The following is a 105,820-nucleotide window of genomic DNA, read 5'->3' as shown; positions in this document are numbered from 1 at the left end:
GCTAAAAAGAAAACAATGCGTACACAAGAGGTGTAATGTTTTAAAGCATGGAAAGAGGAATGAAGTGGAATAAACAAAAGGTTAAATTAAAATAGAGCTTATTTAATGTATTCAAATTGATAATAGAAGGATAACAACCTGTAAACTGGTATTAACAATGAAATATAGTTGGCAGGACGACCGTGCCTAGAATGAATGGAATGCGTGAAACCAGATAATTCACACAAAATATATCAAATAAAAAAAGAGAGATGCATAAGGCATATTAAGGCTGTGTCATTGTTCAGCCAAGGAAAATGTCTCCAGCTTGGGAAAGGGTGAGACTGCAGCTCACCCTCAGCCCTTGGTGGACACAAATAAAATATTGTAATATACTATTGCTGTTATATAAAAAGATAATAACATTAATAATGAAATAATATTAAATATGAAGAGGCACCTCAGTCAGTTGTGATGTGAGGTGGATAATTGTTAAAAGTAATCTGTATCAAGCTTAAGGTTTGCTCAAATTCAGTATAATGACATATGAGAGGAAGAAAATAAAGAAAATATGTAAACTAATTAAGTGCATAGAGACACTTGACCCGCTTGTAAACCTGTCATCCTAGATGAGATTTTGTTAAGATGAAGAGCAAACCTATACTACCAAGCTAATGAGCAAGATACACCTTTTTATTTTGTATTAATTTCTTTTGTTTTTCAGAGCAGAAGCTGCATGATATTAAAAGCTCACACATGCAGCAGTCTGTGATCTCAGTTTTTTCTCTCACACTTCTGCTTTGTTTCTGACAGCAGTTCTTTTTCTTTTTGTGTCCCAACTCGTGTGTAAGGCCTTCATGCCATCAGCAACTTGTTTTTGTTTGTTTGTTTTGTTGGTTTGAAAAACAAATCTGTGATCATACTTGAGGATCACAGTGACACGAAATTATTAGGCACATGATTTACTGATGCCTAGTTTTAGAGCTGTGAGCTACGAACTGTGAGCAATGCAAAGTTTTTCCCAACTTAGAAGTTTGACATATGTAACATGTATGAGATATATGAATTATTTTAAAACGAAATAGAAATTGTCCAAAATGCCTTAAGAAAATATGTAGTGCTGTATCTACAGAGAAAAAAGGAAGAAGAAGCATTCAGTAACTTGGAAATAGCCTTTCTACTTGCATGTAGATGGAAGTGCAGGTTGCATGAAAGCTGTTTTAACACAGGCATTTGGAGAAAACAACGTCTGCTTGCATTTTACTTCTGCAAATTAGACTCTGTTGTGTGCAGGCCGGTGTAGCTGCAGCAGAGGCAGTAAAAGGTCAGCTGACATTGTTTTAGGACACACTTTAATCATCAAAGTGCCCCATGCTGTGACTTCTGAAACAGCTCTCTTCATGCAACTTCATGCTTGATGATGATAATTTCGGAGCCAGCTGAGAGCTGGGTTGAGAGCGATGCTTTGTTTTAAGTGACAAAGCAGAAAAGTTAAACTTAGTTTGTTTTGTTTGTTTGTTTGTTTTTTTTACGAGAGAAATGGTAATGGATAAGAAGTGATATTTTGTTTAAGTGTTGAAGAAAGCTAAATACTGCAACATACGTCTAGTGCATGATCTGCGAGCAATGAATGGATCATCTTATTTATCTTTAAATAAACTCCGATTATGGAGACCTGAGTCACATACTTAGGGTACACCCTTAGGTGAAGGCAGAAAGCTACTAAACAAAGACAAGAAGCTATATACAATGCGCGATAGCCACAAGACTAAGCATTCACATTCTTTCTGACTCTTAATGAGCCTGAGTTATGACCTTGGCTCCCTATTTTTCTGCCTCCACCAGAGATGGGAGTGAAGCTCCCGTGGAATGTGCTCTGTTCTCCTTACTGCATCTATAAAAATAGCATTCAGTAACTTGGATATAACCTTTCTACTTACATTTAGATGGAAGTGCAGACTAGATGAAAACAGTTAAATTCAACAAAGAGTTCGATTACTCTGGAGAAACGGGAAATGTGTCTGTAACAGGAAAACGTGTAACAGGAACTACATGCCCATACAAAGGAGCTGACTGTGTCAAGACGCAGACAGACAGAGAGACACAGAGACAGCCAATATGTTTTAATAGTTTTGCAATTTTCATTAGTTTTATTTTTCTTTAGTTTTGACTTAAGATTTTAAAACTAAACACATTTTTGCTACAAAATCAGTTAATTTTGTGACCACTCATTGCAGTTTTAGATAGTTTTACTTTTGTTTTTATTTTTATTTCTGTTAACGAAAGAATATTTTTTATTTTTTGACTTCTAGTTTTGTTTTTTCGTTGGTTTGACTTATCAATGATGAATTTGATCTGCAGTACGCCATTTTGAAAATATGGCATGACAGAGGGCGACAATTTTGCAGACCAAGCAGCAAAATCAGTAGCAGTACAAACAGTAGACGCACTTATGGTGACAACACCTCTATGCAAATTCCACTGGATATCTTGAGAAATGAACCACACATTTGTGCCATTACTAGAGCGAAAGAAATGGTTGAGGTGCGGAGCAATTCTACAGGATGATCTGATCATATGTGATGGGAAACCGTTACAACCAAGTCTTTATACAAAAACAGTAGCTCTTGTGACACATGAAGTTGTTCATGTGTCAACAGGAGGGAGTCTAATTAGTTAAAAACACTAGTTAAAGACACTTCTATACATTAAATTTCAAACAAGTCAATAAGAGAAACAACTCTAGCAGAGTGGATGACAGAGTTGCTGGAAAACAGAGAAATAGTTTTGAACAATCAACTGCCGAGTGATTCTCTTCCAGTTTCTTGCAGGTTGAAAAAGGGTTGAACCAATCCAAGAACCACAATCTCCCGAATAGAAAAGTGAGCAGTAAAGTCTAGACTGCAGACCGCTCTAACCTCTGGTGTTCACTCGGTGGGGAGAAGGGCTATCAGTGGCAACACTGAGACACTCGCTCCTCTTGCTGGGTGTCTACTCATTGGAGGCCAAGGGTGTGTCCACGGTCGAGAAGAGGAGAAACGCTCACAGAGGGAGACCTGATGGAGATGGAAATACTAAATGCAAACCAGGATGCCCCTGAGGGTGAGAAACCGCACAGACGACGTCGATGCTGGACAAGAGGATGCCAACTGACCACTGTCACAACGATGTGTTCCATGCTCGTGTTCACAGTATTCTTATCACTGGCCCTGGTAGGCATGAACACGGCCTGCACCAGCAGCCCATGTGACCCACACTGCCCGGTTTACCGGCAGGCTCCAAATGTGACGTGTCCTGAAAGGGGAACCATTTTTAAGCTGCAGCCTATGCCCAGAAGAACGCGCAGCGCAACGAGAAACAAAGAAGTGGAGAACAATGCTGCACCTTCATACCTAACAACACTGCAGCTGACGGCAGTCTGACTCTGGCCCTGGAAAGACTGAAGACCCTGAATGAGAGAATGAAAGAACATTCTGGAGTGGACACTTCCATGTGGGACAGCTGGATGGACATGTTTGGAAAGTACCGCAGCCTAGTGTCATCAATCCTAGTGTCAATAGCGGTTTTTGCAGCCATATTGACCCTATGTGGTTGTTGTTGTATTCCCTGCATAAGATCCATGATCAACAGACTGATAGCCACAGCTATTACACCGGACCCTGTCGGCCAAAAAGAAATTATGACACTGCTGGAACACGCCGACACTGACTCAAACACCGACGATGAAGATGAAGAAACAACCTGTAACTAAAAGAAAAAGACACTCCTGTTAATAATGAAGCAACAGTTAAAAATGCACTGTCCAGAGACTGTATGCTGATAAAGGTTAAAATGTGTAAAAACAAATTAACAACAGGAGGGATATGTTAAGAGATTTTCAAATGTTTCAAGTATTATTCCCACTGCCATTTGTACGTTATTGAAAGTTTATCTTTAATTTTAGTGTTAATAGTTGTTTACCCATTTATTCTTTCCATTTAATCGTATTTTATGGTTTTACTGTTTCGCTGAAGTGAAGCTTAAATGAAAGACAAAAGCATAGTGTTCTCAGATATGATTCACCCAGTATATTTCCTCTGCACCTGGTTCTCTACGAGCCGTTTCACTCCCAGGAAGGGGAGAGCAGGACGTTCTTATCTATACACTCCCAAATACAAAGAGGGGCCCATTCTTCAGAATCACACACACACACTCTGAGATCATAAACTTCACACACACACACACATACTCTGAAACGCTATAAATAAAGAACTGCCACATACGCTGGTGGTGAGCCTGAGACAGCAGCGCTCACCCAGCGTGCGCACGTTGTTACCATCTAAACTGTCTTGAGTGTCTTTATTTCGCCTGAAGAATGTCTTGTTTAAATATTTACTCCTTACAAAACTGATCAAAAGAATGTGATTATTTCAAATGGGCAAAAAGACCCAAATGCAGTCTCAGAAGTGAAAGACAGTTTAATAAAAAAAGGTTTATAGTTTTGTACCAATTTAACTGCAAGGCTGGAGGAGTGGGTAGGCAGGTTACAAAGTTAAAAGTCCCATTTGGTCCAAAAGAAGGGGTTCCAGACAGGTTGCAGGCATCAAAATAGCAAAACAAGAAATTTCTCTGTTCAACTAAATAAACTTCTTAAACCTAAAACAAGGCTGTAAGGAGGCTGAATGGTGGGCTTTTCATTTGTTTCCACGGTTACTGGTACCCCAGAGCCTCCTTTTCTTTTAGATGAATAAGGAAAATCCTTGAGAGTGAAGATGAGTATGAGATACACACAAAGGAACTGAACCTTAATTTAAGGAGTAGAATGTCTTTAAGTACTGTGCTAGACAAGAAGGTAAAGACAAGCCCATGCAGCCCATGACCCATGATGGGAGGAACATTGGGCTGTAGGGAGTGATGACAGAAGAGCATGACGGGCCCTTCACACATACCTCTATGTTCCTGTGTCACAGCAGGCTTTGATCAGGCCATTGCCCCTCAGTCTCCAGAGTTTGCATCCTCCATATGCCTCTGGTTTGACCACATCTTCAGCATCCCTCTGTATGCAACCTTCACGCCCCTTTTAAAATGGACTTGTATTTTATGAAGCATCACTTGAAGTAGGAACTTTTCCACTTAACCTGCAACCTATTTGTTAAAGCCCATATGTGACAATTGGTTTGTGTGTGTGTGTTTTTATTTTATTTACAGTGTGTCTGGAATCTTTGTCATGCTGAAAAATGAAGCCTTTGCTAATCAGATGCTTTTCAGATGGCACTGCATGCTGGTGCAAAATCTGACAACACTTTTCCTTGTTAATTTTATACTTTTAGACTAGATTCACAACCCAGCTGGCTGAAATGCAGCCCCAAATCATTACAGAGCTTCCACCGTGTTTTACAGATGACCACAGACACCCACTGTTGTACCTTTTTCCATATGTATTGATGATTTGAACCAAAAATGTCATATTTAGATTCATGACTCCATCAGACCTGTTAACCCTGATTTTCAGTCCATTTCTTGTGTAATTTGGAATACCTCAGCTTTCTCTCCCTGCCTCTCTTCCTGAAGGATGGCTTCTAGACAGCCACCTTTCCACTGAGACCATTTCTGTTGAGGCTTTAGTGAACAGAAATTGGTTTAATTGAAGGGCCATAGGCATCTCTCAGGTCTTTGCTAGATTTGTTTTCTGGTTTCTTAAGGACATGATTTTCAAATACTGTTCATCTTCTGTACGTAGTTTGCAAACTTGCAACACTTTTTGTTTCATTTGTCCTATTTCCTCAGATGAAATATGCCAAGTTTTCAGCTAACACATCTAAAGATATTATTTTATGCCTATTGAACTGTGTTATCTTTGGAATTTTTTGTAGATTAACCTAAAGAAATTGAAATGAACTATGTGTTTTTGTGCCAAGTACCAAAAGATAGAAAAGAGGGAAAAAAAGAAAGACCTTTGGACCAGTCTGCAGAAGTGACACTTGGTTACTTTTTTTAAAGGTCTGAAAAAGCCTTTGAAGATGTATATGTAAATGATGGGGTTGAGTAAGGGGTTGGAATAATCCAGCCAAGTTTTTGAATATGCCTAAAAGGATTTTGGTCTTATTTTACTTTGTGTCCACATTCGTCTGGTGCTTTCATTATTAGCTGCTATGGAGTTCCCGTATAGTTGTGTTACCACCAGTATGTACCAGCATTTAAAAAAAAGGACACAAAGACATACTTCCCTGATTACACACTGAAGTTTTTAATGTCTTGACAGAGCACAGCAGTCCTGCAGGTTAAAGTCACCATTCCATCCACATCAGTCTAAACAAGACGCAGGACCTGGTCGCTGCAGGACTTTGACACATTCAGCCCGCCCCCTCGCTGCTATTCTACACACAGAAGGACAAGAAAAGCAAACACCCTCTGCTGCAAGCCAAAGTATCAAACAGCCTGCAGTTGCCCATATACATCATTGTATTATATATTTTTTGTAGTTTTTAAAACATTACTTCCTTATACATATACTCATTTTGTCATAATTTAAATATTCAGCGGTTTCATACACTAAATTCCCTAGATAGTGAAAGTTCAATAAGATGCATCACACATATACAGAATAACACAATAAGATATGTCCATAATAAACTATTTACCATTAAATAATAAGAAGAATGTGCTTAGTTGTGTTTACTTTGCAGTCGTGGAGTACCAGATGCACAAGGGATGAATAGTAGATTATTGTTTGTGGCTGGTGGGTTGTTTTTTGCTTGGGTTCAAAAATACAACACATCACGCTGTCAGTGGAGGTCAGTGGTAGAAAAGGTGGTGGGTTTGCACAGGTCACAGGTTCTCACACGTGTAAAATGACAGGGTTAAGAGGAGCTTTTTCATTTAATGCCAGTTTTATGCATAGACTGTGGCTGTTTTTGAGTGTTCTCACTCACCCCCGTGACCACTGGAAAAAAGACAAAACAAAACAAAAAAAAAGGGAAAAAGGGGGGAAAAGAGAAGAAATGGCAAATCATCAACTGACTTAAAATTCTGAATGTTTTCACACGGCAAATATTCCTGTTTTCCCTGTCTGAATAAAAAGGATATGTAAAGTAAACAGTCACAGAGCTTCAACCCAAGCCAAAGACTCCCTTCCTCTCAGGCCGGAGTCTTGCGTGTCCTGCAGTTGTCTGAAGCTGCACATTTGCTTAAAGATAATGCAGTAACAACATTTGTGTGAAGCAGAGAGCGAGAAAGACACAGGAGAGGCAGCTTTTTTTTTTTCCTTTTACGTCAGTTGTTGCATAGGTCGTGTGGAAGCACAGACAACAGCAGTTTTAAATCGCAGGTGGATTTAACAGTGACACTGAGGCTTTCCTGAGGCTACAACGGGCAGTTCCTCCTGTCCTGCAAGGCTGAAATAAGGAGGAGGAGGAGGAAAAATGGACGAAAAGCAGCGGCGTCTATCTGAGGGTGAAGAATTTGCAGGTGATCCTTTACTTCTGTTATTCATTCAAGCCTTCCTCTCCTCATGTGAGTGAGTGAGTGATGGGTGGATGGATAAATGCGAGATGAGCGTAAGAAGGAGAAGAGGTAACAGCGAGAATGTTTCCTTCAAAGAGTCGAATGGTGGCAGGGGGCTCTCGGGACGAGAGGGCCCGCCCTTGTTTGACCGGCTGTTTCGGTGAAAGGAAAGAAGAGAGAAAATAAAAAGACGATCTTATTTGGCAGGATGAAGAGATTAAAGACAACAAGAGAAAGCCTAAAATCGTAACGGCGAGGAGGCACCAGAGAAATGACGATGTTCACCTCCAGGGTGAGGGGGATATTATTGCTTTGCCACCAGTTAGTAATGTGTAGCCATGGGTTATTCTGGCATAGGAATTATGTCATTAAGATGTGGCCATGAGATATCATCTGGTAAGATTACATTTTTGAATGACAACCAGATGAATATTAAAAATCATCAAGGAAATGAAATCCAGCTCTTCTTTTAAACTATGCATGATGGTTTACAGACAACAGATTACCCACAATGAGGCCAAACATTAACAACTAGTGGCTGTTTAGTTAGCAATAATATTTTACAGCCGTGTGAGAAACAGGTCAACTTTTACAACAATGCCAATGGTAATGAAAACCATGATTTGCAAGGTGTGAGACAGACCTCCTTTTTCACGGTTTGTTCTTTATAGTTTAGCTCACAAGCGGACTTGATTAAAGTCAGTCGTCTTCACACACGAATATGGAAAACTGCCATAACACATTAACTCAAAACCTGAATGGTGCAGTGAGAAGACACCAGAGTTTCAAAAAAGTCCAGCTTGCATCACCTCCCTTATGAAATACTTTATCCATCGTCACTTCTGTTGATTGAAACATTTTCTGCCTCTTACTTTAACTCTGAGGCTGAAATGCTGCAGAGGAACTAAAGCATTTACCTTCTGCACAACACCAGTATTTACAGAGTCAAAGCATCCATCAAATTACCATGAAGTATGTCGCATGTTCTTGGTATTAGTGGATGTTTAAGTGAACTGAAGAATTTGTGCCATTTTATCTGAAACTCTTGTGAAAATCTGCTCGCACAAAATTGTAAATTTCTGCTTTATCCCTAAAATTTCATTTTTTTCGTGTGAAGGATTCCTTAAAAAAGGAAGAAAATAAATACACATGAAATAAAAGAACAATTGATGAATGAGAGAATAATAAGAGAGAATACTTATTAGAAATACTCAGGCATAGCTTCATGCTAAATGTCTACCCTTTTAGTTTAAAAGCAGGAAAAATGTTTCCGTGTTTAAGTGTTTGCATGTGTTTACTAGACTGTATACTGCGTGTGTGCACACGCTAACTGATTTGCTTCATCAGTCTTTACATAGTTTGAGTTCTCAGGGTGCAGCATGTTTGTAAGTCATGCAAGTGTGTTTCAAGTATTCTGCATCACTGTATGAGGGAGAGAGGTGGAGGTGAGGAGGAGGGAAAGAAGAGGAAGCGAGGGAGAAGCAGGAGCTGGGAACCAGCGCAGGTCAGACGAAGCAGAAAACGACAGGAGGGTGGCGCTGTTGTCTGTGGCCTCTCATCCAGAGGAGGATTAAACGGAGGAGGAGGGGAAGGACGGAGGAGCCGGGGAGTCTAGTGGGTTGGAGATGGCGGGGGTCTCCGACTGCCGTGGACACACAAGCACAAAGGAGAGACTGGATTAGTGCCGTTGCTCCCTATCGACAGGTTTACAGCCCCCATGTGTACATTCATGCACAAACACACACAGAAATACTGTATCTTCAAGTAACACATGGAGGCAGTCCAAAAATACAACAAACGTGACGAAGATTTGAAGCTCAGTTAAGTGAAGGCCGTGTTCCTGCACATCCAGCTGCTGTTTATCTACAGTAACGTGCAGTTTGTTCAGTTGTAGTTCTACTACAGGAGAGCAAATCCACTGATAGGCATTAAAGTTTTAAGCAGCAGTTGTTGCTGATTGAAGGGAAGATTAACAATCAGAAGGCATCAGTTTAAACAGCCTCTGAAACAGAAGTTGACTTGTAAATATGCAAAGTGTTTGCTTGAAGGTAAACATGTAAGTGTAACATTTTAGAGATGCAGATATACTCTCTTATTCCCAGTTAGGGTGAACCATCCTTTATTCAGTCCATAATTTAGTCTAATATTATTGCACTCTGTACCATTGCACATATGATATACATGTTGGTATTGCCTGTTTGTCGATTCTCTTAAGTACGATGCTATGCCTGGTCAGTGAATGTTACCAAAACACTCACAAGGTTTGCAGATTTTGCCAAATACGTGAAAATTATAACAAAGAAAATGGCAAATATGGCTCAAAAGAAATATATGCCCAGTTACAGTTACACTCAAACTACAACTCAAAAACTGACAGTACAGCAGCCGAAACAACAGTAAAATAATGGAGAATATAGGAGTATATATTGTAGTGTATAGCATACATCGCCTGAGATCATGAGAACGAACTTCGACTTCTTTTTATTCCTCTGTTCTTAGCGAGAAACTTGGAAGCATTTTGTTCAAATACAGTTTATCTGGCCACCTCCCAGCCCTGCATTATGACTGCATCCCACTTTGTCCCACACGCAAACTCAGAGCTCAAATGAACTCAAACTGGTTTCCTAACATGAGAATAGGAAACCACTGTACTCAGATAACCTCAACAGTCACAGTCTAGTGTCTGATCTTTTTGCAAAGCTAGCTGGGGTTGCTGATGGCAGCTTATACAACTTATTCTCCAAAAACTTTAAAAAAAAATCTCATTATCATTTAAAATGAAGATATGGCATGTACTTACCAAGTGCTCTTAAAGGTAATACATTTGTTAGTTAAACTATCGAGTATTTCCCTAAAAAATAAATCACCAGTAGAGCTACTCCACATTAACTAAATCCTGCAAAGAAAAGTGATTTTGGTAAACAGAGCACCGTGTCACTAAAAGAAAGCATCAGACACATCGATATAAGCAGGTATGGGAGGGATTTTGTAGCATACAAACATATACAACACAGACCAACATTAGTTAGGTCCCGGACATCTGATGCGAGTCTTCTTGGCCTACACCAGGGGTGTCCAACTCCAGGCCTCAAGGACCAGTGTCCTGCAGGTTTTAGATCTCACCCTGGGTCAACACACTTGAATCAAATGATTAGTTCATTACCAGGCCTCTGGAGAACTTCAAGACATGTTGAGGGTGTAATTTAGCCATTTAAATGAGCTGTATTGGATCAAGGACACATCTAAAACCTGCAGGACACCGGCCCTAGAGGCCTGGAGTTGGACACCCCTGGCCTACACTGACAAAATGTCCTCCTTTGGTGCTCTTTACAGACAAAATAACATCAGACTGAGCTTGAATTGAGCTCAAGCCACTGATGCAAACACGCAAACACACACTCTGCACTGGGTGTGTGTTTGCTCATGCAGCTCTCTGAGAAAACAGTGGTGAGAAAAAGAAAATGTCATGCAGTGAAAGGGATGGTTTCTGTGAGAAAGGGAAAGAAGGAAAGTCGTTGTGATGATGATGATCATGGTTGCAGACAGTACCCAACGTACCAGTAATGTTAGTCCTCACTGGTCAGTGATAGTGATTCTGTAGAAGGAACCATAGCAGTGTGTGGGACAGAGGTGTGGTGGGGGACGGAGGGGTGAAGAAGAGGAGACAGAAGAGAGAAAAGGAGCGCAAACAGTTACAGCGCAGGAAGTGACCAACATCGCATGTGCGAAGCTCTCACTCGTGGCAGCTCACAATACAGAAAAACTGGATTGGAAGATGAAAAATGGGCACTTAAAACAGATTAGTTTTAGTGAGGATATTAAAAAGCTGTCATTTTCCAGTGAGAGCTGCGCTCAGCCACGTTAGCATCCTCTACAGTAAAACAGGTGAGCTACTGACAGTTAGCCCCAGGTTAAAGAGGTTAGCTAGCTCACAAACACAGGCAAGGGAGGGACAAATTTTAAATGCATACAATTATTGAATACCAGAAAGGAAGCCCCTCCACATTCCCATCTCCCCTTCATTCATCAGATCACATGTTTTAATTCAAAGGAATCCAGACGACCTCGCTTTTAGCAATAGGTTATTTAACAAATGATGCCTGACAACGCGGTGAAAGTTTTGTGATGGCTGAAAGATACCAGCAAGGTGAAAGAAATTAGTGAGATGTTGTAGTTGTAGTGCCTATTTGGGGATAACTAGCAATCTACCAGCCTATTAATCTATCCTCTATCAAAACCAGGGCTTTCTACTGTCCTTTACCTCCTTTATCCCCTCATCCGGGTGTCTTCACATCCCCCTTGGTAACAGAGAGTATCCACACTTCAGCTTTGATAACGTCACATTATCTTAAACGGTAGTTTGGATGTCAGTGTCCTTGTAAAATCTTCTGCGGCCTACTCTATGATGGAAGAGTTTCCACTCACCTAGGCACACTTGGGGGTGCGCGGTTAGGCCTGGAGGGCACGGTGGGTGGTGGCCCACTGTATGGGTCAGGAGAAGCTCCGGGGCGAGAAGGGACAGGGGGACCCCCCGCAGGAGGAGGCCCAGGTGGAGGACCACGAGAGCCTGGACGGGCCGGGGGTCCTGGTGGAGCCCTGCGGTTTGGAGTTGGACTGGTGGCCGGAGAGCTTGATAAGAAAGTAGAAGTGAAGAGAGGAACATAAAAGGAGAAAAACATCAGGAAAGTGTCAATAAGTCAGATGCTGCATCTTTTTTTAAAATTATTATTTACTTGACCATATGTCAAAATTACACATGGGCTTTTAATATTTGTTCTCCCCAACCTGTTCCCACACGTACCCTCTCAGTCCCACAGTCTGATGTCTCATGTGCCTTACCGTCCTCCAGATCCGCTACGCTGCACCTGCAGCCACGAATCGTCCACGGGTGGTGGCATGGCCGTGGTTACAGTAGATGTGCTGATGTCGCCGATAATTTGGAGAGCCTCCCGCAGAGCGTAGTACATCCGCAGCATCTCGTCACGGTGCTGGGCCTGCTCCTGAGACTCCTCCATCAAGCTGTTCTGGTCACCACATGAGTACAGCTGAGCCAACAGCTCAGCATTAATGAACTCTTTAGTCTGCATGCAGAGGGAGAGAAACAAAGCACGCTGTCTGTCAAATCTCATGACATATGAGACAATAGCAGTGCTGCGTCCCACGCTGATGACTCACATTGTTGATCATGAGATGCATGATGGTCTTCGGCATCAAGTCACGGACGGTCTTGTTGACGATTGCCATGTAAGAGTCGACCAGGTTGCGGATCGTTTCCACTTGCCGCTCCAGCTGAGGGTCCATGCTGTGCATGAGGTTGTCAGAACCATTTTCATCACCCCCATCACTCTGTGAGACAAATTAGTTTTTTTTTTAATGTGTGTGTGTAACAGAGTTAAATACACAAGAGAGAGGATCATATGACAGGAAGAAAAAGGTTTTCTCCAGGAAATTACATAACCAGCTGAATGATGAACAGATAAACCTGAACACACAATTCATCAGTGTAGTTAAATGTTGTTCAAAATACAATACTGTATAAAAGTCTTAAGTGACACTTCATTTCTTTATATTTTGCTCCCAAGAATTCAGACTTATGACTCATTCAAGCATAACAAGTTCACCCAGCTCAAGGGATGAACCAGTGCTGCGTTTATTTAGAAAAGAAAAGATTATTTAGTCAAATCTCTTAAAAATGCCAAACTTATCACAGTTTAATAAGCATAAAATGCTATCTTTGCGCAGGCAAGGTGATTCCTAAATAGCCGAAAACTTGGCACACGCTGGAATGGTGTGCACTGTATTCCTAAAAAAGTGAGAAAACTGAACAAGTGGAGGATAAAAGAAGAAGAGGCAGGCTGAAAAAAGGCATCCCTGTCAGTGTTTCGAAAATCTACTCCTAATGATTACGCTAAACTATCCATTTACTGATCACTGTCAGCTACACGACTCAGGTACAGGTCCATTTAAGTAAAATTATAGTTCATGCTTTACATAGAAAACACAAAAAGGTGATCTAGTACTCAGAATAACATACCTTTCCTTCCTTCTCCTACAACGCCAAATAGCAATGAGAGATAAAAGACATTGAAAAGGACAGACGGCAAATGAGAGACACAATAACATTAAAACAGACTGCAGAAGGAAACATCACAGCAACAACCCGAGCTACTACTGGACATAAATAATATGAACTGGAAAAAAATTCTGCATTTGTGAGAGTGTTTGCGTCACAGTGTTGTCTGTGCTGGTGTGCTTTAGGTGAAATCTTACCGTGACCCGTTCAGGATAAACTCCGGCTCTGAGGAAGGAGGCTTTCCACGCATCAACGTCTTCCTGACTCTCACATGCGAGCTCCAGCTGACGGTAGTCCTTATACACATTTCTGTGGAGACACAGCGTGATCAGTGCACTCCAATAGTCCCGTCTCATCAGCTGTACGTTCTTCCACCAGTGAAGGTTAATAACTAAATACAGTCACAGTCACTTTAATGTAAAAACTTGCGGAACTTGTTCTTTACTCCAGAATTTCTATCTGTTTTCACTTTATATTATCTTACTTCATATTTTCTACTACACTATACCACAAAAATTGCATTTTTTGTTACTTCACAACATTTACTTTATAATTCTGGTCACTTTTAATCTTCATTTTTTGTTTTGCATACAAAACTTGTATCACTTTTTTGGATTAAAATGCCCCAAAGTATAATTTAGTGCTTCTTATCTACAACAGTAACAACAATAAAGTCTGGCTTACATGTAGATGCTTAAAAATGTCATGCAACGCTGGAAAGTGCACTCTGCACAATTTAAACCTTTACTTTTCTTAATTTAAGTTCATTTTTCACCTTTTCTTGTCCTTTTATATTGGAATCATTTTTACTTAGGACTTTAAATTATCTGCAGACTTCCCTAATATCGGGATATTCTTTAAGCTTTACAACTACATCCTCACTGGCTGCCACACAGAAATCCCAAAACTCATTTAATGTAAACATAAAAGTGGGCCAAAGAGCAACTTTTAATGCTGTGGTGCATTTAAGTTGTTTCTGTGTTACAGTGTTAATGTGTGCGCATGTGTGTGTGTCTAATAACACCTCTGTTCGGTATTGAAGAGGGCAAAAATATGTTTGCTGGACATGAAGCCTTTCTCCACATCGCGCAGCTTCAGGTTGTCGACCTGCAGCATGTACTTCTTCTCCTTCTCCTGCAGGGGGGGTGAAAGAGACACACAGCGGTGAGGAGAACGAGGAGGAAGACTTCCCTGATAAAGAGGAGATACACTCACTGTATATAAAAAAAAAGAGTCGCTTTAAAGGGAAAACTAGTGCTGATGCTGCATTATGATCACTCTGGGCTGTGAAATTTAGAGTTGGGCATACAATTGTATTATGTAACATATATTGTAAATGGTGAGTGTGTGAAAAAGGTTTTGAGTCATTGGTTTGCGCTGCTGATACAGACAAAAAGATAGCAGGCTAAAAGAGACAAGCGGATAAAAGAGGTCAGCGGGAATCAAGAGCAAAAGCTCGCACATTCAGTTCTACAGCAGACGAAAGAAAAGCAAAGGAGATGGATGGGAAAGTACAGTCTGTGGTTTTGATTACAGTTGTGCACAGTCAAAAAAAAAAGGGGGGGGGGGAGGGTGCAAGCAACAAATGAGAAACACACAGACAGAAAGAGAGAGAGGGAGAGGGAGAGCGTTCCAGGCTAGAAATCTCTTGTACTTGTAAATTTGCACACAACGTATGATACACAGACGTCCAACTATTTATGAATCAGGGAACCTCAAAGTTTGTCAGCTCAGTCTGATCTCTATCTTTATCTCAAGAAAATAAACTCACACACACACACACACACATATATATATATTTGCTGCGGTTGGACTTCTCAATGTCTATTGATAGAAAATCCAGTTTCTTGAGTCACGGTGCATAATATGCTGTGTGTGTGTGTGTGTGTGTGTGTGTGTGTGTGTGTGTGTGTGTGTGTGTGTGTGAATGTACGACAATAAAATGAGAATTAACAAAATGAGATTCCAAAAATAGCATGGGGTTAGTGAGTTTCTATAAACATTCTCTAAACACAGACACAGAAATACACACACACACACACACACACACACACACACACACACACACACACACACACACACACACACGGCTTTGGTTCCAAACAGCACCTTTTGAGCGTAGTCTCTAACTAACCTTAAAACCATCTGGATGGCTAACCACGGACTTGCCCTGCCCAACTCAGCATGTGTGTGTGTCTGTATGTGTGTCTGTGTGTGTGTGTCACAGAGAGAGCGAGACAGACGGGGATTGAATGTGTGACAAACTCCTTCATCAAAGGATTTATGACCTGCGCAGCCAAATGGTCATATCCCCTGAATGCATGTAAAACATCACAGAGACACACATAAAGACACAAACACATTGGCAGCGCCCGTACACCGAGGTGTCCGCTACCCAAAAAAACACCACGGCTAAACAAGAAGTCGCCCCAGGCCGCTGAAAGCTGACATCATTATTTTATAGAGCTGGTGAGTTCCCATCCCCCATTTCTCTCTTTTTCTTCAATTTCACCATCATCTCTGCCTTCCTTCTTTTCTTTCTTCACCCCCTCCCCTCCCTTGTTCCTCTCACTCTCTGGCTTTCCCTCTCCCTGGGAGTGAGCAACCTTGGATTGATTCATACATTTTCCTCTCCTCTGTCCAGTAAATCCAGTCAGGAGAAATGGAAACAGGGGAAGAGGAGGGGCAGCGAATGTGCACATGATGTGGGGAAGGTAAAGAGAAAATACGCTAACACGGAGCATAACTATGTTATACAAGGACAGCAACATTAAGAGAGAAATGCAAATGATTTCTTGAATATTAAGGTGGGGGTGGGGGGTGCAGATGATGCGAGACTGGAAGATTTGAGTTTAAGGTTTGATCAGTCTGGCAACCACACATGCCAGAAAGTCAAACAACAAAATGATGAATACCAGATATCTGCTAAGACTGTCCATGTATTTGTCCTATTGCAACATCAAATAAGACCATTATCAGTCAGCCAGTTTCTCGTGTGTGCGTATGTTTTTTTTATGTGTGTGTACTAGTTTTGGGGGGGAAGTAGGTGCTTGAGTGCTTTGCCATATGCTCCTATAAAATCCAGGCAGTGTGAGTGGGCAATGTTACAGATTTCAGATGTTAAGCACACTTGCCAGGACGCATGAGAAAACAAACCTGCAGATGCACACATGTGGTATGAAATGCACACTTTCTCTGCACAGGACCAAGCTTCAAGGAGACACACACACACACACACAAGGTCTAAGACATGAAAACAGGCTAAACAATACTGAACGATACTTCTGTTCATCCGTGTTCATCATGTTTCATGACAGACCAGAAGAGCTCCTTATCAAAGGTTCAAGAAGTCCGCCGGTTATCTTGGGCTTCTTCCATTTGCCCTCTTCTCTGGAAATCAAATCAGCCAGCGTGCAAGCTTCCCGCCTGAAGTGTGCGAGCGTGGGCTCATTCTTCATGATTTGCGAGAAGCTCTTTTCATCAACAGGTCATTTGGGCTCACTTGGACACAAAGCTCCTGATTTTGATAGCTGCTAAGCAGGCGTTCAGCTCTAGATGAGCATCCATGGTCTCATCTTTCATAGTGAACCATAAGTTATCCTCATGAAAGATCTTTAGAGTAAAACTTCTAATAACTCGCACCAGTCGCTCTATTAAAAAAGCTGCGTTAAGAGCTAACTGGTACCGACTAAAAATTTTTTGCATCATATAAAATAGGAAACGCCTTCTGTGCACAGGTTGTGCAAATTAACTTGAAGCACATGCTTAGTTTGCTTGTTTATTGGGTACAATTGGGTAAATCCTTCTTTCATAATGGTTACATTGTTCAGTTTTATCAGGTTATCCTATGTTAAAGAAATGTGTTCGGGTTAAAGCTAATCCCATCTGCTTATTATATGGAACGTTTTTTAGGCAGGTGCTTTGAGAAAATTATTCACAGTGTTTGACTAAATCCATCTGTCATTACTTAATTAATATTCCACAGAGTTTCCATTACTCTGGATAATTCACAGAGCTCTTTAGATTGATTGTAATTGTATTGGCATCAAAGCAGAAATAGCAGAGGCTGATTACCACCAGACCGAGCTGCAAAAAATACACCTTTTTAGGTTTAGTTTGATATATTTTTTAAACACTTTTACATTTTTTCACTTGTACACAAAACACAGGTGTGATCCTTGTTGGGTTTTTTTTTTTCCGTCTGAACACCCACACCACACCCACACACACACACCCCAGGTGGGGCACTTAGTAGTTGGTATTTGGAGCAGTGTGTGAACAAAGTGCTTTTCATGGTTTTGTTTTGCTAGTGTGTAGCAGGCTCATTATAGAGAGTCAGGGGAAGTTCACTTCTGGATTCGTAAAGGAACTTCACCACTCCATACGCCATCCAAAAAATATCTAAAAGAGTCAAGCACATAAAATGTTCGAATATGGACACACACACACACACACACACACACACTTGGAGGTGGTAAACACCAAAACACACACATACACGGGAACATTAACCAATTAACACTCTGAAACAAATCGGAGTAGTTTGGTTGGCGAAACCATGAAGATACTCGTTTTACATCATCCACGTTGTTTTAAGAGGCTGGATGTCTTCGTATGTGTGCGTGCGCGTGTGTGCGGCGGTGCGTTACTCTGTATGTTGATGGGGGTCTGATAGAAAAATCCTGGTGACTTGGGCCATGCATCAAAGGCCTGCGGAGAAGCCGCACGGCATCTGGGAGCAATAACGTTGCTTCTAACCCTTCATTACCACAAAGACTGGGCCCTGGGTGGCAGCCAATGGTAATTTTCACAACCCTCCTCCTCACCTCCCTCTGCTTTTCTTTCCCTCCATTCTTCTGCCATTTTCCCTATTGACTTCTGTCTTTAAGAAGAAAAAAAAATTAAACACAGAGGGGATTTTTTTTTAAAAGGCGCACGGAGAAAGTAGTATAGTGTGAGGCTCAGTGGGTTTGATGCACTTGTTCAGACCAATTTCATCAATTTATAGATTTTTGTAGGAATAGATTTGTCACAACGTTCTTGTAGAAAAGATTTGTTTGTGAACATAAGCATCTTTTCGTTGTGTGTAACGAAAAAAACCACTAACGTACGCAAAACCCATGTTTGGTTTGTGAGCAACATATGAGAAACAGCAGAGACAGCATCTGAGGAAACTTCATTTGACTTAATGCTGTTTGGACTTTATTTAAAGTAAGGCCACATGTTGCCAATATTTAAATGAGGAACAGACAATGATTTAGCTAAGAGAATTAGAACGCTGAAGAGCTGGATTGGAGCTATTCTGGGGCAGTGTGTAAAAACACACAGCTGTTCATGACTCATCTGGCTAAAGATTGCGCAATAATGCTCATAACAAATCACCTTGAGCAACGTGCCAGGGCCCACACGCCATAATACTCCATTTATCATGCAAAAGTGCCTTTTTGATAACAGTGCAGACATTAAGGGTGTTTTCTTTTAACCAGCATGTCAGCTGCACATGTTTCAGGAACTCAAATCTAATCTGAAACGTCCAATTTTGCAGTGATATGAACATTAATTCTCACATTTTCTTTTTTATGACAAGGTTTTGGCTCCTTCGATTATCTTTTTTCATTCCTTCTTTCAGAAAAAAGAAAACCCAACAGCCTTTGAGCTTTGCTTTGAGATTTTCCTTTGGGAACTGCACAAATGTGAACAAACGTCTTTGTGGAGAGAGGAAACATGCTGTCTGCAGTTGAACGCAGCCTGGCAGGTTAGTGATACCTTCCTGTTTAGTGGTTAATTGCTAAACAGTCAATTATCTGCCCTGAATTTACTCCTGCAGAAGGTCAGTGTTACAACCTCGGGGCTATCAAGGACATGTGATCAATCACAGTTGACCACCAAAGCGTAAAAGAAAGGTTGGCCAGCAGACTAACTATATAAACACACGCTAAAATCCACACACGGCGGCAATCTTGTCTGGTGGAGGGCAAATGTTCAGCTGGTGTGTTTTGTGTCTCACAGCAAAACTCCCAGTACAAACCAGTCACAGCTAAATGACATGAAACCCGAGTTCCCTCACAAGCAAATGAGGCACACAATCGTCTGCCAGTGTTCATGCATGTTTTTCATGTAAGGATTATGTACCTTAAGGTAACCACGTGATGTCAGAATACGCCGAGGGGAAACACACTGAATGCTTTTTAAAAAATGTTTTAATGCTACACTTGGCACTGACCCACATACATTTGCAGTAAATTCAGTCTCATGGAACTTCATGAGCATTAAAGCTGCGTCAGGCTAAAAGTCAAAGTCATAAAAAAAAAGCATGAAATTTAAAAAAAAAAGGTATAAATATAAATATCCATACACCATTGGAGAAATGTACTTTATTTTATAATGTGTAAAATAGTCACAGAAATAGCAAAAATGTATGTTTTATTAAATGTATAACATTTTTAAACTTCAATAAAGTTGCCACGCACATACACATACACAGCTGTGTTTCCATCACATCAGCGGCCATTACCTCGAATTATATTAATTGCCTAGAAACTTGGCCTCACCCTGTACCTACTGACAGCCCAACCCAAACCTTGAACCTGAAGCTCACTTTATTTTAACTCTAAACAAACAAATTGAGTCTCATCCTAAAATGTATGTATTTATCGCTTAGTGAGTTATGTTGTGGTCACTTACATCCTAGCATGTGACTGTGTGCACAGATTTGGTTGTTTCATGTAATCATTTTTGTTCTCACATTGTGCTCCATGAAAAAAGGGCCGTTTCCAAAAAAGGAACACACTCATTATCATATCATAAACTAAATATATGAACAAACCAGCCTGTATCCCTCACCCTTCATTTCTATAATCTCAAATCTTCTTTTCCATTCATGACAGATTTTATCATTCTTACAGCCGTTCTCACTTTCCTTGCTACATCATCCTGCACTCACTTCCATTAACTTAAGTATGTTTAATATCCGATCATGGTATGACAGTGTGAGCGGCACAAATCCGATATTTTCAAATCCGATCTGGGTCACTTTCGTATGAGGTACTGAATCCGATACATATCCGATGTTTTAGAAAGCGACGGCTGTGTGAACGGTCAGGTCGCATTAAATCCGTCTTTTACGTCACTGACACGAGACAGACGCCAATTATCAGCGCCGGAGAAGCGCCCAGAGGACATCGCGAACGCTTCCTGGCCATCCAGTGTAGATGTCAGTGAAACTGTTGGGAAGACAACGTGAACATTTTATTTGTACTGTATAATCTGCAGATTCTGACAGAAATCTGCAACTATCCTTTGAAGCACCGCTCCTTTCTAAAACAGCAATAAGGATAATTATTAGGTCATTTACATTATTATGTAAATAACAAAATAACTTAAAGCAAAAATTGGGAAACGTAAAGTCCGAAGTCTTTATATTAAGGGCCATCAGTCAAACAATATTGTTTGCTCTGGGTCTAAACAGAGGAGTTGTGTGTGACGTCTTCTTTTGCGCATGCGGGCCGCTTTGAGCGTTTACACAGGAGCGCGTTTGCTGTCGCATTTTATTTGTAGTGTGAACAAGCAGACAAAAAAATCGGATTTGATCAAAAAATCGGAATTGAGCAATAAAACCTGCAGTGTGAACGTAGCCTTAGACTTTATTGTATATGTATTAAAAAAAAAACAGATTTATAATCAGAGGTAGTGACCTCTGAAGCATGTACTCTGCCTTTCAACCAAAGACAGCTTGGACAGGGTTGATAAGTTAAGACGATGGATAGATGGATGGATAAAATTTCTTCTGTACATTTTAAATGCTGTTTTGGAAAATCTATGTACTTTTTGAGTTGAAAAGATCAAATGGGTACACAACCCTTCATAAAAGGGATTAAACACAAACACATTACTTAATGACTGTGGAGAGCATTGTTCAGATTCAGGTTGGGTGTTTTTTAGCTGCCGCTAGATTCACATTTATGAAACCAGTATAAAAGTGGTATAGATTTTCCCATCTAACGCCAAAAAGCACCTTCCCACAAATATTTCAGTTATTTAGTGGGGCACGGTGATGAAGCGGTTAGCGCTGGTGGCCTAGGCCTTTTTCATATGGGTTCTCTCTGTCCAAAGAAATGCTTGTTCGGTTAACTGGCGCTTCTAAAATATGTCTGTCTCTCTGTTTTTTTGGCGCTGTGATGGACTGGTGGCCTGTTAAGGGTCTTCATGGCCTCACCCACTGTCAGCTGGGTCGGGGTCCAGCCTCCCAGCAACCCTGAGCTGGATAAATGAGACGGACGAGGCTCCCAGTGTTTCCTGAGCCCTTTCCTCAAGCCACTATCTTTTTAAATATGCTCCTTTCAACAGATAAGTATCACTGATACGATATCACACGAGAAAAAGGAAATAAAACTGAGCTATTATGCGGTTCACATTTTCTGTTACCCAAAGAATTATGGCTGTCTGTCTCTAGATAGAAAATGAGCTGCAAAATTTCACAGAAATACGCACATTAAAACACATTCAGCCGTTCAGATTTACAGGCTGCTTCCACAGTTTCGTACAGAGCGCTCTCTTAAATACATTTACAGAGCGACACCCGCAATCTTATCTTCCCCACACACAACGCACGAAAGACACAGTTTCGCCCACGAACTGGCGGAGCTGTTGTCAAAGCGCAGGCAGGAAAAACAAAGTCAGAACCTTGAGGTTTTTCTGTGACAGTATTAAGCAGTTGTATTTCACGGCAAGACAGAATAACATGGGAGCGCAGATCACGCGTGTGTATGTGCATACTTTCTCAGCATTTCTGGCTTCCCTGACTAAGAGTCTGAAAAGTAAGCTGTCTGCCTGGTCATCCAAACAGTGGAAACAATGTTAGCGCGACCGCAGCATTTCCCCCACCTACCCATTAAAATTCACTCTTTCCAATCCTCCAAACCTTAAACTCGACTGCAACACTAATCCATTTTATGTCCTATGAGGATTGGTTTCTGTAATTCTCTTTTTCTGGCTTGCTAGGTTTTTTGGGGTTTTTTTTCATTTTTTTGTTGGACCTCCTTGTTCACGGGGCATCGTTTCACCCCCCGTTTTGAAGTTCTTCCCCATTTTTTTAGCCGTCCAAGCAGTACTGCTGACTCGTCTCTCGTGGGATCGTGCCTGCTTTGATTTGGAGCTCAGGTCGGAGCTCAGAAACCGCAGCTAAAACAAACACACGGCCTTGGCCACCACTGCACTGCACACGTACTACTACACACACACACACACACACACACCTGGAAACACTAGCACTAATTACTCCTGTCTGCTAGAAGTAAGGACCAAACCTAACTGTGAGTGCGTGTGAAGCCCTAGAAAGTAAAGGAGGAACTTTTGACTGGTTGTGTCTCAACACTGGCTTTTCCCTCCTCTTTTGCACACATGCACACACACACACACACAGACACACACACACACACACACACACACATACACAATGTCTTTCGCCCTGGTTCTGATTTACCAGTCGTATGTCACCCTTCCAAGCAGCAACCAACCCACCCCCCTTGCCACCACTCTGTGTGTGTGTGTGTGTGTGTGTGTGTGTGTGTGTGTGTGTGTGTGTGTGTGTGTGTGTGTGCTGGGAAGGCTGCAGAGCTGCATAAAGGGCTCTTTATTCGAGTCGGACAGGGAGAGGAAATCAGCTTTAGAAATAAAAACAGAAGGAGCAAGAGAGAGATGGAGACCACAGGGCTGCACATCTGGAGTTATTACAAGGCTTCCTCCCGCTTGCCAAGAAAACGCCGACATTCCTGCCCCTTTCTACAAAGACCACGGAGCCTCTCCTCTCATCCAGGCTCACTCCTACATGCACAAATCCATCACTCATACTCATAATATATATATTTATATATGTATGCTCACATGTATCAAAAGCAGGGATGCGCCGCATTGAGAACACGCAAATGCTTTGCGAAACACATAAATGCCTCCATGTGAGAGCGCAAACGCGTCCACATACGCTTCCACTAAAAGGCTCCCTCCCTCTGCAGCCAGTCCTTCACTCCCTTTCCAAACTTTTACAACACGCAGGCCAAATGAATGTGTCTCACTTCCTGTTCACCTCTGACCTTCCACTTTCTCCTTGCAAGCCAGAAGAGGGAGACTGGAAAAGGAGGGGTGAACCAGACAGAGGGAGTGGAGAGAGAAAGAAGAGAGGAGAAAGGAAAAATAGGGGGCCGGCGAGCTCCTCCTCTTTCTCTCTCCATATCTCCTCTCTCTCTCTCTCACTCCTTTTCTCCTTCTGTCTCTCGTAGGGAGAACTTGGTGGCCAGTCCCTTGCCACGTCGAACCTCCAGCCAGTCCACCTTGCCTGCTACCGGAGATCCCCCTTTGTCTTTTTCTTTTCTTTTTTTTTCTTTTTTTGCTCTAGGAGCATTTGAACCCCAATCAGCCAAGGTTTCCCTCAGCAGTGTGACAGCAGCGCTGAATGAAAGAACAGGCAAATTCAGCAAGGATTTGGGAAAGAAGAAGCATCACCTAACGCAGAAAGGTGCAAAGAAGTGAAACGAGATCGCCAAGACGCAGGTATCCCCCTCTTTCTTTCTTTCTATTCGGCGTACGTCTAAAGAGACGAAAGGTTGCATACTCCGGTGTTTTAGAGGGAGGTGTTGGGTTGGGAGGATTTCGGCTGACCACAAATATTATCTGATAAGATCTGTTCCAGGGAGATTAACAGCACTTGCACTTGCAGCTGTTTTTAACCATAACTACTTGAAACTCTAATGACTTTTGTTCGGTTTGGCCTGAAATTTTAAGGGAACTAAATGGGGCTTAGGCTGCACCAATTTGGGCTAAATAGGTTGACCATTTTTGTGTGTTTTGGCATCTGTGCTGGGCTTTATTTTTTGCCTTTAATCTTTTCTAAATGCAGAATTCTTGCAAAGAAATACCGGTTACTTTGTTACATTAATCTTTAAGACCAAAATTCTCAGATTAAAAAGCACGTAATTAGCTGATGAGTAATTAAAGCTCATTGGCTACATGTAACAGATTTATTACTTCTAAATGCGTTATATTTGATTTTTAACATTAATTAAACACTTTCTGTGTGTTTGTGTTTCCCCCGTAGAGCTCGGTGAGGACTGTTGCTTTTCACAGCGGGAAACAGGAAGGAATGTCACAGAATCTGCCAATCAGCGCCTATCACCTCCGTCTAACCTCTCCCGCTCCTCCTCCTCCTCCACCACCACCACCACCACCTCCTCCTCCATCCCTTCACGCGGCGTTTCTCCCCCAGCTCACTCAATCATCCCCGATCGGCCCTTTGCGGCAGTCAGACTGCGAAGATAAGCCAGGCCCCGGAGCCTGGCTGCAATCACAGTGAGTACGATTAAGAGTGTGTGTGGTGATATATCTGATTCTGATTCTGAGCGCATGAGTAAAGAGTCCTCCACAGCGCTACCCTTCAGCCGCCCGGCCCGCCTGCCCAGTGTTCAGACTACCTGTTCAGGAAGTAGTGGTTGTACAGTAGTCTGCACATTGGTTAGGCTGGCCGGGGAAGCACAGGACGACTGCCTAAAAAAAGCAGGATGGGGGGGTAAAAAAAAAAAAAAGTGAGAGCACTCCAAAGGGCATTCAGCAGGCACAAGCACATCAGGCTGTGGGAACACGCAGCTGCACCACCCCTCGTCCAGCTGGACCAGCCCGGGCACGAGCCTAAATAAAGCACCCAAAGGCTCCACCGCAGAAGGCCTAGCCCTCGCCCAGGATGGATTTATGAGTGATGGAGAAGTCCTAAAATTTTGAAAGCAGACCCATCAGGTTGTACTCTTATTAAGCTATATGATGTTTGTGTAACCAAGACCTGACTCTGCGACTCAGCTTGTGAAAAATATTTAAAAATCGTCACAATAAAGAGGCTTACGTTTTCAATGTGGCACTGTCTCTGTTGTTGTTTTTCCTTTTTTTCTTGAGCAACTTATGACACATATACGGGCTCCACGAAAAGTAAATAAACACCACAGGCATATAGATATAAGTGATGGTTGCGAGACATTTTTAACATGTTGTTTATTTTCCTATGCAACCAAAAGCTGAAACCAGAAAAGTTCAGCCACACAGAAAAAAAAAAAACACCCAAAAAGATAACTAAAGCGCACAGTAAACCTCCAGCGTCACACTGCACTCATAATGAAAATGTACAATTATGCCTCTTGCTTTTCCTGCATCAGCTTGTGGCCGCTTTACCTCAAATGACCATGTAATGTGCAGAGAGGCAGGAAGCCACCAGACAAAAATGTTGAAAGAGCAGCCACTCTATCATTGTCTGTTCACCGTTTTGTTTTTGGGTTGGCTTTTTTTTGTTGTTGCTTTTTTATATAGCTCTCCCGCCAAAAAAAGACAGAAAATTGTGGGTTTTAGTGTTTGTAAGTGATGTCATGTGAAAAGTTACAAGTTTAGCTACCCCCCTCCACTTGCCCCCCCTTGCTTCTACTTCTTCTCTGGGACCATAGTTTACCTTCGGGCCTGCCTGTCTTTGATAAAGCAAACCCGCAGTGTACCGTTTCGAATCCCCACTCCCTCGCAAACACACCAAAGCAAAAGAAACATTCACACGGTGCCTCATCACAGAGCATCATCTTCAGGAGTGAACACCACAAAACCAACCTGTTTCCATTTACAGCCCTGCCACCGAACACACAAGTGTATATGCACTTATATATATACACACATACACACACCCGTAACGCACAAAGCAAAAGTCCATGTGCATGCACACACACACACGCAGACACACACACGCTCACCATTAAAGCAGACATGTTACTATGAGTGTGCTGAAAGCAGCGGTCTGCAGTTTCCCCCCAGGATGTTTACAGCTGGGATCACCAGGAGAGTCTGGCTTTCTGGCAGCTTTACAGCACGAGCAGGGAAACCCGGGCAGACACACACATGCGCAGTGACTGAACACACACACAAAAGAAAAAGGGCACCCAAAGTTAATACAGGCACTAAAAAAATCAAATGAAATCAAGCCATTCCATGTGCCTTTGTACTATTGTCAATGCGAAACTGCGGTTGTCACATGCTTGTGTAAAAATATGGATTTGATCATACCAATGCACGGCTATCACAAGCGTTACAAGTCTATAAAATCCAGTGTTTTACATTCATATACACAATGTCTCTTTACAACTTTTTTTTTTTCTATTTGTGGCTCATCCCCCTAACTTTCACTCTGCTTTGGGAAGCTTTAAGCTTTAGAGCAGCCTAATTCAAAGAACTGGCATGTCCTGTGGTAATACAGACCAGAAGGCTTCTAAGAGCACACACACATGCATGCGTGCACACACGCACACACTAACCAAAACATCATGGCACCACTACTTGGGTCGAAAGTTATTATTAGTGTCTGGAGGTGGAGTGTGTCCATGTGTGTATGCGTTTGCCAGACCATGGTGAGGGTTTTCCCCGTGACAAGCGGCACCACCAATAAAACAGTCGAGCGCTGGTTTTGCAAGATGGTGCAAAGAACATTTCAATGCATATATGTGAAAAAAGGTGTGCAAAAACGTGGAGTTTTCTGCATGCACTGATGCATTTTTTCCCCCTGAAACTAAACAAAGCATCGTATTTTGGCAGGTCTCCACCCAGGTGGTCAGCATAATTCCTTAGGAGTACTCTAGTGTGTGAGGGGCTTATGTAAAATGTCGGATATAAAACATCACGTAAAGTCTCTCTTTTTTTTAGGCTACAGCTACAGCAGCAGGCTGAGCTGAGCTGTAACGTCAGCACGTGGTGTTGGTTCTAGGTCTCCATGCGTCCTCACAGCTCCATGTTCAAATAAATAGACATTATAAGAGAGAGGTAACAGATGGAGGGAGGAGACAGGAATAAAAAAAACAGGAGACTGTGACAAGGAAAGACTGAGACAGAAAGCAAGAGGCGAGGAAAGGATGACAGACTGTTTCTTTTGTTTTTTGGGATGAACTTTTGAGGACGTCTCTGGGAAAGAAGGAGGGAAAAGGCAGGAAGGGAGGATGTAATGTACTAAACCAGCCCTTCCTACCTCTTTGCATCCCCCATCTGTGCTACCTCTTCTCCCCACTTTCTCTCCTCACATGGTCCTTGTTACTCCTGCTGCTAACCAGCTAACGAGAGACACTCCTGCCTCCACCCCTACGATCCAGTCCCCCTCTCGCTTTGTGCCCCTTCTTTGAAATAAAGTAGGTTTATTAGAAGCAGCTTGTGTGTGTGTGTGTGTGTGTGTGTGTGTGTGTGTGTGTGTGTGTGTGTGTGTGTGTTTGTGTAATTAGGAACAGGGCAATGCAAGGGCTCTGGTATGCACATATGTGTGCCAGCTTCAATGTCTGACATGCTGTGGGGTCCTGACTTTTTAGAAAGGTCTGCTCAGTCCTACACACACACACACACACACACACACACACACACACACACACACAGTCTGATGTCAGCGCGCACAGAGGCTGTGGCTAAGGCATGGAGACAGCGAGACTGTGGCTAGCTCCTAATAGTTCTGCAAAGCATCATGGGACACCGCTTTGACCAGTAAGTCCAGTAACAAGGCATGTCAGGGCGAATCATATCAGTGTGCAGAAGATAACACTGACCAGCAGTCATAGCTGCCAGTGGAATGAGTCGGATTGAATGTTGGACCAGGTCACGAAGAATAAACACTCGGATCCCAGGAAAATTCTGTCGGGTTGTGCGGTAAAGATGCAGAAAAACCGCCACAGTAAAATGTAATTTCATAGTGTCATACAGTAGGAATCGGATCACAAGACTACATGCTGTATAATCAAATTATACTGTGAGGAAATGTCAATTTTGTCAAGTTTTGTTTTTCCCAAACAAGCTTTTTCCTAATTATATGAAACCGCCAAACTCCAAAGTCCTGTCAAACTGAAGTACACCAAAAAACGGAGCGGCTGACTAGTCTGACGTTTGCTAAACACAGAAAAATCTGTGTCAGCACATAAGTTGGAACACAAGAATCAGAATACTGTTGATCTGTGGTCATTTGCACTGCACGGACATAATATTGTTTATCCATCAGGGGGCACTATCCAGTTTATTTTTCAACTCGTTAAATGACCCATTTTAAGTCCCTTTCTGTTTTTTTATTTATATATTATGGTCAACGCACACAAAAGGAAAAAACAACATGTCTCAGATCATCATCATAAGATTTTCAAATATTGATCTGAGCCTTCAAAACTGAGTTTCAGTCGGGTTTAACTTTGAATCAATTATCCTGCAAAGAACCCTTTGTTTCCCTTTCAAAACAAAGCTCTGTTTCTATGCAGTAACAAGCACTTGTAGTGCAGTGTCGCATACTTTTATGAATCTCTTACGCTGCATTTTTCTTTGGAAAACACTACAAAGCAGTTGGCTGATGCTTCGGGCAGATGATTCAGTCATCAGGTCTGCAGCTCAGACCGCAAACAGAACTCTAAACCAAGACTTTGAGTGTGCAGATACTGAAACATGCAAACACACACAAACACCCTGACCGTGTGACTCCGTGTGCACGAGCGACTTTACGTGAACTCTGTCTCACCTCATCATCCTTGTACCAGGACAGACTCTCGGCGGTGAGGACAAACCAGTACTCCTTGGCGCCTCCCTTCATGATGCCGATGTTATTAATGGTCAGCCAGCCCTTCCTGATCACCTGAGAAACAGACGGATATAGCAGACACACAGAAAGGAAATGAGCTGAAACTCAACCACCATTTGCACATTTCACAAAGTTAACATTAACATCCATCAACCTTTACATTTACAGACATTTACCACACACATATGTAGGCCTACTTACACAGCAGAAGTGAATGAGGTAACAAAAACGCTCAGCTAAACCACCAACACACTCCTCGCACTCGCTCTCTTTTTTCTCCTCAGCTCTCTTGTATTTCATTCCCTCCACTTTACAGTCACACATACAGTACGATGGTGTGCAGGTTATTTACCTTGAACCGATCGTTAACTCCTCTCTCCGGCTGAATGAGAATGTGGAGAGAATATTACAAAGCTATGCCAGCATTGGGCATTTAGTAAAAGGCCAAATACACACGACTGGTCAACTGCCAGCACATTACAGCCGGCTGCTGGGATGGCAGCAAGGGGACAGCAAGCAGGGTGAGGGACGAGGCAGATAAGGAGGCTGCAGTGGCCCGTGTCACCTTTTGAAGATCATGCAGTGAAATGCAGGCGATCCTGTTTTATGCTACACTGTAGGTATGAGCTTTGCAAATGGAAGCAGCAGATTAATTATCTGAGCAAGAGCATTTAAATGACATACATTCAATTCAATTGTTTCCCTTTAAAGTAGTTTAAAGCAGAATAAAAGAATTTAAAGCTGGAAATTACCTACCGACAATGTAAACCCATCGAAAATCTTTAAATAATTAATAATTAATCTCTATAAAGAGTTTATAATTCCTGAACATTTAGATTAGGATCTATCATAAGGTGTGGTTAGCTTTAAGCATAACTTGGTGGCCTGTAAAGGATTTTTTATATCTGAAAGATTATCTAAGACGCAGCGGTGTTTTCAGAAACATTTTTAATGTTGAGTTTGTACTTTCATGCTCTCCTAAATTTCCCTGCATGGAGGTCAGACCAGCAGTGAATGAGAAGAGCAGAAGCTTCGGGGTCTTTAAGGGCCAATGATATCCATCTATAAACAGGATGTTAAGTTCACCACTTTGCTTACAATGTGCCCCTAACCTTTGACCCTTCTCTGGGTGGAAGCAGTGACAGCTACAGGGATGCCATATGTCTGTAGGTATTCATGTCCTCTGGCCTTCTGTGTTACTTTGAATTTAGAAGAGGCAGGGGAACGCTAAGACCACTTTGATCACTATTTCCAGGGAAAACATTTATCAGAATTTTTTCAGACTCTCTTCTTTTCTGTCTTTCGTCTTTACTGCTTCTTTAGACGTGTGACTCCCTCTTCATGTAGTTCAAGCTACTGCTGGGGGGCATCTATTTACTGCCAAAGCAAATCAACTGCAGAGCCAAAGCCACACTGAACATCTCCAAACTGGGCCTTTCTGAAAGATGCATGTGGGGTTCACGCACACACACACACACGCACACACAAAATAACATTATATAACAGAGAATCACACTTCTTTTTATGTGTACAAAAGCTTTTTATGGCATATTTACAACCCTGAAATGTAATTGTGTTTCTGCGGGGATGACATAGCTGAAAAAAAGGAGCACAGGGAAGCAGCCAAGCATCTCTAACTACAGCCACCTGCTAATCTACTAGCACTTACTCTGAATGTTATTTCATACACAGAGACTCACACACACACACTCATGTATCCACTATTAATTACAGCCTAAAATACATACACGTTTAAACATTTATAAACACATAAATCCTGATATATGTAACGTGTACGGATACGAGCTCATACATACAAATGCTCACCTGCAGACATGCACAGAATCACAACCCCCACACTACTCACCATGATTTCATCCTAAAGTGGAAAAGCCACAGAGAGAAGGAGGAAGGGACGAAAGAGAGTGTTAGAGTGGATTGTTAAATGTTTGTCATTTTTATGCTTGCCAACTTTGATGAAAGGGATTCCACTGTCCTTCCCCCCAGATTCTCAGGGTTCTGGGTAGGGGGCTGTAATGTTTTATTGCAGATACATCCTATCTGGAGGATCCACTTCTTTTGATGTAAGCTTCCTGCGGTTACGACCCTTTGGTCAGCAGGAGGTCTTTACCACACACACACACACACACACACACACACACACACACACACACACACAGTGCCTCGTCTTTGTAACCAAGGGGGGTTAAGAGGGGAGGTACGTGTTGTAAACTATTGTGTGAACTGTAACAGTTTGTCAATAAATAGCTGCGAGGGAAGCTGCTCTTAGAAGGACTTTGGACTGGAGACAGGTTAGGAGCGTAAGCTCCGAGCTGGTTCTTGACCAAGGACTTCCCTTGCTAGCAAGTAAAGGATGTTCGTCTTGTTTTTCTTTCATGGGAATAAGTCCTGGATACAGCGGGGTCTGAGTTGAGGCCCAACATTTATTTGGTCCTTCGAGAGCCGGAGCCTAACACATCGCATTCACCGAGGAGAGGGAGAGGACGCCACCGCAACGTCTGGGATGATTGGCGGAAAGCCCTAGTGCCTTGCTTGTCACTAGGCCGGAAAGTTTGTGCCTGAACTCCCCTCGGGATGGATGGCGATTGACGGGAACCAGAGACCCTTCCCATGAACGGAAACAACACGAACAGTGAGTAGAACAGGCCTTATGCGTCACTGAGACTGCGCGGGCAGACGCGGGTCCAGAGGAGCGCTGGTTGCGCGGGTTTCACGCGAACCTAAAACAATAGAGAGCGGCTACGTGACCGTGCGGTTTCTCGCAGGTACGGGAGTGCGCCAGCCGTGCGGGAAGGTCGCAGGCTACTAAAGAAACGGCTCCGTAGCTGCGCGGTTTCACGCGAGCACGGGAGTGCGTTGGACTGTGCGTTTAGGACGCAGGTCCATGAGAGCTGTGCGTGCAGACGCAAGCGATAGGCCTATGTTGTGTGTGTGCGGGCCAGACGTGGTCTGCGTGAGTGTGGCTGATTGTTGTCTTGTAATGAAGACTAAACCGAGTAAGTCTGCCTTGAGAGAGAATGAAATAACTGCAAAGTTTTTTTTATTGGGCAGCACGTGGTGTGTGGTTTGTTGATGAATGAAGTGAAATTGTGCTCTAAGCAGAAGTGAGTGTGAGCGTGTCTGACGTCACGGTGTGTGTGAAAAGGTATCCAGCTGGGGCAGACGTGATTCTGTAGGTCACCTGCCCAGCGGACAAAGAAATAACATAGTTGTGTGGTGAATGATAGCATGAAGAGTGTTTGGTGTTTCTCAGCCTGAAACAGCTGTAATGCTACTTTCTGTTTTGGAGAGAAGGATAGTTAAAAAAAAACAAAACAGGGAGAGAGAGAGAGAGAGAGAGATGTGTGTTGTTTTAAGCAGTGATGAGAATAATGAAAATGTGATGAGAGGAACACAAAAACATACAGAAAATGGATTAACTATACTAACCCTACATGCATATACACAATAAATGATACTCATGAAGACCAGACAGCATCTTAAGCATGAGATTCTGTTTGTCATCTTGTCCAAGTCACTAGTAAGATGAAAGTGATACATAGACTAGTGGACTGAATATTATAGGAGGACAGATGACTGCATCATAGAGGAAAACAGAATGCTGATGAGGGGTCTTAAATGAGTGAGCTGATTGTGAGTTTCTGGTGTGTGAAGAAGTTTTACCATGGCACACATTTGGTTACATGAGAAGAAACTTATTATGTGATGGGACAACAGGGTTATGCTGTATGTTGTGTGTGGCTGATTGGATGAATGTTTGAGATTGATCTAGTTGTTGATTTGTCTTTTGTTATTAAGTTGAGCCTGCCAAATGGGTTGTTACGATTTATCCCCCTGGCATGAAGAACACGTGTCATGACTTACCAAGGCCTTTCTTTCCTTTGCTTTCCTTTATTTTCTTTCCTTTCTTTTTATTTTGTTACTTTCATGGTGCACTGAAAGTTTCATTTGATGATCTCTGTTTGAGCAGATATCCACGATTAGAATAAAAGAGCTATACGACTCGTCGTCGAAAACTGTTGCAAAGTGAGCTTCTCCAAAAATTAAAATGAGCTCAGGAGAAAGCCACTTATTTGGGACAATCAGAAAACAAGTCCCTGTCAAAAAGGATTCAGAGAGGGAATCCAATTTAAAGTTTTTCTTTTTCCTTTTGAAATGACGTTATTTTGCTGTGGGTGAAAATGAAAATGCGACGATAAAATTCCACAATCAGCAAAGAGAAAGAATGGATGACTGTGTGAATGAGTGAGAATTTTAAAATAAATGGGGAACTAACTAACTGACTGACAAAAGCTGACAAGACTGACTAAATTAACACCATTGTGTGAAGTTAACCCCCACCTGACAAAGGTGTGGATGTATCTCTGTGTCTTCTGTTGCAGGAGCAGAAGGAGACCACAGGAGGAAACTTGGGTCACATGACTATGTGAACTCTGCAAATTTAACCTTGTAGTTTAAAATTTTCTGTGTCTGTGAATTTACCATGGGTGTGTTATTTACTACTTTGTGTTGCTCACAGAGATTACTGTGAGAAAGAGTGTATACAAATGCGCAGCGCTAACATTTACCCTTCTTTTTACAGCAGATGGTTAATCATGTGATTCGATCATGTGATTTATAGCAGGACACAACTTAATGATGTTTTTTATCACAGGATTACTGAGATTTGGTGTGAAGAAAACTGTGGTTACACGCTGTGTGTTGGTGATTAAATTACACTGTGTTGTGGAGAAAATATGAATGTTACAGGGGAGAAGTGAATACAGTTTGAGATATACTGTGATGAAACTATTGTTACTTTTTCTACAGCGAGTGTTAACTTTATGACTTTTCACAGCTTCTCTGGAATCTGAATGGCCGACACCTGATAACCAGGATGAACTGTTTTTGGCTAATGTTTGTTTTTCTTTAAGAGTGCTTGTAAAGGATTCAGCACAGACAGACAAGTGACAATTGACCAAATGTGCAGTGGTTACAGAATAGTTGAACATGGGGCTCATTAGCCGGCCACTATTGAGCTCATAGTGATAAAATGAGTGGAGTGACGTTGCTTAAGGAAAGTCACCGATTAAATTGTGGAATAAATTGGGATGATTCATGATTTGGGACAAATTATGATAATAAGAGTGATTTAATGATTGGAGAAAACCTGCACATGATATTTGTCTTTTATGCTGAATACTTTATTATTATTCCTTTGATCTATAGTCGGTTGAAAATGTGAAGTTTGATTTAACGAATTTGTCTTCCAGGATACAGGCTCCAGGTGGAGCTGAGAGTTAGACAAGCTAAACATTTAATTGCTGACTATTGTTTTAACACAGGGTTACAGGTTTGAGTGAAGCTGCTCCAAGGGACAAACCCTGGAGATTGTTTTAGGGAGACTGTGCAACATTCTTGTACATGTCTCATTGGGGAGTTGACACGTGGCGGAAGCCATGTGGCAAGAGGAGTGTCATTTTAATTTGCAGATGTCGCGAGATGCCATGACGAGAAGGAGTGACTGAGGAGATCGTCCATAAGATGGAAGCTGAGGCCAGGAGAGAGGCTTCAGGAGGATCGGAGATCACCTTCAGCACAGAGAGCTGTGCTACTGGGCTTCCAGGAGATCGTCATGAGGAGACTCTGCACAGCAAAATCTTAAATAAGCTGAAAGACTTTCGACGTTGACATTGAGGAAGACAACTAAGGTGTACGACGTGCTCTGCCTTTAAAATCTTCAGCAACGTTGAATCATGAGGATTTGAGGGAGCGTGCCAAGCTCCAAAAAGTGACAGCGCAGAGGAGGTCCAGCGATGGACTTGTGGTTCTGTGAATAGCATAAATGCCAGGTGACTGTGATATAACTAACAGCACTTTTTTTTTCCACAAGTGAAGCCAGTAACTTACTATCCTAAAAGATTAGCTCTAGTTGCTTGTGCTTTACCTCCATGCGTGAGATCAGTATGTGCAGCAGCCTAAGCTGTACAATGTTTCAGGATATAGTTTTTCACCTTTTTGACATTGTTAGTTCTACACGAGGTAGATGTCTTCTACTGCAGGCTAAAATTACATTTCTGTCACCTACAAGACACTTGTCTTTAATGTTACTGTTACTCTCACAACCACATATAACCATAAAGTGATGCACAATTCTGAATCCGTCAAACCTTTTGCCAACGAAGGAAGAGGGCACTTCTCATGAGTGTAGAGAACACGTAGAGAAGGAGTGTAAGCTGAGGGATGACTTGATAGCTGTGCCACTTGGTGAGGGAAAGGTTTGGTTTGTTGATGGTTTGGGTTTTACAACAGTAGAGAGACAGACTAAAACAGGTTTTACTGTAGAAGATTATCTGTGCAGGACAACTAGCATGTTTCATATTTGCTTGAGCAGCAGAGATGCTAGCTTTAACGGAAGTGTGTAAAGCTGCACAGAAATAAGAGGTGACAATATACACTGATAGCCAATATGCATTTGCTACATTACATTTCTTTGTAGTACAGGGGGTGAGTCGAGGTGTGACAGCCTCTACAGGGAAACCTGTAGAACACGCCAAACTCTTGCAAAATCTGCTGGAGGCAGAGTTATTGCCCAGTAGGATTGCAGTTTGCAAATGTGTAGCACACATGTGAGGGAAAGATCCGGTTGCATTAGAGAATGCTTTTGCACATAAGATCGCAAACGAAGTAACTTTAGGAGAGCATGTTGTTAACGTTTTAGCAGTGCAATGCCAGCAGACGTTGCCTATTATGCGAGGTGCACTGGTGGACATGCAGGGCCACTGACCTACTGCAGAAAAACAGTTGTGACTTACAGAAGGAGCGAGCTTGCAGGATGGTGTTTGTTATCTGTGTGATAAACCAATACTGCCTTAGAATTTGTATAAGACTGCTGCTATTTTGCGCCATGGGCTTTGCCATGTCGCAACAGGAGGGAGATAATGAGTAGTTTATACTTTAACATTAAATACCCTTTAAAAAAAAATTTTGCAGGTCATGTATGATATGTTGCAAGCATAATTCTCGGGGTAATTTCAGACCTAAGAGAGGGAAATTCCCCAGACCCAGTCACCCATTTCAAGTTACTCACATGGACTATAGAGCTGTCCAACTGTAATAACTATGAGTACTGTTTAGTGATAGTGTGTCCTTTTTCAAAGTGGGTAGAAATTGTACCAACTAGGGAAGCAGATGCCATTTCGGTTGCCAAAGCAATATGTAAGAATATCATTTGGGACATGGGATTCCTGAGACCATTTATAGTGATAATGGTCCACATTTTGAAAATGAAGTGATTAGATTGATGGCACAACATCTAGGGATAACACTAAAAACATCATTGTTTATATCACCCACAAAGTGCAGGGTTGATAGGGAGACCTAATGGAACAGTAAAACTAAGACTTAGGAAGAGACGTAGGACATGGTTAAATGGTATAGAATTAGTTAAGATGTATATGAATGTACATGAGGATTACTCCAACAGAGAATGGTCTGACTCGTTGAGATTATATATGTTAGAGCATTTAGAGTTCTAGTCTTCTGTAGTGATGATAGGAGAGCAGAAGAGAGACCATATTAGCAGATTAGATGCTTTAAAATGTTTAAAAATAAAGAAGTCTTGAGAACAAATGATCTGCCAGATGATTCTGTTTCTCCGCAGGAGCAGAGTCTGAAGTCTGGAGATTGAATGTTGTTAAGGCCATGGAGAGGAAGTGCGGGTCCAGTCCACGGTGGGAAGGTCCATATCGGATGCTGCTGATGACGACCACAGCAGTGAAGATTGCTGGAAGAAACACTTGGATACATCAAGCGCACTGCAAGAAGGTGACACACATCCAGGCCAGCTCGGGGTAAGTGGCAGGAAGACCGGGTACAAAGGGGGGGGAAAGCCTCCAGGGCCCCTCGTCTCAATCCGGTGAAGAAACCAACTGAGCCACAGGTACTCATCAGATGGCTGGGAATGTGCTGTGCGCCTTCTTGTGCCTGTGGACCCAGAGTGGGATGACAGGAGCGCACTGGGACAGAGCAAACCACACCCAGTACCCACATGGGGTTTTCAACTAACTACTGATGGCAGTCTGTGAACACAACCGCTCACATAAAGAACGAGACCAATGGTTATGCTTGTGATGCCACTGGCTACACATTCTTCTGGACTGTGGCCATATAGCATCACTGGGAGCGAGACAGTTTGTTTGGTTGCCTTGGCAACACATCCAGGAGTAAACATACTTGGAACACTGCCAACTTTTCAACTTCTGAACCTGAATGGACGGTTGATTCACCAGTAGCTGGGACGGTGAACTGCTCTGATACGACAGACCTGCTAGTCTGACTCAAAGTATCTGACTTGCTGCAGGACATTGAACAGCTAAACGAACTGGAAATAGGCCAGTTGCCTATGTGTATGAAGGCCAATGGATTAGTCCAAGTTGGAGATTTACGATGAAATTTGTGCAACATCACCTATTCTTTTTGTGCTCTGCAAGAAGGATGCAAACAGAGAAGCCTTTTGTCTACATTTACATCATGAACACTTCTGTAAGCTGGTTGAGGTTTTGAGCCAAGAAGATCAAAACACCTTGATCCAATTTCCTTTATAAAGCTTTTCCTGTGGTGACAACAGGACAGGAGAAGAGTTGTAAATGCAGATAATTCACCACTTGACTCTAACCCCCACAGGATGCCTACAGTGAGAAGATTTGGGGGGTTGATAGGAGTCATAAAGAAGGGTGTTAACCAGGCTACAGCTTTGAAGTCAGCTGAGAGCCACATGGACAAACGATAAAGTCAACTGATGTGTTTGAATGTCTATGTCTGTATACAGTTGGATTGTAGTGACATATGATTTTTGAGTATGTTGATTATTCTTTTTGACTATTACATTCAGTTGTTTACTTGCAGGAATACATAATGAATCGCATGACAGGAGTAGATGCACCACAAGGCTGGAGAGCTTGGTTGATGTCTGGTCCTTGGTGGCATTTTCTTTTGGAAATATTAATTCCTGTTTTTGGACTGTTGACATTGATTTGCTTATGTATAGGATGAATTTTACCGTATATAAGATCAATGCGAACTAAGATGATTTCTGATACATTTGTTAATTATGTACTTTTACAACAGTATGAATTGACTGACATGAATGATATGACAGAAGCCTGTGTATACATGACGCCTGCGCTGAAAATGTTAAGCAAAAGGTGCATGGCTAAGAATATATTACACAGGAATAATTTGGAGCATAAAAATCACAAAACAGGAGGGAATGTTAGAGTGGATTGTTAAATGTTTGTCATTTTTATGCTTGCCAACTTTGATGAAAGGGATTCCACTGTCCTTCCCCCCAGATTCTCAGGGTTCTGGGTAGGGGGCTGTAATGTTTTATTGCAGATACATCCTATCTGGAGGATCCACTTCTTTTGATGTAAGCTTCCTGCGGTTACGACCCTTTGGTCAGCAGGAGGTCTTTACCACACACACACACACACACACACACACACACACACACACACACACACACACACAGTGCCTCGTCTTTGTAACCAAGGGGGGTTAAGAGGGGAGGTACGTGTTGTAAACTATTGTGTGAACTGTAACAGTTTGTCAATAAATAGCTGCGAGGGAAGCTGCTCTTAGAAGGACTTTGGACTGGAGACAGGTTAGGAGCGTAAGCTCCGAGCTGGTTCTTGACCAAGGACTTCCCTTGCTAGCAAGTAAAGGATGTTCGTCTTGTTTTTCTTTCATGGGAATAAGTCCTGGATACAGCGGGGTCTGAGTTGAGGCCCAACAGAGAGCAAAGAAGAAAACACTCAGAAGAAACTTGAGCCAACAAAATGACAGATACTAAAACATATAGAGCTGAGAAGAAGAAGAAGAAGAAGAGAGTAAAATAAAAATATGCTAAAAGTAGAAGAAGAATGCACAGGAAGCGCTTCAAAACACTTTAAAAAAGCAACGTCATGCAAAAGCTGTTACTGAACAATAAATATGTAGCCATTACACTTAAATATTCAGTTACTGTACTGTGTTGTTTTTTTTAATTAGAAGGCTTTCTATTGGGTGGAAAGATAATAACTGTTGTTGTCTTTAAAGCTTTAAACCGCAGGAGCTATCATGGTTTTTCACCAAAAGGACAAGCTGTTTCGTGACCACACAAGTGTTGTCCATTATTGTGTAACGTGTACAAGAGCAGCACAGGGTTGTGGCATTGTATAACCAATGGGCTGTTGCCCACTGTAACCATAGACCGTATAGCTGTGCAACATTTACCATGAGCGAAAACACAAGAGCTGAGTGCTAACAGAACTAAGCCTTAGGGTAAAACTTCATAAAGTTCAGCTGGCACGTTGCTTGCCAACAGACAAAACATATTTGGAGGAGTGGAATCATCATGTTACAGCAGCTGAAAGAGGCCTGGAGTGAACAGCACAGCCCTGCACTATTAAGCAAGAATACAGACAGCGTGTCTGCCTGTTAGTGATCGGAGTACCTGATTGCCGGCTGCTTTCTTCTTGCTCAATTGGTTGATCCTCTGCTGGGCACTGCACAACAAGACATGCGATACTGTACTTTGACCTTAGGTAGTAAAGACTTTCCACTGTAGCGGCAGCAGATTTCTAAACTTACTTGGCAAATCCGATGAAGTCCTCATGGTTAGTGTTCATATAGGACAGCTCAATGTCTATCAACAGCAACACCTGAACAGAGAGAGTAAAACAGTCAGTTTTATACTTATATATCATATTTTGGAGCCCTGGTCCCCAGCTTTCATTTTGTAATACATTCAGCTGTACTCAGTGAATTAAATCTGAGCTACTTTCAATGTATCATTGAATCTGAATAATCTTTATTATCACTATACACACAGAGCAATGCAACATCACAAAACCGGTTTCTTGGAGTTTTCCTTTTTTTAACTTCTTTCTCGTAGCAGTGTGTATGTGTATGTGTGTGTGTGTGTGTGTGTGTGTGTGTGTGTGTGTGTGTGTGTGTGTGTGTGTGTGTGTGTGTGTGTGTGTGTGTGTGTGTGTGTGTGCATTTACACGGAAATGTTTGGAAAGGTCATAGCATCCAGTGAAAATTCTAGGGGAAGGAGGCAGCACAGAGGTTACACTGTCACCTCACAGCATGAAGTTCCTGATTCAAAACCCAGCTGGGAACTTTCCATGTTCTTCCTGTACCTACATGGGTTTCATTAGAGTGCTCTGGCTTCTGCCTAAAGACATGCATATTAGGTCAACTCACTCAAAAGCCACTGCATTAGGTACACCCTTTCATTTAATTTAGTCATGGTCAAGACCTATTCACGTTCAAAATAAGCATCAGAATAAGAAAGAAAGGTGATTGAAGTTATTCTGAATCTGGCATGGTTGTTGCCAGATGGGCCGGTCTGAGTATTTCAAAAACTGCTGATCTGCTGGGATTTTCCCACACAACCATCTCTAGGGTTTTATGGAGAATGGCTCAAAAAAGAGAAAATGAGCAGAAATTCTCTGGCTAAAAATGCCTTGCTGGTTCTCGAGGTCAGAGGATAATGGTCAAACTGCTTCAAGCTGATAGGAAAGCAACCGAGGTATGCAGAAGAGCATCTCTTAATGTACAACATATCAAACCTTGAAGCAGATGGGCTTCAGCAGTAGACCACATCGGGTGCCACTGATCATTATATATAAACTATGAGCACTGTTGTTGACTATGTCGATCCCTTTAGAATACAGAGCAGGGATTATGGATATGCAGCTGACAAACCTGCAGCATCTGTGTAATACCATCATATCAATATGGACCAAAATCTCAGAAGAATGTTTCCAGCGTGTTAGTAAATCTCTGCTACACACAATAAAGGCAGTTCTGATGTAAAACAGGGTCAAGAACAGTACAAGCAAGCTGTAACTAATAAAGTGGCTGGTGGGTGTATGTGACTTAGGTAAAGTGCTTGAAGTGTTTAGAATAAAGCACTGTATGAATTTATGGTTAAATGTGACTTGTAGTCTTAAGCACTGTGATTGGTCAGTAAGCAAAATTAAACTGATACACTTTAAGAAAAACTATTTCAGCAGGGAAGTGAGTAAGAACAAACTGTTAAAAGCCCCTGCTTCTCTGCAGAAATACTTTCTACATTACAAATTATTATATTCTCCATAAAAAAATGAATATGAAATAAGATTAAAGCACTAAATAGGAGCAGCTTGTAACTGAAAATGGTTTGCAGACATGGAAATTTTGAGATAATGGACCCCTAGTTGGAAACAGACCAGTAAAAAGATCTCACAGCCCGCTTTCATGAAAGAAAAATATCACAACTTTAAGAGACAACAAAGCACTTTCCTTCCTAAGACATCATGACGCGGTTATTATATAGAACAATTACAAATTCCAGCACACACCAGGATGCACACTGATCTAAAACATGACAAAACAATTCGTCCATATCATTGTTTTACGCAAACGTACCCCATTCCACACCATCACAACCCCCCCACACTTTACACTGTAGTTTGTCTGCTTTACCTGTTCTTTAGTACGGCTTTCTCTGTCTCTGATGTGCTGAGTGACAATTCTCTCCATCTCCTCTCTCAGCATGGGGTACTGAGCCAGCTGTGAGCACAGAAAACAGTAGGTAAGTAGCCCAAAAAACAAACACAGATCCCAACACATGCACACACTGTCACACATCAATGTACAAGATTCATTAAACAAATAAAAAAAAAAAAAAGAAGATCTCACAGAACCACAGCACACAGTTCCACAACACAACAAAATACGTTACAGAAACACAATTAAACACGGTGTGTTTGAGGGGGTCTGGGTTTATCGCAGACTCAGCTCTAGTCACTGCTCACCCTGAGTGGGTGTTGACTTGTGTTAGATTAAATAATACGTGCCAAATGTGCATTCGTTCCCACCGTGTAACAAATGCAAGAGAATAGAGCAAAGTCTGTGATTTTTCTTCTTTTTCACCACAAACACAGAATAAACAATGTTCCTGGCAGAAAAAGCTTTCTTTTTCCCAGCACACTGTGGGTCTTTTTCCATGAGCTCATTGCAAAACCCACGAACGCAGACGCTGGTGGGTCTCCAATGTGACACAAACACATTTGGAGAAGTGTGAGGAAAGAGAGAAAAGCAAAAAAAAAATCAAATAATCGCAGCACGAGAAAGAAAGGCTTTCGTGCAAGTTACAGTGCATCTTTGGAGGGTTAGTGAGTAGGTACCGATTGGCCTCTTTCGTTGTTTGGGAGCTTATTTAGCGCCTTCCAGGTCTGGTCCACTGACAGAGAAGATGACACCGATAAAGAAGAAACACTTTAAATAATTTTTGCCAGTATTTGAATTAAATAAGTGAGTTTTTCAGGTCTTACTGCCAATAATAATGAGTCTTTTCAACATCACACAGCATACACTGCATATCTAAAGTTTTAGTGGAGCGAGGTGTTCCAGTGCAAATCATCTGAAGCATATCTGTGATATTTTGGGAATGTTGATTTTATTTAGAAGGCACACGCTACTAACAACGTCATCACTGTGCCGTTACGAATGGAGACTGTTTTGACGAGAAGCATTTCATGTTTTTTGTACCAAATAGCGAAAAGTTACGTGCGCCATATGGAAGCAGCTCAGTGGCAGATAATTTATGCAGGTAGAAAGATGCAACGCAACTTGACGACAGACACGATCTGTCAAAATCTGCTGCTGCGGTCAGTGACTTCAAAACTGACACTGAAAAAAGAACAGTGGAGAGAAAAGAAGTGTTGAGAAAAAGGCTTCAGGCAGAGGCACTCACTTTGATTCAGGCTGGCATGCAATGCAAAGAAGCAGGGAAAGGGTGGAGGGCGGGAGACGGGGAGGTGTGGGAAGACTTCAAACTGACCCCCTTTGTGGATTTTCCCAAACACTGGGTATTATATTACAGTATCTTTTTGATACAATGAAATAACTGCAAAAGTGTGACAGTGAAGAGAAATCCATAGGAGGTGGCACTGCTACTCTGTGCTGGTCAGTCGCTTAGTGAGGAAGCAGCCATTCAAAGGTTTGTGCAGGACGACGGGATGGAGAGGACGAAAGAGAAATGAAAGAAGAAATAAAGAGACGCTCGAATCACGTCAGTTAGTCAATGAGTGGAAGTACACAACCAGTCACTCCGGTATATTAAACCACACTGACAGAGACAGAAAAAGTGTGATTTTAATCCAGTTAAATCAAATGGTTTTTAGACATCATGAAATATACTGTGGAAAAAAACAAAAAGTTGTCTAACATGCGGTGTGCTTGGTTGTCAATATAAGGCCGGTTATAACCGACAAAAAAACAAATGATAACGATAGTTTAGTTAAAATAAAGGTTACGTGGTTACATAAGGAGTAAGGATAGACTGATAATTGCTGATTAAAGTTTAGTGTTTCAAATTAAATGTGAACAAAATTTACATTAATTCATTCATTCGTTCTTTATTTATTGTGGGTCAGTTGACATATACTGCTCAACATTTTATGTCACTTAAAAATGTCCTCATTTTGGGGGGTTTTGTGTCTTTTTTTAATTGAAAAAAAAATGCTTTTTTAATCAAAGATGTTGTAATTGTTGATTATGTTTATCACGGCTGATTAAAGTGGAGTCAGTGGAGTCTCTGGAGCATCAGACTTTGCAAATTTGCAAATCTCAAACTTGTGCACTACTCCCTTTACAGAGCAGCACAATGTGGCTCATGGGGTACCATTCAATTATGCAGCCTTTTGACGTCATTAGTATTGTACAAGCTCTGCATTGCCACATATGTTTGTACATGTTTTCAATAAATCGCTGCACCTTTTTCCCACATAAAGATATAAGACTTTAGCACAGCAACGTAGCTTTTTATGCACAGTCTTCATATAACATTATTTAACATATATAAAATTTAGCATTGGCACTATTTTTGAAATATTAGCTAGTCATTGCATAAAAAAATTATTTTCTTCCATATAACCAATAAATATAATATATAAGGTCTTTTTGGGATACAAATACTGTTTGTCTCTCATATATATCTTTATATAAAGTATGGGTAAAAAAAAATCTCCAGCTATCAGTCTACCCTTACCTGTAAGATTAACAGAGATAGCGAAAGTGGCTTGTTCTTGTTAACATTTTACCTTTTGGCTACACTTCTGTATGGTGAAGGTGAGTTCACTCACTACCATATCTATACACTTCAGTGTGGGCTCCTTCAGCTTTTGGATCTGCTTTTTCACTATGGCTTCAAAAGCCAGGTCGGGGGTGAATAGCCCCGTCCTGCAGAGATAGGCAGGCGGTATGAGAGAGAGAGGAGCAGGAAAGAAATAAAAATGGAAGAAATAGGTGGGGAAAGAGGAAAATTAAAAGCATCGAATGAAGAGTTGTAAGTGGAGGTAGAAAGGAAAAGACAGTAAAAAGATGAGACCAATTTAAAAGAAAGCCGTGAGAACAGATGGTGAGGGAGAGGGGCAGTAAACAGATGAGGCAGGTGAAAATTGGAGATGAAGCAGGAGAACAGATTGAAGATGACAAAGACAAGAGGGGGGAGGGTGTGTGGATAGGTGGGGGGGGGAGGATAAACAGCACAGAAGGAAGAAAGTGCAAGTGAGACATTTGGTTTCCCCCTAAAGCCATTCTGAAACAGGACAGTGCTGGAGCCTCTCTCTATGAACAAAGAAGACGAGGAGGAGGAGAGTGAAAGAAATAGAAAGAGCTCCCAGCCTGCGTGACTCTGCCAGCCAAAAACTCCAAGCAACACACCACGAGACCGCAGCTGTGCACCCCAACCTCCAGCCAAAACAGCCTGATCTCCCCTGGTGTCGAACCCCTCTCCACCCAGCTCTCCTCTGACTTCCAGAGGGAGTCCGATCATGATATTTATCATCCCAGCGCAGTCGCGCTCTTGAACTTGTTTGGTTACAGCCGATCCGCGTGGATAAAGATTGCTGCTCTTTTCTTTGGCCCCGCTTTCTCTCATCTTACGCTCAGAGTGCAGCCCCTGAGGCGTGAAGTTAAGCAGTAATTGTCATGGCTCCCGTCAGCTGCAGGTGCACGGCTGCAATCTCACACACGAGAAAGTTCGGATACTGAGGTCATCCAATACGCTTGCCAGGTATTCGAAATGAAAGACAGGATTTTATGCATATGTGTTTGTCTAGTTTGCACTAGAAAAGGTGGAAAGGGTGTTGCCCTCGTGATGTTACCCATCAGTTTACTCCGAGCATCACTGAATGCTCTGATAGCTTTCTAAGGCAGACGTATTCTGATGATCGCTCAGCGTTCCCACTCTGTTTCTTCAGCACAGCCAGCCTGTCCAGCCAAACCCTCCACGGTACTACAGTAAGGTAGGGCAGGCAGGTGTACAGCAGCCCACCCTGCCGCTCCAGGCTTCCCCTCGCTGTCCAACAGCAGCGAGGGCTGGAGGGAGTCAGGTGGTTAGAGTGAAAGGGAGCGAACAGCAGAGGGACCGAAGAGGTCGAAAGGAAGAAAAAAAGCGCTAGCTTTTATTTTTTTACCTTCTTGGTACACTGCCTAACTGTATTGACTAGCTCAGAAATGACCATGTCCACACATTTGGTGCAAGGCTCTTTAATCTTCCCAATCTGCCTTTTCACAATGGTCTCAAAGGCCATGTCCGGGGTGAAGAGGCCAGTTCTGCCCGACACAGAGAGAAGCAGCCACAGGGCCGAAAGACGAGAGGAGGAGGAGGAGGAGGAGTTGGTGGAAAGAAAGAAAAGAGAAGGAATAAAGAGGGTTGGGTAGAGAGGAGAGTGTTAATTATAAAGATTTACTCTCCATTTCTGAGTTTTAAACAGAAACAAGCAAAAATTCAGCAAAAGACAGGAAAAGGCAACGAACTGGGATGTGATCCTACACAGCAAATATTCAGTTGTTGTTATATTGTTTTAGACCAAAGAGTCCATTCTCACATTGGTCATATACCTACCTTTTATAATCAAGCATCACAGCAAGTATTTTACACAGTACAGGGCTTAACAAATGTAATAGAGCGCCTGTCATAAAAGCAAAGACTTTTTAAAAAATAGTTTCAAACTAAAAATAATTTATTCATAACTGTAACTTGTCATCTTGATAAAAATAATAATTTCCTTTACTATTTTTTCAGCTTTTTATAATAAAACAGTCAATTTGAAAATTCAGTGATAACAACAATAATTTTACTATATAATTTCAATTAAAGAGCTTGTGTATATTGGTGGATTAACTACTGCAGGAACATAAAAATGATTTTAGCAATAACCAGTACTGTTATTTAGGGCTGCTGTGGAATTAACCTTAAAGTGGTTTAATAAAACTGTTAAGCAGTGTATGTGCAGTAATCCACATTTAAACAAATCTAACCACGGCTCAAAACAATCACTCACACTTTTGTTTCTCAAATAACTAAATGGAGAATCAGAGCAACTTTGGGGGTCACATATTTATTTTAACTAAAACTAAATTTACATTTTGGTTTTAAAATTTCAGCTTTTAATATTTGTTTTGTTTCTTATTTTGCTCTGTCTGGATTGTTTGTATTATCCTGTTTAGTCTACATATTATCTTACTTTTTTTTTATAAGTCTGTTTGTTGCACATAATTGTTGTGTTTTGCTCAGCTCTGGTTATTTTAAAACATACTAAAACCAGAAGCATGATTTTATTACACCAAAATGTGAAGAGCAACTATTTTTATCTTATCTCGCTTTTACATCCTAGATACCATCTATCTGGTATTTTAAAGACACATACATGAACGAACTATCCGTCTGGAGACATGAAGTAGAAACCAGAAGGGATAGAAATCCCAAATATTTTGCCACTAATGGAAATATATTAAATATGATTTCTTTGCACAGCTCATTTATATTTTATAAATATAAATATATATATACAAACCCACAAGTTGATTTTGACAAACAAAACTCTAAATCAAAGCTTAGCCAAATTTTTGGGGTGAAATAAAACAGACAGTAAACATGCACATCATCAGGAAGAGGGGACAAGAACATCCCAGAAATAAGGTACAGAGATGAAAAGCCCTTATATCAGCATGAATGTGCAACCACATAAAAAACGAGGGCACCCAGCAGTCACCAGCTGTGTCTGTTCCCAAACGACCCTGTGCTGAAGTATATTGTATAACCTTAGTGTGCAGCAGAGCCCTCAATTTGTGTTACTGCTGTCTTGGATTAGCAAGGAGGGTAGTTGCAGGTTAGATGTGACTGAGACAAAGAGATGGAGGGAGGTGAAGCAGAGAAAGAAGAGAGGGAAGGGTGGAGGGTGAGCTGGAAGGCGGACGTGCCTGATGCCATGAATGTTCTTGATAGCGTAGCTGATTTCCTTGCGGAGTTCTTTCTCGTCAAACTCCATCTGAAAGGCAGACAGAGAAAGGAAGATGCTGTTAAACATGTACATGCAGACTTTGTATTCTCCCTAACTCAGCGCTCGCTTTCATGTGACTTTGTTGACTATTCCTGCAACATCTGTTTTTAATATATTTGTCCAAGTATCTCCATTATATTTACTGCGATGCCACATTCTCCCCTGCTTTTACTCAAAATTTAATATTTTCTCTGAAGCGTGCACCATAAGCAAATAAAACATAATGATGAATTGACTTCTAGCTACCCGCTGCGGCTTCTAATGTATCTGGCAGGCTTTGAGGGTTTTCTGTGTTTTGAGTAAGTTTTCTGGTTAGGAAGCAACCTGCTCTTTTTTTTTTTTTTTACCTCAGCAGGAAACCAACACTGCCTTTTTTTTTTTGCAACTTGGTCACAGACAGTAAGTTTTATATCCTCATAGGGAGGGCGAGAGAGGACAGGGAAGAGGACTGGATGAAAAGCGGGGAAGAGGAAGGACGGGCATATTGTGAGAGAAAATGAACCAGACCAGAGGGAGCAAGCAAAGGCTTAGAGAGAAGGAGGTCGGAGAAGGTGGAAAAGAGGAGGACAGGCTTTGGATTAATACAAGGTGAAAGGCGGACAGAGAAGGCAAGGGGGAGGCTTTAAAAGTGGATGGAAATGGTGATGGAGTGAGAGAAACAGTGTGGGAGGTAAGGTGGGAGACGTCGGGGCGAAGAAGCTCAGGCACTTCCTTCTGGCGAGGAAAGCGGGACAATGAAGGGGAGAAATGTCATGATTTAAAGAGACTGAGAGAAACTTGACTTTAGGACCTTTTTTCTGTCTGCAGTGTCTAAAATACAGACACAGAGTTATTACAGAGACAGTTCATCCAAAAACGAACTAGACTGTTTTGGAGTGAGTTGTCCATGTTTGGAGATCCAACTAAGAGCCACTTGCTTTTTGTTACATAGAGGGTTTTTTAGCAATGTATCTTTTGATAAATCATGACCCAGCTCCTCAAAAACAAATGTACAAACCTTGTAGTGAGGAGACCTACTTTTCTTTCCTCCTAACAAACTCAATTTGCCGAAAAAATACAAAAACTAACATTACTGCTAATCCAAAGTTATTTATTTGATTTACAGACTTGAGCCACTCTTCATTTGTTTAGATTTAACTTACAAGGGGATAGACTTTCTTGTATTTTTTTTAAAGTGGTCTTGAGTTCTCCAGGCTTTCTGAAGGTCTTCCACAGTTTTTCTTTGGCTGCTTTTTCAGTCCAGTCCCTGACCCAGTCCCAGGGCCATTTTCAGAAGAATGTTTTTTGTTTATTGAGCTGCTTAACACTGACCTATGAATCATTCAAGCACACATAATTAGTTCCCACGTCTAAAAACTTGTCATATCTAAGTATTGTGTGCAGTGTGGCTTAAAGAAATTTGAGGGAACTGGACAAGTGGAGTCTATCAGCTGATGAATAGGATCTAAAAGTCACATCCTTAAGAAATAGGGGGGAAAAAATCAAGTGAAGACATGATACAGGATGGCAAGGACCTACAGCCATCTCTAAAACACAGAAGAGACTCTGTCATGGTTTGTAGTTGGATTTAAGCCATCAATTTGGATCTGGTCAAAACTGATCGAATTATAAATGCAGGAAAGTAAAGTCAGATTTTGATTCACCATCTGCAAAGCTTCTGAGTGGCTAATTTTTCAGCATGACAATGATCCAAAACACACTGCCAATACAGTAAAAGTATACCTGGATAGAAAAACACACAATGAAACACTGTCAGTCATGGATTGGGCTCCCCAGAGCCCGGACCATAACATTACTGAAGCAGTGTAGGATCAACATCCACAGAAGAGCTTTTAATGTCCTTCAGGAAGCCTGAATCCTGAATACTATAAGAAATTATAAGAACTCTTACCTTCATTTCCAATTGTTTTTAGAATATAAAGGTGATCATACCAAATATTGAATTTGAAGATCATTATAATTGGAGAAATTCCCTTGTTTTGCCTTATATACTGTATTTCTATGTATGTTTGCCCATGTTTTAAAAGAGGTGTGGCTCAAGACTTTTGAACAGCACTGGATTTACACTGTACAATAACAAGTACAATATAATCTAAAGGTTTCTAAGACACTAAACTGCCATATAAACCCTGTGCATAACTTCCTGACATCTCAAAACCTAGCAGACACACACCTTGACCAGTTCAAAGGGGAAGCGTTCATGGAAGATGCGATTGATTCTGGCACCGCCCGACAGCTCGGCTGTGTCGATCTGGTCCCCGGAGCCCTCTATGCATTTTTCAAAATCCACCGAGAACTGCTGCACCATCCTACGGGAAAAGACGCAGATATTAACATTTCCGTTTGTGTGTGTGTGTGTGTGTGTGTGTGTGTGTGTGCGTTTGTGTGCGCTTTGTCTCACTGCAGGAGAGCCTTGGTTTTGCGAGACGGATCATCAGGTCTGAAGTTCTTGTACTCCTCCACCTCCTTTTCGATGGACAGAAGCTGACTCTGGAGCTTGGCCCGCAGATTCGGCAGGGTGTCCCGGATGTGGTTGGTCAGTTGCTGTGCAGGTCAAAGGTCAGAATGTCAGAATAAGGTCACTAGAAAACTGAAATAGTGTTTCGGGAAAACATAGGAATGGACTCACTACATTCACATGTTTACACACCTGATTGAGGACTTTCTGGAGGTAGGGAGTTCCCATGCGGTCAGCCAGGTGTCTGTATGCCGGGTGGGAGAGAAAGAACTTCCTCTCGGCAGCCATTGCAGCATTAATGTCCTTCTTTCCATCTATGTCCTTCTGGCTTCTATTCACCACACCAATGTAACCTGGACAAGCAGACAGAGAGCTCCACACTCACACTAAACCCTAAAACACTGACAGATTTAGAGAAAACCATCCAACTCCTTTGATCGTTTCCTGACAGACTTGAAACGGGTATTGTAATTTGTCTGGAAGATAATACAGACTTGTGTTAGAGCAACACTGAACTTTTCTGGGTTCTTATTTTCTACCCATGACCTCAGGTTTGAACAGCCCCTCCAAGGACCCAACTGTTTCACATGTGTTTAATAATGTTAAACCACATTTTAAGAGACCTCAGACCGAGAACTTAAAAGAATATAGACAGGAGAAGAGAAAAGGAGGAAGAGGGATTTGCATAAAACCAGAAAGAGAGAAAGAATTCCTGGATGCGTTTCTTCTTTTAAGGCGGAGAGAAAAAAAAAGAAAGAAATGCGGCGAAATAACCAGGAGAGGTTAGGTCACAAGGATCCTGTTTCACCTCCAGTTAAGCTTCCTCATGCATCACTCAGTTAAAAGCTGTTTCATGCTCTATAACTAAGGCAACTGTGAGCCAGCAGCCTTGTAAATGTGCATATCCACAGCGTTAGAGAGACGGGGAGAAAAAGAAGGGAGAGGGGGAAAAAAAGTGTAGAAAAAACAAAGGAAATGGAAAATATTCAAAAGCACATGCCTGGGTTTTAACCAAGTGCAAATGGAAAAGAAAAGCACCACATCAGCACATTGCAATAAAGGGCAGCTCACAAATTACATGCGAGTTATTTTCCAAGACAGTGTTTTTATTTTTTTCTCTTTGCCCCTTCCCCTGCTTTTCCTTCCAGCTCTTCCTCTCTTTCACCCCTTTGTCTGTCTTTTGATTTCTTACACACCCTCCCACATCCCTTGGCCCTGTTTCTGTTCTTCGCTGCAGATGTTGGAAGAACTGAACAGCTCTGAGTTACCACAAGGGGGAAACAGTGCGTCGTTGCGACCGACCTGAAGGAGACAGAAAAGATGCTACTTTTTGTGCGAGCGTGCTATCGAGGTATTACGCACCTCTCCTGAGTGGAAGCAGCTTATTCTCCAGGATGTCTTTAGCATCGGTTCCCTCATCCATCAGGTCCAGCTTGGTGATCACACCGATGGTCCTTAAACCTACGTGCACACCCAGTCACGCAAATTTATTAACAGTATTTCATCATATGCATCTAAATAAAAATAGGATGATACAAAGATCAATTACAAAGGAAACATCATGAATCCTGGTATGCAAGTAGAAACAAAAAAACTCCTATTAGCTTCTTTACATTTGTGTAAACTCACCCTGAGGGTCGACCTCTTTGGCAATCTTTAAAGCGTCGGAGTTGGCCAGGTCAGAGTTGGCCGGGGAGACGGCCAGCATCAGACAGTTCTCCTTGGTGACAAACTGCATTAACATGTCTCTTATCTGAAACTCAATGTCGGCAGGCTGGTCGCCCACCGGCACCTTGGTCATCCCCGGCAGGTCCACAAGTGTCAGGTTTAGCACTGTGAGGGTAAAAAAAGAAAGAAAGAAAGAAGAGAAAACACAGCTAACTCAAAACTAAACTTACTGATGCTCTACACACAGATAAAATCTTCACCAAAGTGTGTGCGGAATAAGGCTGCGTCAGCCTCACCGTGCGGAGAGTAAACACGCAGGTTGATGGGCACAGGGGAGATGCCCTTGTTGGCTCCAGTCGCGCGATCCGTCTCCGCCTCGATCTCCTGCCGGACCTCATCAAAATCTGTAAACTTTTTACCCTTACAGTGGAGGAACTCGGCGTATTCTGGAAGAAACGGCAAAAAAGTGAGACATAAATGAAAGCAATGTGACAGAATATCAGAAGAGCCGGTGAGGCGGACAGCAAAGACGGTAAACAGAGATGACAGAAAGTTGAATCCAACCCTTTTAACATGATTTTTGTTAATGGGAAATTAAAGGTTTTGAATGTCGATCATAGTGAACGACGCTCAGCTGCAAAGTGATGTGTCCTTGGATGAGACTTAAGACAGATAAAAACTGTTAGATAACTTAGAGCTTGGTTCATGAAGTAACCCAGTTGCTGTGACCGCGTATTGATTTTAGATTAACGCAAAGTAATTTATGATTCGCACTATGACTAAGCTGTGAGAAAACACTCTCTGCTAGATCCAGAATCAATGTAACAACGTGTAACAATGTGTAACTATGGTAACGCGAGGATGTTGTCATCACAAGTCTATAGAGATGAATGGCAAATGTCCACGGATGGTTTTCCTCTGAGGATAGGGGGAGGAGCCGGGGTTAGGTGGGTGATGGGAGAGTGGGTTAAAAGCTGTGCTACTTTCCCAACTGCTGTGTCTTTCCAGGAAGGCTCAAAAACAAATAATAAAATGACAGCGGATGTTATAACAGCTACATTTCAATCAAATAAAATACATAAATAAAGGACAAGAACGTGATGAGAGGAGACTGAAGGTTTGGCCAAGAATGAAGAATAAGCAAGAATAAAGAGGGATGTGGATGTGGCAGCCATCGGGATAGAGGTAAAGTATTAAAGGCAGCTGGACTCTCTGTTGACACAAAGATGTTAAATGTAAATCTGTGAAGTGAACTAAGATGCAGTTCATTCAACTACATGCTGACTTTAGGAAATCGAGAAGCGCCTAAAAGAACAGAAGTAAGTGAAAACCTTCCTTTTAGTCTTAAATGAAATAGACTGTGCCAGATGACAGACTTTGACAGATTTGTAAAATGTCTGTCTTTTCTTGTTTTTATGACAGGTAGTGTAATAAATTCATTAAGCACTGTATTATGTTTTTACCTTTTACTTATTTCAGAGCATTACACACAAGAAAACTACTGCAATCACCGTTACAGTAGCTCTCCGGCTTTTTCAGCGCCACTGGTTAATGAAAATAAATAGACTCACATCAGCCATCTTTACCAAATTTATTCAGAGTGATGCACAGTTCCCAATAAAATATCAAGACAAATTTCAAGATGTCAAGATTTCTGTACAAATAAGCACGAACAGCTGATCAGCTGTAGATATCAAATATGATTAGCCAGTCAGTGGAGCAGTCAAGATAAATAATTATGCAATTTCAAAGGAATTTGGTGAGCTTTACCGGTGGGCGAGTTCATCAGCTGCAGGACCAGAGGACGGCGGGTCACAATGCCAGAGCCACGGGGAAGAAAATCCCTGCAACACAACAGATGGATGGCAGAGATGATGGTCACTGAAAACAACCACAATGCAGCAGGGCTACAATAACAAAGTACAGTTACTGCCATCCTGATAATTTACTCCAAATATAAAAAGCAAACAAATCCATTCAGAAAAATGAAAGGTTGTGTCATCAACGGTGTGACAGCAGCAGGAGAAAAGAACAGAGAAGAGTCAGTGAATGAAAATAACGAGGCTTTGAAGAGAAGACAAGAGAAAGTAAGAGAGTAAATGTGTGAATGACATTGTGTGTATGTGTGTGTGTTATAGCAACATATTTCACACAACAGCCGTGGTCCCACCAGGCCACTTAGCTGTTTTCTACAGGGATCAGTTTTGGGAGTGCATTCAATACAGCAGGAAATAAGTAATAAAATAGCAATAAAATACGGGTCAAGCAAGCAAGAGCTTTTTAATCAGTCATATGAAATAATTGAAAATAGATTCCTTGTTTTGCCTGCCAGCAGGTCACTCAACCTGAGAGGCAGCAAATCATCATGTTGAATAAAATGAAGTCATTTAAATTAAATTAAATTAAATTAATTCAGTTTACAGCTTATAAGAACAGTCTTCTGAATGTGATGACAATAAGCAGTGAGCAGGTATTAAGTGAAAATCGAGTCCAATCAAGTTTCTTTGCTTTTAATAAAACAGCTGCATAATGTGAGAGAGAACATGCTAACTGGAGTGTGCACGTGCTCATTAGCTGTGCATAGTGGCCCTTGTATAGTCCAAAGATGACTGCCTCGAGTGTGATGACCAAACCCTAAATAAGGAGCCAAGATGGCTGGTTCATTTATGTGTATGCCATACTACAGCCACAGACAGAAAAAAAGCTCATTGGCTAATGCCTTTTGATTGACAAGTTGTGAACAAGCAGGCGTCCTGTTTTTTTTAACCACATGTGATCCTTCATTCTGAAACAAGGTTTGATCAAGACTTACAAAACAGATTTAATGTTTTATTCAGTATGACCCCAAATGAGTGAGTGACTCCATAAAGTCTGCAGCAAATTGTTTACTGAGGTTAAGACAGAGTCATTTCCTCATAGATCTCTATCGGACAGCAAGACTTTTTTTTGCAACCACAGCTATTGCCATCTGGTGGCTTACAGACAGATTGCAGGTTTCCAAGAGTTGGATTAGAATAGAATAGAATGCCTTTATTGTCACTATACAGTTGTACAATGAGATACAGACTATTACTATTACTGTTCTGACCAATATTTGCCACTCACCACTTTACGATTCGTTGAATAGGCGGTGCCTTCATGGAACTGTTTGCTTTTGTGTGTTTTGACGCTTTTAATTTTTGTAAAGAAAGAACCAGTGTATTTTAACCAAAAACCACCAAAACATGACTAATGAACATCACAGCTAAATCATGCGAATGGTGACAAAGAAAGAATGAAACAGGTGTTTGATATCCTTATTTCTGCTGCTTATTTCTGATTAACTGTATGTGTCCATCCAAATGAATGTGTTCTGCATACAGCTACTGACACTGATTGTGTGTGTCTGAGCTGTAAAGCAGCTCATCCAGATGACTGTCTGCCGGACAGTTATGCTTTCCATTGCACAAGATCTCTTTTATCCTGGAGCTATTCAGATGCAGCATCAGCGTCAGCTCACCTCTTACACCGCGTGCCCCTCAGCTGATGTGACACCAATTTCTCAGCGATGCGAGGTTTTCTAGTTTTCTCTCCAACAGTTTCAAGTGAAGCTTACTTGTAGTCACCTCAGCTTAATGACAGAAATGCAATCAAGCTACAAAATGTTTTCGATTTACACAATGCAAAGACAAACTGTTCAGTATCTGATGAGAGAGCTCAACACTGGGCAACTGAATGTAACATTCATAAGAAATAGATGAGGTCTCTGTTTGAACCTGAGGCAAAGCCCGAGGTAGCTCGGAGTCATGAGATGAGAGTTAATCAGGTCTGAGCTGTGTTCTCTGACGAATTCACCGATCTGATGTGAAAGCTGGTGAGCACAGTGGGAAGTCTGTCAAAAAACACGCAGGGATGTTACACAGAGATATCATTAGTCTGATCTGTCTGTGCTTAAACTGCTGTAAGTATCTGCCTACCAGCACCTTTAAGCTCAATAATGAACATTTTCCTGTTAATTGTTCTTCTTGTTCTCTTCTTATGACTTGGAACCGGCCAAGAAGCAGTCTGCTACACAGCAGCATAATACTATAAGAGAATAAGCAAGAAATTGGTAGTAAGATACTCTCAAATTGATCCCCCCAAAAACAGATAACACAGGATTTCTATCTTGAAGAAAGTGTCCCTTTCTCAAAGACTGAACCGTGTGATATAATCTCATAAATCCTAAAACTGCAGGTTGCTGAGTTGTGCAGATATTAATCCAGCACATCTCTTAAACTACGATCAGCAAGCTTTGACCGGGCGACTATCAACAAAGACATGTAAAATCTGTTTGCTTATTAGCAACAGCTGCTACTCTGAGCTCAGCAGCAGCAGAGCGCTTTATTCTGAGTGCTGTTTCAGAGCCAGCGCTGTTCTGTTGGTGCCTGTAGAACAAAGCAAGCCAGATTTCTCATCATCCACTGTTTGTGTGTCTGTCCTTTCTTTTACCTGCCCAGCAGACAGATGGTCTTGACTGCGGGTCTTCCTCTCGCTCCACTCCCAAACACCCATATTTCCTCTGCATTGCCAAGGAAACTGTCATATCCCTGAAAACACCATCAACATCCTCATTTCTTAATTGCTCATCACCTAATGTCTTCTTCAGAGAGGATGCCAGCCCCACCTACCCCCAACCCCCAACCCTCCTCAGATACATCCCCCACAGTGAGGTGAGGGACCGGAAACTGTCATGGTTGTGTGACTGCCAAATGTACTGAAATAATCACCACAGCACACTTTAAAAAAAAGGAAAAAAGAAAGAAACAAAGCTGACACAAGAGGATTTGTTTTTATGACACAAAGAGACATACAGAGAAACACGCTGTCTGTGTTTAGGTACATTAAGTATCTTCTGCAAGCACTCACCCACAGTGTAAGTGCACTGAGCACTTTGAGTCCTAACCACTGTATCTGGGAAATACATTATTGGTAATATTCTTCAGTTGCATGGATTGATGAATGGACCTGTCGAACAATCCGTGTGAGTAGTAGGCAGCAGGAAGATGTGCACCCTTACAATCATTGAAAGAAAGAAAGTTTGACTCTAAGGTTTCTTGTATCAGGACATAATAAGAAAATCATCTGGTCCTTAGCAGGTTCTAAGATTATTTAAATAGAACCTGAACTGAACAACAACATATGCTATAATACACTGTGTCATTATCTAGTTAATAGAATCTAAGCCAAAACAAAGAAGCATTCCTGTGAAAAACTACATAGACACAATGATTCAAAAGCTTGCAGAACCACCTTTAGCTTTATGTACTCCTTTCTGTATCACTTTATCAGTCTCTCACATTGTTGTGCAGGAAGTTTGGCCATTGCAAAAACTTGATTCTTTTCTTTTTTAGCTATTCTGTTGGAGATTTTCTTGCTTTGCTTGGGATCACCGTCCAGTTTCATCACCCAAGTTCAGCGTAGCTTTAGCTCTCAGACAGATAGCCTCACATTTGACCCTAAAATACTTTTGTATAGCCAGGAGTTCATGGTCAACCCAGTGACTGCAAGGTGACCGGGTCCTGTGGCTGCAGAACAAGCCCAAATCATCATCAGCTTGTATGAAGTGGTTGTGCTGATGTGCTGTGTTTGCTTTTTGCCAAACACAGTACTGTGCATTACAACTCCAATGCTCTGCATTATGACCAACCATCTCCCCTCTCAGAAGTCTTGTGGATTTTTCAGATGCAACGTTGCAAATCCAAGCTGTGCAGCCATGTTCTTCTTAAAGAGAAGAGGATTTTTCCTTCCAAACAAACAAAACTTGTTCACTTTTTTCTAACTGTACTTTCATGTACTTTAAGATTTAAGATGCTAACTGAGGCCTGTAGATCCCGAGAAGTCGCTGTTAGGGTGTTTACAGTTTCACTCTGACCTTGGAGTGCTGGGACATCCACTCCTGGAAGGACTGACAGCTGTTTTGAATGTTTTCTGTTTGAATAATCCTTCTTGCTGTAGAAAGATGGACATAAATTTGTTTTGGAAATGGCCTTTTAACCATTCCAAGACTGGTGGGCAGCAACAGCTGCTAATCATGTACATTTAATTATCAGCACCTAGCTGCTATTTACCTTTTAAATGAACAAATAAACAAAGAATAAAATAATATGTCAGTCTTTTTATTCATCAGATGGTTTTTATTATGACCCAATATGTCAAACATTGGACTTGAAAGAACGCGTGCTTTCTTTTTAAATGAAACTAATGTGTCGTGTTGGATGCATATGGCTATTTTGAGTTATTTTGCACTCACCCTTAATTGTTTCGTCAAGTAACTTTGTGAAAAACACAAAATTAGCCCCCAGTATGTAGTGCTCTGCACCAAATTACAGCAGTTCTAAATCTGCATTTCCCTCAGTCTCTATCTATGTAGATATACCGCGTATATATTGTAGGATACCATAAAACCATCAAAACTAATCAATTGAGAGCACAGTGAAAAGAGGAGGAAGGTGCTTGAGCATGTGTGAAGCATGTGTGTCTGCTGCAGCTGAATAACTCAAAGCAGATTAATCAAACTGATGTATTTTTAGGTTCCAAGACACTCATAGAAAAGAACCTGATAGATTTGACTTTTGGAGGCACTCGGGCTAAGCCTCCATCACTTGATGTTGTGCACAAACACACAAAAACACGCCTACGCAGCTAATAAGCACCAGCTGCTGTGGAGTAGTGACTCACTGCTTTTTGTAATAAAGTCTACCCTCTCAGTGGTACACAAATAAATGCCAGGGCCACGAGTACACACATGCACACAGACTGTCTTATTCCCTCGTGTAGACCTGACTGTTTTAATCAGTACAAAGAGCTCTACTTAAAAGAAATCTTACATAATAATTAAATACAAGTTTGCCCAACAGTACGTCAACAACTACAGCTCTCAGGATGCCTGCACAGCAACAGTTTTGGTACAGGACGTGCTCATGATGTTCCAGAGATAAGCATGAAGAGAACCGAGCAGCAGGAAACACCTGGAGCGAAGACGGCTGAAAACAGCGCTTGAAATATGGTAGAAGGTTGTCAACAAAAGAAATGTAGCAACTGTCATTAACTGTAATTGATGCATGTTATGTTATCTGCTGACGCAAGAGGGGGCGTTTCCCTGACATACAAAATCTATTTGAAGTGTGCTTTCTAGTGGAGATCTGCTGTGACCCTCTTCATGCACATCTCCCCATCCGGATGGTTTATGGTCAAAGTGTTGTATGGAATAATGAGAATTGTATGGAATAAAGAGATTGTTGATTGAGCATTTATACACCGAGTGTTGTTCTTCCTTCAGCCCAAAGATCAAAGAATTGAGGATTTAACATCACCCAGGATGGGTTTACCTTGTATATGTTTTAGATACTCTCTATAAGACACTGTAATATTCCCAACAACTCTAGCTCAGTATGCAGCTCTGTTGCTCTCAGCAAGTGCGTCACCTCACTTCCGATTCCCAGACACAGTCAGACACTGAGCCTCATCTAATCCCGCTCTAATGCGTGCAGCATTACGAGTCCTGACAGCGGTGCACCAGCACAAACAGGCAATTTTCCCTCCCGGCAGCGTTTGTGTTTTGGCAGAAGGACACTGTTTTTACTGATGAATAATGGACGCACGCGTGCACACATATTCCCATAAACCACACTGGAAGGTGGAGCCAATGAAAGGGCCGTTTGTTGGATATGTGGGCATCGAGATTAGACCGGAGCCAATGGGAGAATGTGTTGGAGGCGAGCTGCGGCCCAAACAGAGATTAGTGGTAATCCTCTGTAGCAGTATCAGAACGAATGATGTCCTCTCTTCCTCCGTCTCTCACCAACTGTTTCCCCACTCCTACTGTGCCCACACTTTCTTCTGTTTCTACACTTTAACTCGCTCTTTAAGGCATATTTTATTACTGCATTTGAGTCCCATAAATGCCTCATGATTTCCTGATGATCGATTTCCTTAAAACAACATTATTATTTGCTCCTAAATGGAGCTTAGGTATTGTTTCATTTTGAATTTACTAAACATTATCTGTTTCCAGCTACTCATTTGTGTGGATTTCCCACTTTTATTTGCTTTATGTGGAGCATTGATCAGACAAAATAAGACATTTTGACCAAACAATTAATCGGTTAATAAAAAACATGTCATGTGAAGTGGTAACTAATGAAAAAAATACTTCAAAAAGTCTTCAGTTGCACCTTTATTTACCAATTTCTGAATAGAGTTCGTTTTTAAGAACTATCCAGAGAATTGTGAATCACTCCTTCCAAATAAGAAGAGCTGAAATATACACGTACTGGCCACTTTATTAGTTACACCTAGCTATGTTTTTAGCTGACAGGAGTGGCACCCGGTGTGGGCTTCTGCTGCTATAGTTCTTCTGCTTATCGGTTTAACATGCTCTGCGTTCAGAAATGCTCTTCTGCATACCTTGGGTGTAATGAGTGCTTATTTCAGTTACTTGTGCTGTACTACCACCTCGAAGCAGTCATTTTCACCTCTGGCATCAACGAGGCATTTTGACCCAGAGAACTGCTGCTTGTTTTTTTTCTTTTTCAGACCATTCTCTCTAAACCTGAGAGATGTATTTTGTAGGACAACCCCAGTAGATCAGCAGTACTCAGATAAGCCTGTCTGCCACCAAATCACCTTTCTTCCCCACTTTGATGCTCAGTTTGAACTTCAGCGGGTCACCTCAACCCTGTCTACACACCTAAATGCAATGTGACTGTCTTATTAGACCTTTGTGTTAAGAAGCTGTTGAGTAGGCTTATCTAATAAAGTGTCCAGTGAGTGTAAATAGATGGAAAATTAGCAGATATCAACGATCTTGCTTGTTATATTTGTTCGACCCTCAAATCCCTCAAGTCTCTGCTTTCTTTACTAGTCCATTTCACTCAGAATCATGCAAGACGTTAACACTACGGGGAAAGTAAAGTAAAATGTTACCACTTGATTAATTAGAGCTATTACAAACTCTACAAGTCTAACTTTGCTGATCACATCCAATGGAATCAAAGAAAAAGATTCACGTTTTAGGCATGAGACTCACTCACGTTATTCTTCATAAGCAATTAATTAAGTTAGGCCTCTACATCCCTCCCACCACCTCCCACTGGGGTTTGATTTGAACAAAGTAAAGGCTTTAATCTAGTGACAGGATAATGTCCTGCTGCTGCTCATCAGAACACTTTACACCCTTTCAGTGTTATGTAACATGTGGAAACAGTTATGTATCCTAAACCCTGTGCTGGGGTTAAAACAGTGATGGCAGCAGGGAGAGAAAAAAAACACTTATGTTGGAGTTTTATGTTACTGGGCTATTCCAGTGCTCACAGCCTGCACTGATAACAAAACGCCTGACACACCTCAGCAAACAACAATCTTTGTTATCTCCATTTTCTCACCACTCATCGCCTAAATATATGACTCATTATTCCCTTAGGCAATCCTAAGAAAGACTACGTGACATCTCCTGGCCTGTTTCAATACAAGCATGAATCCTCTGCTAAAAAAAAAAAAAGAAAAAAAAGAAAAGAAAAGCTATTGTTTCTATAATCCACTGACTGGCCCCTTTTAATCTTCCATAATGACATGACTATAATACACGAAGAGCAGAAGAGCAACCCTCACTTCCAATGATATAATCAGCATTTGGCTTTTTCCAGAGGAATCAGTCAAAGAGCTGTCCGTGGTGCTGAAACTGAGCAAATCTTGCAGCTAAGCCTTTGCAAACATCATTCACAGCGACTACCAAGCTCTCCTGATAAACTCAACATACTGATCTTAAACATCCCGGTTATTTTCTGTAATAGCTTTCTATGCCATCTTATGTGGATTTGTCCCATCAGCGGAGTCATCCGACTAACAATGAATTCAGCAAGAAAATTTCATTTTACTGAAAGAAATCTGCAGCACACAGCTGCTGCTTTTCCCTTTTAGTGACTGTTTTTCCTTCGACTTTCTAAATCACCTCATTCTATTTTCCTCCAACGTTCAGTGTATGAACTGTTTTTGTCTCCCTTTAACATAAATGGTACTCTACACATGTAACAATAGTGGATTTACCCCCACCCTCATGGTTACTGGGTACTAACAGGTTTCACTCAGCTGGCACTGGAAGTGTTTGGCAACGAAGACGAGTAGAGCTCTCTTGCTTTGTCTGAGATAATTAGACCTGTGGGAGCCTTAATTACTGACTGGGAGACGGCCACAAATGAGAAAGAGCGGATGAGCTCAAATTCATATTCATAATTATGTCTTGTTTACTGCCAGGCAGGCAAGCCAATGATTCGGCCGGGTCAACACAGAGAGAAATAAATCAGCAGAAGGCCAGATAGCTCATTTATTGTCAATTAAAAGCCAAACATTAAAAGATTTCTGTACTGCAGATCAAATACCCTCGGATGTCTGGCCTTGATGAAACTACAGTGGCGTCTATCAGTTTCTTCTGGCAGGTTGTAGACTAAACACTTAATCAGATTATTGGAAAATTATTCAAAACTTTAAACAATAATAAAAATGAATCACTGTTTGTCACCATAAAGGCACATTTAAAAAAGTTTTCCATTTATTGTTTTAAAGCGGAAAAGGAAAAAGAAGCAGTTGCATCTTCTTTAGTCATGACAAGAGAATGTTTGGTGATGAAAGCAGAGATTACCCATATGGAAAAGAAATAGAAAAAACTTATAAAAGACTTGCATCAGATTTGGCTTGCTTCATATTGTGAATCATATAAGGCTTATATGATTTACTCATGAAAGTGGCCACTTTCTCATTACTTTCATATATTGTTTTAGTAAGTATCCAAAACATACAAGTTTCATTTATATAATTTTTCAACAGATCTTATATCTGTTTTCACTCTTGTATGCTTTTCATTCAAGTTTCACACAAGACAGATACAAACTTTATAAGATTTATATATATCTTTTCCATATGGGTAAAGAGAAATACTTCAAAATACAAACACATTATGATGACTGAGCATCTTGATTTGTGCTGGCACAGTGCGTTAGTGTGTTTGTTATGATCATGTTTTTAGTTTAACCTCACTGCCTTTGACAATGCCCGAGCAGAACTTCAATTTAGAGATTCATGAGTTGGGGAATCAGAGTTTAAACTGTAAGAAACACCGTAAGCAATAACAGCAAAGGAGAGATGACAAAGACATGGAGGTAAATTTGATTAGTCCCCCTGTGCTCTCATGAGGTTACCACGGAATATCTCAACTGCTTTTAGCTGCCTTTGTCCCTGAGTCACAGCTGCCAGACACGTAGCATCACCCAATCAAAATCTAATCCACCAAAGAGGAAAAGTGTCTCTCAAACCCTTTTTGACAGCATTTCTTTAACTGTGTATTTGTTAGTTTTAACCTAAATCCTTTAACAACTACATAGCAAAAGCTGTTTGTTTATGATCACAAGGCTCGAATGAACCTGTCCACTTATCTATCTCCCATTCATGTTCTTTCTTTCCCCCTAAAATGACATCCAGTTCAGCTGAGCAACAGACAAGCTGTAAACAGCCATTAAACTGATGCAGCAGTTTTCTGTACGTTGTTATTGGCTGTCTGGGATAACCATAAAAGACACATTGGGGGTGGGGTTGGGCAGGAATAAAATCAATAGCGCCCTGTTTGTTTTTATTGACATAAGAATTATGAAATAGAAGCAGTTTAATGGAAGCTGGACTTTCTGCGAGGCACCAACACAATTCACTATTAGAGACGGGGAAATGGAAAAGAAAGAAGCTGTGGCACGTGTAAATGCAGCGTATTGGAAAAATGTGTTTAGTCAGAAAACACAATGGGTCAGTGGGGGAGGTGAAGCAGAGGACGATCAGGAGGATGGGAGAGCCTGAGCTACGTCACTGCAGCTGGACGAGGAAAGCTGGCAGGCTAAAAATGCAGCAGGCCACAAATTTTCACGAGATGCCAAAGACCGCAGTTCCTACAAATCACCCGCTTGGCATTGAAATCCACCACCTTTGTGTAATAAAGTTTAAAATCTCATAATTTGTCTAAACCATTGCTCCTTTGGGTAAGACAGCATAATAAGGCACAAAGCTGTTTCTATGACAACAGATGTGTGAGTGCAGCACAGCGTGGTCCAATCGTGAGGGTGAAGAGATCAATTTAATAGCAATTACTGGGAATAAAAAGGCTCAAAAGCGAGGCGTTACATTAGTAATAAGATGCCAGTAGCAGATATAAAAGTTTAGCTCACTTTAACATAATGTGCTTTTCATTCCAGAGTTTTATTCTGAATTTTGAGCTAAGTTTGCAGGTAGATTTGCCAGAAATAAAATGTTCATTCAAACAGTGCACTTACTATAATCTACATCAGCGGTTTCTTGTGGTACTGTGTTGTGTAGAATAGCTGTCGAGGCTTTGCAGTATACTAGTGTCAGCAGCCGGTTGCTGTTGTACTGTTATTTTAGTATTCCGACTGTAATCTCCATATATAACTGCATGTTCTCACCTTTATTCAGAAACATCTAAACGTTTTTGTAATGAATTCCTTTATTTTTACAGCAGGTAGAGTGTAGAGTACACTTACAGGTAAACAGCAGGTCAGCCTCCCCAACTACCATTTAAGATGGGGATTATAGAGGCCATGTGGTGAACTAGGTAGACCTACAGAGCTATGCCTAACAGATGGATCCTTTCCTTCTGTGTCCAGTGGGATAGATGGTATTTTGTCTTGGAATACCAAAGCCTTGTTGAGTGTTGGGGTGAGCTGGCTCGGAGCAGAGTGTGCATACACTCTGCCCTTGCTTAAGCAGGAAATACTGCTGAATCACACAGTGTATGTGTGTGTGTGTGTGTGTGTGTGTGTGTGTGTGTGTGTGTGTGTGTGTGTGTGTGGGGGGGCGCATCTTTGAACCCATTAAAAAAAATCTTCAGATCCAGCGAAATACAAGAAAGCAGGAGCAGACTGACAGATAGAAGCACCATCAGTGCTGCCTGCATGCAGTAAGCTTCACTTACAGTATTATAAGCACGGGCAGACAGATGGATGAGCTGAGCTGGAAGGGCTCAAAGCTCAGGTGGACTCTCATTCTGTGTGTGTGTGTGTGTGTGTGTGTGTGTGTGTGTGTGTGTGTGTGTGTGTGTGTGTGCAAGGTCACACAGCAGCCTTGCATACTCCAGATTCTGTTCCCTTCCTGTGTTTTGAATCATCAGCACAGCAGTTGTGGCAGAATGAAAAAGCTGTGCATGTTTGCGAGGCTAAAGCCTCTTCACTGACACACACACAGAGCAGGCATCATCCTGCACCCTTCCCTGCTCAGGATTAAATAGCCTTTGGGCAACAAAATGGGAGCCTTGCTACAGAAACAACACTTCCACCAAGCAAGCTGTGACAGTACATGCTGCACAGGAAGTCAGCTTCCAAACTGACCCTGCCTTTGTCACAGATGTCAGTGGATTTACAATGAAAATTTTCCTTTATCTGAAGTCATTCAACAACAAATCGGGCACGTTTGGAAAGTTACATCAAGCACGGGAATCATAATAAGTCTTTGTAACTTGAATATGTGGTTCTTGAATGCATCACAAGGTAGTTAACAGATAAACTACTCCGGGGATTTATGAAGGCCTAACAAAATAATCTGCCTCACGGTGTGCTCGAGGGTTTACAACGACAGAAAGTGCGTTGAATGCCCATTTAATTTGAAGCTTTCGGGTCTAAGTGATGTATTTAAACCTGGCCGGGGGGGGGATGGGGACTTGGATGTAAGAGCTCCTTCTTGCACGGTGCACCGGAGGCGCACCAGCATCCACTACAGCCTGGAAAAGCCTACTTACTTCCCGACGAAGTTCTCCAGCACCGAGCTCTTCCCGGCGCTCTGTCCTCCCACCACGGCGATCTGCGGCAGGTCCAGGTTTGCGTTTTGCCCAATGGCCGCGAAAGCATCCTGCATGCGGTTCACCAGAGGAATCAAATCCTCCATTCCCCGGTTCCCCATCTTTGCGGCGCGAGAGGATGATGGGCTAGCTTCCTTGACAGAACAGGGACGGATCTATGGCTTTATCTTCCTCTGCGCCCCTCCTCGCCTCCCTCAGAGCGTTCAGAGGGCGTTCAAGTCAGCGCGCACTCACCGGCTCACTTCTCGCTCTGCTTCCTCATTTACGGTGCTCTTCGGTGTGTCAGATCACCTCAACCCAGCAGTCTCTCCAACACTCTCCTCTCCAAGCACCGCAGGGGGGGAGGAGGAGAAGGATGAGCTCTTGTATTTTACCAGGAGATCCCTGCAGTACTCCACACCCACCGCGAGGTGGTGACACTGGTAGATTTCTCTCGTATAAATCATTTGCAATTTGAAAACAAACTCAGAGTATTTTTCATATTAAAGTAAATATTTTTTAACTCACCTGAGCGAATATGAATGGCCTTTTATATTTATGTTGTGTTTAAATTTGTGATTGCTCTCAGTTTCAATTATGAAAATGTGCATTTTATTACCTTATTTTTTGACACTTTATTAAATATAATGATAATAATAATAACAACAACAACTTTATTTTTGCAGCGCTTTTTAACATACAGTTACAAAGTGCTTCACGGGTTGGATAAAATCCCACATTAAGTATAAGTTTACACAATTAAACACACAAACACTTGACTGCATACAGACATATTAGAAGAACAAGAGCCAAAAACAAGGAGTGAAAGATTAAGAGAACATTGTCCTATAGAAATTAATTTTCAGCGGTGGTTATTTGCAACATAGATAGAGTGAAAAACATAATGAGCTCAACCTACAACCAACATGACAGTATACTAACACAACAATGCAAGTCTTAAATACATGTAATGTAAACAGTGCCACCGGTGCTAAGTGGTATTCTGCTATTTAATGTTCACCTCTAAAAAGCTTTATTTTTATTAACTATGTCACATTAGCTGATAGATAAAATAATAACGACATTATTTCGAAGCCTGCTTATTCTACGTCCATCATGCGTTTTCAGTTCTCCAGGCAGCCACTAGGGGGTGACACGGTCCACCAGTTTGATCAGAGGTTATGGCTTCAGCTTTTATGCAAGTTCCACCGTTGCAGGAAAGTGCGAGTGTTTAACTCTTCGATTTGTTTTTACGTTGACAATTAACACCCAGCGAGGTTTACGTCTCTGGGGGCAGCTGTAGGAAGGTAAATACGACAAAGAGTCCCTGCAGGGGAGGTTTATCTTTGAGTTAGTTGAATGCTATGCTAAGCTAACTTGTTTGGTTCAGTGAGTGAGCGGCGGAGGCTAATGTAGCGTTAGCTTCGTTCATTTTATGGAAGGTGTAGCTACACTTCAGTTATCAACATAGGCTCGATACTGTGGGCATATTTAGAGTACCATTCTGCTTTCTTTGACAGACTAGCGGCTAACATGCGGCTATCTGTATGAAGCGGGATGGGAGAGGAAATGAAAGTAAACTTAGCAAACCAAAAAGTTCATTATTGTTAGCTCCCTTGCTAACGCTAGCCAGTTGTCATAATGAAATATGAGAGCGACCTGTTGTCTCACAGGAGGTGCGCACTGTCATTAAGTGTGCCTTAACAACAAATAGTTGGTCTGATAGCAGAGCAAGTAATCACGTTTTTCTTCCTCCCAACAAGAGACCCTCTGTCCTAAGAGGTGCCACACATTGACGGCTCTGACAACTCGTTGCAACGTAACGGATTAAATCAGAGCCCGTGATGTTCAATCCGCACATCCATCAGCAGCAACAGCAACAGTTTCACCAGCAACTGCGGCAACTACAGCAACTTTTCCAGCAGCAGCAGCCTCCGCCTCCCCCGCCGCAGCCGCCTCCCGGACACCATGTGGCCCATCACCACCAGACGCCCCGGTAAGCCTGTTAACTCAAGACCGGGGATTATGTAAGGCCCTCCGGATGACCTGTATTCTAACTGCCCGTCCCAACACCTGTTAGGGCTACATTTATGATTTCAGATATTTAATTAGTGGTCAGAAAGTAGTCAAGGTTTATTTTGACTGCTGCCTTTCATTATTATCTAGATTACTCAAAAGTTATGTGTTATAATCCCTCTTTTACACGTTGTATAAAGCGTTTGCTGCAGAATTTCTGACCTCAGACCAATGACACAAAATCACATCAGATTTGTTAAGGCATCTTCCACAGTCAACCAGTCTATAGTCTAATTACAGGTAACAGGTAATCTAATTACCTGTTCACTGTAACGCAATGCCCCGATTTGAAAACCATATAAAGGCGATAAAGCTGTCCTATATAAATAAGCCTTTTTTTTAAAGTATATTTGCTTATATTTAACTTGATGTCAGTAATGTGTATAAAGAATTTGAGTTCTATGATGTTCGTCTCTGTGTGTCAACTTAGCATCTAGACACTTCCTGCAAAGCCTTGCTGCAGATTATTGTTTGGTATTGTTTGTCTCATGTTAAGCTGTAGCTCAGAGAAGGCAATGATAATTTTGGATCTTTTTTTAACATATATATTTTTTTCTTTAAATTGTGAGGTTTTAAATTGCATTTGGTCAATTCAGCAGAAGACGTTTCTCATCGGCAGTCGTTTTCACAAGTGTTCGTGAGCTTGAGCAGTGATTCCACTACATAATCGCATAATCTGTTTTGAGTCCTGACTCTGAAGGTTGTGGTCATTAATACTGGTTTTTAGCCTAGTCCGTTGCACATGGAGATTTTCTTTGATTCTCCGGTACTGGAGAGAGCTGGAGCTTATCCCAGCTCTCGTAGGGCGAGAGGAGGGGTACACCCTGGACAAGTCGCCACAGGATTCAAAACCAGGACCTTCTTGCTGTGAGGCAACGGTGCTCCATCTTGCTAGGCTGATTCTCAGAATTTTTTAATGATATTATTTACTGTAGATGAAAGACTGGTTAAGTTCTGGCATGTTATTTTTATATCCAGGCGTGTTGGTACTTAATGTAATTAATTATGATATGTTCAACCACATGGCCTTTACACTACACATCAAATTCAGAGCATGTATTCTTCAAAAAACAATATAGCTTCTAATTTTCAACATTATTTATGTTGTCTTTCTGCAGTTATCCATAAGATGTGGGTTTTAAATAATACGCAAATTATGTATTCGGTTTTTTTTATCTACATTGTTTTGTGTCCCAACCTTTTTTGAAAGGAAGCTTTTTATTTCTCCATTTTTAATCCTCACTTAAACTCGGGTTGAATATTTTCTTCTCTTTCCTCATCCTTATTCTGAGGACGAGCGAAGGTGGCAGCAAAATCTGTCAAGCCAGCTTTAGTATGATGGATGCGTGTAAAATAAATTCTCAGGTTGTTAAGAAGGCGGAAAAAATTTCCATGGCTCTGAGGGATTTGTTATTTACCCCAGACACTCTGCCTTTAGCTTCAGATTTTTGAGAATGTGAATTTTTAAACAATAAGACATGTTACTTTCTTGTGTGTATTTCTTTCCCAGAACCATTCCTGTTGCCCCCCAGACAGCACCCCCTCCCCGGATGGTCAACTTGAGCCATGCCTCACAGACGACCATCATCGCCCCCAATCCCATGCTGCAGGGTGCTTTACTGATGCAGCAGATGCAGGGTACGGTGTGAGCGTAAAAATGGCAATACCTGGAAATCTCAAAGAGCAGAAGATGTCATGTGACATTTTCATGTATATTGTTTTTTTGTTTTTGTTTTTTTAAAGCAAGCCCTTATAATAATTAGTTTCCTTCTTTCCTTTCTTGTTGTGCTTGCGTGCAGGTAACATGCGGGGCTTTGGGATGGGTGGGCAGCAGTTTCGGCAGTTCTTCACAGCAGGGAACAGGTCGTCCCTGCTCGGGCCGGTTCCCATGGGCATGGCTATCAAGTCTCCCATCATGGGTTTCCCAGCTGCACGACCCTTCCACCCACATCCCCGCTACTTCAACAACAACAATACCACCACCTCCTCAGCATCCTCTGCCTCCTCTTCTTCTTCTTCCACGGTATTTATAACAGCGGTATTGCAGTTACTGTGTTCATTGTGTGGGTTTTTGAGTAAGCTCAGATTACCATCCGAGTGATCAGGGTTGGACAGTACAGCGTGTTTTTGATTATTTGTGTTTGTGTAAGTATCTTTGTTGTAAGCAGTGTGAATGCATGAAAAATGATAAGAATCAGGATTTCCATTTATTCTCGACAAATAAGTAGGTGCACTATAGATTCAGTGCACACATTTACACATTGTTTGAGGAATGTATCCCTCAAAAAAACTGCATGGATAAAGTTTTTGGGCTACGATGGATCATTATTTTCTAGTTTTCATGTGATCTGTCTCTGTGAGTAGGATGCTGCAAATCGACAGCCAGACCGGAAGCGGGACAGTGAGCAGATGGCAGCAGGGAGCTCAGATGAGCAACCAGCAGCAGCTAGCAGTATCACTGGAGCTAATGGCAAGACTCAAGCAGGTAGAGCTGCAATTCATCCATACCAGAAACATAGTAATTAGTTAGGGTGGAAGCTGAGGTATAGTGTTAGCTAAATGCCATGTGAATTGAAACTTTTTGTACAAAGTACTTGAAGAATATCAGAGTTAAATATTTTCTTTTTCCCTTTGGTTTGTGTTTTTCACCCACAGATGGCGCTACGGGAGGACTGGACGGGCCAACACAGCTATCTGAGGAGCAACTTGAAGAGCCTGCAGTGAAGAAAAAGAGGACAGAATGGTGGGGAAAGCCAGTTTATTGCTGCTAGCTGTATTAGAAAACTGCACTCAATATCTCTGGAAAATGTAATTTCTTGTACTTGACCAAAAAAGGAAAAAAATGGGGGTCCACTGTACCTACGTTTTTTTTGTTTAGTTTTTTTCCTCCCACCGGTTTTGAGAAGGCAAAAAACAAATTTAAATTTAAATGTGTTCTTTTTCTTACTCAGTTATTTGAAATTCATAGCATTAAAAAATGGTGGAAACTTTGCTAAACAGAAATGCTTTTTTCTCAGGTCGGAGAAGCCCACAGAACAGGGAGCTGCTGAGGCCGTCACTACGGCAAACACAGATGGGGAAGCTCTTTCCTCGGAGTGTAGCAACAACACAGAGGATGTCCACCCTGAAGGTAAAAAAGAAATTACAAGAAAGCTGCCTAAGAGAGTTCAGGCTGTGTTCAAGAGCCTTTCAGGCTCATTAGAGTTGTAAAAACTCTGTTCTTGCCTCATATGCTGCATTTCCATGTCTATATGTACATGTTTCAGTTAAAATGCTGCACCCATTTCCTGACCAAAATATAAAGAAATGAGGGGTGATTCAAGACCTTTACACAGTACTTTGTGTTATTGTTGGGGTCTTTTGAGATGAACTCTTATTGGGTGTCTCTTTATCACAAGAACACATCGCTCTGGAAGAAAGTGGCTCCAGAACAGGATCAGACATCGTCGACGCACTCGAGGAGACCAAAGTTGGTGAGGTGAGAGGAGCCTTTTGTTTGTGATGTTCAGGTCATAGAGAACATATTGTTTTTCATGTACCTAAAGAACTAAAGTCTTGTTGATTTTTATACATTTTTCATAAAAATTCAACACTTGTGGTTCTTCTTTGTAGGTGCATAGCTGTTCGCCAGCCCCGTCCCCCTCTGGCAGGCCTAGTGAGGGTGACCGGCAGGCTAATTTACCAGCAGAGGAAACTTCACAGAGCAAAGATGCCCCTGTAGCTTTGCCCGAGAGCCAGGATGAAGAGGAGGAGGGTGTGGCAGAGGGCTCCAACAAGTTCTACTGTTATCTTTGCAGCATCACCTGCCACAACCAGCAAGTAGGTTGAACGCTGAGCATTAATAATAAGATTTTAACTCCACTCTTTTGTCATTAATGTTCTTCCCTTTGTGTGCTAGAACTTCAGGAGTCATATGAACAGCATTTCCCACCAGCAGAGGATGATGGAGATCCAACACATGAGCAACGCCTGCCTCGTCACCCTGCTGCCGCGAGTGCAGGAGTCTCTACAGGGAGCAAACAAAGATGGGTCAGTTATATGCAGATTTTTTTAAGAAAAGCATAGCAGCTTTAAAAGGTGTGGAATATTTGCACGTTTTAATTAAACCCGTTCAGAGACCACCTCCTTCCTCCTGTGTGTCATATTAAGTTTGAAAGTAGAGGACGACCCTTATGAAGGATGTTCTGTGTTCATTGCAGGGAGAAGAAAGACTTGAAGCGTTGGTGTGCCACCTGTCTCACACACTTCACGAGTAGCATCGCCGACCACCGTCGCACAGAAGAACACAAGGTACATCAGTTTCTCACTACATAGCGCAAAAGTAAAGTTCAAGAAATATTAAAAAAGATTCTGAGTAGTGTTGAAAATGCTCTGCTCCATTTCCTCAGCTTGCCAGTAAAACGGACATGTCCTCCTGTGCGATCTGCAAGAAACACTTCAAGAACTCCCAGATGTTTTTGGAGCACTTGCAGTCCCAGGAGCACAGACAAAAGGTGGGAAAGAAATCCTTTTGTTCTTTCTTTTACACATCAACAAATGTTTTCCCAGAGGAAATGATGTTTCTTTATTTAGAAAATTTTGGCAAACATAAGAGAGGTTTTGACCTCCCCAAAGGAAAATCACCAGTGTTCCAGTAAAGAAAAGCTTCTTTTGCCAAATACAATACATTTATATTCACAACTATTTATATTCATAACTATATGGAGACTAATCGAGTTTGTATACATAGATGAGGTAAAATTCTCACTTCAATTTTCTCGTTTCTAGCTCCAGGACAAGGATTGTGAGGCTTTCGCCAAGCTTGCTTCATTGGGGACAGAAGGTTTTTCATTAGAAACAGAGGAGGGGACTGAGGAGGAGGAAGGATTGAGTAATCAAGGAGATGGAGAGGTGAGCTGCATATAAATTATTGTTGGTGATTTCCTTCAGTGAGATGATTGGCAAATGTACAACCCTTGGTTCAGAACTGGTTTAAGATAATCTCTGCGGTAACACATTTCACTGATGCAGGACGGCTGGTCCTCCCTTAAAGAAGCGACTCTAAACGACGTGCCCAGTGATGAGCAGTATGACCCTGACACAGTCTATGGTGAGAGAGGCACTCCTGTGTTTTTTTCCCACTCCTGCTTTCTCTTCTCTGATATTAGTATCTTTGTGATGTTTAGTTTCTCATTTCCTTCGTCACAGGGTCCAGTTTTTTAGTTCCAGTCGCAGGTTTTATCTGCAAGCTTTGCAACAAGTTTTACAACTTTGAGTCTTCTGCCCTGCACAGCCACTGCAAATCACTGCAGCACTTTGAGAATCTTAAGGTTTGTCGGTTTAAGTTTTAAGCTTAAAGATAACAACATTATTATTTTCATTCAGTTGTGTTTTGAATTATTTTATTAATTTTTTAATTGCATAACTCAAGCCTTAATCTACATGAGCTCTTAAAGGGCCAGTGTGTACATTAATCTGCTGGGGAAACAAGCTGCATGAGTGTATATCTAGAGGCATAATCCAGTATTTTTATGTTGGGTTTTTTTTCCCCCCACAGAGGTACAGAGCCTTGGTGAGTCGAAAAGGTGAAGATGCTGAAGACTCGAGAGAATCTGTCCAACCTGCTGAAGGGCTCATGCACATAACAGAAACTGCCTCAGACTGTTCGGATAAAAATCTACTCTCTGATGACACAGATTTAGCGACGAACCTTAAATCCTTGCAGCCCGTCGTCACACTCACCCAACTTAAAATGCAGATACGGGGCAAGCGGGCCGAACCTGAGGCAACCTCAGAGGACTTGTCTACCGCCTCAGCAACCATCACTAGCAACATGGACACATCCCCTGCTGAGGTGCCCGCCAGCAGTAGTGTGGACATGGACTCTGAGCCATCAGCCGCTGCAGAGGATGCCAATGAAGAGTTGGAGGAGAAAGAAGCCCCTGCAACCCAGGGGAAAAAGAACGGGACGGGGAAAGCAAAAGCCACACCCAGACGCAGGTCGGGAAGGGCGGCAAACAGGCGATGAGGACATGATGTGCACAGAAAAGAAACAGGTACAATCACAACCACTGACAGGATGTGACTAAAGAGGTGCTTTCATGGAACAGAGACCAAGAAGTTGGCGGTCGAGCTCCTCACCGCACTGGAAAGTTGGAATTAAATGCACAGAGGAACAGGACTTCTCATGTGAATTGCTCTCCCAGGGTGTGAAATTAACACAATTGCGGGCGAAGCTCTTAATTTTGGCTTTCAGTTGGAAAATGTGGGCCAGCGTCAGCCATCACTATCAGATTACACATTATTATAAAGTCATGTAGTCAAAAATAAAAAGATGAAGTAGATACTGAACTTAAAGCCTTTGTGTTTAGTATCAGTATAATCAGAATAACTAAATAGACCTTTTTTCACCATTTTTTTTTTTTTTTTACAACGAGAGCATCCTTGTATTTGATGCCCTCTTTAAACTGATTCCCGTACTTTGGTCTCTGGAAAACTGCAACTAAGCAGATTGTGCTTATTTGTGTAGTCGTACTACTACAGAAATTCATAGAGAGGCTGTTGCTTCAACAGGTGACAGACAAAATATATATAAAACATATATATATATCTTTGGGTATAATGGCCCATGGTCCCATTGAAGTTTAATTGGCTTTATCATTCTATCACTCCAAATCTGTGCATTGGTTCAGACAATGTATTATTTAAAACCTAATATTTGCTGTCCTGAAGTAAAACTGCACATAGTGTTGTTTGCATACTAACTAAAAAAACAAAGGGTATTATGACTTATACTGTATACATGAAGGATGTAGTTTGGAATTAGGAAATGCTGCTTGGCTGCAAAAAACAAAAGCTAAATGCGAGTTTTAATATACAATCAAATTTGCAGATATAGACGAATCCATAGTTTTGTTTTGGTTTTTACTCTTTTCTTTCTAAGCTGAATTCCTCCAGTGACATTTAAAATTAAGATTGCTCGCTAAAGTGCTCATTTTCCACCCTGTTGTCCTCAAGAATCGAGAGTCTTAGATGGCTCATTATCAGCTTTTCTCTTTCTTTCTTACTTTTTTTGCGCTAATTCTCTGGCTAGCTAGGTGACTGATGGTTAGTACAACCAACCAGTATAAAAGACTGGACTGATGTTAAAGTGGAGACACTGGCTAATCACACATAGCACATGGTGAAATGTAGATTGTAAGCACACTGCATACTTTTGCAGGTGTCGACATTTGTTTTTAAAACAAACAGGTCTTAGTGGCACATGGACTGAGTGAAGAAAAAAAGCTGAATCTCAGATCTGATCGCAGCCTGGTTCACAGCGTTTCATCTTCGTTTTTTTATGAATGGCTGGCATTTTGGGTTTAATTTGATGTTGCTGATGATGTTTTGGGCAACAAAAAGAACAAGGCAGTCAGCAGTGGTTCCCTTCACACTGAAAGCAGTTTGTAAGAGCCGAATGTGGTAATGGACACCTGTCGTCAAAATATAGTCAGGTGAAGAGTGTGTGTATTTTTAAAAGGCCATCAGCAGCCAAAAATAAAAGGCTTCTCTTATAGCAGTAAGGCACTTAATCTAAATGATGATTCTTCCCGTTTGCATAAGGCTGCATGCACTTTGTCTACATCTTGTTTTTAAGTTTAAACGCTCTCCTGTCGCCTCCAGGTCAGAATCGATGGCACAGGCTACATTTAGATAAAAACAATTGTTTTCCACTCATCCTTTTTAAAAGCATTCACAGCCCAATGTTATTGTTTTAAGTTGGTGCTTATTTGACTCCAGTTTACCATCATTTTATTTTAGTTGCTGTACCAAGGATAGAAACACAGTTGGGCGATAGTACAAAACTATCAATTAAAATGTAGCAAAGAGTCCTGTAGATTATCCAGAGGTGTTACTCACAGGTGAGGGTGAAATAGGAAGCACCATTTCCTTCATCATAACCAGCGCTCTGCTCTGGAACATTTCACCCTGTGTTTTAGAGAAGCCTATTATAAACCACAGAGGACTGACTGACACACGTAGCAACCCTTGTAGTCACATCAGCGACTGTCACATGATTAGTGTTGTATTCTCTCTGAATGAAGGAGACGTGATCTAATCTGTGCTTTTAAGCTCTGAAACAGAACGGAGAGAGGGAGAGGCAAAAAAAAGGGCATGTAAAGGATGACTTCAAACAAAGCTGTACGTTTCTTATTGTATTTTTATTCAGCTACTGACAAATTGAGATGAACAAACTGGTGATGTTTTCTAACTGCTGGAAGTTTATTGTATTTTTGGATGTTTGTTTTCTGTTTGGGAGTCATCTTAATTTATATTAAAAATGTCTCATAATTCCAACTTTTCGTTTTTTTGATTTTACAGCTCACACTTAACAGACACTGAACAAAGCACAGCGTTTACAGTTAGGATGCACAACAAGCATTATAATACATATGAGTGTTGAATGCTTCCTATTTACTTTTTGGGAGGGTATAGGAATTGCAAAGCTAATAATGCAATGAAACACTTGAGGAAGTTCAATTGGAGTCTTTCTCTGTTTAACAAGGACTGACTCAAATGCTTGAGAAGTTGTTGATATGAAATCTGTATCAAAACAATATTTAGGTCCAGAATCTGGAAAGATTTAAGGTTGATCCTGTAGTTTGAACCTTGTTTATCAAAGACCATGTTTTAATACCAACTTTAAAAATATATATTTAGTCGTTTTCTTGCTTTAGGACTTGGCGTTGTGACCTCCCACATAATTCTGTACAAATCTCTACAGAGCCTTTTCTTCCCAATACAATGCGGCACATCTGGCTTTAGATTTATAAAGTCTGCAGTGAAATTAAAGAAGTTGATGTAACATCCAGCTTGCATGAGAAGCTGTTTGAGGTTAGTTACCAGAACATCGGCACATTGCCAAAGGAGAAACCGGAATGAGCTCTGCAAAGGAAGAGATGTAATCTATTGCACACGCCTGCTGATGTGAGCGTCAACTATGAAGATAAAGGGTCACTAGTCCAAATGACAGCTTTCAGGAGTTGAGTCAACATTCATAATATATCTATCCCGGCTTTTTCCTTAATTTAATCTCCTGATCTAAATATTCATGTCATTCATTTGCAAGCCTTCTTTATCCTCGTTTATGTCCTCCTTGCTGGTTGAGGAGGACTCCCCATCTGCTGCGGGACAGTGCTCCTCCACATCATCCTCCTTTGGGGGGCCCAACAACTGGGCTCTGAATTCCAGTCGAGCTTGCCGATTTGACTCCATCAGTTCGTGCAGTTTGCCATTAAGAGCGTCGTTACGCTCTTCCAGGTCATCGAGGTAAGAGTTGATCTGATCTAGCATGTTGTTGATGGCAGAGTACTCTGTGGATGAGCAGCACAGGTTAGTTTGCTTTGTTTGGCAATTTAGAGAGCAACGACTGAATAAAGAGTTTAACAGTTTTAGATCATATAAATTTATATTGTTATCAATGAAAGACAGAACAATGCTATGAAAATTGACAGTTTTTGGCTTCAGTTACCTTTTTTTTTTTGTTTCTTTTAAATAAAAAAATAACATCCCACCAATTTAACAGTCCATTATTCATCACCAAGGTTATTAAAGAAAATTAAAACTGAAAATGAGGCAGATGTGAAAACCAGTTTAGTTAACTGCACTTAAGAAAAAATGAAGGTCAACATTTATTTGACAACACAACCGCCACGAAGGGCACTGGTGCGGGTGTTTAGTCAGGCAGGGATGTTTATATGAAGGTGAATGTTGAGTGTAGTTACTGTGACACCTATTCAGAACATTTTCTGACTCTGTGCAGGTCTAAGCACAACCCATGATTCAATAGTTTTTAGGAAGCCCTTAAGCAGAAGTCACTGTTTTCTGTATGACCTTCTCAGTGTCCTACATTCTTTTGGAGGAACTTTGGCCCACGAATCTTTACAGTTGCTTCAATTCATTGAACATGGCTGCTAATTACCCCATCAATTCCTACTAAAGTATTAAGGATCGACTTGTCTTTTTTATTTAAAACTAAATCACGCCCACAAATACCCCCACACGTAATTAAAATTAACCACAGACTAACTAGTGTTTGTTCTAAAAATCACTGGAGCGGCCCTGCGGCTCTAATGATTGATTAGCATCAGTTACAATGAAAGCTTTTGTTGTTTTACCTTCTTCGCCGAAATCATCTTCGTCGTTTATAATACCATCGTCAGCAGAGATGTTTGGATCTCCATTTGGTCCAGACATTGTTATATATAGAGATATATATATATATTCACGTGTACTTAAGAAACAGTAGGAACCTTAAATATCGTCAGTTATGCTATTAAGCTAGCCAGCTAGCTCAGTAACATTACTAAACGCTCTTAATGTAATTGTAAGTAACAACAACAGCGCTCTCTGGGTTCTACTTTAGCTCTATTGTCAGATTTTAATTCACAGTATGCACGACATCTCAAACAGCTTCCGATATTTGTTTACGGAACCAGGGAATTGTGGGAGAAATATGGGCGTGGTTTTGGTTCTAAAGCAAGATGACTCACTCTGTCCACAGTCTCCAGTGACTAGTCGAGTAAAACAAATGTGCTAAACTAGCCATGCTAGGAAGATTTATAAAATAGTTTTATTTACTTTTACAGGTGTCTACTTTACTGGTTTATGAACTTTAATTCAAAGCTCACGCATGCGCTCATATGTCGGCTACTCTGTAGTTTTATGAAAACCAAGCAGAGTGGGCTGTCTGTCTTCCGTAATGCTCTCTGACCTGTCAGATGGTTGCAGTCAGCTGACTGGGCTCTGTCGTCACCTTACTTAAGTCGATTAAGGTTTAGTTTCTTAAAGGTAGCAAAAAAAGGGGAATATATCAAGGACCGTGGACATTATTTCTTGCAGACAATTGTCTGCTTTTGTTTAATCACACCGGTGGTTCGATAAAAGGATCGTCTGATGCCAAATGAGAGAGGTGAATGGCTAACTTCGTGTAAGATGGGTTTTACTTGATTTGATCGCTGGATGGCGCCAAGATCACACAACAGAGTCTGCGCAGTCAGCCCACGTGTTGGGAGCTTCCTTGTTGAAGCGTTGTCGTCGTCAACACGCTGAACGAGCTGTTTTGAAGTGTTTCTAAACTATGGATGAGTTACCTGCGGACCTCAGAGAGTTCCTCGTGAATCACCCCTTTCTTCAGCTCACAGGCGGTAAAAAGGTTAGCGAGCAGATTTCTCCACGTCGCACGTGTACTTCGTGTGAGCTGATGTCGAACGTGATGCTAACCTGCAAATTGATCTAGCATGAGCCAGGTGTTCTGATGTTGTGATTGCTAAAGAGTGCTGACCAACAGCGGTGTGCAGTACTGCCATTTATGGTGTCGATCAGGTAACAAGTTAATACAGGGCCAGTATCGCCGATACTTGGAACTTATAAAGGCATCTTATCCCAGGGAGAGCAGTGTGTCATGATTTATGATAAGAATTATCATCAATTTAATACAATCAGCTACATACTGATCTTAGAGGATAGAAAGAAAGTATCGATCCTTTTGCACTAGTATCAGTCTGATGCCAGTACCAGTGTTGGTATCAATGCTAGCGATATTTGGATTGATCCACCGACCTCTACTGACCAAAACATTAACGCCAATAAAAACGCCCTATTTATACCTTCGATTTTGTACTTTTTCAGATCAAATGTACTCTAAATGGCCACGAGTTTCCCTGCAAATTGGCCGAGCTGCAGAAGTTCACTGAGGGGAAGAAATATGAGAAACTGAGTGCTGCAGCTGAGTTCAACTACAGTCAGTATGAGCCACACATCGTGCCAAGCACAAAGCAACCGTAAGGACACTACAGCTGAGTAATTTTCTGATGCCATATAGATACAAAGTGCATTCTCTGATGTATGTATTTTGTTTGTACTCTAGCAATCAGCTTTTCTGTAAGCTGACCCTTCGACATCTCAACCGGCAGCCGCACCACGTCTTAAGGCACGTCAACGGAAAACGCTTCAAGAAAGCCCTCTCTAAATGTCAGTGCATCACTTATCTCTCCATGTGCACCTCTCCTGTAGTGTAAACACTCAGGATGTTATTCATCTCAGGAGTCAGACTTCTTGTGTGATAGCCATCTCTCAGGAAGGAAAGCAAAGCTATCTGATGAGCTTATTCATTTGTTAGCACTTTTTTGCAGATACCAATCGTGCTTAATTTGCTCAGACCAAAATAATTTATTTTTTTGGTGAGCTCACAGTAGTAAGATTGCAGAAAAATAGAATTAGCCGAAAGAATCAAAGTTTACATTCCATAACGGAAAGGAAACAATACCACAATCTGTCATTTGTTACATAAATAAATAATCAGAAGGTGAGAAAATGTCAGTAAATACAGACTTGATATATGAGTATGCATAAAACACTGAGGGTATGGGTTTTTGTATAGTTGCACTGTGAATGTGATGGCTAACACAACTGCCTTATGCCTTCTCTAGATGAAGAATGTGTGAAGCAGGGGATTGAATTCGTTCCAACCAGACTGACGCAGAAAAGGCCCAGAGACACTGAAGAGGAGGGCGGTCGAGGAAACTCTTCCAAACATTCAAGCAGCACGTGGGAACCCTCATCCAGTGATGACGGTCATAGTGACTCTGAGGACAGCATGAGCGACCTCTACCCCCGTCAGTATCTCCCATCTACACACAGTAGATTCATTTGACCACTGATTTCAGGAGAAGCACACTGTCCATCAGAAGAACCAATATTAGTCAGTTAAATTGTCGAGTTTTACATGACTGGTTCTCCGTTGAATCCACATACAACGACACAGATTAGTGAAACTCTTGCAGTTGGCCTGTTTTACTGCTCTGTAACACCATGTATTTGTCCACAGCCTCCATGTTCACTTTGAAAAACCAAGCAGAAGAAAGTATGGAGGACGGAAGGGAAGAGGAGGAAGATGACTTTCAGACAGATGAGGATGAAGAAATGGAGGTTGAAAAACAGGCGGTGCAGAAACGCAAAAAGGTCTGTGGAATAATATACACTCGCCTGACACTTTATTAGGTACACTTAACGAGTTCATTCCCTTTTTGCCTTTGGAACGGCCTTAATTCTTCATGGTATAGATTCTCAATGTGCCGGAAACCTTCCTCAGTGATTTTGGTCCATGTTGACATGATAGCATCACATAGTGGCTGCACATTTGTGATGTGAATGTTCTGGTCAACCAAGTTCCAAATATGCTCTGTTGGGTTGAGATCTGGTGACTTTGGAGGCGGTTTGAGTACAGTGAACTCATTGTCATGTTCAGAAAACCAGTTTAAAATGATTGCAGCTTTGTGACGTGGTTTGTTATCCTGTTGGAAGCAGCCATCAGAAGATGGGTACACTGTGGTCATAAAGGGGTGGACATGGTCAGCGTGGTGCTTAATTTGTCCTATGGGGCCCATAGTGTGCATAGAAAATTTCCTACACCACCACCAGCCTGAACTGTTGAGGCAGGATGGGTCCATGCTTTCATGCTGTTTATGCTATTTGTCCTTTTCTCTTTCAGGTTCAGGGTGGTGGATTTCATAAGAAACAAAGAAATAACAGCTGGAGATCAAGCAAAATGAAAAAGAAACGCAGAAAAGCCCAAAATGGAAAGTAAAATCCAAACCCCCATATGAAGAGTATTTTTATATACCCTGCCACGACATCTAGTTTGGAGTGTTATTCCTGTGTCAGAATCGGCCTGACCCTTCAACATCTATTACGCGAGGATGTTTTTGGTTCCTGAGTTCCACTGGTCCAACAAAGGCTGATTTACATGACGCATAGAAAATGTGTTAAAAGTTCCTTTGGACTGGATAAGGTGTGTTTTCAGGTTTGCATTCAACTGCACTAGTGTAAAATATAACTCTGTTTGAATTTGCAAGAACTGTCTCTCTCTTTTTTCTTTTTTTTTTTAAACGTTTACTCCAACTATTAACCTAAAAAAATGCTTCAAATTATTCTGTTAGGTTTCCAACTTGATATCATACTACAAACTTCACCAACTACACACAACACATCTGCATCTTTTCCACGAGAACAGAGATTTATCTGACCATCGAGATCTGATTTTACTGGTTGTTGTGCACTGAGGATGCAAACTTTTCTTCAACACAGATTTGCAGCTAAAGATGGAAAATGAAAAATTTCCTGTCACAGTTTTTTATATAACTTTTAAGGAAGCGAGAACAGATCTTGTTCTAGTGCTGCAGTAAGCTTAACCAATGATGGACTGTTGTTTTTCTATATGGAGCACCACAATAAGTTACTGCTTATTAATCAGTCTCATTTAATGTACAGTTTTAGAGTTTTTACAAAATTTAACAGCAAAGAATCAGGGGTCTTATTGTTCATTTCCCTCTGTACTGTGGTGCTGAAGGTTGGGAATCTGGTTATCGATGAGCCACACAGGTGTGTTATCACCAAGATGTTGAAGATTCATAATCGTAAGTCTCTTGCATATGATCTCATTCACCAGCCTGTCAGCCATTGTCCGTACAGTGAAATTCAGAGAACTTGATTGAAACTGATTGTTTCTGTAAAGATGGTGCCTTTGTTCAGTGCCTAATACCATTGTGATTTGTCGAAGGCATGGCTGATCTGCTGTAATCTTAGTATAAATAAAGTAATTTGAACCTTATATGTACATCTACAGTCATGGTCCGAAGTTTACAAATATTCATCGAGGGCTTGAGTTGGGTAAACAAGTTCGAATTTGTTTTGGATTTTCTCTAATCCACACAGGGCTGTATACCACACAGGGGTATACATACAGGCTCAAACAGATACATAAAGTTAGTTAATAGTATTTAAATAAGTGGTACAAAAGGTTCATCTGTTTAGTGATCATGATGGACTAAAACTGGTAGTCTCTGAATAAGGAGGATTTCTTTGACATTCACTGGATTAACCAATACTCAGAACAATGGGAATGTCCAAGGAGCTCAGTGAAGGTCTAAGAAGGACAGCTGTAGATTTACACAAGTTGAGACGGTCTCCTGAAGCCATTTTAGACAACTGCAGATTTGAGGATCATCAGTTCAGACAACTGTATGTTAATACAACTTATTCAAATGTGTCACTACTTTACCAAAAAAACCGCAAAGATTTATTTTAGAGGGGTAAAGGTGAAGCTTCCAAAACTAAGAAGACTGTACCAGCTGTCAAGCATGTTGATGGTAGCATTGTGCTCTGGGGCTGTTTTGCGGCCAGTTGTACTGGTACGTTGCACAAAGTGGATGGAATAATGAAGAAGGACTACCTCCAAAAAACTTCACTTAAAAACCATACAGTTGAAATTTGGGCAACGATCCCTAACACACATCAAAGCTGGTTTTTGAACGGATAAAGCAGGTTAACGTTAAACTTCTGGATTTGCCTTGCCAAAGCCTCAACGTATTCTGCCTGTATATTTAGCAGAAAAAAATCCCAAATAAATTCAAACTTGCGCACCCATTTCTTTTTTTTTTTAAAGAAAAATATTAAAGATGTATGCTGTACATACATTAATTCCACTCTGGGTAAAGAATAGTTCAAAGGGATCAAAAACAAAACTTCCCATGACGTTCATGCTCATCATGAGTGTGTATAAAACTCTGACCACAATTTACCATACGTGACTGTTAATATCTCACAGGAGATGACGGCTCACTGTATGACCTCACTATTAAAATAATTAAATCGCCTTTAAAGCCATTAGATTATGCCTAAATTAAAATGGTCTTTTGCAGACCTGTCAAATTTATATCCAGAACTGCTGAATCAGTTTGTTCAGGTGCCTCCTGGTGCCTGAAAATACGGCAAAACAATTATAAACAAAACAAAACAAAAAATCCCAATATATATTATTATTTTCTTTTAATTATCTACTAAACAAATTAGTTTAAATATAATTTCTCTGACGGTTACTTAAACTGTGCTCATTGTTGAAATTAAGTGTGATAAAATTGTTTAACTCGGCTTATATTGTATAGATTAGTAGTATTTTAAATAAGTTATCTTTTTACAGACCCTATTAGACAGTTTACATACAAACTATAATCATATCTCTAAAAGATTAATTATCAGAAAGAAATTTTAAAAGCACAGAGGTATGACTGTCTAAGGGAAACGGTCTAACTAACAGGTTATAGTGATATTAACATCAGGTGGGTTTGGGGCTGTAAAGCAGCGCTTGTTTACTTGTGTACAGCCGTAAACAATGCCCGGCGGCGGCGCGGAGGACCCCGTACGGATCGGTATACGTGGCACACAGCGGTTGCAGTGCCATGTAGGGGGGCTCGCTCCGTCTCGCTCGTCAAATCGCGGGGCATTGTGGGGCGGAGGCGGCCTTTCTCTGAGTCCAGGCAGTCGGGAAATCTTCAAGTAAATAACGTTAACAGGGGCAGGAACAGAGCGAGCGCAGCTTGCGGAAAAAAAACAACGCACCGAAGCCGTGTTGCGCCGAGCCTTAAACATTACAGCTGGTAGTATTACATGAATATGGGGCAGGAGGACCTTATGAACACCGCTGAAGACGTGGCAGACCAGGTAACTTGATTTTTTCCCCGCACGGCAGCTCGCACCGCTAGCCGCTGCTAGCAGGTTAGCTGCTAACTAGTTTGTGCAGAATGAAGTTAACAGTTTCCTCTTGTCGCCTGTCGGCTACTCTTTCTGCGTTCCTGCCCACGGCTTCAACTCGACCTTACATCGAGTCAGCCGCTGATTTACTCTTGTTTTAATTTGGGTGACAAATGCTGGAGATGCCTGACCCTGTCATGTGTGTCGGGATGGGTTTGATAGCAATGTATTGAGTCACACCGACCATATGAAACTGGTAGCTAAATTGGCTAAGAAAGAGCTAGGTGACAGGAGCACATTTGGTTGTTCCTTCATTGTGTCAGTTATTCGGCTTGCTTCTAGCCATACGGGTTATTAACATTATTATGTTGCCAGACTGCTGTTGTGAAATCGCTTATGATGGCTACAAAGTTGTGGGCTAACCCTAACACGTTACTCAGTTAGCACTCTTAGTGCTTAGCATCGCTGATATTTTCTCTATTACACCAACCACATCTGTGCTTCTATACCCTGCTTTGGCTTTTCTCTGTTATTTATATTCATGTGATTACAACCACCTTGGCATGAGCTGATGCCAAGATAAGGGTTCAGGTAGCCTCGTGACCCTTGTTTTGCAACCACTGGGGACCATCCTCTCCACATATGTGGTTTTATATCTTCCTTGTCCCTTCGAAACGTTGAGCTCTCCGTGCTGTAGGTTACTGATCTCAGGTTTTTGCAAAGCAGAGCACACATAAAGAAGTTCAAAGTAATCAAATATCATGGAGCCAGTTCTGCATACGTTTACGGCCCTTCGTGTTGACTGAACTCCAAATCCCAGAAAATGATCCCTAATTTCATAACACCTGATTGATTTATATTTGGCCATCACGAGTGCTGTGTGTTGTGAAAGATTACATGGGAAAAGTACACACCATCTGATTTGTTTGCCTTGTAGGAAGCTCACTGAAGCTCAATGCAAGGGGCACATCCCTCACTAATGAGTACTGAGCTAGCGTTTTACCCAGACTTAACACTTCGAAATAGTGTATTTCTGTGCTGTTGCAGCAACCTTTGGGCTTGATAGGATTGGCTCCAAGTTGGCCCATTCATGTCTCGCACAGCAGTCAGAGTGGGAGTTGGTGGATGCTGATAGGCTGCTAAGACCTGACTGTGCTGATGTGGACTGATGAATAGGCGGGCCAGAGGGCAGGCCATTTCTGCTCTGCTGTGTGGCTGTAGTGTCTGAGATCTACATGAATTCTTCTTGAGAGAAGGGCCTCAGTTACTAAATTTGTGTTTTGTTTAAATGTTCATCACAGTTTGTCTTTGAAGAAATACTTTTTACTTGAACATAGCTGTGCTGTGTTGAAATATCTAACAGTAATTCTGCTATTTGCATGTTATGAGACTCTCACACCTTTGAAGTCAGTTTGATTAGCTTTATGTTTTATTAGATGCTCAACAAGATTCATTTATGAGGTAAGAACATCATCTAGAGCAGGGGTATCCCCCAGGGGCCACAACTATAACATCTGCTCTTACCAGTAGCAGTTTATATAAAGAGATCAAATTAATATTGAGCAAACTTGAGTTCAGCTTATTGGTGCGACGCTTCAAACCAGTCCCAGTTTCTCACGTAGCCCCTTGAGATAATTGATTGCCCAACCCTGATACAGAGTGTAACATCTTCATCTTTTATTTAATGTTTTTTGGATTGCTAGGGATTTTTGGCATACTACCACACTAATCTTTAAAAAAAATTACAACCAGCCTTCCACAGTCTGGAGGGGACTGAATTTGGGTGTGGCACAATAAATGTTTTGTCTTGATTATCTTATTATGATAACCATGCCCAGATGAAATTCAATTAGTTGCGCAGCTCTAATTAGAGAGTGGCGTCTCCCGCACAGTGGTGTGTTTGACTGTTAGCAGGTAAGTATATATTTATTTAAAGAGCCTTTAGGGATCTTTTTAGTGGATTTTAAGGCTTGGTGACATTGAATTCTATTTATGTAATATAGCATAATCAAAATGACCTCTTTCCATCCCTCTTCAGACCTTGTCAGTCATTCTTCCTCTCTTTCCCAGTTCCTGCGGGTAACCAAACAGTACCTGCCCCACCTGGCTCGTCTGTGTCTCATCAGCACCTTCCTCGAAGATGGCATCCGCATGTGGTTCCAGTGGAATGAGCAGCGAGACTACATTGAGGCAACCTGGAACTGTGGCTACTTTCTCGCTACATGTTTTGTGCTGCTTAACCTCATCGGACAGCTCGGTGAGTAAACGGGAGCAGTCCTAATTAAAATTGCCAAACAAATCTAGGTGACATCTTTAATGCTAGCTCTTTGATGAGATAAATAAAAATAGTTTAGTTCATGTATTGAAACTACGAGTGAAGCAGGAAGCATCAGTACAGTATTTGTTCAGCATGAACTATTACTTCCCAGTGTACACCATTCTAACTAGGCATAACTCCAATACCCCTGCAAAACATGTTCCTTCATGAACTCTATAATGTTCACTTTTATGGTAGCTGTTGTAGAGAGGGGTTGATGTAAGCATTTGGTTACTATAGACCTTTGAATTTGTCCACCATATGTATCAATGAGGACTGACTTACAAACAGAAAAACATGTTTTTATGATGCAAAAAAGATCATGATAGAATTACTTCGATAGCATTAGTTTCAGGCATCAGTCAAGTAGACCTAGAGACCAGTTGCCAACACCCTGGCAATCGCCCATTGGGACTGAATTTACAAAGGCCAGCAACTACTTGCCAGCCAGAGAATATAGTTTTTCTCTAGAGTGTTTCTCAAGAATGGACTTGTTCTTGTGTAGTGCTTTTTTTTTTTTTCTTTTCTTTTTTTTTTCTTCACTCTAATTGAGTACTCAAAGTGTTTGAACCATGTCTCATTCACCCATTCAAAGCCATTCATACAAACACTTTGTTTTTGTCTAAGTGCTTTCTATCTAACAGTCACTCAGCAACTTGGACTTCAATGTCTTTAAATTCTGACAATCATTAAATCCAGCCAGGGATTGAACCACCAACCTTCCAATGAGTGGAAGGCCTGCTCTACCTCCTGAGCCTGGACCTCCGTGACTACAGCTTTAGCATTTGATTTTAGGCAGCTTCCAACTAGACATTATTTTCTTTTGCAGAGTACTATATTAGCTTTGGATGCTTTCTGGTTCAGTATAATTCTTAATTATTTTATACTGGACTCTGGCACAGCCACACAGGTCATTCCTTTCCACCTCCCTTTACGATAGTTTGTCCTTTTGATTGGCTGCAGCTTCGCAAACAGAAGATCTGAGGAGCAGATGACTGGGACTTCTGTGCTAACAGGCAGTGCTTTGTACCTGCAGTGTCCATATTAAGCATGTTTGTACTCTTTGACATCACACATGGCTGAGAGTATAAAATAAGCTTTGCATAACTGAGCTCTTGATAAGCCTGAGGCCTTGACTCACAGGGATTATTTGTAAATTGCACGTGGTCAACTCTTGCAGGAAACCATAAAGCAGTGTGAGCAAAAAAAATTTATGTGTCCCACATTTTGTCTTTCTGCTGCTCATCCTATGCCTAACATCCTTATCTATCACACTGGCCCTCTACATCCATCCTGACCCTCCCCTGCGGATTTTCTCTTTTCCTTCAACATCCTTTTTCTAATATATCCACTATCCCTCCAGTGCACATGCCCAAACCATCTAAGCCTTGCCTTTCTAACAGCAAAGTTAATCTAACACAAATATGTCATATAATCATATTGATAAAGCACTGCAAATTATGGTTTATGATTGCATTTTGCAACGTAAAGAGAAGAACGGACCATATGAGAAGTATTCAAGGCTTAACTCTTCTTATTGTCCTTGCCCAAACAGGTGGTTGTGTCCTCATCCTCAGTAGAAATTTTGTACAGTATGCCTGCTTTGGACTATTTGGGATCATAGCGCTACAGGTGAGAACAGTCGTATTATATTTCCTTTCTTTTTAACTCACTGTGTCTAATCTGAATTTTTCTTTTTCCCAACCAGACTGTTGCATACAGCATTTTATGGGACCTTAAATTTTTGATGAGGTAGGTGTCACTGGGTGCTGAACTGAAACACAACTTTGATTTTGTCGTGCATGATGTTGTTTCAATTCAAGTTTGTTCACGAGTGATGAAGCAGAAGCGGATGCTTTTTGTGGCGCCTTCTGATAACATTTTAATTTAACTTGAATTAGAACTAGTTTAATCAATAAGGAAAAAAATATAGTGTAGGATTGCAGGAATAGAAAGTCTAATCTCCTCGTAGTGGCATTATATCAGAACGCATCACTGTTTCCAAACAGACACCAACACTTAGGATTACTGTAATTACTGTGGAGAAGACCTGTGATTTTGATTTAAACACCACCAGGCTGGATGAATCATGGGTCTCTGGAGAAATCTGTTAAATATAGTGCCACGTTTGTCTGTTTATGCATTTTGTAGGCATTTAATTCATGTTAGGAGAGAATTGTAGTATAATGTAGTACATCAGCTCTATAATTAACAGAAAAATAGTCAAATTTGATAACTGAAACATTCGTGTTAGTCAGAATAAAATGAAAATATTCTGACCATACAAGTAGTCATAAGTTAATAGAGTAGTTCCCTTACCCTGCTAATTAAACAATTATCAGATTTTTACCATTTGACAAGTTAAGACGGATGGCTTTTTTTTTGCTCATTTGAGGACATTGTGCAAAAATAACCGTCCTCTCTCCTCTTCAAGAAACCTGGCCCTTGGAGGTGGTCTGCTGCTGCTACTGGCTGAATCTCGTTCAGAAGGAAAGAGCATGTTTGCTGGAGTCCCCTCCATGGGAGAGAGTTCACCGAAGCAGTACATGCAGCTGGGCGGTCGAGTACTGTTGGTGCTCATGTTCATGACTCTGTTGCACTTCGACTCCAGCTTCTTCTCTGTGAGTTCGGACACAATCAAATACCCATACGTTCTCCAGCCGCTTCATACAGATGGTTTTCCTGTCATTAAAAAGAGTTTTATTGACATAGCCGTGAATTAACTATACATTAAGTCTCATGTCATACTATCACGACAGGTGATCAAGATGATATATATTATATTTATATGTATTTCTAAATAATACAGGAACCATACTGACTGGTTTGCATCTAAACCATGTTTTAAACTTCACATCAGAAATCTTAAAAATGACTGCTAGATATTTACTTAATCTTTACACGTTACTATTGATCCACTGAATACAAGTGGTAACATGTACGTTTCTGTAAATAATATGACCAAAGATTCACAGTAAAATGTGTCCAAATAGTCGGATATTACGCAGTAATGAAGATATGGACATTATAACAGATTCATTACGCACGCAATTGTACGGTATGTCATTTACATTTGTGTCACATATCATTTTAGTTCATTATCCTCTATAGAGAATAGTGTTTGTTGCGAACTCAGATTTGCTCAAAGGTCACACAGTCGTCACAGTCAACACTCAGTCTCTGTTTGCTCAATTTTTATTGTCATGATGCCATAAATGTGTAATCAACATGCTGCAAAAGAGGTCATGAAGAGGGTGCATTCATACTCACTGTACTTTAATTTCACTTATTTTTTTTCTGAGTTTTAATATTATTATCATTCCCTCAAATTGGAGATTTTCCTCATGTTTCACAGTCTAATTACGCACTAAATGTGAATCAGAGGATTCTCACCTGGATTTAAAGATACGTTTCATTTTATTGTACGATACTTTCAGCTTCTCCCTTAAGCTTTGACTGTACTTTATGAACCCGTGACAGTGATGTAAATTTTGTCATATGACAGTAGGCATGAGGCGTCTGTGCAGGCGTCCAGGTGTCAGCCTGTTTTGTTTTTGTCTTGTTTTGTTGTACTCCACTGCATAGAATTTACATTACAATGTTCCAACTATGCATGCACCCAGGCACTGGACTAAGTATAACAGAAATGACTACTCGGCCATCATGTCTTCAGCTGTGTATGTCGTTGCCCACAACAGAGTTTAATCAAGCCTTTATTTCCCAAGAGGCTGCCACAGCGGATGGATCCGCATATTTGATTTGGGCCACATTTTATGCCAGATGCCCTTCCTAATGCAATCTTCCCGTTTATCTGGGGGTTGACACTAAGACTACACTGCTTTGTGACCCCCCCCCCCCAAGGCGGAGGGTCTCAAACTGGGGAGCTTTTTTGTGCAAGGCCAATCTGTTAACTACTGGCTGTGATTAGGTCTTAAAGCCCAAGGTGTACTTTAAAGTTTTAGGGTAGTACATATGATTTGCTCTACGTAGATTAAAAGTGTCCTGTAGCCTTTTTATGTTGTTCTTCAATCTTTATCCTAGTAGTATAAATATTAATAAATCTGAAATATTAAGTAAATGCTTAATAGCATGGGCTCATCCTGACAGATTTACAGCACAGATTGCAATCTATCACACCTTTCATATGAACTCGCCTTCTTCCACAGATACTGCAGAACATGGTGGGGACAGCTCTCATCATCCTGGTGGCCATTGGTTTCAAAACCAAGTTAGCAGCACTGACCCTCGTAGTGTGGCTTCTGGCTATCAACTTCTACTTCAACGCTTTCTGGACCATCCCCGCCTACAAGCCCATGCACGACTTCCTCAAGTATGACTTCTTCCAGACCACGTCAGTCATTGGAGGCCTGCTGTTAGTGGTGGCTCTTGGGCCTGGTGGAGTGTCCATGGATGAGAAAAAGAAAGAGTGGTAGGCATAGGATGCACAGCACCACTAACTTCCCCTGCCAGCTGGGACAAAAAGACCCTCCCCCTCCAGTTCACCAGGGTACATAGTTGTTGTTTTGGTTTTTTTTTGTTTTCTTTTTGTTTTTTGTTTTTTTTATTTGTTTGCTAAATCCAGAGACGCCACCTCAGCTATCATCGGACTTTTTTTCTTTCCCCACCTGCTGATTTAGGTTTTTTTAAAATTAGTTTTTTTAAACTTCCTTTTCTCATGACGGCAATGATAAACGCCCGTGTAGTTCAGAGTGCAAACAACCCCCAAAAACCAGTGACTAGCAAATGGAGGAAAAGATTTATCTAATCTGTGTGCACAAGAAGAAAAGGGTTTATTTTACAGGTGTTACATGTTTAGTTAGAACTGGTTAACTGCGGCAGTTTTGGGTTCCCAGTGGATGGCGACCTTTCCCGACCATTGCATCGTTGCTGCCTGAGAACTTGGTATTGATCGGAAAAAATTTTGCTCAACTGTCCAGGTTTGTTTTTCCCCACGTTAGCCATTCTTGTCTCTCTTCCATCCGCACCATCAGTCTCAGTAGACTGATGACTCCTGTTCATGGGGAGTCAAAACCGGGTGGGATGTGCATATTGTATACTAAGTGTTGGATTGCAGTCGTGTTTTTTCAACACAGATATTAGCTCCAGGACTTGTTAATGGGCACTTTGTACTGTACGTCTTTGGCAAATGCCTAACTAGTGAACTGTTATACAATCGGAGATAAAAGCAGGGGGGGAGACTCATCGTTTGTGAAACACCATATTCTGCGACCTAGGAAAAGCAAAGAGGACTAAGCAGAGTCACTAGCCACCTGGACTTTGTCTTTGCTCAGTGTTTTTTGCCCTGTGTAAGGAAAATCTAAAAAAAAAAAAAAAAAAAAATCTGTGTATTAATTTTCAGAAGTTTATATTGTATTTTTGATCATCTTTTGTTTTGTTCTTTCTTTTGATTTTGAAATTTCATGGCGAAGAAATAAATATTCAAAAATATAACTGGCTCAGTCAGTTTTTAACAGTTACATTCTTATAAACTGGCAAAGAAAGTCAAATGAATGTAAATGAATCCTCCTTTAACAAAGTTGTGAAGTTTAAGCCTCTTCTCAGAAAACTGTAATAAGAAGTTGTTTGGACGTAACCATAAAAGCATCAGTGTTTGTTGAAGTGATAAACTTTGAGTAAATACTGACCTCTGCTGGACTGTGGTGGTAAAAGTCATTCAAGAAAGCGTTTGATCATTTGCAGCCATAGCGATAAAAACTTTAATAAAATTTTAAAACCTTACTCGTCCAGTTGATAATATGTATCAGATTTTGATAATGTCTATATTGCTGCCATGAGTTTTAGCCACTGTTTATGCGAGTTGGTGAACACCTCAACTCAGAAAATTAACTCTATAAAAGTCAAACTTAGATTTCTGTGTATAGTTTATTTATTTGATGTCAAATTAACACAGACCTCTTCAGATCTGGTGGAATTTTAAAAAAGCATTTGCAGTCTTCTATAGCCGTGTACACAGTATTGGCCCGGTTCCACTGGCAGCTGTAAATGTATAGTGCCCTCCACTTTTTCGGATGTACACACATGAGGTAGATAACTTAATTAAAGTGTATAGAATAAAATAGATTATGCTTTGAGTAGTCAATATAGTATATAAATGCAAGTGCATAATAAATGTAATTTTTTTTTCATTTTCAGATTTTTACCCAAAGCTCTAGTGAAAAAGAGACTACTTGCTGTAGCTTACCTTCCTGGTGTAGACGCATCTAATTGTAAGACATCATGAGTTTATTGTCTAACATAGGAATGAGGAGAATGTGGGAAGCGGGAACAAAACAACCTTTTTCTTTTTAAGAATGTTCCATTTTTAAGTTCATGATATGATTGATTATGATTATTTCTGCTTTCCTTGATACTTTGATTGATTTTTGCTTTAATTAAATATTTTATTGTGGAAAGCTCACCTGTTTTTAAACAAACAGCCATCAAACAAGGAAGTATCCTGTATTAAGTTCAAGCTCTTGAACTTTTCCTCTCTTTCTCCTTTTACACTGCTAAGTGGGAAAGTTTTCTAGTGATAGGAGCACTCTGTGAACTTCAAACACGTGTCACATTTTAAAGAAATGTAGCAAAATATATTTAACAAATAAAACTTACATTTAACTTGACATGAAAACAAATATTGTTATAGATTGGATGACATAAGATGACACAAATGTTGCGCTAAGGACAATTGATAGATTGAGAATCACATCACTCAGTCAGAAAAACAAGAAATACAGTATTTGTTTTGTGTCTTCGTAAGGTACAGTCATTCATGCATCACTACAGCAAAATCAGTCAGTGCTCTGTGTAGTGCAGAGTGGCACGGTGGCATGACAAATTAAATGTTCAGTATAAACTGCTGTTTACATTTACTAACACCATCTTGGGTTGTTAACTCAGCGTTGGTGTCATTGCTCTGACTTTCTGGGTTTGAAATCTAACTTGAGAGAGCATTCCAGATTAAAAATCTGAGGTTGGGTGAACCTCCCCCACTGAGTCCCGGACTTGATCTGATAAACTCACAACCACTTTTAGCAGCCAACACACCCCAGTTCAAAATGGAATACGTGAGTATTCCAGTAAATGTGCAATCGAAGAATTTGTTGGGTTTTATGTGACGACACAAAAAAATGTATATGATCAATTTTCCTCTATGTGAGCGTTTTCAGAAAACAGGATATGCACTGGATCATGACCCCTAGTTAACCAGAAAGATGATAAAATTTCAAACGTCAAAGCGAGCGAGTGGAGTCACAGCACCCTGGTCGCTGTGGCAAGCAGAGCGTGGTGACGTCACAGTACTCTGGTTGCCCCAGGCTACATCTGTGCATGTTTGGGTTTTTTTGTGTGTTTTTCAAACTTAAATTAAAGCTGCTGAGCTTATGCGGCTACTAGTTTATACAGGGAGTGCAGAATTATTAGGCAAGTTGTATTTTTGAGGAATAATTTTATTGAACAACAACCATGTTCTCAATGAACCCAAAAAACTCATTAATATCAAAGCTGAATGTTTTTGGAAGTAGTTTTTAGTTTGTTTTTAGTTTTAGCTATTTTAGGGGGATATCTGTATGTGCAGGTGACTATTACTGTGCATAATTATTAGGCAACTTAACAAAAAACAAATATATACCCATTTCAATTATTTATTTTTACCAGTGAAACCAATATAACATCTCCACATTCACAAATATACATTTCTGACATTCAAAAACAAAACAAAAACAAATCAGCGACCAATATAGCCACCTTTCTTTGCAAGGACACTCAAAAGCCTGCCATCCATGGATTCTGTCAGTGTTTTGATCTGTTCACCATCAACATTAAGTGCAGCAGCAACCACACAGCCTCCCAGACACTGTTCAGAGAGGTGTACTGTTTTCCCTCCTTGTAAATCTCACATTTGATGATGGACCACAGGTTCTCAATGGGGTTCAGATCAGGTGAACAAGGAGGCCATGTCATTAGTTTTTCTTCTTTTCTACCCTTTCTTGCCAGCCACGCTGTGGAGTACTTGGACGCGTGTGATGGAGCATTGTCCTGCATGAAAATCATGTTTTTCTTGAAGGATGCAGACTTCTTCCTGTACCACTGCTTGAAGAAGGTGTCTTCCAGAAACTGGCAGTAGGACTGGGAGTTGAGCTTGACTCCATCCTCAACCCGAAAAGGCCCCACAAGCTCATCTTTGATGATACCAGCCCAAACCAGTACTCCACCTCCACCTTGCTGGCGTCTGAGTCGGACCGGAGCTCTCTGCCCTTTACCAATCCAGCCACGGGCCCATCCATCTGGCCCATCAAGACTCACTCTCATTTCATCAGTCCATAAAACCTTAGAAAAATCAGTCTTGAGATATTTCTTGGCCCAGTCTTGGCGTTTCAGCTTGTGTGTCTTGTTCAGTGGTGGTCGTCTTTCAGCCTTTCTTACCTTGGCCATGTCTCTGAGTATTGCACACCTTGTGCTTTTGGGCACTCCAGTGATGTTGCAGCTCTGAAATATGGCCAAACTGGTGGCAAGTGGCATCTTGGCAGCTGCACGCTTGACTTTTCTCAGTTCATGGGCAGTTATTTTGCGCCTTGGTTTTTCCACACGCTTCTTGCGACCCTGTTGACTATTTTGAATGAAACGCTTGATTGTTCGATGATCACGCTTCAGAAGCTTTGCAATTTTAAGACTGCTGCATCCCTCTGCAAGATATCTCACTATTTTTGACTTTTCTGAGCCTGTCAAGTCCTTCTTTTGACCCATTTTGCCAAAGGAAAAGAAGTTGCCTAATAATTATGCACACCTGATATAGGGTGTTGATGTCATTAGACCACACCCCTTCTCATTACAGAGATGCACATCACCTAATATGCTTAATTGGTAGTAGGCTTTCCAGCCTATACAGCTTGGAGTAAGACAACATGCATGAAGAGGATGATGTGGACAAAATACTCATTTGCCTAATAATTCTGCACTCCCTGTATAGAAAACAATAATGTGGGCGTTGGGTTTAAACTCCACTATGGACTATATCATGAGGTGTACCCACAAAAAGCTCACAGACACAGATAAGACCTTATTTAATCCAACACTGCCCAAACACTCTGCTGGCAAATGACTTTTTAAATCTGATAGACTCTTTTAATGTTGTTCAGTCAGTCAACGACCCAACACACGAAGTGGTCATACTTTGGATTTGGTCCTATCTTGCGGCCTGTCACCTCTTGACATTGAAATCTGTAACATTATTAGATATGCAGAAAAGCAGAACGAAAGTGGAAAAAGGACCGATTACAGGTATCGTTTGAGGCACTTAATCCTTGTCAAATTACCAGAAAGCCATTAAAGCAGTAAAAACTATTTTAATACTAAGTATTTTTCTAAGATTGTGTCCAATAATAATCATAAACCTCGTATTTTATTTGGTATTATAAATTCAGTTCTTAATCCACCCAATATCGATCCCCATACAGTAGCGAATATAACATGCGAAAATCTTCTGAAACTCTGTTAACAAAATTGTAAACATCAGGTCCCACATTATTCTTATTATTGTTGGTATTCTTCCTACTATTGACCCATCTATTCACTCTCCAACTTTTGCTGTTTTTGATCATTTAGAGCCAGTGTTCCTTTCATTACTTAATTAAATAGTTAATAACTTGAGACCTTCAAAAATGTTCTTGGATGTCATTCCACCTAGATTGCTAAAAGATGTTTTTGACACTGTTGGTATATGTTTGCTCTTCATTGTAAATAGCAGTCTTCAGTCTGGGTCTGTTCCCCCTGACTTTAAACATGCTGTGGTGGAACCTGTCCTTAAAAAGCAGAACCTGGACCCAACAGTTCTATCAAATTATAGACCAATCTCCAAATTGCCCTTTCTGTCAAAAGCTCTGGAGAAAGTTGTCCTCCTCCAGCTCCAGACCTTTTTTGATAATCACGGCATCGGTGAAGTATTCCAGTCTGGTTTTAAAACACATCATAGCACTGAAACGGCTACCGACTCAGGAGATTCCGCCATTTTAATATTACTAGATCTCAGTTCTGCTTTTGATACGGTGGATCATAGGATTCTTATCTCTTGGCTGGAACAATATGCCAGTATTAAAGGGATTGCATTGGAATGGTTTAAATCTTACCTATCTAATCGATCCTTCTCTGTTAGATTCAGAGACACATCATCCTCAAAGACCTCGCTCTTTTGTGGGTTCCCTCTGGGACCATTAAAAAAAAAATGGTGTCCCTTTTCACTGTTGCTGTTGATTCACAGATCTACCTCCCACTGAAACGCAAATCTGTGAACCCTCTGAAGAGACTGTTCGATTGTCTGGAAGATGTTAAGGCATGGATGATTTTAAATTTTCTCAATTTAAATGAACAGAAAACTGAGATCATTGTCTTCGGCCCTAGTGACCATTACGACCTTGGCCCCTTAGAAAATTATAAAAAATCATTTGCGAGAAATTTAGGTGTGATTTTTGATAGTAATTTAACATTCGATAAACAGATAAAAAATGTGATCAAGACCAGCTTCTTTCACCTCTGTGTACTTGCTAAGGTGAAGCAATTCTCTGTTTCAGAGACTTTGAGAAAACAATCCATGCCTTTATTTCATCTTGCCTCAACTTCTGCAACAGCGTCTACTCTGGTGTTACTTCATCATCAATTGGCCGACTACAGCTGGTTCAAAATGCTGCGGCAAGGCTCCTGACTGGCACACGCAAGCAAGAGCACATATCGCCCATACTTGCCTCGCTACACTGGCTGCCAGATGCCCTTCCTAATGCATCTGGCAATAGAAAAAGATAAATAAGAAAGTAGTGTACAAAACCCCCCAAAATACCATACTATGTACAAATGGTTACTATATACATTAAAATACACAAAGATTTTCCTTTTTTATATGTAAATAAAGTGCACACAAAGCAATATATGCCCCAAAGATTACTGTGTGTAAAATAGCTCATAGCAACATGTTCAATACCTGACTGACTTTGAGTGAGAACTGAAGAAGGGAGGAAGTGCTTCACCTAATTGAGCTCGACTGCAACAAGCAGTGATACCAATGCGTGCAAAAAGCATAACTAGAGAAAAATACGTCAGAAGGGATAAAGAGAGAACGGTGGTCTGTGGCAACCATCTGCTAACCCATTTCCTTAGCCCCTGCACCCAAAAGAAAGGAGGATGCAGTTAGCATGAATACCAAATGGGTCTCAAATAATCATAGTGTTATCTAAAAGTGCACAAATGATTAGAGTTCGACTAATAGTTAAGTATTGCTTTTATCTTGTGGACTTTTTAAGCTCTTTAATTCAGTAGTGACAATTACATGTATATAGCACATTTCAGTAAACACCATTTGCTACAGTGACATCTTCAGTCACTGAAACTAAAGACATCAGTTGGATGAGTGATGAAATGTTTCTCTGTCCAGATGAACAGAGGTATCTTTGCATTACTGTTGTAACAGTCTATAAAAATGTATATGTTGCTATTACTAGTACTACAAAACATGTCAGGCACTTAATTTTATAACTACAAAACTTTTTTTTTCCAAATTCACCATCTTTTTCTTGTCTCCTCCACTCTCTGGTAAACCTCCATAATTTTGTGGGTCATGCAGGATAACTCTTTTACCTTATCAAATCTACAATTAGGCATGTGCTAACATATTAAGTGAACAAAACAAAGGAAACATTTCTTTGAATAACTGCTGTTATTACGGTTATTTTTTATTCCTGATGCAAACTGATAGTCAGTTAAATTTTCTTTCGGAAATCTGCTGCCCTATGCAGTTTGCTTATTAACAACAACAGGTTGAAATATAACTTCCGCTGTCTGGTGACGGGTTTCCTTTTTGAGGTATTTTCTCAAGGTAAGCACGCGCACGCTTCTCCTCTCCAATTGCAAAATTAAATTTGCTGACCTTGATGTTTTGCTCCCTTTTCTCCTTTGATTTTTCTTTTTCACTAAGGATGTATTCTGTATAACACTTCCTGTTAAACTCATCCCACTTTTGTTCTTTCACTTGTTCCTCCTGTCTTCTTTTTTCTTTTAGCCTTATGGCATTTTTTCTGCCTTCATCAATAGCTTTTAGTATTTCTGCTCTCATTTGTTCTTCTTCGAGGCATCTGGCTTTAAATTCTCTGGCCTCTTTTTCCGCATAAGCCTTTTCTAATTCTGCCTCTCTTAAAGCTTTTTTAACAGCCTCTGCTTTTTGCATTGCTTCCAGTTTTTCCGAAGCGATGTCTGCTGTTAGCTGTCTTCTTCTTACTCTGGCCATGGTGTGAGCCATCGAGAGAGCCATCTTTTTATCAACTTCTTTTTGAACACGTTTGTCATGTTCATAGCGCTCTTTCTGTTTTTGAATTTCAAGGTAAGCACGCGCACGCTTCTCCTCTCCAATTGCAAAATTAAATTTGCTGACCTTGATGTTTTGCTCCCTTTTCTCCTCTGATTTTTTCTTTTCACTAAGGACATATTCTATATAACACTTCCTGTTAAACTCATCCCACTTTTGTTCTCTCACTTGTTCATTTTGTCTTTTTTTCTCTTTTAGCCTTATGGCATTTTTTCTGCCTTCATCTAAAGCTTTTAGCATTTCTGCTCTCAGTTTTTCTTCTTCGAGGCATCTGGCTTTAAATTCTCTGGCAGTTTTTTCAGCATAAGCCTTTTCTAAATCTGCCTCTCTTGAGGCTTTTTTAACAGCCTTTGCTTTTTGCATTGCTTCCAGTTTTTCTGAAGCGATGTCTGCTGTTAGCTGTCTTCTTCTGACCCTGGCCATGGTGTGAGCCATCGAGAGAGCCATCTTTTTGTCGACTTCTTTTTTAACAGTTATCTCACCTCCTTTGGCCATGAGGCGTGTTTTAAGTTTGTCTTCAATTGCCAGCTTCTGCGCCTGAAAAACCTCGATGTTTTGTTTAATTCCAATCATTTGTGTTGTTGTTGTTCGTTGCGTTTATCGTAACCTTAAAACTTAAATATTTAGTTTTAAGGTTACCTGTTAATCCTTTCGAAGAAGGTTTTTCATGTGTTCGTTTTGTTTTCGTTTTCGGTCAGCTACTGTTGCCTAGTAACAGAAAATAATGGTAACTTGTTACGCTGGCGAGAGTTGCGCTATTCAGGCGTCTCTCACACAGACCAGATTAGTCGCGTCTAGTAATTTATTCGGATATTTAATAATTATCTGCTCCACTCACCCGTCCTGCGTTTTTCTTCTTCTTTCTCGTTTTTTCTTCTTTTTTCACTCTCATAAAGAGGAAGCAGAGGACACGTGTAGGCCCAATGACAAACAAATTCATCACCCATAACGCACTTATTAAGGGGATCACCGGGACAGCGAGAAATGATCACAGGTCTGTGAGGCTGTAAACACGTGCACCTGTGGGTGACCAGGGGGACGCTCTAAAACTCTCAGGAACCACGAGTATATTAGTTTATTATATCGTGGACTTCACTGAGTGAAAAAGGATGAAGATCCAGTGCAGCTGGTCTCAGGAGATGATGAAAAAGCCTGAACACCTTCTCTACAACAACAACAAGGTGAGTTTATTGTTGTGATTGATTTAGTTTTTGAAGGTTTGTATGTTACTTTAATTATAAAAGGCTTATATTGCAGCTGAATGCTGTTATGTGTATGCAACTCTACATGTATTGTAGGAACATTAATAATGATAATCCACAGCAGATCTGACCAAAACTCTGTTCTTTCTTGCTGGCTTTCAATGGTAGCGTGTACAAATTCATTTTATTTTCAAGTCATTTCCCACCTCACTTTTCTCAATACTAAACGTTGTATTTTTAGTCCTTTTATTTTAGCTTGAATGCAAACAACATCAACAAAAAACAAACTTCTTAAAATTTCTTTTTGTTCCTCTTTTTTTCCTCAGAATAAATTGTGACCAGGCTCATTGGCTGAGATGGTGGAGCAAAACAGCAACACATTAATTGTGACTGCTGAAGTTCCTGTATGAACCCAACAACTCTGAAAATCCAAGGAAAAGGTGTGCATTTTCCTTAAAGCCCAGATGGAATTTGATGGACTACCATGCTGCATTCAGGACTTTCTCTCACTGGTATATGAAGAGTGCTACCAGTAGAAAGTGTGGACACAATGTCTCACTTCATGCTTGCTCTTCACTAACCTCTGGTGTTGCTTTCTAGTCACTTGTGTTGCTATGGTCTCATTTGTTATTGTCTCACAAGCAGAGGTTTTTGCTTGGGAAGTAACCATGACCTCTTTTCAGAGGCTTCTCTAACATTTAATGGTTGTGAAATATGTCAACTTTTCTCCTCTACTTTAACTACTAAGAGCATTTTGAGCACAGTGGAGAAAAGGGGTTGCACTGAGGATTTTGAACTGTGGCGTTTAAGTGTTGTCACTGCAGAAGATTTGTGGACACAGATCCTTATTCACTTAGCTGCTGTTCAGTTTAAAAGTCTTCATCAGAACAAGCAGAACAATTGCACTTTGCTCCTCACTGTCTTTGAAAAGTAAGAGCTGATAAAACAAATCCACTAAATGCACTTTTATCTTTAAATTTGGTATAGTAATTTGTCGAACAGACAAGTAATCTTGTCTGTTCGATTACTTTGTCTGTTCTAATAACAGACAAGTAATCATGTTCTAATAAACCCAAATTTCAGCAACACCTTTGGATCTGTTCGGTTTTATTCATATAGCACCAGTTAACAAATCGTTTCTCAAGTCACTTTATATTGTAAGGTAAAGACCCGACAGTGTTAATCCAGGACAAATGTTCATTCTGATTCAATGTTGAAGCGAATGCAAGTCTGTAATCAAAGGTGAGTTTTTGGCCATAACTGACTACATATGTATATTATATCATGAGTGGACAGACATGGTTGTAAACCACACCTTAACTGTTTGGCTGAGCTAAAACAACCACAGCAGGGATTCTAGCTTTAAGGTACTGTGGATATTGTTAAATGTGCAAATATTGGTATATTTTTTGTTTGTCAGCTGTCCGTTTCAAAGAAAACACTTTGACGCCGCTTGAATCCATGTATTTATGAACACATTTTCATGATGTTAGGGACCAAGCAGTTAGGCATAGAGGACACAGGTGTTTAATTCAAAAATGGGTTTTTATTGACCCAAAATATGAAAAATAATTGACAAAGCCAAAACTTAAATAGGCAGACCAATAAAAGAGGTCAACTCAATAAACTAAACTCAAAATAACAACTAACAAAACCTCAAACAAACATAAGACAAACTGACCTCGTGAAATGACTGTGACAAAGTGGCTAGGATTGAATTCATTTATCATTTGTCACTTACATATATTGTGAATTTAGCTTGTGGTATCTTATAATGAATCATAATGCTTTAATGTACACACTGCAGATGGACTGTTTGTGGTAGCATTGGTTACATTCATTACATCTGTGCAAATGTTCTTAAAGCCAAATGTCACTTAATCATTAGTTGATTTGAATCTTTCATTTGATTATGTAGTTTGGTTATACATACATGTACCGTTGTGTGTTCCTTTGTGCAGGTCCTATATGTAAAGGGCATGTAGGAGGGGCCGCCCCAGTACTTCCTGTTTATATAGGATATGATTTCATTGATTGAGTCAATTAGGTGTAACAAAAAGAAGGGATGTTTCTTTTGTGTAAAATTGTTTATTTCCTTTGAAATAACCTCATGAGTCAGATTGTGTGAAGAGAATGACTTTTCAAACTGTTTATTTGGGTAAATGAGTTTGTTAAGTGGAAAAATGATTTTATTCCTGTTTCTTTGTCTAGACGGTGTTATTTGGTCTAACCTGTTTTCTCAATGGTAGGGATTAATGAGTTTCAGCTGTGGGTGGAATTCTGTATAAAGCAGGGGAGATTTTGACTGCCAGGGTTCTTATGTTTGAGTGAAACAATTGTTGAACAGTGACGCCAGAAAATAAAGGACACTTAAAAGAAACTTGAACAGTCTGCTGATGCTGTCTTCCTATCACTTTCCTTGCTGCTTATGTTATGCTACCCCACAATGACACATGAGGGAACTTAAATACTGGCTTAGCTAAACCAAATGACACACAAGGGGGACTGATTTCAAGAAAAATGGAAAAAATAAAAAGTTTGTGAGTTATGCTGTCGTTAAATTTTAGCCTAGTATTTGAGTTGAGGACAATAAATGAATATTTTACATTAAATGTACCAATGTTGTTGTGTAATACTTGGGCACAGATCATTTTAAGAAGTTTTAATTTACAAGCAAATAGTGTATAAGGTTGTAATTGTATAGAAATGTATTGTTAAGGAAAAGTACATTTAATTGGTTAAAGTTGAAAGTAGTGACTGTAAATAGTAATAGAAACAAAATTTTTAGTTTTTCTATTAACAGAACATATCTGTTAATGATACAGAAAATATACCATGAATAAATGGAATTTTCCATAGTTGAAGGAAATGTCCATAAATCTATTTGGAATGGTATAGAACTTTGTGACACCTTGAAGAGTATGAATAATTTTGGACATGACACTTTTGCTCAAATGTAAATAAAAGCTGAGAAATATTTTTTTTCTATAACAATGCCTCTTGTACATTGTCTTATTATCTTTTGGGAGACACCTGTGTCATTTCCGGTCCAAAAAACCTTGCTGTTTGAATAAAAGTAACTTTAAGTTAAAATTTGCCAGGGGTATGAATAATTATGGGCTTGACTGTGTGTGATCATTACAGTATGATGTTCCAGACTGCTGACTGTGGCCACTCCCAAAGTTATTAGTTGCTCAATCATCATTCAGCCTAATCACAGCCTCCTGCACTTGCATAAACATGTCTTTGGACCACATATTGACACTTTCAGTGAGCAGCTATTTTGAGCCTCTGCAAATTGTATTACTATTACTCCTTAACAGTTGATGCGTAATTTTGTTGTACATGTAAAATGACAATAAAGGGCTGTTCTATTATCTTTTCTTCTATTCTATACTTTTGTTTAAAAAAATGAAAGTCTGCACTTATATCACATCTTGTTTGTTTGATTTAAAATCCATTGTGGTGGTTTACAGAGATAAAATTATGTCATGGTCCAACAATTTGTAGACCTGACTGTAAATGATGTTTTTTGCATGGACCAGAGACAGGATTCACTGAAGTAGGGACATATCAGTAATGGTGTTTTGTAAAAACACTTTGAGCAGAAAAGCCTTAAGCCTTAATTTTGAGGATGGGAGGCTTAATTTTTTTTCTTTTGTCACGTTCACTTTAACTGAACCTGTGCTCCCTTGTGGAAAGAATTAGTACCAATGGTGAACATGCTAGTTCTATAGTTCTCTTACAAATACCAGTTGCATTTGCATGGAGCTGATCTGTGTGCACAGGTCCCACTAAAGGTTGTTGGGGCTTTTTGCCATGTTTCTGACATGGCAAAAAGCCATGGCTGGTCCTCGATGTCCTTCTGCTATGGTTAATCTCCTCTTCTGTGGCTTCTCTTCTACACTCTTGGCACTGCAGAGTGTGGTAGAGTTACAGTAGCTGTGGAGGTGCTGGACTGCTACCAGCGGTGACAAGGACGCCTGCAATAATCAAAACTTGTGAGGAATTAGAAGAGAACAATGGTCTCTCTCAGTGGTATCAGGTAAAATGGAGATAAAATCTTTTATTTGCCATTTGTACACATACACTAGGTCTGGGTACACAGGACATGTTGCGCAGAGCTTAAAGTCAAATAAACATAAATATATATATATAAACAAAGGACACACTTGATTATTAATTGACACTATGTCTAGTAATAAACAGGTATATAACAGCAAATCCTGTATTACACTTAAATGAAGATATATATTGCACAAAATAAATTTGTGTGTGTTTTAGTTTTGGGTTTTTTTTGCCATCAGTCTGACTGTGGTAGAAAAGCAGTTGTTGTGAAAGCATGCCACAACAGACTGTCCGCTCTGCTGATATGTTCATTGTTTTGGCCAGAGGAGGGTGTGTCCTGAATAATGACAGTCTCTGACGATGTGTTGTGCACTTCTTATGGCGTTGTCTGCATATTGATGGAAGATCAGTCCTTATAATCCTCTTTGCAGCCTTTATTACTCTCTGGAGACTCTTCTTCTGTGCCTGGGTGGTTTTTTCATAGCAGACAGTGATGACAGTATTGAGGATGCTCTTGACCATCTGTAGGCTGGAGCTATAGGGTGCAGCTCACTCCTGCCTTTCTGAGCAGAGTGATGAAATAAAGCCAATGCTGGGCATTCTTCACCATAGCTGTGGTGTTCGTGGTCCAAACCCAGGGTCGATTTTATATGAATGGGACACTATTCACCTGTCCCATTGAAGTAGAGAGGCAGAGGCTGGGTGTGAAACATAAGGCCCATGGATGGGCCTAGCAAAAGGCTCCAATCTGGCCCACTGGACGGTTGTGGAAAATATGAAGGAGGGCATAAATTTAGGACTTTTAACTATATTTTCATAGGTTTTACTACAGCTTTTCCTACTGATAAAGGCCTCCCCCATGACCATTCATACTACACCAAAGTAATGAGTGATAGTTAAATAATTAAATGACGAAAAAAGTTCCTTTTTTTACACTATTGAAATGTCAGGGTTGTCAAGAGTCGTTTCACAATGAAAACTAAACAAGTAAATAAAAAAAATAAAATTTTAAATAAAATAGAATGTTTTCTGTGAATTAACAAAAACTCTCTGGCTTGTAATTACAGAAAAGTCTGTACAACGAGCTACCAGAACTTTTTCTGTAATTTTATACATGGTTTTTTTTTTTTTACACAAGTTAAGGCCAAAGAGTGATGCTGTAAGTTATCTTTCATAGACTACAGCAACATTTCTTCATTATAATATATTCTTCATTATGTATAAAACTGAGACATACTGTTGCAATTTACAATGCGTTTCTTTTTCTTGTATTAACATATCCCAGGATTGTGTAGGAAATTTTCACTGACAGAAAGGGGAGTTTCACTGGTCCAGGCCCATAAACTCAAATTAAAACCTGATATGCTGTTGAAATCCAATTCGATTCAGTTCAATTCAATGAACAAGCACTTGGTAACAGTGGAAAGGGAAAAACTCTTTTAACAGGAAGAAACCTCAGGCGAAACCACACTCGGGAAGGGGCAGCCATTTGCACTGCCTGGTTGGGGGTAAGGGGAAGAAGACAGGACAAGACAGTCTGTGGAAGCCAGCCGGAGATTAATAATCACTAATGATTAAATGCAGAGTGGTGTGGAGTATAAACACATGTCTGTGAAGGTTCTCAGTCATCCAGGTCATCGTAGTCTAAGGAGCTTGGATATACAGTAAAAACACATAATGAGTGGGGAAAAAAGGATGAGTGAAGACGAACACATAACATAATGGGAAGCCCCGAGCAGCCTAATCCTATTGCAGAACTATCAGCTTTAT

General features: G+C 40.9%; 5 protein-coding genes and 1 long non-coding RNA gene across 12 annotated transcripts; 4 read left to right on the top strand and 2 right to left on the bottom strand.

The window, feature by feature from the left end:
* Positions 1-2,267: 2,267 nt before the first annotated feature.
* dnm1a (dynamin 1a) lies at positions 2,268-65,890 on the bottom strand. 6 transcript variants are annotated; one of them, XM_039615639.1, is made up of 23 exons: positions 65,452-65,890; positions 53,415-53,488; positions 51,941-52,090; positions 51,606-51,809; positions 51,339-51,437; positions 50,169-50,329; positions 49,920-50,062; positions 49,692-49,827; positions 47,439-47,506; positions 45,650-45,788; positions 41,652-41,738; positions 39,768-39,838; positions 39,631-39,682; positions 31,003-31,014; positions 29,488-29,517; positions 29,076-29,189; positions 14,559-14,668; positions 13,732-13,843; positions 13,496-13,510; positions 12,637-12,807; positions 12,301-12,542; positions 11,887-12,090; positions 2,268-9,103 (listed from the first exon to the last, which is right to left on the bottom strand). In XM_039615639.1, exons 1-23 carry the CDS (start codon positions 65,610-65,612, stop codon positions 9,073-9,075), a joined length of 2,586 nt encoding a protein of 861 aa, XP_039471573.1. In that variant the 5' UTR covers positions 65,613-65,890; the 3' UTR covers positions 2,268-9,072. The 6 variants fall into 6 exon arrangements, with proteins under 6 accessions (XP_039471573.1, XP_031610472.1, XP_031610476.1 ...); XM_031754612.2 differs by lacking the exon at positions 29,488-29,517; XM_031754616.2 differs by lacking the exon at positions 29,488-29,517 and having other exon boundaries at positions 2,268-7,613.
* On the top strand, positions 23,814-25,431 carry LOC120441260. The gene is made up of 2 exons (XR_005613933.1): positions 23,814-24,079; positions 24,624-25,431. It is a non-coding gene; the product is annotated as an uncharacterized LOC120441260 (long non-coding RNA).
* Positions 65,891-66,628: 738 nt separating the features above from the next.
* On the top strand, positions 66,629-75,885 carry ciz1a (cdkn1a interacting zinc finger protein 1a). The gene is made up of 16 exons (XM_031754465.2): positions 66,629-66,797; positions 67,254-67,486; positions 69,077-69,204; positions 69,366-69,589; positions 69,931-70,051; positions 70,222-70,309; positions 70,584-70,696; positions 70,965-71,044; positions 71,179-71,385; positions 71,465-71,595; positions 71,766-71,856; positions 71,955-72,059; positions 72,334-72,456; positions 72,577-72,655; positions 72,754-72,875; positions 73,103-75,885. The coding sequence occupies exons 2-16, from the start codon at positions 67,335-67,337 to the stop codon at positions 73,571-73,573; spliced, it is 2,235 nt and encodes a 744-aa protein (XP_031610325.1). The 5' UTR covers positions 66,629-66,797; positions 67,254-67,334; the 3' UTR covers positions 73,574-75,885.
* On the bottom strand, positions 75,731-78,036 carry bbln (bublin coiled coil protein). The gene is made up of 2 exons (XM_031754466.2): positions 77,706-78,036; positions 75,731-76,901 (listed from the first exon to the last, which is right to left on the bottom strand). Exons 1-2 carry the CDS (start codon positions 77,782-77,784, stop codon positions 76,630-76,632), a joined length of 351 nt encoding a protein of 116 aa, XP_031610326.1. The 5' UTR covers positions 77,785-78,036; the 3' UTR covers positions 75,731-76,629.
* Positions 78,037-78,363: 327 nt separating this feature from the next.
* On the top strand, positions 78,364-81,442 carry surf2 (surfeit 2). 2 transcript variants are annotated; one of them, XM_039614637.1, is made up of 6 exons: positions 78,364-78,499; positions 79,219-79,370; positions 79,457-79,560; positions 80,019-80,204; positions 80,417-80,550; positions 81,080-81,442. In XM_039614637.1, exons 1-6 carry the CDS (start codon positions 78,491-78,493, stop codon positions 81,173-81,175), a joined length of 681 nt encoding a protein of 226 aa, XP_039470571.1. In that variant the 5' UTR covers positions 78,364-78,490; the 3' UTR covers positions 81,176-81,442. The 2 variants fall into 2 exon arrangements, with proteins under 2 accessions (XP_039470571.1, XP_031610515.1); XM_031754655.2 differs by lacking the exon at positions 78,364-78,499 and adding an exon at positions 78,515-78,742.
* A 2,284-nt stretch (positions 81,443-83,726) lies between these two features.
* On the top strand, positions 83,727-92,107 carry surf4 (surfeit 4). Its single transcript, XM_031754565.2, has 6 exons — positions 83,727-84,087; positions 86,188-86,374; positions 87,990-88,066; positions 88,143-88,186; positions 88,869-89,055; positions 90,601-92,107. Exons 1-6 carry the CDS (start codon positions 84,034-84,036, stop codon positions 90,865-90,867), a joined length of 816 nt encoding a protein of 271 aa, XP_031610425.1. The 5' UTR covers positions 83,727-84,033; the 3' UTR covers positions 90,868-92,107.
* Positions 92,108-105,820: the final 13,713 nt, after the last annotated feature.

Source organism: Oreochromis aureus, linkage group 7 (genome assembly GCF_013358895.1).
Source record: "Oreochromis aureus strain Israel breed Guangdong linkage group 7, ZZ_aureus, whole genome shotgun sequence".
Classification (NCBI taxonomy): domain Eukaryota; kingdom Metazoa; phylum Chordata; class Actinopteri; order Cichliformes; family Cichlidae; genus Oreochromis; species Oreochromis aureus.
Note: the sequence above shows the minus strand (reverse complement) of the source record. Positions and strands in the feature narration are given on the sequence as shown.

Coding starts and splice junctions, on each gene's coding strand:
- dnm1a (XM_031754616.2), bottom strand. CDS start 65,612: ATGGGGAACCGGGGAATGGAGGATTTGATTCCTCTGGTGAACCGCATG. Junction 50,063..50,168: donor TCCAGAAAGTCCTCAATCAG/GTGTGTAAACAT, acceptor TGACCTGCACAG/CAACTGACCAACCACATCCG. Junction 49,828..49,919: donor AAAACCAAGGCTCTCCTGCA/GTGAGACAAAGC, acceptor CTTTTCCCGTAG/GATGGTGCAGCAGTTCTCGG.
- ciz1a (XM_031754465.2), top strand. CDS start 67,335: ATGTTCAATCCGCACATCCATCAGCAGCAACAGCAACAGTTTCACCAG. Junction 67,487..69,076: donor CATCACCACCAGACGCCCCG/GTAAGCCTGTTA, acceptor TTTCTTTCCCAG/AACCATTCCTGTTGCCCCCC. Junction 70,310..70,583: donor AAGAAAAAGAGGACAGAATG/GTGGGGAAAGCC, acceptor CTTTTTTCTCAG/GTCGGAGAAGCCCACAGAAC.
- bbln (XM_031754466.2), bottom strand. CDS start 77,784: ATGTCTGGACCAAATGGAGATCCAAACATCTCTGCTGACGATGGTATT. Junction 76,902..77,705: donor AGATGATTTCGGCGAAGAAG/GTAAAACAACAA, acceptor GCTCATCCACAG/AGTACTCTGCCATCAACAAC.
- surf2 (XM_031754655.2), top strand. CDS start 78,668: ATGGATGAGTTACCTGCGGACCTCAGAGAGTTCCTCGTGAATCACCCC. Junction 80,205..80,416: donor CATGAGCGACCTCTACCCCC/GTCAGTATCTCC, acceptor ATTTGTCCACAG/CCTCCATGTTCACTTTGAAA. Junction 80,551..81,079: donor CGGTGCAGAAACGCAAAAAG/GTCTGTGGAATA, acceptor TTTCTCTTTCAG/GTTCAGGGTGGTGGATTTCA.
- surf4 (XM_031754565.2), top strand. CDS start 84,034: ATGAATATGGGGCAGGAGGACCTTATGAACACCGCTGAAGACGTGGCA. Junction 84,088..86,187: donor CTGAAGACGTGGCAGACCAG/GTAACTTGATTT, acceptor TCTCTTTCCCAG/TTCCTGCGGGTAACCAAACA. Junction 88,187..88,868: donor GACCTTAAATTTTTGATGAG/GTAGGTGTCACT, acceptor CTCCTCTTCAAG/AAACCTGGCCCTTGGAGGTG.